Source organism: Drosophila innubila, assembly GCF_004354385.1.
Source record: "Drosophila innubila isolate TH190305 chromosome 3L unlocalized genomic scaffold, UK_Dinn_1.0 0_D_3L, whole genome shotgun sequence".
NCBI classification, from domain to species: Eukaryota; Metazoa; Arthropoda; class Insecta; order Diptera; family Drosophilidae; genus Drosophila; species Drosophila innubila.
The window spans coordinates 11,912,720-12,047,094 of record NW_022995376.1 but is presented as its reverse complement, the minus strand read 5'-3'; the positions used below and the strand labels follow the sequence as shown (position 1 = coordinate 12,047,094).

Sequence of the window (134,375 nt, the reverse complement as noted above, 5' to 3'; positions counted from 1 at the left end):
GATCAATTAAAGGTTAAGCGAGATCTTTCGATTGACAAGTCGAGGACTTACCTGATGGGTCAAATATATGGTCAACTGCATGCCTACATTCCGAGCATTGGCACGGCCGCCAATTTGGTTACCACATTCAACTTTAACAGCGCCTAGCGGATAATTGGGCGCCAACGTAATGACGAGCTCCATGCGTGCCTCATCTAGTGCATAGACAGCCAGAACTTCTCGTGTTGATGTGTGCACTGTCACCTGAAGACAGAGAGCAAATAAATTAAGAATTAATTTATATATATATTTATTTATATATTATTTATATTATATTTAATTCAACTCTCTTTAAAAGCATAATATGCTTAAATATTTTTTAAATTAGCTCAAAAAGTATATCAAAACATATGCATAAATATACAGATGAACTATCTACTGATTTTATAGAATTCAAATAATTTAACTAATAATCAATCTACTTTCTAAAACTAAGTAGACATTGCTGCTTTGTGCCTTAAGCCGGAGAATAAGACAAGTTATGCTTAACGTGAATCTGTATGTGTGTAACGTAACCGAAAATTCACGGAGCTGACCACTGCGAAATGGTACCACTGGAGATATTTCGAGCCATTGTCATTTTAGTGCTATTGGTCAGTATCGCTGTGGTCTTTATGATGCGCATGTACATCGAGGAGTCGGCATAAACAAGTACAAGGACCAAGAGACACGAAGAGAAATAAATTAGAGTAATCTCACCTGCATATTCTCGTGCTTCTCCTTGCGATTGGCGATTGCCTTAAGCTCCTCGGTACAGATCAGTGCACTCACATAATTCGTGGTAAGATTGTCAACAAAGTTCTTCTGCCTCGATTGGCAAGTATTCCACCATTTACGCACCACGGCGGGCAATTTTCGCAACACCTCTGTATACAGATGACAGGCATAGCGTTCCACTGACAGTTGGGGATCTGTTTGAGAAAGAACAAACATAAGCAAGTCAAGAATTTATATTTAATTTTAGGAGGCCAGAAGAAGCAAAGTTAGAAAAACATTACATTACACAACCACTCGTAGATACAGTCGAAAGTAGTTTATTCATTTCGTTTCTGATATTTTTGTTGTGTTGTTCGTTTCGTTAAACATTTTTCTATATTCATACAATCATGGAAAAAAAGCCCTTGAACTTTTATGAAATGGCCAGCGATGTGCCCATTCGCGACGTGAAGCTGGAAAGTGAAAAGTCGAAAGTTGGCGAGCCGGTCAACCTTGCACAAGCTCCAAGCGATAAGCCACCACCTCAGCGTGCAGTCGATACGAATGCGACGGTGGCGGATGAACTCAATGCACGTCTGGCCATGGTCCAACTACGACCTGATCGGGCCAAACGCATCAAGCGCCTTGTCAAGTCACAAATACCGGAGCCACAGCACATGTACAAATACTTTTGCATCTGTCCGCGCTATCATCCGTGCTATGTGCCCTGCCAGCACACCGGACAGATTATAATCGATCGTGATATGCTCAAAAGAGAGGAGCACATTTGTTACCTGGCCACACCCAAAAAAAATTTTCTTTCGCCACAACGACTTAGGCAGCCGCGATACATAACAAAGAAGATCTATGTGCCCATCTGCACGGCACGCATGGAGCGTCTGGCCAACCCACATCCTATGCGTGTCAAGGACACATTCAAGCACTTCAAGCACATCCTTCCGCCGCGCCTTATATCGTCGCTGCAGCAGCAAATGAAACCCAAACCTCCCGTTGAAGCGATGTCCATGGAGAAGGCAATGGAATATATGGAGGAAGAAATGCGACAACGTCGTGCCCAAAGGCAACAGCACAGAAAACGCTGCAATGGACTCAAGAAAATGATTTTGGAGCGACAACGTAAGCAAATGATGAAGATAGTATGTGTACTCTTTGAGGAGATGAAAGATTTTCTACTCAACGATCAATTCATCATTGACGAACAATCTCCCCTTTGTGCTGTGATCTTAGAGCGCATTAAGGAATTTACCGGTAAGTTCTAACAACCAATTCAGATTAGAAATAATTGATAGACAAAAAAAGAGAATCAACATTAAATGTTTACTCTATTACTAAATTTGCCTTATCTTTTAAATTCACAGAACAAGAGTTCTATACAACGAGCAACTTGCGGGATTATCAACGCATTTTGGCCAACAATCTGACAGTTTGGATAAACAAGTTCATATCGAACTTGAACATTTACTTGGCACCTCAACAGTTACCTGTGTCACGTACAATGCATGCGGACAGAGGCGAACAATTTGTGCCCATGTCTGATTACATTTCCATGTCTGAAGAAATGGCAGAGGAAATGCAATATGATTACGACTTTGATATGACCGATTATGAGGATTACGGTGAGGATGTCTTCCTGCCTGAGAATCTGCCCTCCGAGGAGACGTTGATAAATTAACTCACCCTTCAATTGAGGCCAACTTAGCTCCTTATAGACGTCGTTACTGTGCCATTTAGCGCTGTGATTCTTCAATATGTCCACCGGCATGGCCCGAAAGAGAAAATGTAGAAAATTCTGTAAATGTATATGAAATTTTAAGTGTGTTTAGACCCAAATCATCAGTAAACTAATGTCAGACAAGTTGTCACCTCTTCATAGCGATTCTCATTCAGCCAACTCGTGTAGACCGATCGCAGTGCAACTGGCGACTTGGCGCAAGCATATATAATGCAGTCCCATATTAGCAAATAGCTAAAAGCATCGTGTTTGTCAATAGGTTCCAGATCTTCCAGTTCGGTGAGCTTAAAACTAAACTCATCCAAATATTTACGCATAAGAGCATCATATCGCGTTAGATAATCCTCAAAGCGATTGAGGAAGTGCCACTTGGAGATCGTCGAACATGCTGCATCCAAATTATCATTTTGTTTATCATTCACCATTATGTCATCGGCCACAAAGTGTGGAGTCAACTGACGCAGCGCCTGCACCGCATTCATTCGCACGCTGTGCTGTGAACAGTGCAGCTGCTTGAGTAGCAAATTACATAGATGATCCAGGGAAATCTTTGAATTAGACGCTTTGCAGAACTAAACGAAAGATATCCAATTTAAATTAATAATTCGAGGCATATATTTTGCTTAATTACCCCGTAAACAAAGCTGTAGTCCAGCAGCTCCATTGTAGGCATTAGACGTTCCAATAAAGCCTCGTAGCATACAAGAGATTCTGGTTGCACAGTTGTGTCATGAGTCAGCTGATAATATGATTTAAATAGTACCACATTGACCTCCCTGGCAAAAAGACTCTCCCACTCGTCCACCACATTCTTCAGCATCTCCGTTGAGCTCTTTTGCTTCTCCGAGCGTATAAAGGTAATAAGCGTAGCAAACAGTTGGAATACAGCCACAATAAAAAAGGATGTCTAAAAATATATATAGAAACGTTTTATTTATGAATGGCTTATCCTGGAAAAGAATATATATCGAATTTCAATATAATATTATATCTTATTTGCGACCTTGGATGTCATTCATCGATTACTATGTGGGTAACCTTAACTTAATTCAATTATTCATTCGAATAATTTAAATTAACTTATTTGGCATTCAATCGTTTGAACTTGTACATTTGCTTACCTTTGGATCGCTGTAATGTGTTATAGATTTAGAAACAGTAAGAACCCAGGAGCTGAGTCCAATCCGTATGGCATCCCAGTTTTTAATGCTCAGCTCATAGGGGAAACGTTGCAAAATTTCATTGAGCAGATGAATAATTTCCACAGTATTCAGCACAGACTCGTAAGGCTGTCTCAGAAGCTCACTGCAAGATATTTATTACTAACAACTGAATAATACTAATTAATCATAAGATGAACTTACACATTATAATGGAGCAACTCTTTTTGGGCATTTTGCTGTTCGCCTACGCGGGTCAAGAACTGCAACGCAGAGGCAATAATATTGCGATCTGTTTGCTCATTGAGATCCGATTGGAAGTTGTTGAGTAGCAGACACCGGAAGACGGCTGCCTTGACCCACATATCTGGTGGCTCCGTTCGCATGATGGCGCTATTCAAATTAAGAGCCTTTTGCGAAAGTTTTGGCAAAAGATGCTAAAAGAAAAGTGTTTTAGTAATTAATGAAAAAGGATATATTCTTGTAATGCTTACCTGCAGCGTCATAACGTAAGCTTTGGGTTTGCCTTGGGATACAAACAACTCGGCCAGATCCTCATGCAGTAAAATCGTCGCACTTTCCTCAAAAGCCGCATATTGGGAGTAATAAATTAGATAACCCAATTGACGGCAGCTAATGACACTGTCCTGTTGAATGGCGGCCTGTTTCATGCGCTCCTTGATTATGTCCACCAATTCGCTGCTGTTGCCCATAAAACTGTGAATCTGTTCGGACAGGCAAAGTACCAGTTCTTCACTAGCGGCATTTAAATGGGAGTTGACTTCCATCCAGGTCTCTGAAGTGCTAGCGACTTTTATGCACTGGAGTATCTCTAAAATTAACGATTCACTCCATTGCTTGAGCAGATTGGCATTGGGATCACAATAGTCCTCCGTGAGCTCATCTTCGCCGTCATTTGTTTGGTGTGCCAATTGCGGATTTTCCACACGGCAAACAAGTTTGCAGATTGTGGTAAAGTTCAAAGCCGCGCGTCGCAGTACAGGTAAAATCTTGTGCTCATCCATACCAGCATTGTCGAAGGCGACGCCAGCGCTTATCGATTCCTGCAGCGACTCTAAGTACACACAATGATGTTCAAATTGGAGAACACTTTCATTGGTCTTCAGTTTGGAGCTTAGCAGCGCCACAATGCTCTCGTCTATGCGAGCCAAACGCTTTGGCTCATCCTCAATATTCTCTGTGGAACATATAACAAATTTGGCCATAGCCTCTGCCATGTTGTCCAAACTACCAGCATTCAGCTCGGCCGTGTTTGCCAATTCCTCAACAATTCTAGCACAGCTTTGCAGCAGCACATCGTCAATTTCAATGTCCTTGCTAGAGAGCGCATCCTGCCAACAAGTGGTTATTTCCCAAAGGGTATCCTCTGATAGATAGTCGCCCACTCGCTGCTCCAGGCTAAACTTGTACAACCGTAGAAAGACTTGCTGTCGCACAGCCAGCGAGGAGTTGTCCTGACTGCATATGACGGGCATTATCTGAGCTATAAAACTGCCACACACCTCAACCATGTCATTCGATGGCGGTTGCTCCAGCGGTGCAGACATGACCAGTACAATTTTGTCTACCGTAGCAGCATTTATAAGAATATCGCCCGTATCCGTTTGAAAGAAGCACTTGTGCAACAGGTTGAGTTTATCCCGGTTGTTGTCCACGACAACCTCCTCGGCAATGCGTGTGATAATTGAACAGGTCTCTGGGCTGGCGAGCATTTGGCGCACGGCAGGCTCAGTGCAAAGTGGATAGGAGAGCAGCCGATGCAGCAGCAGGTTCTGCACGCGATGTTGTTCCAGCTATAAATAATTAATATTTATTTAATTTAATAATTTACACAAGTATATCTGTTTAATATATTTCCACTCACCTTTAAGAGCTTTTGAGCAATATAGTCGAAACGCTGTGCCGGCTCCAGCAACGCCAGAATCTCAAAGAGTATCTCTACCACAGACTCGCAAGCCTCATCGTTCATCTGTCCGAGCAGTGCCACAAACTTATCCAGCGTGGCACTCAGCTCTCCCATCTCTGTTAAACTCTTGTAGAACTCGGCATCTGTGAACATATTGGTCAGCGTGCGCACCTGGGGAATGTAGCGCGCGGAGTTGTTGCTTTTGGTTGCCTTGTCCAGGCAAATTCGCACCAGTTTGACCACCAGCTGCTTGAGCTCCTTTTGAATGAAGGCGGCGTAACCATCGCCTTTTTTTGAGGGCGTTGAGTGCTGGGAAGTTTTCTCTGATATCGCCACTTCTTCGTCTGCTTCCAGAAACTTGACGCACTGTGTTTCCAAACTGGGATTCGCTACATGCAGATCCTGGACCAGCAGCAGAACATGTGACAGCCACTGCTCATTGATGTCCTCAGCTGCGAGATGCTGTGTGACCATCTCAAAGATGCGTGTCCAGAACACATTCAATAATTTGACATACAGGGAGCAGGAGCTTTTATTGCTCTCATTATTGCACTGACGATCCCAGAAAGCAACTAGTGCCGAAGTGTGCTGGAAGAAGTACTTGGCATGTGCATTCTCACTGAGCAGCAACTGTCCAATGGGTTGCAGCAGCTGCTGTTCAAGCAGTCCAAACCCAAACTGCTCCACCGATGCAGTCCGATCCGCATCATTGTTAATCTGCTGGAGTAGAAAGCGCAAACACTCAAAGTACGCACTGTGCATGATCGAAGTGTCGGATTTGGACAGTGGTGGATCATGTGGTCCAACAATTGCAGTTTTCAAATTATCAAAAAAACGCTGATAGAACTCGTAAATGTCTAAGCCCTGCAAGCTATCAGGCGTAATCTTGGACAGAAACGGCAGCAAATTTGGACAAATCGCCTGAGCATTGCGATTAAAGGCGTTGCCTAACATCGTTGAGAGTTTTGGAAGCAGTGCCTTGCGGATATTGAGCGGAGCATACCTGGAAAGACAAAAAAAATTTAGAAATAAAGAATATTTAATATTTAACAGTATCGTCATACCAATCATCGTAGTTGCTTTGCAGGAGCAGCACACAGCCCCAAACGTGAGGAGCGACCAGTGGATCAGCATCGTCAATGAATTGAAAGCTCGTTGTGATAAGTTGCGACTTTTGTGGTGTGATCACTTCCAGCAACTTGGAGCACTGCAGCATGTGATAGACACACTCAAACCAGGCGGCCCTGCAATGTAACAGAATTTTATTAGGCTGTATCGACTCAACTTGTTGTCCTGAAGAAGATTATATACACTTTATAGGGACTGACACATCGCCTTTAAAGCGTCGCAAGAATTAAAAAGTTTTTTGTATTTCTTACTTGATAGCGGGCTGCTTGTGCTTGGCAAAACTCCAGAACTTTTGATGCGTCACTAGAGTTGCTAGACCCTGCTTTAAGTGTTCCAGATCTTCTGCTTGTGCCGTTTGCTCCATAAAGAAGGACAACTCCTTTAAACTGCTGATGACAACGCGCTGATATTTTTGCTCAGACTCCTCAGGTTTCAGGTTTTTACCAATGGAAAGCGTCGCCGGAGTGTGAAACGTTAAATTTCTTGTGGTGTACTCAATGATTTCACTCTGGCAGTGCAAGCACACTTCGGATGTCCGGGCGAAGGTCTCCCGAAACGAATTGCTGGCAATGCTCGCGGCAGGTGCGTAGTTGTCGAAGCGACTGGCGATCCACACTGGAACCAGTTGCTTCAGGTACGGAGCCATAGCACGCTTACATTTGGACATGAGCAACTGCAGCACCAGCTGTGTTTGCTCACGCACTGCGTGCTCAATGTCAGTCGCCAGGTTGTGATAAAATTTAGGCCACAACGGCAAAATGTTTTTTAGTGTGTCCAAGTCCGATTCTGTGATGAGTTCGTGCAGCTCTTGCAGTGCCTTTTTCTTGGTCATGGGATCCTTTTTCGACAGCTTACGTAGTATGATTTGCGTCTGTGGACTAATGTTAACGTCGAATGTTTCTGGCATTTGCTCGGCGCTGGCAAAACCCGGAGCAAAGGGCACCAAGTTGCCATCGGCTTGAGCCGAGAAGCCAACAAACACAGGGGTTGTACTGCCCAGCAGCTCCGCGGAGCGGCTGCTGCTCGATGGCTAATGGGATAGAGATAGAGGGATAGATGAATCAGCGACCAAGTGTTGTTGCATGCGTGTAAATTGCTTACCTTTGCATTGTTTTTAGAGCGAGGCGTTTGTTTAGTTTTTCCACCCATTCTAACACGTTGAAAAGTAAGCTAACAATGTGTACACACTCTCGCACACAATCAGTTATACGACTGAATCAGCTGCTTAGTATTTTAGAATCGCAGCAATTCTTGTGATTTCACAAGGTATCGAAATTCGATACTACCAGCTGATTAATTTATTTTAAGAAACTCCTACTGTTAATATACATTTTAATAAGGATATCTAGCGTGCTAGTTACCCATATTTTCACTTAATTTTTTTTTAATCAAAAAATGTTCTTTCACTCACGAGCTATCGATAGTGCCGTGAAAGTATCAATAATCGATAGTTGCCCACCAATAGTTGATCGCACGTGTTGCTATTGTTTTGATTCGGCTTCACTTAATAAAACTCTTTAAATTGCATTAAAATGTCTAAATTCCTATCATATTACAATCTGTTTCCCATACCGGATCCCAAGGAGTTTCTGGGAATGGCGGCGGACAAGGAAACAGGCAATGTAATCACCACATTGGCACGTAATGTTGTTGTGATTTTGAATGTAAGTTGTAGGCCCTTTAACAAATTCAATTCTAGTTATTAATCAAAACTGATTTGTAGATAAGCACGCATAAGCAGCTTCACAGCTGGTCAATGCCAGAGAAACTGTCCGCCAAGGTAATATACGATCCAAACAGTCAGAAGTACGTTGGTGTTTTCGGCAACCACGCTCTGCGAACTTGGGATGTTACTACGGCGGATGTGTCCAAGTGCAAAAAGCTAAAGTTCCAAAAGAGTATTGCTCATGTGGTGTACACCGATCAAGAGGCTGTCGTGTTGTACAGTGATGGTTCGTGCCAACCGCTATCAAAAGCATTGGAATCACGAAAGGATCAAAAGGAGGATACAGCTGAGCAATTGGCGCTTGCAGCCAACAACACGCTGAGTAAGCCAACAGTGCACACGCTGAGCAACGGCCAACAGATGCTCACATACTTTGTGGAGAAGACCGCAACTGGTGAATTCATCCTCGTACGACGCTCATTGTCCAATAATAGTAAGCGAACCTATGTAATAAAGAGGGAAGCCGTTCGATTGACCGGTCATGCGGTCATCGAAGGTGATGCAGGTCCCCAACTGATGACCATTTGTAAGTAACGTAACGACTGTCTGTGATGGAGTTAATTTGATTTAAAAACTTATTTGTTGCAGGGTCCGACAAGCGAATTTTCATGTTAAGCCTTGCTGAACGCTCTCACGAAAGTGCTCCTGGACAATTTGTGTCCATGCTCGCAGAGCTCAACGTGGAGAGCAAGTTGTCGTTGCAAGGATTGTCGCGCAACTTTGCGGCTATCTACGGCGCCAATTATGGCCAGGAAGGTGCCTCGCTGCTTGTGTACAACACACAGTTTAAGGTGGTCAATGCCAAGCAATACTTTAAAGTATACTTGGACTTTTCACGCTTGTGGGCGCGTGATGAGCACATTCTTTTGGCCATGGGTCAGCATATTGCCGCCGTGCGCTATCGCATGAATGATGAATTGCTGGTGGATATGCTAGGCTCACAGCTGAACGAAGCGCATTTGACGCCCATTGAGTTGGATCACATCAACGAGGAGGAATCACTGGAGGCAGCTATCAAGTTTGGGGGCAACAGTCGTGCCCACAACTCCTTTAAACTGGGCAAGCCTATAAAGCATCCACGGCCTGACTTGCCAAAAGCGAATGGAACTAGTGTTGCCTTTGAATCGCCTGAAATATCGCAGCAGCAGCTCAACGATCTCATCAAGCAGCATGTGGATGGTGAAATGGTACAAGTTGACAACGGATTTGAGGACGTTAATGTTACCCTCATGCGTAACTATTATGATATGGGACCACAGAATCTGGCGGTGCAGTCAATAGTAAGACAATTGGAACGAAGTGGTGCTGGCGAGCAGGAGATTACCGAGAAGCTATTAACGCTGTTCATTAAAACTCAAAACTCAGATCATGTTCTTATGTGTGTCCGTCGTTACACCAACATCTCTGAGCACATGTTGGCCTGGTGCCTACGATATGCCCTGGACAACACACCACCTGCGCTTACCAATGGCAATGCCATGGAAACGGATGATAATAATGCCCCAGCAGCGCCAGCCAACGATGAGCTACTTAATGCAGTGCTCGCCTGCAGCTTTAATTCGGTTGCCATTGAGAAGCATCTGAAGCAGCGCCTTGAACTGTCCCATGTCCAGCGACTGCTGCAACATTTGTATGTACTGGCCAGTGACGCTGATGCACTGCTCGAGGAACGTCCCAACCAGGATACCGCCTCACTGGGCAATATGTGCACCGAGCTTCAAGCTTTTCAATGGCTGAGCGCCATTATAACTTCACACATTACGCTGTTGACCATCTCCAAAGATGAAGAGCTGCTGGCCTTGCTAACAAAGTGGTCAGAACTCTTCGAAATGTATTCCAACATTTTGGATCCCTTGGCCACTGTGATGCCAGCACTGCGCAACATTATAGCCCGTCGCAAGCGGAAAAACCCGTACCCCACCCATTGGTATGGCATTGAGACAGTAAAGCTGTACTAACGATAAGTTCTAAAAGCTTGTTCCCCAATGAAAATGTTGTTAATTGTAAGCTAAATAAATGTAGAATTAACCAAATTTCCAAATGTGTATTATGATATGGACAAGGCATTCTCTTTTTGCACAAATCTCAAAATCTCTGATCTACTTCTTAGCTTTATGCACTTCTTGATCTTAAAAATTATATTGAATGCTCTGGAACTATATATAGAGTCGAGAATATATAAGACAGACGCACATCGAAGATGAAATTAACTATTGTATTCTAAAAATAAATACTTAATCAAGCTACTGAGCGAAAAATATATACCGTACGAAAAGAATATTTTTAACTTGCAAAAGTGCATACCAAGGCTTTGGTATTTAATCTGGCTCATGCGATATTTAAATGTTTGCAGCGGAATTGACATTAGACCCATAGTTTTTGGAAAAAAAGCTTTGAACTTTTCGTAGATTACGATTTTTTTTTTAGAAAATTTTTGAGAAATAGAATTGAGCAAAAACCAAAAATAACTTATTTTCGGATTAATGCAGTAAAAATAATAGTTATCCATGAATTTTTTTGAGAAATCTAATAAAATGATTTTTGAATAAAATAAACATTTTTAACTGCTACTGTCTTTGGTTAAGATGTTTAAAAACCAAAGACACAATCTATGCCCAACTATCCGACAAGGAAGTTAACAAATATTTAAATGATTTCGAACCAGTTTTTGACGCATATTTATTCAAATCTCGTGCGCTTTTTTATGCAACATAATCCACAGACAATTATCCACATCATCAATAAATGTGGCTTTTTATTGCGGCTGTTACATGTAAAATGCGTTAAGACAAATGCCTCTAACCACAAGAGACACAGTCATCCGTGCTGACCATTTAAACTACAGCCAGCTGCCGTCTGACTAATAACCAAAGTTTTCCATCAAATTTACCACATGCAACACATGGGTGCTGACCAAGTCCGAGCTAGAGCTGAAGCTCCTGATTGTCATTTGACATGTTTTCATCACGACAATGACAAACCACTTTGTCAATTTTAGCTTGAGGTTCAGCACTATCTTTAGCTCTGACTTTAACTTTAACTTTTATTCCAGCTTCAGCATTTCTTGTGGCCTGCCTCTTTGGCACTTTCTCTGCGCCTTTCTAAGATTCGAATCCAATTCAAGATGTTGACCACTTGAGAGCGATGACCAGCCAAAAAAATCGTATTTATATGTAGAGGGGATTGTGTTTAAAAATAGCTCTCTGTTTGATTCATTTCGTGTTGATTAGACGTGGGTCGATAGCTCAGCTTACGATGTCTGTCTCAGTCTCAGTCTCAGTCTCAGTCTAGGGGCGACTAAGACATTTGCTTATATGGCATTAGAGAGAGTTAAGTATTTAAATTACAAGAGTTTGACCAGCAAGTTAAAAGCCTCTTCTTTTATTTTATTTTTTTTTATTTGGTTTGATTGTAAGCTGAAGATTTATCGCGTGCTTGGGCTCGGTGGAGGGAAAACCTGCTTGTAACGTCATAAAATCGAGATAAATTATTTAATTTTCGATTTCCTAAAACCATTAAGCAAAGGCAGACGCCTAGCTACCCCAAGATGCCAAGTCATACCATACCCAACATTTAAACAAAGAGAGACAGAGAGAAGTAGACAGAATCTGTGGCCCTTATGTATAGCCAGTTGGGTTCTTTATGTATCAGATACATGGCCATAATGAAGGTTTGTGGCTGATGCTGCGCTGCGTTGTTGCTGCTGCTGCTGTTGACCGTTGGTTGCCTCTTTTGCTGCAATGCTAAGGATAAAGATACATGTAGATACAGATACATGCATACGCCTACCTGTGCGCAGGTAGCACAGGGCAGGTAACTCTTTGCCCAAGCAAACAGACAAACATCCATTTGCACACACACACACACACAAGTGCAGATGCAGATGCGCGTTACTTGTTACAAACAAACGTTAAGAGATGACGACGACGACGACGATGAGGGAAACAACGACAGCGACAACGACACGCTACCCCCAACAACAGCAACAACGACAACAACAACAACAACGTTTAAGCAGCGTCATGATCATCAGGTTCGGGCCTGGACGAAGGCAAAGACAGCAGCCAACAGCATCAGTTAACCAGGGATGGACAATATGCCTTAAACTCAAAGTAAGCAAACTATCCTCTTATTACAGCTTTCCATTTTAGTTTTAAATGTATTAAGATAAAATAGCAAGTAATATAGGAACTTATTTATTTGGAATCAAATGAAAACTTGGTGGTTTTACTTTGGTTTTAACTATTATCAACCACATTTAGGACTTTTTTTAATGTCTCCAAGCGCTTCGTCAGCTCCTGAACTCTAAGTTTATGTTTATTTAATCTTATAAATAAAACTGGACTCCACTAGAAAAGATGTTATGTCTACGAGCTGTAGTTTTCAATATATTTTATTAATGACCTTTATTTTAATAGAGCCTACACATAAAACAAAATCAATTGTTATGTTTCAATAAACCAACCGCTTGATTTTTAATTAAAAAAAATATCTTCTATCGCAAATTATTCCCATTTAATATATTATATTAAAAAAAAACCCAAAACAAAATAATTTTTTGAGCTCTTTCTGCAATATTCACTTGTAAACGAATTTAACTTTTTGTCTTAAAGGAAGGTCTAATATTGCCCAATTTATACCAAAAGCAGAATAATTAAAATTTAGTTGAGATATTTAGTGTATCCCTGGCAAAAACCTGACCGATTGCAGCTGCCGTTGCCGGCTCCGTGGGCCTCTGTGTAAGCTGAAGCGAGTGACTTGGGCACCACTTGGCTTTGACTCCGACCTATAGCTGAGCCGGTGCCTGTTGCTTGGTGCCTGTTGCCTGTTGCCGGTCGCCTGTACAAGGCATCTCTGCTTTGTCCGTTCCTTTTGAAATGTTTCTCATTTTGGTTATTTTTGTTGCCACACACACACACACACATGCGAGTGCATATAGATAGTTGTGCATGTGAGCCCACTCTTTCATTTTTTTTTTATTTTAACGACAAACCGGCCGGCATTATTTTTAGAATTTTTCAGTTAAACTTGTTACCATGCTGGGTAAAACTTGCTTCGAGGCTGTCAGAGAAGCAGTCGGAGCTACAGCAACAGCATCAGAATCAGCTAAAAATGCAAGGAAAATGAAGCTGCAGCTCTGATTCTGATTTTGACTCCGACTCCGACTCTGACTCTGGCTTTGATGCTGACTTTGACTCGACGCTGACTCTGGTCTCCAATCTCCGGTCTTTTGTCTCCCTGCTACAACCAAAGGTAACATGGCTCATCTGTCTGTCTGTCTGTCGTATGCGTGTATGTGTGTGTATGTGTGAGTGACTTGGCATTGTTACTGTTCTCTGACTTTTTAATGCCGATGCCCAAAACTCGCCGACCAACAAAAAATAAAAAATTGTATCGATCGCTGCCGTTGCCGTTGCCTTAGCCGGGTTTCGGTCTTTTCTTTTTTTTGCCTTTTGTGTTCTTTTTTTTGGCCCATACGCTTTGCTCAAGCGTTCTACGCAGCAACATCATCATCATCATCAGCAGCAGCATCGGCATCTCAACCAGCGCCAAGGGGGTACAGTTTCGCTTCGAACTGAAAAGTTATAATTTTTTTTGTTCTTTTTGTTTTCATTTTGGCCGCTTTCTTTTGAGCTCGAGTTCGCTGGGGCGGCTGGACCGTCTTAACAACATTTACTTAATTTATTTTTATTTTTATTTCATTAATTTGACTTTTTTAATTGAACGTCGTCGTTGTCGTTGTTCTTTTGCTGTTTGTTTCACAATCAGATTATTGACTTTTCGGGTTTTTTTTCGTGTCGTATTCGTTCTTTGTGCACATTATTCAAATGTATGTGGTAAGCCTTTGTTTAGGCCAAAACAAGTTTGGTTTAATGACTTTTTATTAGTTCTGGCCCTGGCTTTAGAAGTCCCCAAATACCGAATGCGGAATAGCGTAGCTGTATCCCAAAGCTCTATGAGCTCTAAGACTCTGAGACAGACTTTAAGATGTGGTTAAGTAAATATGATTCAAGCTGTGCCAACCAACAACTTTTCTATGCATATTCGCCAGAGCATTAGTCCCCTAGGGGCTTGGCTGGTTAGCTAACTGGTTCGCATTATTTGATATGCTTATTCTTATTAACTGGTCCAATAGACTTGCCTGCTGGACATATACTAAGCTACAAATAAAGTCCAAGCTAAGCTATTGAAATGATCTCTCAACTGATAAATACCAAGTGAATGTAGCGTTCAGCAAACAACAAATACAGTTAACAACTACAACAGTTGACTAACTATAAACTCACATATATGCGCCCTGAATATAATAAACTTAAAGCTTCTTTTTCATATGCAAAGGTGTATATTTTAATGTTATTATCAGATATTTATAGTTGATGGATCTGCTTAGATATTCACAAATCTCCATTAGCACATTTAAATAAATATGTAATTACTATTGCTTTTAACTGTTTTCTGCATAAGCTAACTGTAATTTTAAATAGATCATCAAATCGGTATTCTAAAATTTCCTGCTAAATTTATATATTTTAATAAGAATATTTTTATAACAATTCCCAACTTTAACCAAGCAGACCGGCATGTTTATATCGGTTGACATTGACTATCTGATCCTGAGGCAAGTTTTAATGATGTGAAAGCTAAAATTAGCAATGCTTCCGCATTTAATTGATTGAAAAATAATGAGAATAAACTCGAATCGTTAAAGTTTTAGTGAAAAAATAAAAAAGATGCAGGTTGGACAGAGCCTTTAATGAAACGAACGAAACTTCGCTTAATAAGTGCTTTGCTAATAATATTTGGAAACAATTAAAATGTAATAGAAATCCTAAACTTATTTGTTAACTTCTTTATTATCCATTCTTCAATAAGTAATACTAAACAGGAGAATACGGAATGGCTTTAAAGAAGATTTTATAATCCTTAACATTCAATAAGATAAAACAACTGGCAACCTTCCGCAGTGTCAGTAAGTTCAGATCCAGTCAAGCACTAAATCAATTCCCACTCAAGCTCAAAGTAAAGCTTGGCAAAAGTCTTGCAAAACTCACACGGCCCACAGTTCATAGTTGTTCCCAAGTAACGAAAACCCACAAAAGACAAACACATTGACATATTTATATATCCATATATACACACATTAAAGTCAAATATTTTCTCTGCAACGTTCCCAGAGGTGCAGAAAAATGAAAAAAAAAACGAAAAAAATAAAAACAAACTAAAACTCACGCTTGCTTGCCAGACAAATCGGGAGGTCGCAACGTTGGAACCTTTCTGTTTCTGTTTTTCTTTCTTTTTTTCGACTACGCAAACAATGCAAATTTTAGCCGATAGTCTTAGACGTTAATTGAGTGAGTGGGTGCTAGAGAATGAAAGCCGAAATAGTTACCAAAAGGGAGACAGAAGGGGTTAAAGTATGCCGGTTTCTATTCGAATGTCAATAGGTTAAACACAAGTTCGTTGGTTAAGTCTAAAAACAAAAGACTTAGGCAACAAACTTTTATATTTTTTTGGTTGCCGGCGAAGAAAAGGGAAACGCTCTAACGTTAGTGTATGTTTGTGTGTATGTGTCTGTGCTTTAGACAGTGTCTACTAAGCGCTTAATAATTTTCAAACGAATTGGCAAAAAAAAAAATAGTCAGCAACGGAATGTTGTATGCATAAATGTGTCAGTCGACTGAGGTGCTTCAAGAGGAGGCTGTTCCAGCTAAACTAAAACTGAACTCATCTATTGCCGTTTGCTCAGCAACAGCATCTACAAATTGCTAACCATATCCGCTAACAAATGACATTCATAGTGACTCACGAGCTTTAGTTTATTTATTATTTTGATGTTGTTGTTAAACTTTCTGTGATTTTTGGTGCATTGCGGTTTTTTTAATGTATTTTATCATCGTTCATCGTTATTTTATTTATTTTTTATTTTGGGTTACAATTTAAAATTCCTGTGCCGCATTTGCGCGCAAAAAAAGCCCAAAAGCAATTTGATCTTTAAATTTAAGCACGTTTAAATCAAAAGAGCTCACAAATACCATCCAGCCAGGCGATCATGTGTATAAGTATTGCGTGCCGTCTGTATATAAGTCATGTATATACCTGACTCAGTACATACACACTCAAGCATACACATAAAGCCCACACAGACAACATTGAGGCAGCGACGCCAGCAGATGACTTTGTGAAATTCGAAAGGCGGCAGCGTCGTCGTACCCAGTACAGAGGCTTCCCCTTCTTTGTCCCCCTTTACTGCCATGTTTTTTCATCGTACGTAGTGCTGGCCATTATGTACTTTAAATTTAAATTCAATTGACTTCTTTTATGATGCCAACGGGCGGCGGCCACGCCAAAACGTGCCGAGAGCTTCGCTCACGTAGCCGGGCCGTTGTCGTCGTCTCGATCTTCGGGTCTGATCGTCGTCTTCGTCTTGGTCTTGGCTATGCGGTAGCCTCTGTGCTCTGTTCATTGGCTACGCCTCTGCCTTTTGCCATTTGCCTGGCAACTTTAACGGCCATTTCTTTGCGTGGTTGTTGTTGTTGTTGCTGCTGCTGTCGTTGTCGATGTCGATGTCGCTGTTGCCACGCATGCGCAGCGCTGTTTGCGTCTCTGCCGTCGACTGTCTACCTTGGTAACGTATTTTTCGTTATTGTTGTTGTCGTTGTTTTTCTGCCAGTTTGATCTTTGCCATAAAAGTGATTTTTTTCCCCCTGCGGACTGTTGCGTGGCCAGTGCGCTACAGCAAATTGTGTGCTGTACTTTTGTGCCAAGGAAGCTGCAAGATTTATAGATTGAAGTTGCCAGTTGAAAGTTCAGCAAAGGTTACCATAACAATTGAGACACTGATTTAAGCTCTGATTGAGAAATAGTTCCACAAACTTGCTTAGAAGCATACTATAGTGTTGGGGTTAATGAATCCCGACCGAAAAGTGAGAAATTTACGCTCTGCGGGAGATGAAGATTCAGATACTATTTCGATTATTGATGGTTATTTGCTAGTTATGGTCTAAAGGGGCAAAGATCTCTGCTAAAATTGGTTACGAGTATCATAAATTTATAAAATCCACTGCAATTCACCTAAAGAATGTTCTCAATGGACCCATATTTTTAGGTATAGCGAAGATGTCAATTAAAAAAAAATTCAATTTCAAATTCAAAAATATAACTAGGTTTATATTGAACTGGATTAGAATTTTTGCAGATTAATATATAATATAATAAAAGAAAATTTATATAGAAATTAATTTTAAATTCGTAAAAGATCTCAGTTTATATTAAAATGAGTTTGTACTTATTTTTCTGATTATTTCTTACTTTAAATATTTTGAAATATTTTTGATAAAATAAGTTGTTTTTTTTATCATTTGAACAGTTAATCATTTTCATTGCTTTCAAGAAGTATTCCCCACAATTCAAGAATAATATCAATATTCTTAGTACATTGTTTACTGAAATAAATCTATTAGCCAACATTGGCTGTCAATATTCACGCCCAGTATAGCGCACTTTCAGACCCGCCTAAGTCTTACACCCGGCTTCAATACAGCTCTTAACTCTTGATCAAGTTTCTGTAGGTTTTTTGCGTTGACTGTTTCTTGTTTCTTTTATCAGTTTTTTTTTTCTTTTCGTTGATATTTTTTTTTTTTGTTATTTTGGCAAAAGTCAACTGTGCGCCATTGCCTACCAGGCAGGCAGGCAACAATTTGCTGCAGACAAACAAAAAACCGTCCACGTTTGTGTGTTTAACTGGTTTTTAGCTTGGATTATTTTCACTGGCTGGGCTATGGCAGCCACATACAGGGTGTCATAATTGAAACTGCAAAGTTTTCATTTAATTTGTTATTAAAAGTATCGCATAAGTTATTAAAACAATGCAGTTGTATTAGAATTCATCAAGTTTAAAATCATTTAATTGTGAGTCACCCTGTATGTCCACCATATTGTGAAGTTTTGTTAATTTTAGACTGCGTACAATATAATTTCAAACATTTTTCACCCGCATTGTTGAAATTCAAAATCAATAGCAATAGAGTCTACTCGCTATAACAAATACACTCATACTTATACACACACACACACACACACACACACACACACACACACACACGGCCTTAAGTAGAGACACCGTCATTAGGCAGCGTCTTTGTGCCAAGTTGCCAGGTTATGCCGATTCTATATGTACACCTTGCCTCACACACACACACACACACTCTTGTACGATATACAATTGTACTTGTCTTACCTGTGCCTCTCATTTGGCGGGAAATCATAGCCTCTGAGCGCTCTCAAAAGCAAAAACAAAAACCCGAAAATCAGGTAACCAACTCAGTCCAGCGCTGCAGCGACGGCGACGGCGACGTCGACGCTTGGAGAGCAGAGCACAGGTAAGCGATCGGATCATCGTCGTTGTCGTCGTCGTCATCGTCGTTGCCGTCGTCGTGGGCTACACCAACGCAAAGCGAATCAGATACAGATACAGATACATACTCACACCTTTACAGAGGTAAATCTTTATATACAACGTGAGACGTTGACGTTGACGTCGCTGCCGCTGCCTCAGCCTCTGCCGCTTGTGCTACGCGTCTCAAGAAGCTGATCTGGAGCCCGTTTGTCGCATTTTTACCAAAACTGAATTTAGTTTAGAAGCGTTTGGCGGCGTTGAAGGTGTGTGCAAAAGCGCAATCCGGTGTCTGAGCTCTGCTAGCCACCATATAGCATACCACAGAGAGCGCTACTAGATACTATATGGAAGCAGAATCAGAACCATTTAACATTTAACATTTACACACTCACTTAGGGTCTGTTGTCTGTGTCAACAACAATATTTTCAACAAAAATAAAAGAAGACGACAAAATCAAATAATGTTCGAGAGTTGAGAAGATTTCGCAAGTGTTTCGCAGTTTAAGTGCAGTTACCAAAACGTGTGTTAACACTCTTCATTCATCATCTATATATGTATATATCGGAACCAGATGTACACATATATCTATGATTATAAAAGATCGAGCAACTCTACAATGAATAACTTCCAGAGCAACAGATAACATAAATAACTGGCGCCAAGGGTTTCTGCAGGTATGTTACAAAAGATGACAGTCTAAATTCCTCTATACTACGAGTACATCCGGCTACGAGGCGATATATATCCTTATATATAAACGAATATATTTATATGTGCACACGCTTCCAGAATTTTCAAATCTCTCGTAGCCGTCGTCGTCATCGACCTCATCGCTTATTCATAGGCAATTTTTCAGTTCGTGTCGTCGTTATAAACGTGTTTTGGGGCAATCGGCATCGGCATCGACTTCGACAGAGATCGACATCGAGATCGGCGAAACGGCAATCGGGAGAATTGAGAATCGTCGCGTTGTTTCTATGTAGGCCTCAATTCCATACTCCATTCGGTCTAATCAGTTGCGGCATCTCGTGTCCGCGTATTTGCATATGTATGTAAGCTATATCGTAACATCTTGATGAATGATTTATTCTTGGAACTATCACATACATTATTTTCTTGAGGTCAGAACAATAACATCGTGTTTGGAGTTCACGGGTATTTCTTTTTTTGGTAGAAAGACTGATTTGTCTACAGATCCTATGTCGTCATCTGGCGGCTCATTATACACAATGTCTTGGACAGAGACCAGACTAGGCGCGGCTTGTTTGTCTATCCACAATGTGTTGAATGTTAAGTATACTCAAGGTAGAATATTTATCATAGCTCCGACCACACGCGGACTAAAAGAAAACGTGCTTATAGCAAAAGTATCGACAATTATCATCTAAAGTCAAATTAACTATGTTTTTAGATGATAAATTTATTAGTTAGTCAGACTAAGAGAAGTTTTAAAAAAATATTTCCAAACTCAATATAAAATATCATTCAACTGGTATTTCAAAGAATCTCTGGACAGAATATAGTTGATTAAAGAATTGTGAAAACCATCATTTGAAAATATAGAACCTTTTAAGTATGTTGACAGTTTAACAATAGTTAAATTTCGCGCTTAAAAGAAACATGTTAAATTTACAGATATTTATTGATGTGAATGGGGAAAGGAAATATAGCCATGGCTTATTATAAGCCTGTTTTCATTGAGATTAAGTCAAGTAAAGCTGGTTTAACAGGGACTCGAGATATTTGAAGGTTAGTGGAAGGTCTTTCAGCTGAACGCAAATGAATGTTTTCGAACTGAGGGATAGCTTAAGATCAGAGAGGATTTGCTTAAGTAATCCGCAAGTGACATGTTTTCCGACAGTTCCATTTAAGTCTGAAGTTGTAAGTGATTGCTGCTAGTTACCTTATGCCGACTGTCGTCATATCCATTGCACAATTCGACCAAAGTGGTAAAGTGGTGGAAGAAAAATAAAAGAAGTGAAGTAAGACATTTCAGGCCGTTTCGTACGTTTTGCAGGCTTTTTAACATTTTCCGCCGCTTTATGTTTCAACGATTATTACAATGACTGTCGAGTGTAGAGTAGAGGGGACTGAAGTGAAGTGAAGTGGATTTTAGTCGAGTTGAGTTGAGTTGAATCGAGTCGAGCGAGGCGCATAATTGTGGGAACCTACGGTTACGGAACGTTCGTCTAGGCAGACAGTAGACATACTCGTACATAGGTAAGGCCAGTCAGCCAAGCTACTCAGCCAGTCAGCCAGTCAGCCAGTCAGCCAGTGAGCCATTCACTTGGCTTACTCACATTTTGCCGGCGCTATAATGCCAATGCAGCCAAGCAGTCCACGCAGCCCAAGCAACCCAAGCAACCACCCAACCCAACCAAGCTGAGCTCAGTCCACTCTGTCGTCGCGTCGTCTTGGTTGTCGTTCCAGTTACAGTCACTTGACCAACCGAAACAATAAGAATAAGAAGACGAAAAATGCTACAAACGCTTCTGCTGAGACGTTCGGTTTTTGGTCGCGGGCATAATTGTTGATCGCCGTAGCGTGCATATTTATGGGAATATTTTGTTCGTAGTATAAGAAAAAAAAATCATTGCAGGCCTCCCTTTCATTCGCACACACACGTGAACAGAGTTCTGGACGAACGCGCGCGCGACCAACTTTGACCTTTTTATGTAATTTTTTTTTTTTAACTTATACATTTCTCCCCTGCTCAGTGTTTTAGGTAGAGTTAGCCTATGCAAAATGCATAAAAATTCCACGTAGCATTTCCCAATGCAATGCCAGTCGACGGCGACGCCTGCGCAAAAAAACAAACGGCCGCCGACGATGACGACAGACCGTCGCGACGGTCGGCAGTCTCCAACATTTGCTACAGTCGTGTGGGCGCAACCAACTCGACAAGTTGTAGAGTCGAGAAATCCAAGAAACGAAATAACCATAAAACCAGAAATCCAGCAATCGAGTGAATGTTTTCATATCTAAAACTGGCGCGCGAAATCGGAAGGCAAAAATAAAATACAAAATACAAAACATAAATCGGCTGCAATTGCAGAGCTGAAGGATTGCGCAAGAGCTGAATAAATACAGGGTGCTATGTTGTCTTTGGTTATCTAGCTGTATGAGTGATAAATAACGTCATAAAGCTAGCTTACCGAAGTTAATATTAGTGTCTGTTCAACGTACCTCAGCGCGTATACTTAATAAGTCTATCAACATCGAGTGTATGGAGTATTATTTTTATGGCCAACAACATATCATACAAGTGCCTTGATTTATTTCAGGTGACGTCCACAAAATGTGCATTTAATGGCAATAGAAATATATTTAACCTAATTGTTCAAACACAAAAAAAAAAAAAATGGTCAAAAGAAATAAGTCAGTGCATATTCGAAATAAGTATATGTTTATATCTGATGTGTGAATGTACAAATGTATGGGTATACTTACTATAGCAACGACCTTTACTTATGACTTGGCTTTAAGTACTAATATTATTTATTGTTGTTGTTTCTATTTCTGTCTTTCATATAAGTATGTGTTTGTATTTGATTTTTTTTTTGCCGACCGCTTTCAATGACGTTGCTAATGAGCAGCTGATTTGTTGAAATCGATATGGTACAAACATATTTATATAATCTACTAGCTGCTAATTGTGAATGGCTGCAGCAATGGCTAAAAGACTCTCTGGTTTAATGGTATGAAGATGCGATGACCATGAAAGACTGCGAAAGAGAAAACCGCGAATTACTTTAAGCTTAAGGCGTGAAATGACTCAAGGTCTGTCTGCTTGTAAACTTGAATTTATTACTAACATACCACAATTAAGATAAACTAATTGTTGTTAAATGAATTAAAACTAACATATGTATTTATCTTAAGTAAAAATTTATAAGAATCAAATCGAAGTTTTTAAAATTCGGTTCTGAGTGTAAGTAAAAAATTATATATTAACTCTTTTTCTTAAAATTGGTAAAATAAAAACGAAATTCATTAAAAATATTCCTAAACTAAATTTTAAAAGTCTGATTTAAAGTTTAAATAGTTTGTTGAAGATAAGTTTATGAAAATGGGTAAACAAAATGGTGAATAGTTCGCACTGATACATTAAGCTTGCACTTAAATCTTTCAGAAATATAGTCTAACTGTTCATTCAATTTTATTCATGTTTGTCAAGCTATCAACTTAAATTTGAGCTCAGCAGCTGCTGATTAGAGATACAAATATTTGAATGTTTGCTTATGAGAGAATTATATAATCGCATTAATCACACACAGATGTGAATTTTTATTATTCAGTATTTTTTATTCGTGGATATTCAATAGCTTTTATATTGAATAATTCTGAATAAGTTAGACCTCTTGTGTATATTTCATTGAACTTAGCAGATAATACAATTGCCGACCCATATCGTATACTTATTATTGTGTACTACAGAGAATATCCACTGTCTCCTTCACAGCTGACTGGAGTTGAGGTCTGCTCAGAGAGTGAGTACTAAATTATGAGCATATCTGGCTAAATATATGACTAAGTCTGAGCTATGCAAATGAATCTTGCCATATTTGTATGTAAACCTGGCAATCAAGCACAACATCTGTGCAGTATGGCTAAAACAAATTACAGCTGCTGATATTCAATAATATTCAAGTAAGTATATATACCTATAAGTAACCGAACGATCTGACTATATCACACACACCAAGGTACACTCACAGCCGAGCCGAGTTTCTCTCTACAAACAGCATTCAGTTAGTGTACATATTTACCAACATATATATTATCTATTACACAGTATAGATCTCTAGCTAGTTTTATATAGCCGATGATGTATGGTGGGAATTTCCGTTACTTTGAGCTCTCAACTTTTCTGTTTCATCGGTCTGTCTCTAGGTAAGATAGACAGAAAAGAGAATCCCTCATATGAAGTCGCGCATTGTTGTTTTTGTGGAAGTAAACAGATTTCTTTATTTATTTTATTATTAATTTTTTATAGTTTTCCTTTTTTGTTTTGCTGTTCTGTTTAGACACAGACCCATGGCAGAGTTTATAGGTGTCAATTCGAATTACATATCACTAAAAATCAAAACAGAATTTTTTTAGATTTTAAATTTACTTATTAGCTTTTAGTTTATAGTTCATTTTTTTGTTTTGTTGTTCTTTTAGAATATCGCTACAGGAGTTGACTCTAGTGGCCAAAACTTGTTGTATTGTTAACCAAATTCATCATATTTTTTTTTATTATTTGCATTGGAATCATTTAAAGTAGTTTTTAGTTTAGTTACTTTTTTCGTTTTCGTTTTGTTTGCATTTTGACATTTTTCAACAATATTTTGTTGCAAAAATTGTTGTTAAAATAATTTAGAACTTAAAGTATTAAAAACAAATGTTAAAAATACAATTTAAATAGTCAACACCATAATAATAATACATAATAATAATAGTAAATTTATTATACATACATACAAGCTCAATTTAGTTATTTAATTATTTTATGTATTGAACTAATTTTAAATGTTTGATTTGGTTTAATTTATAATTAATTAATTTACTTTGAGTTTGTTAGAATTTGCTAAGAGTTTTTTATTTTGTTTTAATGCTTTAATTTAAATTTAAAGCCTCACCTACACACGCACATACATATACAGTTAAATAGATTTTAACTTAGTTCTTGGAAGAAAGTTTTGCTTAGACGCTTTTTGAAATATTTTGATTTGTTCATTGGAGTACGAGTATTTTAAGAGAAAGATGACAACTGAAACCTTTGGACTATATCAAAAATATACAATATACGAAAATTTCAATGGACTGTGAAAATCATAAAAGTTCATAGTGGTAATACGTAAGTAAGAGGCACCAGGAAAAGGGCCTGGAAAGGAATACCTCTTGGAAGAAATAAAAGAAAATAGTTGAACTTCATTATACACACTAATCTACGGACCATTTAAAAAATACGTAAAATTTATTTGTAATATTTATATTACTTTTTTTTGTAATAATAATTAAATTTTTCCTTTGTTTTTGCTACTACACAAATCGTTTGCTCACGATGTTTGCTGTGTATTTCTTTAAGTTCCATCGATTTTTCTTTCGTTTACGTTTACTTTATGTTTTTGTTTTTGTGTTTGCTTTTGGACCCAATGCAACTTGCTTGAGTGAGTACATTACGTTCGATAATTTACGTTCTTCAATCTATTTTCAATTCTATTATGTTATGTTATTTTATTTTTTATTTTTTTGCTCATGCCCTCTTAAAAACATACACAGTAAATTCCTCTAAAATGCTTCTGTTTCTTGTGTTCTTGTTGTTGTCTTGTCACCTATATAAAGTAAATAGTGTTGCGTATTATTAATATTTATTTATTTTATATGTTTATTAACGTGGCCTCGCTAATCAAATCCGACTTTGCCGTTTGGTAATTAAGTTTTGGGTGTTTCTATTCTTCATCTTTTCTCATACTTTCTATGATTACCCTCTTTCATGAGTGGCTTATGTATTGTTCTTCGTGTTTATTGTATTTTAATTACATTTTACACATTCAGATGTTTGCTTTTTGTTGTTTTTGCAAATAATTTAATTAAATATCGTACTTTGCATTAACTCGAAAATCAGATTTTAGAGATTTTTAGATTACACATTGTTTGTTTTGTTTTTTTTTTTTTTTGTGTGTCTACAACAAATTCAATTTAGTTTAAAAAACTTTTCAAGTTAGACTAAATGTAAACGTAAATCAGCATCATCATCAGCTTCGTCTTCATCTTCATGTTCAGCTTCAGCTTCGCCCTCATCCACTGCTGGCTCAGAACGAGGCTTCCACCAGGTAGGTGCCATCCATTGGCTGATTGTTTTGGCTATTTTGAGCATTGCTGGCAGCTGGCATATACTTGCCACATGCCTGTGGAGCAGAACAAAAGAACAGACGAAGTACGCAAATTGCATTAGGTCAAGGGTCAAAAAGATAATAAATGGAGTATTTAAAGAAATTGTAAATACATAAATAAATGCCAGCAAAGTCTAATTTTTTGCCGTAAATTACTATAGCTTCATTGTACTAAAATCTGTCTTGGTTTCTCATTTATTCATGTTCATGAAATTGCAGTCATATTTCATGAAACTCTAATAAGGTTGTAAAAAGCAAATAATAATGTACCTCAACACTTTTAAGAGGAAAAAAGTATTACATGCAAAGCCTTAGACAGATTGATCCTGCAGTTGTGTTAATTTACAAATATAAATATATAATAAAGTGAGTTAAATATAATGAAACAGACACACGGACACAAATCGTTAGAGATTTTCATGAAAACAACCAAACAAATTTCCGGTGCTTCTGAATTTTTAAAGATATATTAATATTTGATGTTTTTTTAATAAATTCAGAAGGACATTTTATTAATTTAATTTAAATTAACATATAACTTTATATTTGAAGCATTGGTTGTTTAGTTTTACGTTCAGCGAAAGTTATTATTGCGCTGCTTTTGGATATTTTGAGATTTTTTATAACATGGGTGATGAGTAAATGAATACATCTATTTTACTTAAATGTTGTTTTTGCATGCACTCATAACAGATGCTACAATTTATAACTAGATTTGCCACAAATTCGCACAAACATTCTTTGCCTGAAGAAGCGCGTATGCACAAGGTCGCTCGACCCCATTTTAGGGGCGTCTGAAACAAAAATTTCAATTTCAGCAAAATAAACTGGCAGCCTGAAAGCATGCAACATTTTTGCACAAAGGCCATTTGTTGTTGCCGTGGGTTAAGTGCTGCATACTTTCAGGCTGTAATGCTACTGCAGAAAGTGTTTGACGTGGTTGTTGTTGGTTAAAAAATGTAGATGATGAACACAGAAACAAGAGTAACATATAGCTAAGTACTTTATACTTAAGTATAAGAAAAGTAGTTTAACACCCACCTGCACTTGAAACACATACACACACACTTACAAGCGCACTTACACACGCACACTCACACACACACACACACGACACCAAAGTAGACAAAGGATATTACGTAAGTAGTATTTACAGTTTGTATCTTACCTGATAACGCTGGGAACAGCAGCGTCCGCAGCAAGATTGCAACAGACCCGCAGCGCTGTTCGTCGAGTGGGCGGGACTGGCCATCGGCGAGGGCGAGCCCGGTCGCTTTGGCTGGCCATTAAATGGTATTTCTAACTCGACAAATTCACGATCCTTTAGATTTGAGCATTTGAGTGTGTGTACCAGAAGAATTTTACAAAAAGAAACGTAGAATACATAGAGTACAATGATTGGTTTTACTTTTTTTTTTCTGTTTTGGTTTTAAAACAATTCGACATAAATATACAGAAAGAAACATACTTAGGAGTTGCGATATTAAGCCGGGTATCACACACACACACACACACTCACACACACAAAATACAAAAAACAGGTTTAAATATTACATATATATATATTAATAAATAAGTACTTATAGAGGTTTAGTCAAAACAACAATCAGAACAGTAAAGCAGGGGGAAATATTGTCAAACATTAGAACGCTTAAAGTACAGTTAAGGTAAATGGTCGGTAAAAGGTGAAGGGAGTTAGTTTCGGCTCCTAAGCAATGACAATATTACAAAAACACAATAAGAACAGTTTTTTGTTAGTCACCCAGTAAATGGGCGGGGGAGGGAGTAGGGGCGTGGCGCGGCGAGCGGGCTGGCAGCAACGAGCGTCAGGCAGCAAAAGGAAGTGTTGGAATTCAAAGCAAGCGCGAGCGGGCGACTTTTTAGCGGCTAAAAACGCGCACACGATTTACCGATTAACCGATTCGTTTAATAATTTTAATAGAATTGAATTTAAATGCTTATCAAATGGATTATTTTAAATTCATTGTGTTGATTCTGTAAGAGTTTATGGAATTAACGGAATCATTTGAAATGATCAAAAATATATAAATAAATATAAATATATAAATAAAATATATAAATATAATAGATTAGCGAATCTCTAATCGTATACAACTTTTTTTGGGTATCAATTTTTACTCTAATCGTATAATAGCTCAGTTGAAACGTGCTCAAACCGGATATTAACCAATTGCTTTATTTCAGCAATCATCATAAAATCTAAAAATTTCAATTGATTTTAAAAGTGATCCTCATATAAATTCCATAATATCATTTTACAGATTCAACAAACAAATCTCTGATAAATTACCCCATTTGATGGGCGCTCTTTTGGCTACAAATTGTTTAATTTTCAATATTTTTTTATGCTCTTGCTTTTATTTAGTTTTAGTTTGATTTTAGTCTAGGGTGTTGACAGCCATCGATTGCATGTGTTGCGTTGTTTCAGATCTTTTTTTATAGCATTCGATGGGGGCGTCTTCAAGCATTATTTTTTGTGTTCGATATTCTTCCATAATTGCCAATTAAAAGAACTTAAAAAATCTTAAGTTTAAATAGAACAGAACGCATAGCTTTCAACACAAATTGTTTGTTGCTTTAAAAACGAACAATAAAATCATAAAACTTAATTGGAACGAGTAAATGAGAGAAAGAGAAAGAGGGAGATGGTAATAGAGATAGAGATAGAGATAGAGGGAAGGAGAGATAGAGAGAGCGAAAAGAACGGAATTTAAGTACTAACCGAAGCACTTACTTTGTTTAAGAATTTACGTATCGTTCTTTGATATTTATAGAAAGGAGTCATATATATATATAGTTCATATATTTGCTTGATTTATAATCGTATATTGATCTGAACATTGGAATTTTAGTCATATCCCAATGGAAAATGTAAAGAACATGACGCGAATGGAAAACTTTGGAACATAAACTGAGATATAACAAAGAAACACAAATATCACATATATATAATTCATTGATTTATATTGAATTCAAATGTGAAATGTACAAAATAATAATAAGAATTTTGAATACAATTTTCTATGTTTTAAAGTAATTCAAATGCTGAAGGTTTTTTTTATCATATTAAGTATTTATGCGTGTTTAGGATGTGTATGTATCTATGTACTATATTTAAATTTATTTTATTCAAGGGGCACGCACAGGATCCGTTACAGTTACAATAAGTATTATTGTTGTTATTGATGTTCTCTGTGCCAAGTGTGCCCATAATTATTGTTGATATTATTATTGTTTAATTGTTATAATTAAAATTATTTTTATATTTATAGTTGTAGTTGTTCTAGTTGCTGTGTGGCTTGTCATTGCTTGCCTAACGAGCTCGAGGCAAAGGTGAGAATTGTATTCTACTAGAAAGATGTTCAAATGTTGCTACATCTGTCGAAAAGAGAACACACAGGAAATAAAACAGAGATGTCTGATAAATCAACATGTAAATGAAAACTGAACATAGAAAACAAATGTCGATATAAAAAAAGCCCGCACATTTGAGTATTGTGTATTATTGCCTGTGAATAGAGTGCTAAAAAATAATACACATCGATTGTTATGCATACGCACCGTTGTCTTTTCGAGACACCGCAACAAATGATGATGCTGCAGCTCAAAGATGTCCTCATCCCTATAATTGTCATCCAGCTCAATGCCCGACTCCTGTGCTGCCCAGCGTGCCTCCGCCGCCTTCTTCTTGTTAACGAAAGCAGCTCCCGAAGATGCCTTGGCAATCCGTATGCGCGCCAGTCGAGCTTTCTATTCTCACACAAATATAAGTTAGTTAGAGATGGAGACTTTTATGATAATTGTAATTTACATACCCTCTGCGCTTTACGCTTATCCGCACGCTGGTTCTGATGATAAATTCTACTGAAGTTCGATACAATTACAGGTACAGGTAAGGCGATGACCAGCACTCCGCTCAGCGAACAAACACCGCCAACTATTTTGCCAGCTATTGTCTCCGGCACCATGTCACCGTAGCTGAAATTTAATAAGATTAGAGAGATTCATATTACTTAGAGTGAGATGTTAAAGGTACTTGAAATGTTGCAGATCTTTTCTAGTATAACAAATAATATATAAATCTAATCCGAGATTTACTTTGATTTTATTTTTAGCATACCACAAAAATTCTAGCATACTTTTTGGCGTCGGTCAGAGCTGGTGCTATTTGCTATTATTTTTACCTTTTAAATGTTATCTCTGATGAGAATTATAATTCTGAAATCTTCTGAAGTGAAAATACCTCAAGTATTGGACTGAAATTTAAGTTTCAATGAAATTTTCCTTTAATTAATTTAAAAAAATTTAAACTCAACTCTGTACAATTCGCAATTAACGCTTGCAATATTTTTGTGGTTAGACCTTAATATAAGACTTTTGTTTTAATTTGGTTGTAATCGACTTACCCCAACGTCGTCATGGTGACAATGGTGTACCAGAAGGCCGCCGGTATGGATGTGAAATTGGTGCCATTTACATTCTTCTCAGCATAGAACATAACCGTGGCGAATATAATGATGGCCATGGCCAGTGAGAAGACCAGAAAGCCCAGTTCACTGGCGCATGACTTGAGCGTATAGCCGAGGATGCGAAGACCCTGCGAGTGGCGGGAGAATTTGAAAATGCGAAAAACGCGGAACACACGCAACGTGACAAAGGCGCCGCTGACATCATCGTTGTCCGTGATGCCCAGACCAATGTAGTAGGGCATGATGGCCACCACATCGATGATACTCATGACGCTGCGGACAAACTTGCAGCGATCCGGCGCGGCAAAGAGACGCAGCAGATATTCGGCGGTGAAGATCATCACACAGGCGGTGTCCAGGCAGAAGAAGACGATCTTGTAGCGTTCGCCACAGGGCAGAGTTCCGGCACGTCCGGGTCGATGGCCACAGGGGACCGTCTCCACCACGTTGGCCATGACGGAGACGGCTATGAAGAAGCCGGTGACATAGTAAAAGACCAGCGCACTGGTTGACGTATGTGGATTCTCAAAGGCACGCCACATCTTCTGGCGTATGTTGGTTAACTGCTGCAGATTCTGATCTCCATTCTCTGATAGCTTGTCATCCATGAGGCGTTCGGCGTTTTCGCGCTTCCGATCGCGATAATCCTCATAGCAGCAGTCACCGATGACATCCGGCAGGATGCCAAAGAAGGCCAGCTCCTCGTCGTAGCTGGTGAGGCATTCGTGTTTCGGATAATGCAATTTACCGGTGCGATAATAGTTGAGTATGTGTCGAAATATGTCCGGATCCCGATCAAAGAAATACTCTTTGCAATCCTCATCATAGAAGAACTCACGCTCATTTGAACCCAACAGCGTGTCCGGATATTTTTCCAGTGTGTTGCGCCAGGTCTCAAAACGTCGGCCGGATACATTTATAAGCAGCTTCTCATCGTCCGTTTTGCGACGATCCTTGGGCATCGGAGGCGGTGGCAATGGATGCGTAGCTATCGGCACCCAACCGATGGCCGCCGCCCGTGCAAAGGGCAGCCAAGCGGCGACCGAGGCCATACTGTGTGGTGGAATGTTTCAGTGTCCCAAGACGATTACGAGGGGGTGGGGGTGGGACGGGGCGATTTCGAGGTATTCCGCGGTCAATGGAGGCTGATCTGTGATCTGTATTCTATGGATTTTCTGTGGTGGAGCGTCACCTGTCAAATTCCTTATCTCCTCTTTTAATTTTTGGCTCACTTGGACTTAGTTCTAGTTAAAGCTTTCACACTTGAACGGCAGCTTTTTTTTTGTTTTATTTCAATATCTTATATTATATTATCTTCTTTGATTGAGTACGGGTTTCTTTCTTTTCTCCGTTTGGATGCAAGTAGAGTTTTCTGAATTCCTTAGCACTCTCTCTCGCTCTCACTCACTCGCTATCTTTTCTTTGCTTTACATCTTGCTTTATTGGTGTTGTTGTCTTGTTGTCATTTGGCGCTGCTTGCCAAGCATTTTCTTATTGCTTAAATGTATTGCTGTCATTTTCGCTTTATTGTTGTTCTCGCCGGGGAAATGGGAAATTTTTATGCTTCTCTGCGCTGCAGCACTGCAATTGGCCAGAAAAACAACAGCACAAAACATGAGAATAAATGAAAAGTTTGGCAAAAAGTTTAGCAATATTTCAAGTCAGAGCACACACACAAAAGTTTCGCACAACCCACACACACACACAGAGTAAAGTTTGAAATACCCACAAGAGTCACCCACGCACTGTGTGGCAGAATCGGAATGCGACATTATATAAGCAAAGTGCAGTTTTTGGATTCTTGGTGTCCAAAACATTCATAAACAATGTAATTATAGAAATGCCACCACACAACATTCCAAAAGAACAGAAAAAAAGTTACGAAATGGTGAATTGAATTTTACAATTTTGATGCAGAAAATCATTACAGGTCAACTTATAATAAAATTTACATTCCTTCATGAAATCGGTTAAGATTTGACAAAGCAAAGTTTTGAAGTTCTTGACAACGTATCAAGGGAAAATTGGACAGTATTCGAAAAAAATTTAGTTTTCTAATTTTAATGCAGATTCAAAATAGAGGCCAAGTAATGATCAAATTGACATTCCGGAGCAGATTTGGCAAAGTTACAAGAATTTAAAGCTTTTGGAACATATCAAGGGAAAACGTTCGTAAAAAATGGACAGTGATCGAAAAAAATGGAGTTTTCTAATTTTGATGCAGATTCAGAATAGAGGCCAAGTAATGATCAAATTGGCATTCCGCAAGGAAATCGGAGCAGATTTGGCAAAGTTACAAGTATTTAAAGTTTTTGAAAACATATCAAGGGAAAACGTGGACAGTGATCGAAAAAAAGCTGAGTTTTATAATTTTGATGCAGACTCAAAATAGGGGGCAAATAATGATAAAGTTTAAAGTTTCAAATAAATTGCACTGATAAAATAAATAATAAGTTTGTTCTCGCATAGTTTTGCAATTCAAAATTCTCTATGAGCTAAAGATTTTATCTCACAAAATTTCAACTATAACGACTTTGAAACAAATTAATTGAGATTTTGGATAGGCATTTAACACGTGTCGAACAGTAAATGGCGCCTTTTGCATATGATTGTAATGAAATTTAATGAAATGCCGCAAACACAATTTTTATGATTTTGGTCTGAATCTGTGGAATTTCCGGTTTCAAAATATTTATTAAATCGTATCATAAAACTCGAAAAACATTCGAAGAGCATTTCGTATTGAACGCTTTGGTTTGTTTACATTATTAATTTCCAACAGAAGCAGAGTTTTCAAATCACCCTAATAATTATTCCACAGCCCAAATGCAGAATTCGACAGACAACGCCATGCAATATGAACTTACGGCCAAAGTTTTGTCTAAATATTTAAACGAACCACATTGGAGAATGCCTTCAGCTGCCCCGGCATCGATACAGATACCGATACAAAATCGAGTACTCGCGCAATGTTTTACTGAGTCTGCTGTACTTTCCCCAAAACGATACGTCGACTGATCCACCGACCCACCAACCCACTGACTGACTGACTGACTGACTGACCCACCGACTTAACGACTGACCGAAGAAGCAATCGACCGACTGGCTTCCATCTGTCTGAGAGCGTTGGCGTTGGTGAATGGGTGGCTTATGTGGGTAGTACTTGATGGTTGGGTGGTTGGGTGGTGCTTGCCGAATTTCGTACTTAAATTTATGCGCATTTCTACACAGTAAACACCCCGAAACAGTCCCGAAGACATTTTGCAACTACAATTAAAACGCAAACATTATTTTCCTAGCTACCCCGAGTTTCTTTTTTGTTGGATGCCTTCTCGGCTGTCTCCTCCCACCTCCCACCTCTGTGTCATTTGTCTTGAGTCGTTTCACAAAAAGTCATTTGTTTCCATAAATGTCACATTTCTGGCGTGCTCTTGAAGTCCATGTAATGTGCTTCTCTGATTTATATAATATTTACGATAGTTGTTAGCTTGGATCGATAGACTTGTAGATTGAAATTAACGAATAAAGGGGAAAAGTGTTTGCATATTTATGGCCACTGTCAAATGGATTATAAATATTATTATTAATGCAGATCTAAAATTGGCAGTGGGGAATTAATGTTACTTTTATTACTCAGGTGCGTGGTGCTGCCCGTAAGAAAAGCCATTAGAAGTTATTAGTTATTTGATGGTCGTTTCGCTGCCGTTAATAGGTGATGGCTAAGGTTACGCAAGGTTGACTTGGGTTTGGTGAGTTGTAAAAGTGTATCAATAACATAACAACAAAAAAACAGAAGATGAGATTTAAATTGATATACCTTACAGTATATGTACTCTAGGGCGGATCAATTTGCTCAGGTGAAAAAATAGATGGAAGACGTCTACCCAAATCGATATCAACAATGAATTTTAAGAACATTTTTCAACGAAACTATGGGTCTAAAATCGATTGCTAGCCCCCGCAGAGATATGGTTGAGACTTGTAAAAAAATCATATCTGAATATATCTTGAAAGCAACATTGAAAAAAACAAATGCAAAATTTAAAAACTTTACTTTTAACTGTAATAAGCGTAAATATTTATAAATTTGTTAGAATAAAATATAAAAAAGATAATAAATTAAATAATACTTTATATAATATTAAATTTATAGCCAAAAAAAATTATTTCTTCAAAGTTTATTAACCGATCGTGATGGAAATTTTATAATAAGTATAGCCGGACTAGAATTTATTTAGATCTGATTTTGACTTCCTTTGACTGTGGATAAAATCTAATAAAGTAATTGCATTTTATAGTTTATTTTATGGGATGTCGTCAGCCCAAAGCGTACAATCGCCACCCGCTTATCACTCAAAATCATCGCACATAAATGTACACATCACATTTCGCACACCCCCATACACGCACACATACTTGGACACGCTCTTTAAACAGATTCATCGACTGATAGACTGACAGCTCGGCACACACACACACACACACATACACTCACAGAGACACTTCACCTCAACGCTTCAATCAAACATCCGACCCATCCATTGGGTCGGCTACTGTTCCTGCTTCTACGCTCTCTGTGTCGGACCTTAATGTTTTAATGCCACATTATCCTATCAACAATTTTACTGGCATAGGTCGACCTTGCTTTCGGTTACTGTGCCCAAATGGAAATTAATCAATGCCGTTTGCTTTGCTCTTCCATTGATGTTGACGTCGCCTTTGCTGACGTCGTTGACTTGGCGCCTGACATTAGGCTATACTTATACAATTACAACAACGACAACAACAGGGAGAACAACAAGAATTGACGTGTGCGTGTTGTGAACCATCAAAATAAATTGTCAAACATCAAATGGTTGAAAAGCAAGCCCCAGCAGCCCGAGCACAAAAAACAACACCTAACACACAGGCTAAACAATGGGGTGGGGCTAGGGAATAAATGGATAAGGGGCAACTTCCGTTACCTAAACAAAGGCGCCACATGTCCCTATTTTGCAGGCCTCATTAATTATTTGCGTTGTTTTTTTTTTAGGCGTGCCTAATTATTTGTTTTTATTTCGCATTTCGTCTCAAGGTTATGTTACGAATATGCCTTATCTTTACGCCCAGTGCAGCCAACACCAACAACAGCAACACTGACAACAGCAACAACAGCAGCAACAACCACAATACCCAGCATTTTTATAATGATGCACATCCATCCATTCACACTGCGCTCCCATAAACCAACATTGTATACAATTTGTCTTTCAGTTGTTTTGCCCGTTGCCCTTGCCAATATAAAGACAGAGAGCAGAAATGGTCGGGGTGATTGACTTGTTCTTGAATTTTGCGACGTGCATAGGACATAAACATTTCCATTCAACAAATATGAGTAGAACAACAATAAACAAATCGAGTATCCAATGAATAAGTATTATTGAAGACGGTCAAAAAACATTTTTAATCTTAAATCGTTATTTCGAAATGGATCAGAGGAATTTCAGCATTAAATATGCCCATAAAATTATTGAGAATTACTTTTAATTATGACATTTTTATTATCCATTACAAATTTTACTATAGAACGTTTCGCTCAAGTAGTGTCTCTTTTAAAACTCTTTCAATACAAAAATTCTTTAGACATATCGCATATGAAAATGCTGTAGAATCAGTTGAATCAACTTTTATGTGTCTCTAAATTGCATTACTTGTTCTAATTTCATTTGGGCAAAATTTATATCCGATTAAAAGAAAAACGTTTTGTATAAATGAATGAAAATAAAAATTATTGGTAGGGTATTTACAGTTAGTTATTTTTTCATTTTTAAAGCCATTCTTCATCATTTCTCCCATTTTTTGACTTTACTTTTTTGCTCGCCGTTCTCTTTTCTTTTATTTTTGTTGTAATGTTGTTTATTGTTGAGTGCTGCGCACAGCCCATTAACAATACCATTCCACACCAATTCCCCTCGCTCTCTCCTCCGCTCAGTAGCTGGTTAGGTTCGGCATTAATGTACAAAATACACGTAAAATCTACGGAAATCCTGTGCATTTTTTGCGAGGGTCCCAATTACGAGCCTTATTAACTATGAGTTGACTTTTGCTCCTTAACTAGCGTTTACTCTCCCTCTCATTCTCTCTCTCACACACACACAAACACAGTCACTCTCTCTTTTGCGAATTTCTTTCGCGCACGCACACTCTCTATTTTTGACCGCCGGAACCGCCAAAATCCCTAACCATATTGGAAAAATGGGACACTGCAACGTTAAGACAAAACTAAAAATGATTTCAGAACATAAACGCATTTTTACGAGTATTTCTGTGCATTCAGATTTTGTATTTTTATGGACAATAAGCTAACAATGTTTACATTCTGTTGTGTTGTGTTCTATTTTTAAAACAATAACAAGAAAACCAAAACCCAACCAAAATCCGACCGTTTTGTCTGTCCGTTTTCTTGTTGTTGTTGTTGTTGTTGTTGTTGTTGTTGTTGTTCTTGTTCTTGTTGTTGTTGCTGCTGAAATTGTTTACAAGTAATTTGTGTACGTTTTTATTTGTTGGATTCTGCGTTGGCGGCATTAGAAACCGAAACTATTGAAAATTTCCAAATGCCAAAAGAGACTAAAAAGCTGCTACAATGAGAGGAGAATCGAGTCTGCGCCTGCCCAGAGCCCCCAAGGGGGAGTACTTTTTGATATGGGTTGTTGAATTGGTTTGGGTCGCTAGGCTCTTTTTTATTCTTTTCTTGTTGGTGGGTCGTCGCCTTCAACGTCGTCATCGTCGTCGCCTTCCTCATCGCCATCGCCATCGCCATCGCCATCGTCATCATCGTCGTCGTTGTCGTCGTCATCGTCTTTGGCGTTGGCGTCTTCGTTGTCGGCTCAACATCAAAAACGTTTTGCTGTTTGTCTCAGAGACTTATGAACATTTTATAATTTTGTGTTCGTGTTGCTTAAGTAGCGCTTATGTATCCATTTCTCCAGTGGCCCAACAGCTCAATTGAGGTGAGGTTTTTTCTTTGCTTGGCTGGCTAATGCATGTTGAAAAACCTGCTTATTGCTGATATTTAGAATGTTGATTCATCATTTATAATCTGGTCTAAAAGACATTCCTAAGTAAGGACATGACAATTGATGACCCATGCCTAATAAACAACAATTTAAATACATTGCTTGATAGTATCTTATCCAATATTAAAGCAGACTTCTTATACATTAGCAATATCTCAAAAAGTATTGACAAAAGCAAGATGTAAATGAAAATTCGGAAACTTTATTTCCATTGCCATTTGTTTTCCATTCCTCACATAAAACATAAATAGAAACTATTCCATTAAACAACAAGTTAATTATTTAAAACTAAAGTAGGAGTGGTTTCATTTCAAATAATCAGACATATTTCTTACCATTACTTGTTTGTCACCCTACATTGGTTCAACATTGCGTATGCTTATTATTAATTTAAAGCATTGCGTATACGTCACGTTGTTGCTAAGCAGCAATGGAGCAATATCCCGCATTTGATTACAAGCCAAAAGCTGATGTATTATTTAAATTGCGTGTGTAGTACACCCGACAATCAGATGGAGTCTGATGCTGAGTGGTCCCTGTGGGGCAAGTAGACAGAAGCCAGGACATGTGCAATTTATTGGATTTTACAATAAGCTAAATGCCATTCAAGTTAATTGCGAAACTCATAAAACGTAAAACGACTGTGAGTGTGTATATATATTTTTTCTTATCAGTGGAACGCATCGGCAGCACCAAAAAAAAAAAGTTTACGTTCGCATTTAACGCGCCACTGAGAACTGAGAAGACGCCCGAGCAGGGACAAACAAAACGAAAACGAAAGCAAAAGCGAAACAAAAACGTGCAAGTGACCCAAACTAGGATAATATGCAGGATGTGTATTTGTGGACTCCCAAAGCAATGGCGTAATTTATGTAGGCTCGCTAATCCTTTCATGCGTGAAATGTGATTATATCTACGTATAAGCCCGCACATGTGTATGACAGAATTGTGTGCAGGAGATACATTTCAGGGTTGTCAAGTATTAAATCAAACCAGCTCCAATTATGATAAAAACATTTTATACATTTTATAAAACAATATAAATCTCTCCTTCTGCTATCTTCACATACATATTTCTGATCTTAACCTTAAAAAACCTAAACAAAATTTTCGCTTCCCCAGAATTGTTTACATTTATTGCGTTGAAATTTTAATGTAATATTGTTGATTAAGTAGCTTACCAGACATTGAAAATGCGTTTTCTAAAATATATAAAGCCTAAAATAATTATTTATGTATAATATTTCTGCGTAAACTTTCAAGGTTGTAGTGGAATATTGAACCACAATTATTTGTAAACAACATATGAACAGAATTTATGATTTATTTATGATATAGAAATGGTCTATTTATTTTCGTCGTACTGAAAAACATTAGTTGCACGATTATTTTGAAACGAAATCTTAAAATATGAACAAATGATAATAAAAAAATTTTAGTAACCTTATTCAGATGATTAAAAGATTTGTCAACTTGATGGATGACTTAAATACAGATTTGTGGTCTTATGAAAATTAAATTCAAATTTAAGAGAGTGAAATACTTTGTCTTAAAACAAAGTTTATAAGCAGTTATTAAACACTCAAGCACAGACTTTGGCAAATCCTTGATAACTGGCGCGAAACCACTAAGCCTAACTACAGTTTAAAGCTCTCAAGGGATTTTCTTGTGTGCTGATAATACGAGTACTCGAAACTACAACAACAGCAATAAGTGAAAGCCAAATGCAGGATGGCTCGCAGTAGCAGCTGCTGTGCATCAAGCGCGTCATCAACACTCACACACACACACATACACAAACACTGGGGCACGTGCACATAAACCATTATGCCAAGCTATGTATTTTTGCAAGTGTACATATATGTACATTAGGGCGTTCCTTTGCTAGATGGATAATAATTTAGGTATTTCTTTTTATTTCTTAGGTCACACAAACCAAAAAAATTATATTAGATATAAGAAAAATTAAAAAAAAAGTTCTCAGTCTCCTCTAAGTCCTTCACGTACCGACCAGGTCCTGAAAATTTCAATAAAGGAACTTATACCATTTCAAGTTCTGACTGATCATTGTATGATCAAATTGTATGATCTAAGAGGCTGAAATTTTTCCACAACGTAGCTGAGACAATTTAGTTGTACAATAAAATGACTTTTTTAAAAATTCGACATTTAAGTCATATTTGGTGGCAAAGTTCACACTTTGAGTATTTTTAACCTTATATTAAATTCTGATCGAATTTGACCCAAATCGAGTTTCTATATTATAAAGCTTAGGAACAGTCAGATTACTATCTTATAAGATCAATCGATTTAAATTTTCAGCTCCTTTTCGGCACGTAAAGGACTTAACTCAGCGTTTTTTAATATTTTGCAGATTATTCTACTATGAAATGTAAACTTTATAAGAAGGTGTGACATTAGACATTTTTTAAATTGAAATACAAGAAACACCCTAATGTACATACACGTATGTACTACGTATGTTTTGGTGTTTGTGCATGTATGGGTATTAATGTGGCTTTGTTGTTGCGCCAAAAACCAAGCCAAGGATTTCTCGCACATTTGCGCCATCAAATGGACTGTTTGGACTTAGCTGCTGCTGCTTCTGCTGCTGCCTCTGCCGCTGCTTCTGCTGCTGATACGAGTACTGTTCGCTCTTTCTCTCCTACAGACGACCTTCACTTTCACACATAGAGAGCACACAACGACCGCCGTGGCCGTCACCGTTATTTTTTGTTGAATGACTTTTTGTTGCTGCTGGTGTTTGTTGCACATTCAAATGAAAAGCGGCTGCACAATAATTAGGCCAGCAACTTGTTGTTGTTGTTGTTGTTATCTCGCACGCAACGGAGCGTAATTAAAATTAAAAAAATAATGTACATTTGTTATGAACATGACTCTTCACAAGGACAATTTTTTATTCCTTTTTTTGTTTTTTAGGTGTCCCTATACGAGACGACCAACACTGTCGTCCAACCACAACAACAAGAACCACATTCGTGCGGATACACACATTTTCACAAATCAAAAAAAGCAAACGAATCTTGCCACACACACACACTCATATATACACTCTAACCCACCCACCCACACACATACACATAGTGAGTAGCGTATAGGAGAAAATCGTTCACACATACACTCATACAGATAGAGCGTTTCATTTTCATTGTTATGGATTTTCCGCCTCAATCTATTTTATTAAACAATTATATTATTAATATTTCATTAAGATTTTTTGTTATTGTTGCTGTTGCCTGTTGTAGTGTCTGTGGTCATTGTGATGCCCCACACACACATACATTTACAGCCAGGCACTTACACTTACATTCATGTATGCGATGTGCGGATGTGTGTGTGTGTGCGTGCTGTAGTTTACATTTTTACACTTGTTCTCGTTTTAGCTTTTTTCACGCTGCCCGCACATTTTTGCCTGACGCTTGTGGCTTTTATTTCTGCACTATTTTTTGCATATTTCTTCCTCAATGCTTGCTTGCAATTTGTTATTTTTTTTTTTTGCTTTTGCTTTTGCTTTTGCTCAGCTTGCACGCACGATTTCCAAGTCCCGTTGCGTTCAAACGTTCTCGACAAACTGAAAGAACGGAAAGTGAAAAGCGCGCAGCAGCAGCAGCAGAAGAGCGGCAGGGTTGCTGCTGCACCCAACTATGCCTCCTTCATAGCCGCCTACTAACCATTACACTCTCTCTATGTAGCTCTCTCCAAAGTGAATTTACTAATAAGATGACGAGTTCCCCATAGCTTTGCTCCTTACGGGCTCCATCTGTTGTCAGTATAAAAGTAGTTGTTGTTGCTGCGCACGAATGGTGAACTTATTTAAGCGACTTCACCGCATCGGAACAAGATAGATATCACCTTGTAGTAATTCCTCCATGGCGCTCTTCACAGCTGGTAATCCGGGACGCGAGTTCTCTCTCACCGCGCCGACGCACTTTCTTTTGGCGCAAGTGGTGGTCACTGTTGATGATATTTCTGCTGATTTATAGTGCCTCATAGATCAAATGAACCATCAATTTCATTTAATAAAGCGAATGAAATAGGTAGTTTGTATATTAATTCAAAAGAATAGTTCGTTGTTGGCCACTTAATAATTGTTTCCGTTATCAAATCTCATTTTTTGACACTTGATAAAAATCCACTTAAAACATTTTTAGTGAGTTTTTTTATGTAATTTTTGATAATATAATAATTTGAGAAAATTAAAATGAAAAAATATAAATTAATTAATTATGTATTGTTTTCAGTATTAACATAATTTTAAAAATCAGTCGTCGATTTAGATATTACTTAATCAAATAATTTAAAATTTGTAGTCTCACAATTTATTATTTTTGAAGTGTTACTTTCTTATCTGGCCTAAAATATGTATCTGTATAAGTTTGGTAACAGATACGAAAAATAATTGAGTTTTGGTACCTAGTGTAAATACATGATAGATGATGACGGTAATTAAAGTGGATTATTATTCGTAGTAAAGATTGTTATTTAAATTAAACCTATAAAAGAAGAAGAGTTGTAACATAAATTGTCTTAGTCACCAGAAATACATTTCTTGTTTTGGCTAAATAAATGTTTAAGCTTGACAAATAAATTTTTGTAATATAATTTCACTAAATATTTATTTCAGTAGAGTGTGTGCTACAATAACAGCTTGCATTTTGATTCTAAGCACTAAAAGTTGCAAATATCACTAATCACATACGGAACTCGATTGGAATTCAACATAAAAATTTAATACACATTTCAAAAAAATTAGCAATTGTTTTGGATTTACATTCGCTACTTTAGTGCTTTGCACTGATGATGTTCCGTGTATTTATTTATTTACCACCCGCTGCTTCGGCTTCTTTGGCATTTGCCTGATTGAACTGATTATGCCATTCCAGATTCTGCTTGGTCACCGATTCACCTCGCTTGGCCGCCTGCTTACCACTATAAATCATAATACCACATCCGATCACAGTTAGTCCAATCATGATATTGGCAAGCATTATGCGCATTTTATTGCGAGAGCGCTCCATTTCCTCTTGGCTGTAAATTATATCAGGATTAGAATAAAATCAAAGTAACATTTCTAATATATTCACCACCTACCTTACAAAGCTTGGCACTTCAGATGTTGACTTGTATTTGCCACTCCAAACCAAAAAGCGCTTCTCCAAATCATTTGGCTGATGATTTTTAATGCTTTGTTTAAGGACTTTCGTATTGCTCAATGTACGTTGCGTCAGCAAATTGCAGGCGCGCTTTCCCCAGGCGGCAATTAGTACGGGCTTAGTTAGCATGTTGTTTGTCCAATTTAACTGAGTTGTTCTAAATAAAACCGGCTTTTATTTGTTTTTAATTCGAAGTGATATCGCACCAGTTGAATTTATGCAATGGTCGTGATGGGCACTGTTGTCAACTTAGCTATTTTATAGCTAGTTTTAGCTATTTTCAAAATTCGTGATGAACAGAGTTATCGTACCTCTTTCAAAAAAGGCACTTGTTGAACGTTCACATTGCGTCACAGAGTATTGTAAATGTCTGCCAAATGTAGAAATAAGTACTTTTCAAAGTGCTCCTAAATTTAAAAAAAAATGTTTAACGCACCCATTAATGGGCTTTTAGTGCTTTTTGGGCTTTTTTCAGAATACCTTATTTCGAAAATGAACTTTTTTTAAGTTAAAAAAAATCAAACCAGATCGGCAAATTTAACAGGGTGGCAGCCCTTCGGCACAGTGGCAATATTTGTGGGTTTTGAGAAGAAATATTTTCGCTTTTTGTAAAGTAAAAATGTTTTATAATATCATACGACGGTCTGTGCAGACAAGTATTAAAAATGTCAACAATTACAACCTGTTGCGCTTCAGCAGCTCTTTTGGCCCAAAAGACGATATCAAGGATGCACTGGACATTGAAGCCAACTTATTTGAAAACTCCTTGCTGCAACATCAGCCGGTGAACACGCGGGAAGCTTTACGCAAGCACAAATCAACAGCACACAGTAGTAAACAAAATAAACAGCCACTAAGACATGCGGTAAACAACACAGTTAAGAATACAGTGCCTAAAATTGTTGCACCGCCAGTTAAGCGCGACTCAGCGCGGCTTATTAAAGATAGTGAATTAAATTTGGAGTTTACACGTCTCACTCTGCAGGTAGAGTTCGCATTCGATAGCATTGCTTGTATTTTACTTTATTAACGTTGCAGGACCCATTGATGACCACTTTACTAACCGAAGTTCGTTCACGCAAGCGTCGTGATAAGAACAAGCTGATTATCATCGAGGGCCGACGTCTTATAGAGGAAGCCTTGCAATGCGGTCTGCGAATGAAATCGCTGTTCTTCAGTCAAAAGGATCGATTGGCGTTGCTTCGCGAGCCAGTTGCCCAGGCTCAACATGACCATAACACAAAGATCTATAAAGTACCGCAACATGATCTTAAAACTTGGTCCTCGTTGGTAACGCCTCCCGGACTCATGGCACTGTTCGAACGCCCCTCGCCGAAGGGTGTAGAACAGCAGCAACTGAACACTGATCCCCTGCCCGTTACAGTTGTCTGCGACAACATACGAGAGCCCAACAACCTGGGCAGCATTATACGTACCTGTGCCGCCTTGCCCTGCTCCCAGGTGGTGGTAACACACGGCTGCTGTGATCCTTGGGAGTCCAAGGCGTTGCGCGGCGGTTGCGGTGGACAATTCCGGTTGCCCATTCACGATGATGTCAAATGGGAGCAGCTGGCTCTACATATTCCGCCTGAAACTGCCAACGATTGTCATGTATTTATTGCCGAAAACAATCTGGAGAAACTGGAAAATCTAAATGGCATTGCTATAGATTATGCAGATCTGGAAAAGACCGGAGCCCATAACATTCTCATCATTGGGGGAGAGAGTCATGGTGTCAGCGATGATGCTTACAAGTAAGATTGTGTTTGAATATGATTTATAGCTAATATAAAACTATCAATCTCATGTAGATTCATGGAACTGGTGGGCAGCAGAGGCAAGTGCGTCTATATACCCTTGGCATCGGGCATTGACAGTCTAAATGTAGCATCTGCACTTACATTGCTACTATTTGAGCTGCGCAGAAAGTTAATAAATCAATCTAAGTTAAGCATGTAATTGTTAAATGTTTATGTTAAAACAAATTAAAATACGTTGTTTTCAAAAGGTCAAATGGTTTTTAACTGTGGACCAGAGCTGAAATAGTGATTAAAATATGTACTTGAATTATACTACATACTTGAATTTGTAAATAAAAAGATTTTTGAAGTTAAGAGGTGATGATTTAATAATTTAATCACTATGTCCAGCTCTGCTTAGGACAAAACAATAGTGTATACTATTTTATGTATGATGGACATACTACAAATTTATTGCTAAATTTATTCACTTATTGATGTTTTTAAATTAAATAAAATTCAACTATTAGCTTCGATTTCCTTGTACACCTCCTTTTTATATTCATCCAAGCCACCTTCAATAGCGCGAACTGTGCGATTGCCACAAACCCACAGCTCCTTACATACGACTTTAATTAATCGCTCGTCGTGAGAGACTAAAATGACGCCGCCCTAAAAATTAAATGATTATTGGCAAGTCCAAATTTTAGAAATATTCCGGACTTACCTTAAAGGCATTTATAGCTCTGCCCAGGGCATCGATTGTTTCAATATCCAAATGATTTGTCGGTTCATCAAGCACCAGAAAATTTGGTTCCGCTATAAAATAAACAATTGACCAATAAAATTATAATGATTTAATAGTATTAGTATTAATTACATACCCATGCACATTTTTGCTAAGGCCACACGTGATTTCTGACCACCAGACAAGCTGGCAATGCTTTGCAGAGCCAAAGGTCCCGAAAGACCAAAGCTACCCAATTGGCGTCGATACTCCTCGTCCGGTCGGCCGGGGAACAGTTCAGCCAGTACGCCAACGCAGGTGACATTCATATTCAAGTGATCGACGTGATGTTGAGCAAAATAACCAATACGCAGGCCGCGATGAAGCACAATATTGCCATAAATGGTGCTTAGCTGGCCCACAATGATCTTCAGCAGTGTCGATTTACCCGCTCCGTTCTCGCCCACAATACAAATGCGTGAATCTGAGGTGGCCGACAGATTGACACCCTTGAAAATCGGCAACGGATCCGTGGGATTGTAACGGAAGGAGACCTCTGAGATAGCTAGCACGGGTGGATTGAGTGGCTCCACGTCAGGGAACTTGAGCGTTACAATCGTTTCCTTCTCCACAGGTTTGAGTTCGGGTCTGGAAGGGAAAATAATGATTTTGAATAAAGAGCTTAAGGTAAATGCTCGACTTTCACCTACAGCTTCTCCAGCATTTTGATTTTAGACTGCACAGATGACGCACGATTGGCATTATATCGGAAACGATCAATAAATTCCTGAACATGCGACCTATGTGCCAATTGTGCCTCGTATTCCCTTCGCTGCGACTTTAGCTTCTCCGTCTTGGTCTTCTCAAACTGCTCGTAATTTCCCCTAAAAACAATTAATTAGAAATCAGTAAGTAATATGATACCGAATCAACTTACTTGTAAGCCTCAAGTTCCTGGGAATGTAGATGAAGTATATCCGTGGGAACGGTATCCAAGAAATTGCGATCGTGAGACACTACCAAAATGGTTGTGGGCCACGTTTGCAAGTAAGTTTCCAGCCAAATGATGGCCTTAATATCCAACATGTTCGTCGGCTCATCGAGCAACAGCAGATCCGGCTTGGAGAACAGTGCTCTGGCCAAAGCCAAACGCATACGCCAGCCACCGGAGAATGATTTAGTTGGCCGCAGCTGCATGTCCGCATCGAAGCCAAGACCCTTAAGTATCACAGACGCACGTGCCACAGCCTTGTCCGCCTCAATGTTCTGAAGTGCGGCATAGGTTTCGCTCAGCTCATTGGAAAGCGCTGCATCCTGTACACCACTGTTCAAGGCAGCTAGAATCTCCTTCTCCCTTGTCATTAAGCGAGTACGCTCCGTATCACACTCAAGCACACTTTCCACAGCGGAGGTATCATCTCCCACCACCTCCTGTTCCACATGCAGCACGGAGATGTGCGACGGGATTTGCAGCTGACGCTCGGCAATCATACGCAACAGCGTCGTCTTGCCAAGTCCGTTGCGGCCAACCAGTCCATAACGGCGTCCAAACGATAACAGCAAATTCGCATTTTGCAGCAGAACTCTGTAATAGGAGATCAAATTAGCATTTGTTGTTTATGATTGACTGAGACACTCTCTGAAATAGTGCAACCAATAATGTTTATGAAAATAAATATGGAAACACTTGTCTTCACAGCTGTTATTAATTATGTTGGCACAACTGCATTCTATCGATAACACTATGTTAACTAAACAGGAGTACCCATTCTATTTTGCATTTACTTACTTTTCACCAAACGCCAAATCAAAGTTTTCGATTTTGATGTCCATGGAGCGGTTTAAGCCCTTCTGATCCAATTTGGTATTCTTTTTGTTGGTCACCTGGGAGGCTGTGGCCGTTTGCAGCTTGACAGCGACAGGCACAACACCTAGTTTGGTCACCTCCTGGCGCTTCTCTTGTTTTTGCATCAATTTGGCCTCTGCTTTTTCCAGTTTTTTTGAGTCCACTTTCTATAAATTAAAATGTAAATAAATTTATATATACACATTTATAAGTTGTTAATTACGTTTGCGCCATCCTTGTTGACCACCCAAATGCTTTGCATATCCTTGTCCATGCGCTCCATATTCCTGGCCATTTCTTCGATATTCACTGGAGCATTAAGCACCTTGCGTTCGACATTCTTCGAATTGTTTTTCATAATATTGAGAAATTCATCACACAGCCCTCGTATGCTCTCCTCAGACCTCTCACCATCGATACCTTGCAGAATGTCACCGACAGCTTCAAAAATGTCATCGCACGTGTCAAAGTCTTCGACGCTGCCCGTTAGGACGCCCTCCACATAATCCTTCAGCTCATTGTCTATAGCCGGAAACTCACGTTGCAAAATGTTTGCGTATTGACTCATCCTGGCGTATGTTATCGTTGACGTTGTCGTAGTTCGTACAATTGACCTTGATCAAGCAATCCAACTCTGGTTGCTGCACAATGGGACGCTCTGGCACTGGCCTAATTTTAATTGATTTATTATTATTTTTGATTAAGTGCTGCCCCAATGCTTTCGTTGGTCGCTCGTCAACGTGCCAACAAAAAAGAAACCCCAAGGCAGGGTTGCTCCAGCGAATTCGATGCATCGATATCAAGCTTCTTCAAAGCTTTTTCTATCGAAATGTTTCCTATCGATATCATAAAAAAACCACTAACGACATTTGAATTTGCTTGTTAATGAAAAAATATATTTTAATTTCAAATATGTGTTAAAAGTTGATAACAATTTTCAAAATATACGTAATTTAAAACTAATCGCGCATTGAGTGTTCTACTTGTTAGCCAAGTAGTTTGAAAAGCAGCCATAACATAATACGTAATAAATTAAAATAACAATGCTAAACGCAATTAATAATAAAAATAGAGTGGGGACTTGGTTTTTGTAAAACATAATAATAAATGGAAATGCATATGTGAAACCATTTCAAAAAGCATAAGTAATTCGTCTATAAAGATTAGGCATACATGAATTTATATAAATATAATTGCAATAAATACAATAATCATTCATTAATATGTAAAAATAATTGCAATAATCATATAGTTAATTGTGGTATTTATAAATAATCGTACATAATGTTAAGTTGCTCAAGAAGTTGTTCATAACAATTTACAAACTAGAATTACTACTATCACCATTTTCTGCGCTTTACAACTTAATAGCTATCACTAAACATATAGTTTTAATAATTATGTATAAATAGTACGCAATGCCTCTAAAGTCGATATTTTATATACATGGCCAAACATTTAAGCATCCACTAGGCGCAAGGCGTTGCCAAGTTATTGTTATTGCTGCTACTGCTGTTGCTGTTGTTGGTATTACCACTGCCGTTGGTGCAGTTGGTTTTCCGTTGACGGGCGCCGCGTCCGCTCAGCAAATAGGACAAATCGATGGGCTGCTCCTGTGCCGTCTGTGCATCCAGACATTTGAGCTTCATGGTGTTGAGAACGTTCTCCAAGCGTGAGCGTTTCTTTTTTATCACCTGATCAAATAAAATTATTAAGTTATAAGGACTTTGAACTAATATTAGGCTATTCACCTGTCCATTCGGCGCCACTGGCGTCAACACTTGAACAGCTGTTTCAGGTGCTGCTCCTGTTGCCGCAGGCACAGCCCCAGTTTGAACATTGCGATGCTTTCTGCTTCCCGATGCTTGGCCCGTTCTCTGCTCCTGCCTGCCCACTTTTAAGGGCGTTGTAGCTACTTCTATATCAGTCTTTTGCTTCCTCGTTTTCAACAACGATGGATCCACATCGTGTGGCTGTCAAGTGCATTATGTTTTCAATATTTTGTATTCTTTTTCTTTGTATAATATAACACTTACCGCATAGCTCTTTGAGATCTTCAGTTTTTCCGGAAACTTTCTAAACGCATAGCTTTTCGTGCACGCCGGATGATTGGCCTTGGCCTTGGAGAAGAAACGAGCCGTTTTGTCCACGCGCAGTTCACATATGAAACAATGATCCTCATCGTTGCACTCCATGGGCCGCCCCTTACAGAATGTAGTACGATCCAGCACCCAGCAGCGTCCAATCACCAGCTCAATAGGCACCACCTCGTACAGTGAGACGCGCACCACTTCATTGGGATAGAAGCGTCGCGATGGCTCATGGAAAGTCTCGTGCGGTCGCAAAAAGTGATGGCCAAAGATGAAACGTTTTCCCTCCTCGTTTTTCCACAGATGCTCAACGCGAAAGATGTCGCACTCTTGATAGTCAATCGCTCCAATTGTCTCGTATGTATGCTTCTGGCTGGGCAACACCTTTCCCGTCTCATCCTTGATGGGTATGTCGCGCAGCACATAAACCGCATCGCCCTGGCGCACCTGCAGCTCCCCGCGCATTAGCGAGAGATAGTATCGATGACCCTCCTCCGTGTAGTCATCCAAGGGTATCTCGCGATCCACTTGACGTGGCTCACATCTTTCACATTGATAGTTATCCGCATCGATGTCCGCCTTTGTGCACTCTGTGTGCTGCCAGACCATGCACTTGGCGCACTGAATCATCAATCCCTCGTCCTTGTACAGGCCACATATGCAGCGTATGACATCCTCTTCATCTCCGGGTGGCAATTGTGCAGCATCGGAATTCGTTTTCTCTGCTGGAGCAACTGCAGTTTCCGCTCCCTGTGACTGCTTTGTTTGCTGCTCCTGCTGGGGCTTGAAGTTAAGCAATACTTCCGGCTTTCCAAGGATCTCAAGTAGCTGGGCGTAGCTACTCACCTTCTGCTGTTCGTAGCTTGCCATCAGCGTTTCCAGAGCCTTGGACTTGGTGTCATCATCGCCATGCAGTTGACGGACTTCTGCAAAGAGCTGCTGCATTTGCTCATCGTATTCCTGTGGGGTTTTATAATGTCCTTGCTCCACTTGCGCTTGTATTGCCTTGAAATCGAGACGTGCCGCCTTCAACTGTTTCTTCTTCTTATTGCTGGACACAGTTGCAAGCAGCTCGAACATTTTGACCGACTCCAGGGCAGTGCATATGTCACGCAACACCACCGCCATTTTGGCCATCTTCTCCAGCTCCGGATCCTGTACGGCTTGCGTTAATCCACGTGTCTTCATGTTGCGCGGCGTGCACAGCGCTGAGATCTGAGCGGCTAACAGTGAAGTTGATGAAGGCGTCGACGGTCGACGTCCCGGTAATTCAGCATCTCCAGCAGCCGTAGGACTTACTCTAGCCGTCTGCGCTTTTGCCGCTGCTCGTTTTGCTTTACAGCGACGAATCTGTGGGAAAGGAATGAAAACAGAGTTACAGTATTGAGTCTTAATATCCGTTAATTGTTGTTGAATTACCTTCTCAAAGTTGCGCACCAGAAAGATGTTGCACTGCTTGACGAGTTTCTTTTCCTTCTCGGAAAGTTGCTGCACCCGTGCAACGACCTCCGCCTCCTTGGCCGCCTGCTGTTGGCGTTGTGCATGTTTCTTGGCCTTGTGCTTGCGTTGTCTTCCATTCTGAGTGCCACTGGCATCCTTGACTCCAGTGGTGGCACCCTCTGCACCCGTAGTCGCCTTCGATTCCACCGGAAGTGGTTTAACACGTTGAGACTTGCCACCAATGACGCCTCGACATTGGGGCATATTGCAACGACAGGGCTGGCCCTCGGAGGGATTGAACAGTGAGAAATTGTAATCATAGGTGAGTTCCTCGCCCTGCTCAATGGCACGTTTGGCAAAGAGAACCATGCGCGACAAACCATTGACACTCCACTTTTGCATCTCGCAATTGGGCTCACAAGAATGATTAACAAAGCGACAATCGCTGCCCATGCGCTGGCCATCAATGACCAATCCACCGTCCAGGTGCAGGCAATAATGATGCGTATCATTTAGATAAATGCTGGCCATGCGCTGCTTAAACTCACGCTCCGTAACCACCTCGCCCACATACTCCAGGATGTAGGTGCCTTTGGCAATGGGCAGCTTTGTCCGCACACCCCATCCCTTGTCGGTGGTCATGAAACGCTCCACACCAGGCGCCACTTCATGACGTTGTATCTTCTGATTGCGACACTTGTCGCCAGCGGGACAATTGCTGGGAGCGCATTCCGTGTAGACCATGCGATTGAGACAATTGTCGAGACAGGCGCCATTTGATTGAGGCTTGCAGTTGCAATTGGGATGATCAAATCCAGCGAGATTGGGACGCACTGACTCCGCATAAACATTGGTGCGGATTTTGCGATAGTTCCAAGATGGCACCACATGTCGAGTGGGCAACTTATCATGGCTATAGGCCCACCAGATATCATAGGGTAGCTCAAAGTCATTGAGGGTGCGTCGGAAATACTTCTCGCAATAGCTTGGAGCAGGCAACAAAGAGCTGCCCTTCAGCTGGAGCTCCCCAGAAGATGCATCTCCAGGTAGCTTCCTGCTTGGTTGTTTGACTGCAATAGCCGCTGCGGAGGATTGCTTGTAGTGGTTGGAGAAGAGACCTGCCACCAGAAAGTTCTTCTTCAGCTTGGAACGCTTGCGCTGTGACGCTGTGCTGCATTTATCCTCGCTGGTGTCACTGCAACTGGCGTAATCCAGCGCCTGATTAGCTGTCGACTCCTGTGCAGGCAGAGGATCATGCTCAATGGCCGGCACGGGTTGCTGGCTCCGTTTGGCTGCTGCTTCCGCATCGATTTGGATCTGCTCATCATTCGATTGTGGCGTTGGTTCTTCAGGTGGAGGCGTCTGCGTCTGCTTGGCCGAATTCTCCTCGTGCTGCATATTTTTGCGACGTTTAAGGCGTATTTTACAACTAAAGTTTGTATTGGGATCAATGCCAGCAGGCAATTTAATGCTAGACTCCAATCTCCGTTCCACCTTGGGCAACTCCATCTCCGCCTGCTTGGCAGCTCGCCCACGCTTCTTGACTGGCTGCACCTCCTCCGCTGGCTGCTGCTCCAGCTTCTTGGGCCGACCTCTGCCACGGGGCCTGCCTCGGCCATTCCCTGTAATGTTGGCAGGTGTTTGTGGTCTCTGCAATCGCTCCAACGCCACGACAGACAGGCGTGGAGTGCGCTGATTGCTGCTGCGTGCCACAAATGTTTCTCTGGCTTCACCCGCCTGGGGAACACGTTCGCAGTCCATGGCCACAGCGGGTGTCAAGGAGCTGCTACTGCGAGTTTCCCTCGCGGGCAACTGTTGCTGCTGCTCCGATTGCTGATGCTGTGGCTGTTGTTGCGGCTGAGCGGTTGCCTGCTCCACGCTGACTTTGCGCTTCTTGCGACGCACAGTGGGAAATCCGGTTCGATTGATCTTCTTGCGCTTGCGCTTAAGCAACAAATTGCCACCAGTTTTGTGGAGCAACGTTTCCAGCACACGCTGGCATTGTTCCTTTTTGTTGGCATCCTCTTTGATGTCCAGGGCGGACAGCAAAGGCGATTCCACCTCCGATTTGGTAATGACTGATTCATTGAGCTTGGCAATGGGTATCTGGATTTCCAGCTCCACGGAGGGCTCAAAGATGCCCGGCGGCGGACAACTGCTGCTCCCGGCCGGTGACTGCAGCTGCTGGGGCAGCTCACGTGTCGCAACTCCAGCTGCGGATGCAATTGTTGATCCCTTTGACTTGCTACTTTGACGACGCTGCTGCTTGAGGGAGCAAAGGGAGCTGGGACTTATGTCCAGCAGTTTGCCACCGCTAATGGAATTGTTGTCCACGACAATGCGTAGTGGAGAGGCGCTTCCAGTTGACGCAGCTGTTCCTCCAGCAGCAGCCTCTTGACTGACCAGCAAATGACGCTTCTTGGGAGTTAGCTTCTTGGCATTAAACTGCGCCTGGGCTTTGGTATTGGCGCTACTCTTTGCAGCCGCCGCTGCGGCTGCCCAAGCTTCAGCATTCAGTTTACCATTGCTGGCAAAAGCTGTTGCCACATCCGCTCCAGTTGTGACCAGATAATGACGCTTCTTTAGCGGCAATTTGTGATCATCGGGACTGGAACTATTACTTCCCCCGCTGTTGCTGCTCGACTTCTTATGGCGTCTCTTGGCTCCGTTGCTGCTGCTGCTATTGTTGCTCATGCTATTCCCATTGCCAGCGCTCGCCGACAGCATGGCAAAGTCTATCAAAGGCTCATTGAGTTTACGCTTCTTCAGCGCCCGCTTCACAGGCTTCGTTGCAACTGCTGCATTTGCTGTGCTGCTGCTCCCATTGAGCAACGGTAACGTGGCTGGAATGGGCGCTGTCAATGTGGCCTGCAACTTGTTGGCATCGGCGAGCAGCTTCTCCTTTCCACTGCTGGCTGTCAGGCGATCGTCCTGGATGCGACAGCGTGCGTGAAAGGTGCTCGCTATTATGTCAATCTCGGTGAGAAGCTTCGAGTCAATATTCAATGATTTGGCATGACTGAAACTCTTGCGCCGGTGACGACGACGCATCCTGGACGCACTGGACACATAACTGCTGCACATGCTGGCCGCTGATGATCGTCGGCTCTTGATTTTGCAGGCGCTTCTACTTGGCACAATTGTGTCTTGGCTGATGGAATGCTTCCTCTGTAGCATCATTTTACCTAGAAAATAAAATGCATTATAATTAGTGAACAGGAAAGAGAGGTGCCAAAGATTCTATACCCTTGAAGAGTTTTGTATTTAATTTCGGACTTTTAGTTTTCGTGATAGTATATAATATATTAAAGAATATAAAGTAATTTCTTCAAGGGTATAAAAATTGTCAATGGTTTTCTAATTAAACTTAAGCGACAATTCTAAGGGACTACGCACCCTGTATAAAACTGTCTGCTGCTGCTGTTGTTGTGGATGCACCTCCTCCAGTTACTCCTGCAGTTGCTGTTTTGGTTGCTCCACTAAAATATTGACCAGTAGTTACAAAACGATTGATTTCTCCGTATTTCTTGCTGGCACTTGTGCTCGGCAAACACTTGAGACTGGGCTTGCTAATGTACTCATTGCTCTCCTCGCTACTCTGACCGAGCGAGAGTCCAGCCAGCTGCAATATATCCTGATCGTGGTCATCGTTCAACGCATTCGAGGCCTGTTCATGGCTGCTCTTTAGCATGGAGGCGCGTCTACGTCGACGCAGTGATTTGCTGGATTTACCCGATGATTCCTTGCAGTCGCTGCGATAGCCACAACTCTTGGCGCGACTCATGCGGCGACTGGCGCAACTCCGGCTGCTGTAGCGACTCTTGCAGCTGGCATCGGACTTGTATCCAGAGTTGTGATTGTGACGCTGATGCCGCACACTGCCATAATCCGAGACATAACCACTTTTAGCTGCCAGAATTTTGCTGCAAATAGTGTTGGAGGTGCCACCGCCTCCGACACCGCCGCCTCCGTCGCTTTTATAGCCGCTAACGGTGCGCAAACGAAACTTCTTATTCACATCGATCTTGCGCCAGAGAGGATCGAGCTGCAACTCTTCCTTGTTGGCCTTCTTGTTGCTCTGGCGTCGCTTGCTGCGCGGTGGTGGATACAACACACGCTCTGTGGCATACATGCGCTTATCCAAATAGGCCATATCAATCTTGGGCTTGGCATTATCATTTAACACCGCCTGCTGCATTTTGGGCGATGGCGTTGTGCTAATGACACCCGAATCGGCTGATTCATTGATTGTGGGCACTGCAACCACCACTGGAGCAACTGCAGCAGGCGCAGGTGCAGCGGGAACAGTTGGCTGCAGCTTTTTGGGGCGACCTCGTCGCTTGCGTTGTGGCTGCTGTTGTTGTTGCTGGACGCAGTTGCTCTCTGTGGTTGTAGTTTGCGGTATAGGGACATTTGTCAAGTTTGTGGCATTGCCTGTGTGATTCAACATTTGAGTTTTCTCCATAAAGTCCTGCAGAAGCGTGGATTGATATTGCGGCAATTGTTGCTTGGGTTTTGCAGTTGCTGCAGCCACGCTAATGTTGTCCTCGGTATCACTTTCAACACGTTTGATGGCTGCTTTCACCAAATCCGGCAAATCCTCATTGTCGCTGCTGGAAATGCCCATATTGTCGGCATGTCCTTGTCCCTGTCCTGCTCCTCCTACTATGGCTGTGAGCAGCAAACGCGGTGCACGTTGCAAGTGCACCTTTAGTGGCAAATCATCCTCAGAGTCGGAGCTAAAAGCTGCTGTCGAAGGTCGCTTCGATTTGCTATTATTATTGTTGTTATTATTATTATTATTATTATTATTAATGCTGCCACAGCTCTTCTGTGCAATTTTCCTTCGTTTGACTTTGATCTTTTTGGTTGTGTTTGCAGTGGACAAGACAATTTCCTTCTCTTTATTCCTGTCCTTGGCCTCTGTCGAGCAACCGCTCGATTCCTTTACTTCACTCATTTTACGCACTTTTGTCAGCTTTTTACGTGTATTCTCAGTTGCAGTTGCTTCTCTTGTATTCAGCTTCTTGACCGTTGAATTTGCAAAACTTGTTGCTGTCGTTGTCGTTGCTGTTGTTGTTGTGGGCGGGTTTCTTATAGCTGATATTCTCATTCGCAGTCCATCAGTATCCGAACGTTGCACGCTAAATTGTGTTGCTGATTTCGTAGACTTCGATTGACTCGATTGATCCGTAATGGAGTCAGTTTCCTGCAACAATAATTTCGTATTAAATTCATATTCTTTCGCAAAATTAAATTCTTTTAAAATGCATACGTTTATACGAGAAAACATTATATTATATTTTATACATGAAACATCCAGTATATTAAAACTCTTATCAATATATGTATTAAACTCTTTGTCCTGACTGACTCACTGATCATTATTCTATAAAGTTCCATGAAGTACTTGAATGTCTGCCGTATAAACATATGCATTTTTGTCAGCGATTTTGTTGCAATATAAAAACATTTCTGTGGCAACGCTGTTAATTGGTAATTAATATTTTTGACAAACTTGCCTCATTTTCACTGCCGGATTCTTGTGTACGTTGCTGCGTTTCGAAAACCTTTTCCTTTTTTGCTGCTGCTGCTGCCTCATTTTGGCCACTGTTCATATTTCAACTCAAGGGCGGCGCTGCAAATCAAAATAACATAGATATCAACGGATTCACATTAATTACAGCACGTTTAGAATTTTTGACAATCAAACTAGGTCAAACCACACACACAAAATGCGACAGACAGACAAACACACACTCAGCCGAAAGAGTGCAGCAATGATTGTTGGGGGAATGAGAGATGGAGCAACACTCACACACTTACACACACACATACACACTTACGTTTTGTATTTTCGTTTTAGCGTTTTAATTGATTATGCACAACGATAAAGAAATTGTTTTTTGGGCATATGCAAATGCTTTTTCCGCCTTTAATTGCATTGCATTCAAGTTTTAGTTTCTGCTTTTGCTTGTGGCTTTGTTTTGTTTCTTAAAATGGCGCCGTTTTCACTCTGCAGTCTCGCGTTGAATTTTCACTGCTGCTGCTGCTTTGTTCGAAAGGCGCGACGCGACATGCTTCAATGCACTTGCATTTAATTGCTTTTCATATTATGCACTTGTATTAGCTTTAAATTGTTTACGACATAACGTTGGCTATAATTTTCAAGATATATTCTATAATTTCAATAATAAAACAAAAAAGCCACAAGGTACGAACATAAATAAAGAAAAGAAACTACGAATTAGGGATGATACGACTAATCGATGTATCGAGCTGAACATATTTAGTTATTCGATTGCATTTTGATAGGCATTTACCAGCACTGTACGCAAAATAGAGTTGATGACTATCGGTACTACAAGATATCGATTAAATGTGATTCGTATCGTATTATCGCACTTATCCCACCACTACCCGCAGCAAGAAGAAGACGTTTTGCATTTTGGGTGAAAAAATCTTTGTTTATTTCCTAAAATGAGTAATAAATCGTCAAAAAATAGCAGCGCTGCTAGCAGCATGCTATACGGCTCTAGCATATCAGCCGAATCGATGAAAGTGATAGCCGAAAGCATTGGTGTGGGCTCCCTATCAGATGATGCCGCCAAGGAGCTCGCCGAAGATGTGTCCATCAAACTAAAGCGAATTGTACAGGATGCCGCCAAGTTCATGCACCACGCCAAGCGACAGAAGCTGTCGGTTAAGGATATCGACATGTCGCTCAAAGTGCGCAACATAGAGCCACAATATGGGTTTGTGGCCAAGGATTTTATACCATTTCGCTTTGCGTCTGGAGGCGGGCGAGAATTGCACTTTACTGAGGACAAAGAGATTGACTTAAGTGAAATAGCCGGCAATAGTTCGGTAAAGATACCTCTGGATTTGACGCTACGCTCCCATTGGTTTGTCGTGGAGGGTATACAGCCCACAGTACCGGAGAATCCGCCGCCCCTCTCCAAGGATTCACAATTCCTGGACTCTGTTAATCCTGTTATCAAGCTGGATCAAGGACTTAACAAAGATGCTGCCGGCAAGCCCACCACCGGTAAAATTCACAAACTCAAGAACGTGGAGACGATACACGTCAAGCAACTGGCAACGCACGAATTGTCCGTGGAACAGCAGCTATACTACAAAGAGATCACAGAGGCGTGTGTCGGCTCGGATGAGCCGCGTCGTGCCGAAGCGTTGCAATCGCTCGGCTCTGATCCTGGCCTGCATGAAATGCTTCCCCGCATGTGTACCTTCATTGCCGAAGGCGTTAAAGTTAATGTCGTTCAAAATAATCTAGCGCTCTTGATCTATTTAATGCGCATGGTGCGCGCCCTGCTTGACAATCCATCGCTCTTCCTAGAAAAATACGTGAGTAACATCTGCAATTTGTTTCTGTATGTCCAGACTACAATTTCTCTCACGTTATAGCTGCATGAACTGATACCTTCCGTGATGACATGCATTGTATCCAAACAGCTCTGCATGCGTCCAGAACTGGACAATCATTGGGCATTGCGGGATTTCGCCTCTCGGCTCATGGCTCAAATTTGCAAAACATTCAATACACTCACAAATAATTTGCAAACTCGTGTAACGCGGTAAGAAACGTTAAAAAAACATATCAGTTCTTTTATTTAAAGTCTTGAATCCTTGGAAATCATTACAGCATCTTCAGCAAGGCTCTGCAAAACGACAAGACACATTTATCATCTTTGTATGGATCCATTGCGGGCTTAGCGGAGCTGGGCGGTGAAGTGATCAAAGTATTTATCATACCACGTCTTAAATTCATCTCTGAACGCATTGAGCCACATCTGCTGGGCACATCGATGAGCAACACAGATAAAACCGCTGCTGGTCACATACGCGCCATGCTCCAGAAATGCTGCCCGCCAATCCTCAAACAAATGCGAAGTGCCCCGGACATTGGCGAGGAGTACAAGATAGATTTTGGTTTTCTGGGTCCGTCGCTCTGCCAAGCTGTGGTCAAGGTGCGTAATGCACCCGCCAATAGCACTGTCACCCTTGCCTCCAGTAGCATCAGCACGGCGCCCATAACAAGCGCCGCTCAAACGGCCACGACAATCGGACGTGTTTCCATGCCCAACTCACAAAGGCAAAGGTGAGTCTATTCTATATTTATCTGGGATTTTTATCATAAGGAAAGGCAGTGTTGAAAATTTATTATCCAGAAACCTGATAAAATGTAAAGGAATTTTAGAGACATAAAATAATAATAATTTTAATACTTCTTTATATTTTACTATCTATAAATGAGATTAAACTTAACGATAAAATGTAAAGGAATTTTAGAGATATTTGTTGAATGAAAAATTAGATGAGCAATGTCAGAAATGTCAGAACATGAGAGGGTTGCAACTAGTGGTTAAGAGTGTCGCTCTCTGATATTATGATGATTATTAATGTGCCTTATTTTGATTTATTTATTTCAGTAGCCCTGTGGTTGCCGCGCTGCCGCAAATACGCGCCATTCAAGCGAATCAACCACCGCAAAAGTTTGTGATTGTCACACAGAACTCACCACAGCAACAGTCGCAGGCCAAGGTGGTGCGCCGTGGCAGCTCACCGCACAGTGTGGTCCTGTCATCGTCGTCGGCGAATGGCGCCAATGCATCCAATTCAAACTCATCCTCGACCGGGAGCGTTGGTGGCGGTGCAAATAGTTTGTTAACGGCTCGCAGCAATGATAATGTGTGTAGCAGTCCTGGGTACCTGCCAACTCCCTAAATCCACCACTCTAATATGCTGTTTATACGCATTTCAGAGCATTGTGGATGACAATTCGTTGATCATTGAAACGGAAATAGTGCGTGCACCGCCCGAGCTGGATGACTTATCACATCTGGAGTAGCCTTATCAATCCAACACAACACCTACAATCCCATCCCCCAACCACCAACCGCCTGTTAGTTATTTAAGAGACAAATTAAGTGTATATCACATGCAATAAACGGCAAACAATTGAACAAGCTACCCCAAACTACTTGAAAGTAACCCCCATCCTATCGATAGCTCCAGAGGCATGCAACACGCAATACGCATGTGCGGGGTCTGTGTAGTGGCATCTATTGATTTTTAACAAAAAACTGCATAGCTACACAACACAAAGCAAACCTCTTGTACATACCCAAATCAGTGTGTTAGACAAAGGCAGCATTGAACAGTTTGGGGAAAACAGACGAAAAATTTCAAAGAATTATTCATAGCAATAGCGATAAATCAAATAAATTATAAAATGCACGCAAGATTTGCGGATCCGGAGCCCGCCTCACCGGACAGTGTGGACAAAATAGAAACGGAAACTTTGGAGTCTCGCATCGAGCACTTCAAACAGAATCCCAACCACATGACCGTCCTGCACGAGTTCATCGATGAGGTAGTCCAACATGCCGAAGCGGAGGCCAATAAACGTGCGCTCGATGCACAAAAATCGCAACAGGTTGGCTAATCATTTATTATCCGTTAAATCAGAACTTATCGTACAATTCAAATCATTTAACAAATTTTAAACACACACGTTTCTACTCTATTCACAGGGCAAGGAGAAGCGACAGAGTAAGTAAAATCCAAGTAGCCAACGACTGTACTCCTTTTCTTTATTACGCTTTTGTTGCTATGGAAATTTAAAGTGTGCACGATCAAAGTCCGCTATACATTTGCTTATATAGTAGACCTTCTCGCATGTGTCCTTGTACGCTTTCTCTGTGGCAAAGAAAACATTTCTTATAAACATGGGGGATCTTAAAATGTGACTCACTGGATGGCAACAGTTTGAAGGTTTTTTTTGTGTCAGCATTTTAAACGACATTTAGTTTGGTTTTTATAGGTAAATATTTAAAACGACTCTAAGGCCTTAAACTAAAAAACCTTGATAATAAGTTTGTATTATTTTATTAGTCAAATGGTAACAAATATTAAAATTTAGCGCTTAATAGCATAAATTATTTGTAAGAATGATTCATATTTATTTGTAGAATTTTTCAATTTTGTTTTTTGCAAAAAACAATTTAGTTTTTCTAAATACTGGCTTATTAAATTGGTTTGAGTTTTTTAATTGAAGATACCAGGCTTACAATAAAAAAAAAATTTTTTTTTGATTTAGAATTGATTTTTTTTTAAGCTTTTTTTATATTTTCGAAAATCAAAGAGAATAATTTATTTAAAAGGAAATAGGAGTGAATAAAGTAAATAACTGGTTAAAATTGAGAGACCCGAAGAACTATGTTGTACAATGCCTTAAGCTGATGACATCCACAGTAAGATAGTAGTAATTTTTTTTTTAAGGAACAAGGATCTCAGTACTTACGTGCATCCTTGCAATGATTTAGCGCTGCTTTAGCGGGTTCCACCAGCTCTGGTGGCAATATGATGGGCATCTGGGCAATGGCCTTTGGCACACTGAACTCACCCTTCTTGGTCAGTGTGCCAGCCAGCTGAGCCACGCATTTCGTATAGCACTGGGGGTCAAGGGACTTAAAGAAGTAGCTGTGAATGCGGATAACTCCATAGCTTACCAGCATGTCTGGAGTGGGATCCGCGGGGAAATCGCCGTCACGTACGCCATCCAATATATCAATGGGCACCTTATGCTTTTGCAAGCAACCATTGCGCATCATGTCCAGCGATTGGAGAAACTGTTGCATATTGACGGCATCGCAGAGACGCGGCAGCAGCAGGAGCAGGCCGAGTAGCAGCTGATAGGATCTGCACCTGGAGCACCTGGAGTGTCGAATGGCGATCATCTGGACAGGCACTGGAGAGGATTGGTTGAGTCTCATGATGACACGCAAATGCGTTGAAAAATCGCCGCTTGGTTCGATTTATAATCTCGTCTGGGGGCGTGGCAAGGCAGCTAGCAATTAAAAGTGACATTAATTAAATATAATACTCACTCTGAGATATGTTTAAGTTTTTTGTTTTTTTGCTTTTGCTCGATTGCATGCGAATCTTTTTCGTGGCACTTTTCTCGTAAGCCTCTCACCGAACCTTTTTTTATTTTCAACTGTCTGCCCTGCCTTGGCACTAATCTCTTTAGGTTTCGCCATACCAGATTTTAAGAACGGTAAGGTTGTCAATCGCGCCCGTGGCTTTGTGGTCCGCATCTTTGACGCCATCTGCAACTGTGCCAACAACAATGCGGCTGCAGCCACGACGCGTTTCAAGCTGCGCAGCAATGGAACCGGCGGAGCAGGAGGAAAACGTCAACAATCCCAGGATGAGCCCGAAACGTTGGCGCTCAGCAAGAAGAAGCCATCAGCGGAGGGCAAGAAGAAAGGCAAAGCTGTCAGCATGGCTGATAACGTCGAGGCGGGAGTGCGACTGATGGATTAAAGGATCAAGATCAAACCCAACTTGAAAGCCCAATAATATAAGCTCAGCAAAGATGGAATTAAAATATATCTTAAATAAGTTCCACGCATTCTCTTAGCAATAGGTAATCAAGAAAATTATATATTTGGTTAAAAGGTTTTTATGCTGCCAACTTCAAATACGAATACTTTTTGAAGTTACATACATAATCTCAAAAACAAATTAAAATTTCTATAGAACTGAGCTTTCCCAATGTTCTTCTTTAAAATCTATTCTCTAGCAATATGAACTACGCTTAAGACTAGATCTTAAAAAGAAAAAAAATCACTTGAGTTTTCAACTTTGCTCAAAAATCAAACAAAGCACAAAAAATTAGGTCTTCCCTTGGATTATAAAGTTTCACATGTGAGCATTAACGGCACCAGAACTGTCCCAAATTTCATATTTAAGAGTACATGCATGTCTAAATTTATATATCGGATTTACTTTATGATTTTGTAAACCTAATTGTGATCCCAAAGTATAAAAATGAAAAGAATGTGGATGATTCAAAGAGCAGTCTCAAAAAGCAGAAATATATCTTTTAGGATGGAAAGAGAAACAACAAAATTATCCAGTATAATTAAAGATAAAAAGAAAACGCAGATCTCATTTCACATACTATCAAAACTTCATGCACAACACAATCAAATGAAAAATGAAACTGAACAGAGCCGTAACATCCATTAAAGAGCCTGTCAAATTCCACCTATTTATAATTGTACGATCAAAAAAATACAACTTATATTATAATCCCAATATGTGTGAACCTATTTAGCTGAGTGTCTAGTAGTAAATGTTTTCAAAAACCAAAGGTTCATTGTATACACACAATATACATATTATATATACAAGCATATAAATGTGTACTGATTTTATATATATACATACTTATATAATTAGATATATTTAGTTATTTACACCGCGAATAAATAACGTACAACTTTCGATGCCGCATAGGTTTCCACACGACACGCTCTATTTATATTTTTGTGAGACCCTTTTTGGAAACTACTTGTAGATCTACTACTTGCTTATCTAAACCAAAACGAAAAACCAAACAAAAAATAGCTAACAATCTTTGTAAACATATTTGCAAATAGATTTTTATAAGATCTCTTTGACTAAAGTTTGTAGAAATCCAAAAAAAAAAAAAGGAAAACAAATCAAATTAAATCAAAAAATTTAAGTTTAAGTTTTTATATTGGTTTTTTTTTTTTGTTTTGTGTGTTGCTTGACGATATGTGTATAATAATATTGTGCATAATGCAGAAAATAATGTTGTATTCAGTTAACAAATATCAGCAATAAAGTGTAATAATGTTTCAAAGCTGTTTCTTATGAATTATTTAAACAAAATTTCAGCAAATAATTGTTAAATGTACCAAAAACAATATATATCTCCGAAAATAACAAGTCTTATTCAAAATTAAATAATAAGCTTTCAAAAAGTATAAAAATTCTTAAGCTCGGATATAATATTCTCGATTATAGTAAATATTAAACAATGCAATTCCCTGCTAAATTTTATTGCATTAAATATTGTCGAGAACTTAAAATTTGTTGTTGTTTGTGAGTTTCGCAGCGCTGCAGTTGTAAACTTGCTTCAATTACATGTACAGATAGAAATTCTGAGCTTCTTCTTCACGTTATTTTTATCCCATTCCGGTTAGATAGATTTATCTATTGTATTGATGTGAAACTGACATTGTGTCTTGATATAAGGCAATTAGATTTTGCCATCTATTTGCGAGTACGAGTATTTGGTAATAGTTGCAATGACTTCTATAGAATTAAAACCCGCCGAACGGCATCATTAACAATGCACGACACGTTCAGCGACTTTATGGGCAACATTGCTGAGCAACATTTGCTATATGGAAGCTTATGTATCATCACATAATATGGTTAAGTTGGAAAAATTTAAATCGAAACTGGGTCTAACTCTAAACTCATCAGCATAAGCATAAGAGGGACCGGCATGTGAGAGTTCCATAACTGCTGATAACTGTCTTAGAGCAGAAAAATATTAACATAAAACAAGTACGGCAACTTGAATATATTTATAGTAGATAGCACTCAGTACTTTTGATGCATAAAGAGGCAGCCACAGTCCGAAACTCGCTTAAATGCTCTCGAGAGCTTGAGCATTCAATATCAATATGTTGCGTCGGGTTCGCATCGGAGAATTTTAAAGACAACTACTTGGAATCTTCATACATTCACGAGTGTCCGATTATAACATGTCCATATCAATTGCAAAGGAAAAACCAAAAGTGTCAACGTCTTAAAACAAGTTCAGATGCAAGGTGAACTATAGTATTATAAGCCAAGCTTCAAGAGAGAAAAAGACAGTGAGAGAGAGACAGAACGTCAGTTCAGCCTACAAAAATTTAAAAAAAAAAGCCATAACTGATTGCTCTCAACGGAAGCGGCACGCGATAAAAATTTTAAATACATTTGCAAAAGTTTCGCTAAAATCTGTTATAACCTTTTATTCTGCTGGGCAATGATGAAGTGCTTTCAACTAATATTTGTGATTATACTCAGCTTCTGCTGGGATTTGGCTATATCCAAAAGCTACTCCACTGAATATATTGGTAGGTATACAAATAGTTCTCAACAAAATAAATTTTTTAATTTTTTTTTGATTTTGTGCCTCAGATCTGCTTGACTTAAGCGACAATGATGAGTTCCAGTGGGGTGCCGATGAGAACAAGTTATATAGCCAAGCTAATGGCAATAATGACAGTGAGATATACGGTATATCCAATTTTCTATCACGCCATCGTCTAAACAAGCGACAGGCACCGGCTGAAACCCCCTTGCTGGTGAGTACTAAAGTCATAAGCTATATGTATTTAGTATAAATTTGTACCAGGGAATTAATTAACTTCGTAAAATAAAATTTTCCCTCTAGATCTGGGCTTCGATTTTAATACCCCCCTTTGAAATTTTAAAGTGAACAAAAATTTTGACTTGAGAATTTTTTATCTTTACAACGTAAACATAATTCTTTTCGACCATCTCCCATTTACCATCCCAATCTCCTTACCAACCAACCCCTTGACATTATTTCAAAAACTTTGACCTCTCATAACTTCGTGAAAACTCAACCGATTTTAGAGTGGAATGCCATTTTGATCAAGATTTGGACTCATAATTTATTCTGCGTTTAAATTTTTATCATCTAGAAAATTTGATATTTTTTCGACTCTAAGCCATCTATCATCCAATTTTCCATACCTACCCCTTGACTTTTTTCAAAAACTTTGACCTCTCATAACTTCGTGAAAACTCAACCGATTTTGAAGCGGAATGCCATTTTGGTCATTATTTGGCCTTAAAATTGATTCTGCGTTTAAATTTTTATCATCTAAAAAATTCGATATTTTTCGACCACCAAGCCATCTATCATCAAATTTTCCATACCCCTTGACATTATTTCAAAAACTTTGACCTCTCATAACTTTGTCAAAATTCAACCGATTTTCAAGCGGAATACCATTTTGGTCATGATTTGGCCTCTTAATTTATTCTGCATTTAAATTTTTATCATCTAGAAAATTTGGTATTTTTTCAACTCTAAGCCATCTATCATCCAATTTTCCATACCTACCCCTTGACATTTTTTCAAAAACTTTGAGCTCTCATAACTTCGTCAAAATTCAACCGATTTTCAAGCGGAATACCATTTTGGTCATGATTTGGCCTCTTAATTTATTCTGCATTTAAATTTTTATCATCTAGAAAATTTGGTATTTTTTCGACTCTAAGCCATCTATCATCCAATTTTCCATACCTACCCCTTGACATTTTTTCAAAAACTTTGAGCTCTCATAACTTCGTGAAAACTCAACCGATTTTAGAGTGGAATACCATTTTGGTCATGATTTGGCCTCTAAAATGATTATGCATTTAAATTTTATCATCTAGAAAATTTGATATTTTTTCGACTCTATGCTATCTATCATCCAATTTTCCATACCTACCCCTTGACATTTTATCAAAAACTTTGAGCTCTCATAACTTCGTCAAAATTCAACCGATTTTCAAGCAGAATGCCATTTTGGTCATGATTTGGCCTCTAAAATGATTCTTCATGTAAATTTTATCATCTAGAAAATTTAATATTTTTTCGACTCTAAGCCATTTATCATCCAATTTCCCATACCTACCCCTTGACATTTTTTCAAAAACTTTGACCTCTCCTTATGCATAACCCCCTTTGAAATTTTAAAGTGAACAAAAATTTTGACTTGTAAAGTGGCTAGGTCAAGGGTGTGACCAACTTCAAACTTTCATAACTTTCTCAAAACTGGACCGATTTTCAAGCGGAATGTCATTTTCATTTTGGTTTGGCCACTAAATTCATTCTGCATTCAAATTTAATTCATTTTGTCAAAAAAAATATTTTCCTTAAAATCATGGGTTTGATGCTAAGGGTCCCCCCTTTGATATTTGGAAAATTCAAAATTTTAAATCTCAAGTTTGCACTTTTAATCAACTCTTTATATCATAATTAGTATTAAATAACACTTTAAACTTGATTCTGAGACGTTTCATTTTTCTGTAAAAAATCATGGGAAAATGAACAAAAATTTTGACTTGTAAAGTGGCTAGGTCAAGGGTGTGACCAACTTCAAACTTTCATAACTTTGTCAAAACTGGACCGATTTTCAAGCGGAATGACGTTTTGACTAAGGTTTGGCCTCTGAATTCAAACTGCATTCAATTTTAATTAATTTCGTTTACAAAAAATTTTTCCATATTCACTTATAACATTTACGGTCCCTGCTTTCTAGGAAAACAAGGACTACGGTGCGTGTCGTACACCGCTTGGAGATGCCGGAAGATGCCGTCACATTATTTACTGTCGTATGCCGGAGTTGAAAAATGATGTTTGGCGTTTGGTCTCCCAGTTGTGCATTATTGAGAAAAGGTGAGATTCAATGAATAGCATTATATAGCTTATTTACCAACAGATCTGCTTTTATAGTTCCATTGGGATTTGCTGCACGGAACAGTCAAGTAGCTCACGCTTCAGTCCCCAGGTAATTAGCAGCTCCGATGCGGAGACACCGCGTATTGTAAATCGGCCGGAGCAACGGGGTTGTGGAATTACAACCCGACAATTCCCTAGGATAACTGGCGGTCGTCCAGCGGAGCCCGACGAATGGCCCTGGATGGCGGCATTGCTGCGGGAGGGTCACTCCTATGTCTGGTGCGGTGGTGTGCTCATTACAGACCGCCATGTGCTAACGGCGGCTCATTGCCTGGAGAAGGTCAAAAAGCATGAGATATTTGTGCGCCTTGGAGAGTACAATACCCATGTAAGAATATTTTATATATATGTAACTTTGACAGTCATGAAATTGCTCCTAATCCCCCAAAGCAATTAAATGAGACGCGAGCTCGTGACTTCCGCATTGGTAGCATGGTTCTCCATGTGGACTATGATTCAAGCACCTATGAGAATGATATAGCACTCATACGCATCGAGAGGCCGACGTTGTTCAACAGCTACATATGGCCGGTTTGCATGCCGCCGGTGAATGAGGACTGGACGGGACGCAGTGCCATTGTTATGGGTTGGGGCACCCAAACATTCAATGGACCACATTCTAAGATTCTAATGGAGGTAACTGACAACTGTCACAATAGGTCGAAACTGTTGATTGTCATTTGCACTTTGCAGGCCAATTTGCCCATATGGAAGCAATCCGATTGCGAGGCTTCCATGGTGGAGCGCATACCGAACACGGCCATATGTGCTGGATTGCCAGAGGGTGGCCAGGACAGTTGCCAGGGCGACAGCGGTGGGCCGCTGCTGGTGCAGTTGCCCAATCAGCGTTGGGTCACGATTGGCATCGTTTCCTGGGGCATTCGTTGCGGTGAACAGGGTCGACCAGGCATCTACACACGCGTCGATCGCTATCTGGACTGGATTTTAAGTAATGCAGACATATAAAATGCACAAATATCGACATTCAATTTACTTTGCATTAACTCAACAAATGCTTTGATCTAAATACATATACCTAACATATATATATATACTTAAAAACTTGGTAACAGTATCCATTTCTAAAACAGTATGTAAGAACTCGGTCTGTGTCCCCAAGGCCCAACCCAATGCTTAGCTTAAACTTAGTGGCCATAACTATGAGGTGGCTGTGGCAGCGCTGGGAATCTTTTCGCGCTGACCCACAGATGTGAATTTGGTCTCTGCAGTTGTAAACTCTGTGTCGGCAAAGGCAATCTTGTAGACATCGTCATAGTCACTGGCGAAGTGAACTTCTAAGCCATCGGTAATGAAGCTGGGCAGCTCCTCAAAGTCCTTCTTATTGTCAGCGGGTAAAATAAGGCAGGTGACACCGCTGCGACGAGCCTGCAAAATAAGTTGATTAGCTGAATGTTGACAAAGATATCTGGATTTGGCTTACCGCAATGGCTTTCTCCTTGATGCCTCCCACAGTCAAAACCTTTCCCTTAAGGGAGACCTCACCCGTCATGGCCACATCTGGACGCACTGGCTTTCCTGTTGCCAGTGAAATCAAGGCTGTAATTATGGTTACACCGGCACTAGGTCCATCCTTTGGTGTTGCACCTTCAGGCACGTGCAGGTGAATGTGTCTGTCCAAATAAAGAGAAATTATCATCAATAATTCATTATATTGTAAATAGAGTCGACTCACTCTTGCTCTAGGAACTTATTGTTAGGAGCATGAGTGTACAAAAAGTTGCGCGCCACGGTGAGAGCAATTTGTGCGGATTCCTTCATCACATCGCCCAGATTGCCAGTCAAGTGTAATGTGCCTGTGTTCGTTTCGGGCTTTTCGGCGCGTATGTGACGCCTGGAGGTTTCAATGTACAAAGATGAGCCACCCATGGCCGTCCAGGCCAATCCCATGACCACGCCAGGTGGCGTTGTGTTATACATGCGATCGGAACTGAACACTTGTTTGCCCAGGAACGTTGTTAAATTGTCGGCATTCACAGGGAATTCCTCGCCCTCCTTCTTGACCAAGCGGTAGGCCACCTTGCGTATGACTTTCTCGATCTGTTTCTGAAGATTACGCACGCCAGACTCACGACAGTAGCTTCGTATGAGCATATTCAGTGCATCTTCAGTTATGTTAATGTGCTTTTCGGTTAGGCCGCAATCCTTCATGGCCTGTGGTATCAGGTATTGTCGGGCAATGGCCACCTTCTCCTCGGCCACATAACCGGACATTTCGATGAGTTCCATGCGATCGCGCAGAGGTTCGGGTATGGTGTCGATCACATTCGCTGTGCAAATGAATAGTACACGGGACAAATCCACAGGCACATCCAAATAATGGTCAAGGAAGTTGGCATTTTGCTCTGGATCTAACAATTCCAACAGCGCGGAGCTGGGATCACCCTGATAGCCTCTATTGTAGCATGAAAAGCGAAAGTCGGTTATTAGAATTATTGTCCTCAAAACTTGGTAACCCATGGATTACTCACTTGCCGATCTTGTCCACCTCATCAATGAGCACAAGTGGATTCTCAGTTTTCGTTTTCTTCAGACACTGTATGAGTTTTCCTGGCATCGCGCCTACATAGGTTCGTCGATGGCCCTTAATCTCGGCCACATCCGTCATGCCACCGACACTGAATCGGAAATATTCACGATTTAATGCTCGTGCTATGGACTTAGCAATGCTCGTCTTTCCCACTCCGGGCGGACCATGGAAGCACAAGATTTTTCCCTGCGTTGTGCCCTTCAGCGAACTAACGGCAATAAACTCCAGGATGCGCTTCTTGATGTCTTCCATGCCATAATGATCGTTATTAAGGATTTCGGTTGCCTTGTCCAGGCACAGGTTTTCGGGGCTAATGACGCCCCAAGGCAGTGAGGTGAGCCAATCCAAATAGTTGCGTGTAACGCTACAAAATAAATGTAATGATTAATAATAAAGTATGAATATTTTCAGACAGTAGCAACTCACTTAAATTCAGAGCTGTGACTCTCCAAGAAGTTCAGCTTGGTCAGCTCCTCGTCAATAACTGTCTTGATGCTCTCCGGCACCGTTTTGTCCTTGAGTTTCTCGCGATATTTCTCTCCAATGGCATCCTTGTCGTCCTTTTCAATGCCTAGCTCCTTTTTGATGACCTTCAGCTGTTCTTGGAGTATATATTTGCGATGTTGCTGCTTGACCTTCTCCTCCACTTCGCGTCCAATCTTTTGCTGCAATCGCGACAACTCTAATTCCTTCTTGAGCAATGCTAATGCGAGCAACAGTCTTTGGGGTATCTATAGGATGCAAATTGGTAAATTATTGCCGGATATTTAAATTGATATTGATGTCTTACATCTGTTTCCTCTAGAATCTTTTGCAGCTCGCCTGGTTCACCAGCTGAAAGTGAGGCGCCCAGATCACACAAATAGATGGGATTGTCAACCACTCTCTGATTCTGATGCAGCATCTGCTGTAAGCTTTCCCTGCAATAAGATAAAACTCATTTATACAAGAAACGAGAAATTACACAAGGTTTACTTACCTGTACAGTGGATTCATGGTGATAATATCGCGCAAGGTCTTGATAATCTCCTGCGTTAGGGCCTTGACCTCTTCAGTTTGCTTATACGCCGGTTGCTTGACGTTCTCCACCTCTACAATCAGTACAGGCGGAGAAGTTGAACCACTGGATGTTTCCTTGTCCTTTTTGACAGTTTCTGCCGCTTCTTCATCGGCTGTCGCAGTCTCGCCTGCTGTCGCTGTGGGCGACTTGGGCGTTGCAGTTGGCGTCACACGACCGCTAGGCAGTGGCGACTCCAGCGTCTGGCGCTGCACAATCTCTTCAGCAGCTGCCGCATCGCGCAGCTTGTGGGTTTGTCGACGGGGAGCGCGTCCACGAGTTTTTCGAGCGTTGCGACTGCCCGTTTTCGATGCTGCATCTGCATCCGCATCCGCAGTCGTCTGATCTTCGGCTGGGATGCGTAATTTTATATTAAATATTGGATAATGCAAAGTTGTCATTTTCACTGGGAGTTAAGAGACAACGCAATTGTCACAATATTTGGTCAGTGTTAAAGTGTGGCATTTACCTGGCTTGGAAGGCGGCTGAACATCCTCCACCACTTGCCCAGTGATTTTGATGCGTCTATGGGCAACAACAACCATACGCAGCTTGTCGCCCAAATCCTGCAGTTCCTGGATTTGTGCAAAGGTGCCGACAGCATAAACATCATCCAGATTATGTATAATTTCCTCTTCGCCGTCGGATTTCTTCAGAAAGACGCCAACATACGGCTGATTCAACTTCACTTTGCGACGCAGCAAATCCATGATTATCGGATTCGAGACCTACGTAAATAAAAAGAGTTTTAAATAAAAAAAACAATAATAAAGTTGTAGTTAAACAGTTAACCTCAACGATCTTCATGAATCGCGGAAACAGAGGATTCCGGCGCATTGCCAGCATAGGCACATGAGGCCAAACATCTGGGACGGCAACTGTTGCCGGCAGCTGTTGCGAATCGCGATGATCCGCCAATAGTTCGGGCTCTGCCTCCGCCATCATATCATCTTCGGGATCGCCACGCTTGCGGCTAAAGAATCGCTGTGTCTGGGCCACAGACGCAGCCCCCTTGAATCGCAGCAGCCGCACCTCGTTGAAATACTCAAGCATGGAATTCTGTGCATGACGATTGCGGGTGCACGCAGCCATTGTGGACAGGCCGCGCAGCATGGAGCGCATACGGATTGCACGTGCTAACATTTCGACAGTAATTTATGCACGCCAACGACTTTTAATTAACTCAGAAACAAGCGTCACAGCAAAGATTTAAAAATGTAAGTGTAAAATGATTATGTGATAGCGCTGATGAAATGACAGTCTCGATGATAAAATAATTGCATATCGATATACATAGTATCGATATATAAATATCGATGCTCAAAATATTTTGTCAATACTGTCGCCCATCACTGATAAAAATTTTAAATTTTAAAAATAAAAAAACACATTAAAAAATTAATAGATATGATGAAAATTTAAAATTTGAAACTAGACAAAACGAAGGTAAACATTTTATTGAAGATTAGCACTTTGGCAAACCTCGGAAAAAGAAGTTAGAAAATTTAATTCTAAAAAGTATATATATAAAAAAAAACGAGAAAACTCTTACAAAAACTCTGCAAAATTTTAAAAAATTGTAAATAAAAAAATTATTTGAACAAAGATACAAATATTCAGAATACCTTTTTCAAAAATCAAACCAGATCGGTGAATTTAACAGGGTGGCAGCCTTTTGGTCGGGTGGCAACATTTGGGCTAGGTGGCGACGTTGTGTGTAGAAAAACGTCACAACCAGAACCGAATCGAGAGTAAATAGATAAATAAAATTAAAGTTCGTACGCGTTTTTGTTGGCAATATGGTTTCGCGTTTCGATCAACAAAAGACCAAGCATCAGCTCTTCCACGTGTCCATCAGTCTGGCCACTATACTGATATGCATGACCTACATGCAGTATCGCCGAAATTGGGCTCATCTCGGCAGCTTCTGGGATTCACTAATCGTTCCCATAGTTTTTATTGGCGAGCTACTTAAAGTAATACTGGCCCGATTCTTCGGACGCATTGAGGACGGCGTTTTAACAGTCAAGCAGCGTCAGAAAAAGGCTGCATATTTTACGCCACGCGAATTGTTTGGTGGCCTCACATTGCAATTTCTGTGTACGCTGCTCTACGCTTTTATCTGCATCATTCTGGGTGCACCAGTGTTGGCAAACTACGAGCAGACATTTGTGTTATCACTGCTGATGACGCTGCTGACAGTTTCGCCCACAGTTTTCCTACTGGGTGGCGGAGGAGCTCTGCAGGTGTGTTTCTGTGAGAAGCCCGATTTTATAACCAAGTGCGAGGATACGGCTCTACATCTGTTCAAGTACAACGCTCTGGGCGGCATTCTGGGCGCTTGGGCTGGCAGTGTGGTGGCCCCTTTGGACTGGGGGCGTGATTGGCAAGTCTATCCCATACCAAATGTAATTGGAGCACTGCTCGGCAGCGCTATGGGAAACATTTATGCCTGCACGCATGTTTTGTATATGTGCGGACGAGTTTACATGAGCAAGAAACGTTCTTAAAGATAATAATGTATTCAATGTATCCTGCCACCAAGATAATTACGTTGCGCTGCCAACACATCCACATTCAAAGAAGAAATCCGCATCGTCGTCGTCTTTGTCGTCGCCGTCGTCTAGTCAACAGCTTAAGATATAAATACATAAATATATACCAAAAAGCAATTAACAGTACTTTAATGTTACCAGTTTAAGCAATTTATTAGCATGTACAATTAATTCATTTCTAAATCGATCAACTAATAAACTAACAATTAACACAGATCTACAGGCTCTTTATATAGAAACACGGATCGTAAGGACCAAATTTTCTAAATTATAAATAAAGTTCTTAATTTTTATTAAAAAATCATAGAAACATTTATATTAGTAGAATTTTAATATAAATATTAAAAAAAATAGCTTCCTATGATTTTTAAATAAAAATTATAATTTAATTATTTAACAAATTTATTAATTTAGATAAAAATAGAAGTTAAGTTTATTTTGATGATAAAAATTTAAAATAGAAATTTATCCTGGTTCAAGAAGTAACACATCTAAAAATAGTACTTCTAGGAATATCGCAACCCATTCCTCTAAATTTTACTTAAAAAATTTTATATAAATCAATTAAGCATTTCATTGTTATTTTTGTTATTAATTCATAGATTAACAATCAATTTATTAGCTTATGTAGATCTGTTTAATCACATGCAAAAGACACTATTTTTGTTGGAACGCCCAGAAGTTAACAATTAAATAATAATACACAAACAGATACAAGTTCAATAAAAATATAATTACAAGTCTAGGCTCTGGTTGATAGGACAAAACTCTCATCTTCCAGAATACAGCGTTGGGACACATAGTGCTCATTCGGTTCCCAGAAGTCGGCCACATCATCCTCGGCCAGTGGCTCACTAGCAGCTTCGTTTCCTGCATCTTCAGGCAGCTGAAACTCGCGCTTGTTGTGTGTCTCATCTGCAGACGGTCGTCGACGGAGTAAAGCATCACCAACGGCCGGACAGCTGCCTGTCTCGTAGAGATTGTAGAGCTTTATAAAGTGCAAGCCGCTTGCCACACGTTGCACATCATCCTTTCTCACTAGAGCACTCCAGCTGAGCGCAGCGGTGGCATGTGGCACATAGCTGGCAATGCTGGCATTGAATTCTTCTGTGCTTATGTTTGTATTGAAGAAAACGGTTTCCTCGTTGGCCAGAAAGCTGTGCGGTTCCTGCAGATGCAGAGCAGCGTGTTGCTCAAGCTGCTGTGCTGACATAATTTCCAAGCGTGAGAGACGCATTTGCAGCAGAGATTTAAGTGTGGGCTTATCCTGAACATGCTCATCATTCTTTTCCTGCATGCGACACTGAAAGCTGCAGCATTTGGTCGACTTGAGGCAATGATTACCAGCTTGACCGTGACATAATTCCATTTTGTTCATGACTAGAGAAAAGAAAAATCTATGTAAAATATTGTCGTTATAAGTTCTCTAGGATAACTTACTGAACAAATTGTTTGGTTTCAACGAATACTCCTTGGAGTATAGAGACAATGCATTGATGTACACTTCAGTTGTTTGTGCAGCATGCACATTTCGTAGGCTAACATCGAGGCCTAGTTCACGGCTCACCGCATTGCTGACCACACAGGTGGCATTAGTTTGAAGACAGCTTTGAACCTGCACTTGCCAAATGTGTCGCACCAGACGGTACTTAATGTGGGCATTAACCGTCGTCGGCAACGCATAATAAAAGAGCAGACGCAAGGTAAACGTTCCAGCGACATGTGGTGCCTGCAGCCACATAGATATTGTGTGTCCCTGTTGGGCATCCAGGGCAGCCTGTCCAGGACGCTGTAGCAGGCGAAAAACGCGTTGACGCCGTATTTCCTTATCCTTTACCAGCTTATCATTTGACAGATCGCGAAGAGCTAAAAAAAAAAAAATGGAATTAGGATGAATTTTTAACAAGATCAATGTCAATTACATACAACTCAGTATGGTAAGCGGCATTTCAGTCTGGTGCTGATCGAGTAGCGTCAGACAACGTGGATTATCGCAGCCAAGGTAGATCTCTTCAATGGGCGCAATGCCTAAATTGCGCAGTGTAATCGAAACGGGCAGAATTTCACCAGCAAGTAATTCAGTGGGCACAGGACTGAAGCTGACGCACAGGGAAGGAACCTGTGGCACCAGCTTTATGCTAAGTCTGCTATCTAGCAACGTCTGTGAAGATTGTTTCGCCGTGCTGGGCTTAATGCGTTGCGTCTCAAACTGCAAAAGACCCAGTAAATTGGCTGTTGGCTCCGCCTTGGCTGCCACGCGACAGACAACACCCAAAATTGATAAGCGGCCTGTAAGCTTGGGTGTTAGCTTGAAGTGTAACATTTGCTCAGCTTGTTCCGCCAGGTCCAATGTTGCCAGGCAGCTGGTCTTAATGGCAGCACTAACAGCCGCTTTGCTGGCACTGTCCGCTGATTGTTCGTATACACAAAGATTTGAGAGCACCTCCTCATTGTCCAGAGTAAGCCGCCAGAGCAAATCAATGTCCGACAAGGCAATGGCACAGCGGACACTGTTTGATAGTGTCACTGCCAGCTCGATGGGCTCTCCCTGTACGGCTAGAGGACACTCTGTGGCCGGCTGTTGCTTGGTGTATAAATAACGCGAAGGCTTAAACACAAAAGGCTTATTGGAGGCGGCTGTAATGACCAGCATTTCCTCCATTTTGTGCCAAATCGTTTCATCCGCCGTCAAGTTGGAGTTAATATCTATGTTGCTGGCTGGCACTTGCGGTGGCTGTGAACTTGGCGGTTGCACAAGCGTCAGCACACGCACCGAGGACTGCACCACTTGGGGCAAGGCGTGTGGCAACAGACCCAGCTCTGGACTCCGTTTGAGTAGCTCCTTGGAAGGCATACATATTAGATATAAATTTAAGTAATATAGTAATGCAACGAGCTTACATTCTGCGTTAATATATATTCCTTGAGGAAGCTGCTCTGTTGCTGGGCGCTCTGCAAGCTGCCAGGACGCAGTAAATGGGCAAAAGAGCGACTCGCCTCCTCCAGCTGTTTTAGCATATACGCTTGCTTAGCGACAGTGTACTGAATATGATCCTCGGCAAGGCTCCACTGACGCTGCTGGAACACCTGGTAAGCCTGGCGATAGCAGCGATAGGCATGCTTGCGTTGTCCTGCCCTCGAATATCGATTCCCGGCGAGCACAATATGAAATGCATACTTGCGATGCATGGGCGGATTTGTGACCAGAAAACAGTATGCTGCCTGCTCGAGCAGCAATGCCGAACGCAGATCCGATTCCTCACTTGTCATGCGTATCAGCTGTTTGGCCACCTCGCTGTACAGACGTGCCGTCTTGAGACACTCCATGCTCAGGAGAGTCGCTCGAGTGGCAAATTGCTGCAGTCTAGCAGAAACAGAATTTAAAATGATATTAATACATGAATAGAGTTGAAGGATCAGTTTTACTCACTTGCAGACTGTAAGATAACACATAATAGCATCCTCCATGTAATCGTAGGTTTTGCGATGCGCTGTACCCAGCATAAAGGCTGATAGGGCGGCCATTTCCAAGGCTCCTGCATAGTACTGCCAAGCAGAATCTGCATTAAAGTCTCGCTTCGCTTGGTGATACGACTGAAAAGCCAAATTGTAGTGTCCAAACATAAAGTAAAGGTCTCCCAGTTTGCGTGTTTGAAGCTCGGCAGATTCATTTGTATAGCTGTGTTAAAATTATGTAAATTAATATTTATCTTTATATTAAAAGTGTATAGATAATATAAAATTTAAAAGCCTTTATAGAGAAATGCAACAGCTGTTGGCACTTACATGACCGCGTTTTGATTGTTGGTACCAGCGCCTGGTTTGCTGGTGACGAACCAACGTTTTGTGGCACTCAACAGCGACTTGCTGACGCCCTTTTTGTTGGTTACACCTTCTGCGAGTATTGCCACTAGATGTTCTACGTAGGGTATTAAAGCACGGACGGCGTAGTCCTGCACAAAGTGACGTAAGTTGTCGACATCGCGAGACGCTAGACAGCCTCCATGGGGAGCATCTGCATCCCGTTCACTAGCCCAGACATTTGGATTGATATTCTGTGAAGCAATGCTTTCGGTGCTGATGCTGAACTTGGAATTAATGGCCTCCGTGGCGCTCTCTTGCATGGGACTGAGTGGATGCAACATAGTGATATCGTTTTCCTGAGCAGCTGCACCCTCCAGTAGCTGTGACATTTGCATGGCTGGCATGCTGATCACCGAGACGGCTTCTTGAGGTGTTTTGGGTGCACTCAGTTCACTGGATGTCATTGGATCAGCTTTCGGCTGACGCTTAATGTAGGTAGTCCAATAGTCCTGAATGTCGCTGGTGGTATTTGGCTCTAGAGAATTGATCGATACCAGAAAACATTTATTGTCACCAAAGGTAGACTTGAGCAGCTCGAATCCCTGCTGCGCCTTGGACAGATCACCCTGACTGGCTTCGTGCAGCACCACATAGCTGTTTAGCACATCTGTTGGCTGAAACCATTTGGGCAGCTTTTGCGGCGTTATGCTTTGCATCTGTTGCACACGTTGCGTCAGCTTCTGAGCTGTTTCCACAATCTGCGGATCGGCGCTGGACAGCACAAGCAGGCAGCTTAATAAGTGTCGGGTAAACTCATGTTCCGCTGGAAACTGAACAGTCAGAAAGGTTTCACGCCATTGCTCAAACCATGGCTCCGATGTGGGCAGCTCCAGATCAATGTTGGCTATAAAAGATGTAGTAAGTGCTTAATTAAAACCCACTTGCCACTTGCCTGGCTTATAGATACACTTACCAATAGTAGCCACCTTAGTTTTGTCATTTTGTGCATTAATTACCGATTCGTTGAGCATTTTCCGTGCCAGCACAGTTTGAGGCGGACGCCAGTCCACGTCGCAGAAACTTAGACGCAATCCGCGCACTGAGACACTGGTTCCAGACACATCTCGAAAGTGTGCTGTTGGGTACGGAAAAAATAAAATCTTTAAAAAACTCTGAATAACAATAGTTTACGCACATCACGTCTTTTTTAAGAAATTATAAGTAGCTAGTACGTTAAATTTAAATTTACTGCTTTACAAGTTGATATCAGACAAAGGTAAACAGTGGCGATATGCCAATACTTATGCGATTTACTGTATATATACAAAACAATTGTGCGACGTTGTCGGCCTCGAAGTAGCACGGCTAAACTGTTTAATTATGGAGCCACCAAGTAAGTTGCTTGGCTTCAACTAAAAAATTGGCAATGTCCTTCGACTCGCTCCTTTCGCTTGAAATTGTGAAAAGTGAAGTAATTTTGTTCACTCACCGTCATTGGGCAGTTTCGCAAACGGTTGCAGCAGCTCCACGAAGGACAAATTGTTTCGGTGACATATCTCATCGGCCAGGCTGCTGCTCAGCACGCCAATTAGTGGTGAAAATATGTTTTTAATAATATCACGAGCATTATAATTTTGACCCGTTAGATGTATCATATTTTCTTTTTAAGTTTATATTTTTACAAAACACCTCCCCAAATCGGCTCGCAGTCAACCCACAACGTTGCCACCTGACCCAAAAGCTGCCACCCGACCGACAGGTCGGTGTTAAATTCATAGAAAAAATACGTACATTTCCGAAAAATGGTATTTTGAAACTTTTTACCTTTTGTCAAATTTTTTAATTTTTTGCAGAATTTTTGAATATACATATATTTATTTTTTTTAGAATTAAATTTTCTAACTTTTTCCCGAGGTCTGCCGAACTTCAAGTCTTCATTAATATGTTTTTATCAAATTTATTAATTTTTTTTTGAGTTTAAGGCGTTTTTAAATTGGCAAATTTTTATCAGAGATGGCAACTTTTGGAGCAGAAATTTTACGGCACAGATGAGCTGTTGGTATTTTTAGTGCTGCCAGACTTGGGCAGCGTTCTATCATGCAGACTGAACGTGCAGTGACAGCTGGAATTGGCGGGAAAGCCTCCAACAGCTGCTGTCATTCGCTATTCACGGAATTCATTTGCTGCAAAATAAATTGTTTAACAAAAGAAAAAGTTAAAGTTAATTAATTAAGAAGCACGTCGATAATTTGATTTAAATATTGTTTGAGTTGAATATTGTTTGTAGAATTTGTGTTGACTGTTTGTGCAATTTCAACACTGCACGCAAAGAAAAGTGCAGAAAAAAAAGCGCGCCGCTCAGCGTCATCTTTGTCCATAGAAGTCTCAAGTTCCTGCGCGTACAGTCAGCATGGCTAAGGTGCATATTACCAATGTTGTGGTGCTGGACAATCCAAGCAGTTTCTTCAATCCATTTCAATTCGAGTTGACATTCGAGTGCATTGAGGAACTGAAGGAAGATCTCGAGTGGAAAATGATCTATGTTGGCTCCGCTGAGTCCGAGGACTATGATCAAGTGCTGGACACTATATACGTTGGCCCAGTGCCCGAGGGTCGTCACATATTCGTCTTTCAGGCCGATCCGCCAGATGTTAGCAAAATTCCCGAACCGGATGCAGTCGGTGTAACTATAGTACTCCTCACCTGCTCGTATCGCGGCCAGGAATTCGTGCGTGTTGGCTACTATGTAAACAATGACTATGCTGACCAGGAGATGCGTGAAAATCCGCCACCCAAGCCGCTTTTTGACAAATTGACGCGCAATATTTTGGCCAGCAAGCCGCGTGTCACACGCTTCAAAATCAACTGGGATGACGGACACAGCAATGGCAGCGCTTCCAATGGACACGAGAATGGACACGATATGCAGATGATGCACGACGATGGACCCTCAACATCGTTGGCTTCGGCGTCGACTTCAGTTCAGCATGAAGCGGCTATGGATGACAACAGTCTGGCAATGCCGATGGAGAATGGAGTCAAGGCGCTCAATGAAAACTCAAATTCACTTGCCATGGAATGTTGAAACGCGTCCACTGCAGTTTAACTGTAAAAGCCACACACTCACACACAGAGCTCCTGGCCCCATTAATTAAGTACTTGTAATTTAAATATTTAAATAATAAATTAAATATATACCTAATTTGCATACTTGCAATTGTTTTGTGGTTTTCTCCTGGTCACATTTGCCGGTGTTTCGATTAAATTTACAATCTAATCGATAACAGCTATCGATCGATTCACATAAGCGCGCATTTGTTCTCAACTTTAAAATAATGGTCTTCGACTTATACTAAGCTTCTATATATATTAAATATAAACAATCAAAGCCTACATACATTTAGTCCAGTAAGTGTTTTGACTAATTAAAAAATTCACATATAATTTTGAAAAAAAAAAAATTATTTTTGGTCTATTATTTGGCAAAAGGTTCTTACAAAATGTTTAATTTGGGTTCATTGTAAGTTATTATAAATATATTTTACAATACAAAAAATATGTGAATTATTTTGCTTGCTTAAAAATTAAATTTCTTGCAATTCTGTTAATTTTAGAATGTCTCGTAAGAATCGAAAAAAAATTTTTACAATTTGTATAGTGCCTTGCGTTTCAGTTCAAAATCTTAGCAGATAAAATTATAAAAATTTTAAAATCAGCGGCCTCCAATTCGAAGAACCGATCTTTCGATTTCCACGGCATCAAAAGAACAAATAAATTACTGGTTGATTTTTAAGTTTTGCTAAAATGGCAAATTATAGGAAGGATCAAAACCGTTTCAGCTGTCCGGACAGCCAAACATGCAGTCGAAAACGTTCAATCTACAGCAATAACAAAATCGGAGCGAACTACAGGTGTATATTTTAAAAGTACAGTTTGGCATAATTATCTAACCCAATCCTTTACCCAGTAATTATATGGAACATGATAATTGCGAGAACTATTCAAATTTGCTAGAGTCAAAGAATTGTGGTGTTCCCAAAAGTCAAGTGAACCGATCCAATGTGGTATGTAATGGGAATAAAATTCAGAACCGTACCAAAATTGAAGTGGATTCGATTGGTTCTGCCGTGGGCCTAACCTGTTCCACAACACCAACTGTAAGACGCTGCAAATGCCCCGGAAAGGAGTCACATGATCGAACATTCGCCCAGGATTTTGCCACATATCTTAAGGCCTTTGCTCTGATCTATGTGCTGCCCGAGGAGGAATGGACGACCGAGAATATTGACAAGTTGCTGCTAGAGGGCGAGCAGTTATTTCAAATCTGTTCCGAGGATGATCATGCCGATGGACCGCTGTATCAGAGCAACATTTATACCAACATTGAGGAGCGCGTCAAGCGCAAATTTAAACTGGAAGGACACAGCTTCACAGTGGAGCTGAAGCCGCCATACTTGGGTGAAGAGAAGATACCAATGGAACAACGTCCGCCACACATTATTAGGAATCTCAAGACCATTCTCCAAGCATTTTTCCTTACTGCTCATTACTGTCTGCTGCTCTATAAGGCGGGTTATCTTCTGATCTGGCGACGACGCAAGGTTTTCTTTGTAATGGATGTCAAGGGTCGTCGTCCCGAAGATTTCGTTAGCACCAAGAATGGAGTTGCCATGTTGATTTGTCTCCAAAATATAAACAATGTTGTCCATCTGATCAGCAATCTGAGTGGTGTCACTCCAAACGATAAGTTCTCTGTACGAGAACTAGCTGTCGTCCGTTTGGTTACTCCCGATGGACGCGTATTTCTGCGGGAATCCAGTTCACCGTCCGTCGAATACAAGGTCATCAATCAGAACTATGCCTACCTCACCAGCCATTTACATCTTTCCCTTAATCCTGGCGCAAACCTGCGTAATCGTAGCAGTTTAGCTGTGGGCGTGGCTGCCATATTGGCCTCCAAGATTGATCATCCAGCCTCATGGACAACATGCATGTTTGATCGTCTCATCTGCTATGGTGTTGAGTTTTGTCGTAGTTGCTGGTCTGAAAATATGAAGGACCGCTTGTCCCAGGATCTAAGCAACTTTCCCACTCAGCTGCGTTTGGGACAGTTTGCCGTGGAGATGAAACTAATCCCAAAAGTGTGCACTGGACAATGGCAATCTTCTGGAATATGTTCCAAGGTGGGAATTGAATTAATCATTCTTATTTTTACTTCAATCTTTAAACCTTTTATAGCTGTATAGAGGGTTTTATAATTTTGACATAATAAGTTCAAATTTTATACTCTTTTTTCATGCAGAATAACAAATTACAAAATGAGTTACGCCAGACCCTGGAGTCCTACGGAAATGCATTAATTCAGATTAACAGTCAGGTATATGCAATATGGGTTAAGGATAACTTTTACTATTTGCTCGATCCGTATCGACACACGGTGGCGACTCCTCAGAAGAGGGAGAATGGGACTCTGAGCTCCAAATGGGCTACGGTGCGCATGTTTCGAGACATTCTTACCATGCTCAACGTGTTTCATCAGCTGCTCAAGGAGTCCAATCGTCAGTCCACCTTCACACTTCATGTCGTGCACATCAAGAATATAGTCGAGTGTCCTCAGGGATATTCCCTAAAGCCATTGCCAGAAGATGCGATTTACGATGTAATTTCTCTCAACCAATCAATTGAGTTTCCCGAACAACTTAGCAGCTGTAAAAAGCTCCTGTACGACATCAGTGACTATGAACCGGATGTGCCCACTGAGACGGAGGAAGAATTGTTAATTGCCAACAAATTTAAACTGGTTAGCGATGGTGATAAGGATGAAAAGAATACTGAAGAAGTTGATCTTTTGGAAACTGCAAATAAATCAGCCAATATTCTAAAGAATTTAAGTCGGTCTACCTCTCCAAGGGGCAAGCAATTAGGTCAAATTATGAAACCAGTTGCTGGGCATCCTCAAGAACCCAAGAATCAAACAATCTCCATGTCAACTCGGAAAAAGGGCGTGTGGCCCGCAAAGGCAACTGGCAATCTGAGTGCTCTCCGAATGGCTACTAGTGGGACAAGCGATGTGGATCAGATGGAGATCAGAGATAGAATTGATGCTTCAAAGGAGCCCAAAAGTAATTCAATTCTACTTTTAACTTGTTGTGACAAGGATCATAAGAACCAAATCAAGCCCAAATCAGTTAAAAAGAAATGTAAAACCAACGAATCCCAGACGAGTTTTGAATCCGCTAGACTACCGTCCGATATGAATAGCATTAACTATCCCATATATTCCAAGTGTCCACACATTTTGGCCATCGCTGGCTCCGAGAGCGGCACCATTGAGAGCTTGAAACGTTTGTTGGATTACGCATTCAAAGTCAGCAATCGTGTGCTCACCATGACGCCTTGGGGCAACTATGTGGTCTTTAAGCATGCCACTCTATGTGGCGATTCCTATTTGTTTTATTTGTTCGACGGTTGCACTTGTGACATTGATCGCTTCCGGCATTTGGATCTTAACTTTGGTACCGCCGGACTCTTACCCTTCAAGACAAAGAGTCAAGTGATCTGTTATATGATCGATTCTCGGGAGACGCGAGCCTCTAAGCTCTTAAACACAAATCTTGACGATTCCCGTCGCCTATTCGAGGAATTTATGGGACGTGGAGCATAAGATTAGGAATTTTGCGAATTTTTCTTTGTATTATTTGTAGTCCAAATTTTCTGTAGGTCAAGGATTCCTAGTAAACTCGTTTCCTCTAAAAGATTGATCCTACTTTATCTTTTCTTTCTTGATACTTCAAGATTGCAAACGGAGCTTAAAAAGGACCCATTACAAATGAAATTTATTCAAAAATTGGAAACCATTAAAGAAATTCTATATGTAAGATATTACTTTATGTAGATTGCACAAAAAAATTGGGGAATGTGATTTTTAAGATGATTTTCGATATTTTAAGAAATCTCTGAAACAATAAATATGTATAAGTGGTTGAAATTTGTTTTGTTTTCCAATATATTTCAAAATGAAACCCAGTTTGATTAACCCAAGCCAATGAATTGATGTGTGTATTATTACTTTTTTGGTTTTTGTTTTTATTAATATTACTGCTAATTCGTATGAGTCGTTAAATTTAAACTTAATATGGAGTACATTTACATAATGTAGAGAAATTTTTGCATGCGACGCATCTTACGATAGCTAAACATCCAACTAGTGTGTAAATATATAATGTATATATATTATTGAGTGTATATAGAAATATGTATTTTAAATTTGTAATTTCTTTTAATTTAACTTTTTTTTTGTAGCGTGATGTGCGCTTTCGAGAAGGATGATTTTAGAGCGGACAAACAATTGGTGGCATCGATACCGTGTGTTCTATAGTCTTAAAAGGAGTAAAAGCGCACATTTCCACGTCATAGCCGTGGTCGATTTTTTTCAGATTTTCCATTTTTAGTTTTGTTTTAGTTTTTTTTTTTTTTGTTTATATATTATTTTGTCGATTCTCAAATACTTGCTTTAAGGCACTGAAGCTTTGAATTTTGTGCATATTGAAAAAGTAAGTACGATTACCAGAATGAGACTACTCCAAAATGATTTGGAGGTATCCCAATGCGGACTACAAAATTAAAAAATCTAATGCGCTTCTTCAAAAATCATTCTCTTTGATTTCTTAGCAAATTTCTTTATATAAAAAATATCCCTGACTATTTTGCGTTACACATACAATAAGTATTTATTTCATTCTTTTCCTATTTATTGCCTGAGGCCAATTCTATTCACTTTTTTTTGTATTTTTTTGTTTTGTATTTGTTGGGAGCGTGTTGCGATTAAGCTCTTAAGATTGAAAACTACTTAATAACTAAATTAAATGTACAATTACGGCATTTTTTAAATATATTACAAAGGCAGCTTATAGAGTTAAACAAAATCTTAAACATAAATTTTTTGCAAATTAGGAAATGCATGAAAACATACGATAGTTAGAGTGAAAAGATTGCCCCTAACGCATGGAGGTTGAGTTTTGGGGTTGAGGTTGCGTTTGCGGCTATGGTTTAATGGTAACTGAAACGCTCAACGCTTCAAATCGTTGCCCATCATCATATCATACAGATACATAACATACAACTAAAGGGACGATCGGACATGGACATACATAGTATATGACATACGACGACACAGATAATACCATACAGTTTTGGGTTTTTGTTTTTCTTGTTTTTGTTTTTGAGTATATAGAGATAGTTGTTTTCGATTAATTGTTTTAGGAGTTTTTGTTTGTCACTTAGGCTATGCGTAACTAGGTTAAACCATATTAACGGCGCCATCAGCCTCATAGGTCGGTATGGATATAATATCGCTACTGCGTATTGCGCCCATGGGTAACGTGGAATTTGCTGTAGCTGCCACAACAGATGCTGTTGCTTTGGGCTTCTGTTCCTGTTCCTGCTCCTCCTCGCTGGAGTCACTTGAATCCGCCTCGCTGGAACTGTTGTTTGTGTTTTTCTGTTTTTGTTGATGTTGTGTCTGCTTCAGAGCCTCAGGCACATCCGTATTGCTTTCAAGCGTCGAGTGTTGACTCGAGGGCGAGTGACTGTACTCGGAGGTGTTCTCCTCATCGGATACGATGACCACATTTCGTTTGTGTATGGCAATCTTTTGAGACAGTGGCGCCTTGTAGCTGCGTCTCGGCCGCATTCCACGTCCGATGGGCAGACGACCAATGCTGCAATAATATAGAGACAGTTAATAAAATACACTTTCATTTGGAATTTCTCCACACTCACCTTCTTCGGCGTAGCGCATAATTGTAGTCTGTATCCTCGCCCTCCTCATCTGACCAGCTATCCTCACCCAAATGCTCCTGGGAAGATTCTCCATTCGCATTGCTAGCGATCACAATTGTTGGATTCTTTTGCCTTCTGCTCTGAGTGCTGCTGCATCGACTCAGACACGGACTGCTGTTCACACCCACATCACGCAGCTCAGGAGCTACTGTGTTGTGAGTACTTCCTCCACTTCCGCCGTTGCCATTCTCAGTGGAATTCGATTGTATGGACAGACGATTCTCGTTAATAAACTCGATGACTTTGCGACCCAAACGCTCAAGATTCTCATTGTCGCTGCAACAGTCGGCGATGTCCAAGCGTTCATTGCTGTTCATCACATCATCAATGAGCTGATCCGGACTGGAGCAGGCATCCTGATAGGTCAATTCGCTATTGCTAAGAGAATTTCCATTCGATGGACTAGCGGCATTGGCTGGGGAATTGTTGCTGACTGGTGTGCTGGCCTGAACCTTGGCCTGGGCCATCACGGCGGCCAATTGTTGCACACGTTGCAGCTGCAGTGGCAGCTGTCGATGATTGGGAGGCGGCACATCAATCGGATGCTCGGCGCTGGGACTAATATCCGTCTCGCTGACATCCATGGCATCCGTTTGAGTTTGCCGCTCCACCAGTTGCACCTTACGATTCTCCGGCTCGCTCTGATAGCGACGATCACGGGTCGGACTGTATTTGGGTGGCGCGGCAAAGGATCCCGAGCCATTGCGTCGATGACGCCAAGTCTTTTTATTCTTGCTGGACATGCTACCGCCAATGATGAGGCCGTTGCCCACAGCACAGTAGGATTTGGGCTGGCAGTTGCCGTCCAGCTGCGCATACAGCACGCATTTCACGGGACTCTGAAAGCCATAATGGTTGTAGATTATTTTCTCGTTATCTGAATATTTTTGAAAAAAAAAAAAAACAAGTGGGAGCATTATAGTCGAGTCCCCGACTATGAGAAACCCGTTACACACATAAGATATAAATTCAAAAATGTTCTCCAAATGTAAAATTTAATCTCTGACATTTAAAAAAAAAACAGCATTTTGAACGGATATTTTTGAAATAAATTCTTTTCCAATTCTCTAGAGCATAAAAACCTCTGCATACTTTTAGGCAAAAATTAGCCATAAATACTATTGTATCAAATCGATCTTTATCTGAGAGAGCTAGATTTCTGTTTACCTCTGGCGTGGTCTCTGGATCTGGTGTTGAGGATTGCTGTTGAATTTGTTGTGCTGGCGGCGCATTCAGTCGACGTCGATAATGTTGCATTTTCCTGAGAGTGTTGCCCAATCTTCTGGTGGGCTTATAGCCGGATCCAGGTAATTTTCTTTCCCGTCTGCCGCAAAAGAAAGTAAATAATTAACTAAATAAATTTGCAATTGGCCAATTTGTGCTTACTCAGCAATTTCCTTTTCCTTCTCCTGCAGCTGCGTCATGCATTCGCTGAGCTCGAAGAACAATTGATTCGTCTTCTGCAGTTTATCCTCGTAGACCATGCGAATGTCCTGGGCATGTCGCCACTCGGCGGTGCGTCTTTTTATTAAATCCTGCTCGTATTTGTGTATGCTGGTTCCATTCTGAGTGATCTCCTTCAGATGGCAACGCACCTCTTCCTTCCATGACTTTTGAGTCTCAAAATATTGCTTTTCAGTTTTACGCAACAGCTCCGGCCCGGCAATGTCCAGATGACTGAGTATTTGCCGGAACGACGGACGATTGCGTGGCTTGCTCTTCCAACAGAGCTTCACGAGGAGCTTGAAGCCTTCGGGGCAGGTGCTGGGCACGAGCAGCTTGAGCGAGTTATTGCCCACACCCCAAATGATGGCCGATGAGTCGACATCCTTGTAGGGTATCTCACAGGTGAGCATTTCCCAGAGTACCACACCGTACGACCAAATGTCCACCTTCTCCGAGCATGGCTCATTCCGAATGACCTCTGGTGCCATCCAGGCCACTGTGCCCGCAAAGCTCATCTTAGTGCTAATCTCATTCCACTCGCGACTCGTGCCAAAGTCGCTAATCTTCACCACTTCGTTTGTACTAATCAGTATGCTAATGGATTGAAAAGAAATAATTAAGTTTCGAAGTTTCTTTTGGGTTTCACATTAACTTTTACTCACTTGGGACTCTTAAGATCTCTGTGAATGATCTTGTGGGAGTGCAAATATTGCATGCCCAGCGCAATTTGTTTGGACCAAGAGACCAAACGGGACGGCAACATGACCTGCTCCTCCTTCAAAATGTTCTGCAACGGGCCATACGGACAGAACTCCATGATGATGCAAAATACGGGCGATTGTGTGCAAACGCCTCTGTGAAAATAAATCTTAAGTTAATCAGTTGCCAAGCAGTTGATTTAATTTCGGTACTCACTTAAATTTGATAATGTTCTCATGATCTAGTTTTCGCAAATGCTTGATGTCCGTTTCCTTTAGTTCCTTTACTTTCTTTACGGCCACAATTTCATTCTTTAGCTTTCCACTGAAGACGGCACCTTGGGCACCACTGCCCAACCACTCCAGATCCGTAATAGACTCGAACGGTATTTCCCAGTCTTCGGTGCGCTGACTCTTCACTTCGATCACACCCGCTTTGCCAATGAAGGACAACACGGGCTTCATGCAACCCAATAGCCCATACATCCAGCCAATCGGTTTGTCCGGATGCCCAAATGCACTGGCCAATCCCCCGCCTCCTGCATGTGGTGGCCAGCGCTGTTGGCACGTATTTTCTGCGCTGCTGTCTGTGATCTCCGCATAGTTGTTGTGGTGCTGTGGAGCAGATGAATCGAGGTCAGCCGATTTGAATGGCAGATCTGTTGTGGCAAGTCCTAGGTGTCCAAATTCATCCTGCAGACAGGCCATACTGCAAATTCCAAACAAAAAAAAGATTTAGATAAATAACATGATTAATTAACTGATTAAAGATTTTTTGCCCGCTTGATCAAGGTTCATTCATTTAATATTTTGTCTATTATGCCTTTTCAAAATCTTACCTATATATACATGAGCTCTTTGTCCTGACTGTCTCACTGACTGAATGATTGATCATTGTGGAGCCAATTGGTAAGAACTAGGAGGCTGTACTTTTTACCCAACATAGATGAGATTTAATAAAAAAGTCATTGGACTTTTTTACAATTAAATATTTAGCCTATCACATACACTATAGAATAAAACCAGATGTATTAAACTTATAAACTCAGAAGCAGAAAAGCTATAAAATGAAATATATGTTTAAAGAGAAAGATTGACAAAGTTTTTGATCAATAACATCCGACAACTTCAAAATGGAATTTTTTTTAAATATGTGTATCTTGATGTAGATATCACCATTGTTATCTGTAAGTGTTAAAACATACATAAGACGTCACATTGGTTCTATTGTCCATTTCTTGACTAAACTATTAAACTTTATTTTCTATATTTTTAGTTCTTCAAGTCCACTGGATAATAATTTAAGAAAACCGGTTTATATTCATGTTGATTATCATATAAATAACAATGTCAGTTTATATGCGCATCTCAAGTCACAATAAGCAGATATGCTTAACGGTTTATTAATATAAATCAATTCCGTACAATAATCTATGATTCGGGGGATTTTTTTTAATATTATCACTAATAGATAGGTTTGAGTAAAACAAATATTTATACACAAACAAGCTAATAATAACATAAAAAAAAAAAAAGCTCTGCAAATAAATAAATATTAAAAAAGCCCAAAAGTGATCACGAAATTCACAATCATAATACGAGAAACATGCACGCCTACATGTACTCTATGTGCGTGTAATTGTATGTACAAGTGTATGTGTTTACTCACACCACAAAGGCTGCTCTCCTGGTGTTTTAGAGCTTGTGCTTGGAATTTGTATTTGTTGTTTTTCCTACTGTGTTTTTTTTTTGCACACGATAAGATAAACACCATTCACAAAGAGAGAGGGAGAGAGAGAGAGAGAGTGAGGGAAAGAGAGAAAAAGAATCGCATGGGCATGAATAGAGAGCCAAACAACCGCTGTCGCAGATATTTAGTTTCAGGTGAAAAACATTTATCACAACAATAACAACAGCAAGGCGTAGAAAGTCTGGCGGCCTGACAAGTGAAGTCTATGTGCGCGAACAGGCAAAATCACCTGTTGCCGCCGATAAGCACACACACACACACAAAGATTGGGCACCTACACATTGACAGTGCACTGTGCAGATTTTTGTTTCCCAGCACATGTTTGTATAGACATCCCGCTCGCACTTCTTACGCTTGTTGGGGGTGCTGTATTCTTTCCGAACGCCAACGTCGACGTCGCTGTCGATGTTGCCGCAGCCACCGCACAACTAATGTCAAAAACCTTTAAATTATGAAATTTAAACGCATTAATTAATTGCTACAGCAGCACGTTTTGACCTTTGTTGTTGCTGTGAGCTGCTGACGTGCTGTGGTTCATAGAACGCGGAAATTTGGTTAGTTTGGTTTGGTTTTTTGCAGAGCTCAGCAAGTGCAACACACCAATAACGGTATTTTCTGGAGTGAGTCAGTGTTAAGTTTCCCCAAATGTGTGTGTTGCAGTGTTGGCAAAAGCGATCAGTATAAACAAAGAATATCTGGTCACACTATTAAACGATATCCCTTTTGAACCACCCTGTGTTGTGTTAATTTACCTCTTTTCCTTTGTTATTATTTTGTCCGGCGGATCGGTACGTCCAAACATTGGTATATAATAAACCATTATGATGTTATTTCGCTTCTTTCGCGCTAATTTTCACGGTTAATTGTGTTTGTTTTTGCAATTAGTTTTGTCGTTCTTTGCGCACTTTTGCTTTTTGTTGTTTACAAACTCATTCATTAAAACGACGACGACAACGCTTTGCTGCATTAATGCAAATTTCCACACTCGCCGCCAGACGTTTTTTACGCACTGTATAAATACAACGACAATAACAAAAACAACAACAACAAGGTTTGATTAAATTCGTTCATTCGCTTCGTGCCAAGCACTGACAGCCACCGAACCAACCAACCAACAACAAGAACAACAATACGTTTTTGGCATCAGAAAAAAATGACGTCAAGGTAAGTGTTGGTAAAGTGTTGTTGTTGTTGCTACTGCTGCTGCTGCGTTAATTACACGACCAAGAAGCGTCTGCGTAACACTTTCGTTTTGTGTGTTGGTGGTGTGCAAAGTATGTAATAATTTCATGAATTTTTTGCACAAAATGTATTAAAACTGCGCCATCGCGTACACGTACACAAACACACACAATGGCACAAGTTAGCAACTGATTTGACGATAAGCAGTGTTATTTTTATTTTTGTCTGCACATACACACAACACACAGAGACACATTAAGGCAGGCTCACAATTTGATAGACACGCTCTCTCGCGGTCACAACCAGCTGAAACGATTGATTTTCGCAGACTAAAATGCGAGCATAGCTCCCAAAACGACAAGCGCTCGTTTCGCATTATCAGCACAGCTTTGCGCTCTCCCTCTCTCTCTCGCTCGCTTCCTCTCTCTATTTCACGTTCATTGTTATCAAGTTTTGTTGTTAGAGTGACCAACTTTGGGAAGTGCTTGCATTGAGCATTGAAAACTGGGCAGCATGCGGCTGGTCCGCCTTAGCTTTGAAACCAGTTTGCGACACTGGCAGGTGTGCCTGAGTATTGTATTGTAAGACAGTGCAAATATGTACGTATGTATGTATCTATGTTTATATGTATGTACATCTACTTTCAAAGGGGCCTCACAAGGAAATTTTAAAGTTCCCGATTCTGTTTATCATTTCACCACAAGTCGCATTTTGCACGTGTTCAATATTTATTGTTAATCGAATTTTTGTACAAAATTTACTATAAATGGTAATATATTTTTTTAGAGTGAGTTTTCTTTTTCAGTGCTGAAAAATTTTTGGCAAATAAAAAATATACCTATACTTTTTTCTTATCTATTTATCCTATTTTCCTATTATGGTTATTTTAAAACAAATTAAAAGCAAATAGACAAGTGATAAACCCCCCTTTGCTTCTAAACGAACTTGACCTTGGGCAATAACGATTGATGACATTTTCTAAAGCATGATCGATAACTTACCTTCGCCGCAAATTATCGGTCTGGTCCAGCGATAGATTTGGACTGCTGCCATGGTGTCTGCGCCTGCTGTAGTGCAATTGTTGTTGCTGGTGTCTGGAGGCGACGACATTGACCAAATCATCGCGACTTTTGCTCAGACTGTCGCTAAATGGTTGCATTGTCCGTTTCTTTTGTTTTGGATTCGAGTTGCGGACGCCCTACGACATGCTGGGCGTAACGGAATTAGTTTTACGGTCAGGCTGTGAAGGAGTACGCGAATTAAAAATTGAATCTTCACAAAATATTAACACACGCGCATTATGGAATACAAATGAATGAATGCCTTTGTGTTTAAGCTTTTTATCAATGAAAAACGTAAAATCAAAAATCAATAAGCAGCCGAACGTCGTCAAACGCGAGCGCGCAGGATGCGCATAAGTATGTGTGTGTGTATATGTGTAAGTACTAGCATTGGGGGATGCAGGCACGTTCAGTCGCTTTGGCGTCAGCTCCTTCCTCTCGTTACGCTTGAGAGTCAACTCAAAAAGCGAAAAGCAAAAAGCGCCAACGGCAAAAATTACAACAGTTGATGGTAAGGACGCACAGTGGGCTCATTTCGCCGGGTCACGTGGCAAACTAACTAGGAAGACAAAGGACTTCAGCCTTAATTTTAATGCAAATATTTGGCGATTTCGAAGCAAGTGATGGAATACATATTTTTAAAATTGTAGAGTATTTGAAAATTGCTAACGTTATTTAAAACTTTTTATAGATTCTAAAATGGAAAATGGTTAAAGCTTCATCACTGTCTTAAAGAAAAATATTATTAATTTTGCGATGAAATTGTACCCAAACTTGTTACTCGATTTTTACTTTTTTTTATTAAAGATATAAATTCAAATTCGACATGTAAAAATCTAATTTTAATAAATATTGTGGCGAGTGATGCAAAAATCTGGTAGTTTTTTAATTCTATAATATTTTAACCAATATCTTTCAATACCACTCTTGCATAGTTTTTAAACTTTATTTGGATTTGTAGACACTATGCAGTTATCATCATAAGTTCAATTTTTGCAAACTAATTTGACAAAACGATCCACTGTGTGACGTCGACAAGCGCGACCCACGCAAAGCGTTAACGCATGCAATGAGAGAAGGGAGTAAAGCTTTAAGCCATCGCGGAAGCGCGTGATAAAACACAAGAAGAAGAAGAAGAAATGGCGACAGTCTATCAAACGAATTTCAAGAGCACCACGCATATATATGCACATATGTACATATCGACATATCCGTTTATCAATTACCGCACATTTCACTTTCAAATGCATCGGTGTTGTTATTTTATATGCCTTAAAATGGCAAATTGCACAAAAGAACAAACACACACCAGCACAAATGTATTTACTTATACATACATATAAGCTGCCAAGTATTTTTGTATTTCACTTCTTTTGCTTCGCCTTTGGGTTTTTTCTTGTTTTTTTTGGTGCTGTGCTTTTAACTTGGCTAAAGCTAGAACATAACAACAACAAGCAACTACAATGAAATTTTGCCACACACACGAACACAATGTGCACACATACTCGTACACATAGACTCACACACACACCCGCACACACACTTGTACACTCGGACGGTCTCTCACACTCAGTTGGAAACCTTACAGCGCAGCTTATACTTTTGTGCTGTTGCTGCTGCTTCTTCTACTTCGTTTGCTTCGGTTGAAGAAAATCAATAAATTTTTATTTGCACTTTCCACTGCAGTTTTGCACATTTTTTATTGAGTTTTGCATAATGGTTTCAATTGTTTAGCATTCACTTACATTTATTGTGTATTTTGCGACAATTTTAAATGAAATTAAACAAAAATTTAACAAATACAAAGACTGGTTTGCCTTTTGTAGCGCTTTAGATAACGTTCCGACCGACCAACCGTCCGCACCAAAGGTAGATACAAATCAACTAACAAAAAAAAAAAAAACTGGCGCACGCTCAGCCCGACTGGCCGAGAGCATCAGCAATTGGTATGTACCAACAACAGCCACAGCGCTCAAGCGGGCCAATTCCTCCCTCAAAACCAGTTTGGAGCGCAGGTTGAACTGCGCATGTGCCTGTCCAAGTGTGTGTGTGTGAGAGAGAACGGCACGGAGAGTGAGAGAGAGCTGGCAACGGAGAGCCATCCCATGGCCAGTGAGCGACAACGACAGCCACCGACACCGCCACCACCACCAACACGAACACCAACACCGACACATGCAAGCCGTTGTTGCTGCTTTATTTTCAAGTTGTTGGCTGAAGTTGCACGATCACGAGCCACTGTAAAAGCTCTTGACTGTTAGAAAAGCTTAAAAGCTTGCTACACACTAGAGATACAGCAAGCTTAATGGTTCCTCTTATAAATGAAGGATTACTACACTGGTCGAAACGATCGCTTGTTTCCTTATTCATCAAAATTATTTTAAGCTGCAAATCTTTGGTCTTACAAATTTAAAACCAAAACAAAAAAATGTCAACTCAAGGGTGAAAATAAGTTAATAGACAAAATATTTACTTGGATTAGATTTACTTAACATTTTAAGCAGTAATAAACAATAAATATAGATATTCCTATTGCTCATCTAGATATTGAGTCAAGGCTTTGTAGATGCACTGCTAGTTAAGTCTTAAGCTATCAGGTGCTTTTTTATAAGTGTACTTTCTTATTAGCAGATTTTAGTTTATTCCTAAAATATATTTTATCAGAAAGTTAAGATTTATACAAGTAACAGCTTTATTATTTTGTTTATTTTACATATATTAATACAACTCTATATAATTGATCCTAATGCTTACCTGACTTTTATGACGGAAATGGTGATATTTAAAATAGTTTAAATATATCTTTAGTATTAACCTTTGGGACAAATGCGATTATAGACTCTTAATAATTATTATATAAAATGAATAACATATGATCAATGAATGTAGACTCAGGTAAAGTTTAACTTACTTGAACTGACAGACAGTTATATTAGTACCATTCAAAAGATTAACGAATTGTTCAGATAATAGTACTTAGTATAATACACACTTAAGGTCATAAGTGAAAAAATATATATTAATTTGATAGCACCCACATATAAACGAAAGTTTCCCATCCACTCGTACTGGAAAGATTATAATCAGTAGCGTTGATTTCTGTGTGAAGCGTGCAAACGGTGCAACTTGTGACTTGGCTGATAAGAGACGGCAGCAAGGTGTTATACAAGTTCTGTTGACGTTTGCCTATTTAACAATATTTCATGAACAGGTAGAAAAACGGCGAGCAGCAAAAATGCAGCAGGTAGCATAATTTCTATGTAAACAACGATGACTCATCCGGGGACGGACACCCAGAGAACACTCTCCAAAACCCGAATGCGAACACATATTTATGTGACAGCTACGATCGTGTTCCATCTCTTTCGCACAGCGCCACTGTTTCCTCTTTCGCTCTTGCACTGCTTTAAGCCTGTTGCTGTCCGTTTTCTTGTTTGTTCACTAACAACAACAACAAGAAGAAGAGGCCCAGTAAATTAATATGCTGCATACGTGCGTTTTCTTTTGGTCCATTGCGCATGACTCAATAGTCAAGCATTTGTAGACGGACAGGGTCCGATGGCGATGTTGATCCCCCTCTCAAACCATTGCCGTTTAGCAAACAAAGAAAAAGGTAAAGAAAAGGATTTCAATTGAACCCGAGAGCAGGTAATAATGTTGAACTGAGTTGAAGGGAGAGCAAGTGGTTCTTCAAAGAGGGTCGGAATCTCTGTTACCGATACCAATTATCAGATTCGTTAATGTACATGATTTTTATCTCGATATCTGAGATATTTTCACTAGAATTTAGGTGGTGTCGACTTCGGATTTGTAACATGTACTATTCTAAATTACAATTTGGTATGATATTATCATAAACAGGAAAACGATTAAAGTTAGGCTGATCAAATTACGCTTACACTTTGTAATTACTGCTTTTTATATCTTTTTATCTGTGTAATTATAATGAAATTTTAATTTTCTGTAATTAAAGGCTTTTAAAATCAAAGAAGTCGTGTCAGGTTTTTGTTGAATGTGAATATTTATTGCCAACTTAAATACATTTAATAGTTAAGAATCTTAAGTATAATAAATCAATGTAATCAGAACATTACTGTTCCTCTAAGTAAATCTTAAAAAAATATGCCCCATGATGGAGCATTGATGAATTTGTTCTGAGTTGTTTTTGTAAATACCAAGTATTTTAATAATGATTAATAAAATGTATGTATGAATTGCTGGAACAAACGAGACATGCTGTTAATGTAAAGTTAACAGTACTTATAAAGCAAAGGCTTAAATTCACTGTTAACGGAAAGCAGAGATGTTTACGATTTGCGCTTGGCACAGATTGGATTTGTTTTCCCATTGCAATATGAAAGATAGAATAAGTGAAATAATTTAAATAATGTAATGTAATGAATTAAGTCTTCAGTGCATTAATGCTTAAATTAATCAGATCAAAGGGAATTTGAGAGCTATAGAAAATAGAACTATGCGAGGCAGTCGAATATAAAGAAGAAAAGAGAAGAGAAAGATAGAAACTTCCACTGGCTAAAATGGGCAAAAGAGATGAACTTAGGCTAATTCTATGTCTTTCTTCGAACTTGGATTAAGACAATGATCAATATGACAAATATGATATGATAAGTATTATAATTTTGTGTTTGTTTTTTTTGGCTGCTGCTTTTTTATATTACCGGGGGGAGGAGGAGGAGAGCTCTCGCGGTTGAAGTCAGTAGAGCTTTAGGAATATCGTTGATACAAGGATAGCTAGGATTAGGCATTTCACAGTTAGAAGTAATGGCGGGGTACAAATCGAATCTATAAAACAGTAGTCACAAAATATACATACATATATTAATAAAGGCAATTGCAAATGCATTCTGGTTAGACACAATTGACAGTCATGAATAATATATAAAAAAAGAATAAATTAAAAACAAGAAGAACTCAGACTCAATTGTGACTAACCGAAATGTTAATAATAACTTATATATTAAATTTTCACAGAAATGTTTTATTTTAACGCACTTAACGGCGACTTATAATAAAATACAGGAAGCTTCATCGACAACTTTATCAAGTCAAGAACAAAGTTTTGAAGCTATCCAAATAATATATAAATATATATATAAACCGAATTGCACTTCATTAAAATGGTAGTACATCAAGTTTATCCATCGATTTCTGTCCTGACATCACCCAATCGAATATACATATATGTATTGTCCTTCTCACACTACGCTTTCTTGGTGGATTCTTAATTGGCTCGGTTGCGGGGATTTATAGAATATACAAATACACATATACGTAGGGTATATTGTTTGTAAGGATAAGTACATCTTATGTTAAACACAGGGGATAACTGAATATTCATATAAGAGATTCTGAAGCGATTTCATCGAACCCAATAGATTATGTTCATGTTGTCAAATTTGAATATATTATTGGTATTTGGTAATCTGGGAATTTAATGTTTCTGTTGTCTGTCTGACTACAGTAATATATTAAACATCTCTTTCTATTTAATTTAAGTAGCTCACGAACTTCATAGTATTTTCAAACAAGTTGACATTACAATTTCCTAATCACATCTTTCCTAACAATGGTTCAATTTATACTTATGTATGGTATGTAAAGTTTACAGTTGTTCAGGTTCAGATTGATAAGGAACTAGTATACATATATATTTGTATGTGTGTATGTGTTACCCTGTAGGCTTCTGTCTTGCACTCTTGCTCACGCATAGAGCCCTATATAGTGCTTTATATAGATATTCTCAGGTACGCGCGGCATTTCTCTAGTTAACATTCCGAAATGATGACATTTCTAAAAGGAACTTCGATCGCGTTTCGAGCTTTAAGTTTTTAGCTTTTTGTTGTCTAAGCTAACGGTACATTTAATGTATGCATATTGTTAATGAAATGATTGGATAATTAAAAACTCAATGGGCCATTGTGTCCATCGTGTGGTTCGCTCGCCTCCAGTTGCTCGACCACAACGCCATTATTAACATTATCATTACCATTATCATCATCGTCATCCTCATCACTGGAGTCGGCAAAGTTTCGCATGGTGAGTGCCTGAAAATCGTTCAAGGCCTGCTCGAAGAGATCTATGGTATGTTGATTGGTCTCAATAACCTGTTGTGTGGTGTCCAACAAATCCTCAGTGGCGCTGAGCATGAGATCCTGTATGGAGTTCGAGTGCGAGGAGGCAAGCGAACGCGAGGCGGCAATACCCATAATACCCGTCTGTTCCCGTTCCCGTTGCTCTGCACCTGCTGTGTTGGATTGCTGTGTAGGATTGGAGTAGGCTTGCTCACCGCTTAGATCGTTGGCGCTATCGCTGATGTTGCTGGCGGCCAGACCGCGTGTCAACTCATCCGCATGCGCCAGCGTCGAGCCAATTATATCACTGGCAATCCTAATGGCCGCATCCCGGGCAGCAATGGTCGATATAAAGCTGGAAGCGCCACCCGCAGCGGCAGCAGTCGGTGTTGGGTTGCTGGGTCGACTGAACACCGTGTCACTGGTCACCTGGTTGCCCTCGATGCGTAGTCCAGCCACGCCCTTCTTCGGTATGGTGGCCAGGTCACGTTTGACACGACGACAGCGGGTGGGTTCATTTTGACGCTGCTGCACAAGCTGCTCCAGATCCACAATGTATACATAGCCGGCAACGAGTATGGAGCAGGATTTGTCGCCCTTTTTGAAGGCCTCCTCAATGTCCTGGCTGGTGCGATCGTCATATTGCCACCAACCTGTACAGTAAGTAGTTAAAAGGGGTTTTCTTTTTGGCTTCGTTTGGTTATCACATTTGTTGCTTGTTTGGAATAATTTTCAAGGATTATGATAGGAGGATAGGGAATAGTGAATGTTATGGGAAGATTGTTGTTGAATGTTTTGTGGTTAGTGGTGTTTGAGTCCTGCAACGCCCTTGACGTCCGGAGTCGGCTCTGATGACTTGCGTCGTATTATATTGCGCTTTTTTGTGGGCTGTGACAATAATGTTTGCGTCATATTAACCAAATCGATGATGTACATCTGGCCACAGATGAGCTGATGTAATTTACTGGGATGCTCTTTATTGACTCCAAACCGATATTCATAGTCGGAGCTACTATCACTGGACCAAGCCTCGTAGTCCTCGTCCTCTGTAAACCCAGCAAAGGCATAATCGTAATAATCTTCCTCTAGATACTGACTCCAGTCCACAGGCTCTCGCGACTCCCTACGTTCCCTCTGACCTACGGTCACGTCTGGAGTCATTGCATCCGCAGACATCCGCAGAGGAGCTTCTACAGGTAAGACCTTTTCTGGATGTATGCTTATGTATTCCTCATAGGCCTTAAAAGCCGTCTCGATGTCTTCGTTCGTGCGCACATCGTAGGCCCACCAGCCGCCTACGATTTGTGTGTGTTTGTGATTTGGGTTATGGACCACGGACATGGATTCTATGGGGGCTAAAGGCACCACCACCGAAAAAAGCATACACTCACCATTGCGACCCTCATAATACCATTGATAACCATCTTCCGTTGCGCGTGTGGCACAAATGTCATCAATGCCATTCACCAGCTGTGGATGATCCAGAAATTCAGCAGGAATCTCCCGACGGCACATGGCACAGCGACGATTCTTGTAGGCGACTCCCTGTAATACCAAAGAATTGTCAAATGTGTGGAGGCATGGCAGGATCAGGATGATAAACTGAGTCTGTTTCTATGATAACTAGTTTCTTTGTTTTAAAGCTATCTTGATGAAACTAATCTTTAGCAATCTTACATAATGTGTATTTGATATTATCTTATGCACCATGAACAAATTTGGTCTTAATCGGACTACAATATCATAAAGCTGTCATATAAGCAATCAGTCGAAAGTAAAAAGCAGAACAGAATTAAAAAAAGGATATTTATGACACCCTGAACATATTTTCCTTTTGACCTTATATTTTCATTTCAGTCAGTGAACAATTTTTAAGGTAGACTATAAGGTTCAATACTAAATGTGGTAAAAAGTGGTTTCTTAAAAACTTCAAACTTGTTAAACATTACAAGGAAATGTTAACAGGCATAACAGAATGTTATTAACAGTGCCACACTTAAATAGAACAAATTTGTCATTGAAAGTATTTTTAAAAATGGCTGTGATTTATGTTAACTAAAATTACATTTCATTCTCGTTTAACTAAGTTTAAGTTAAATTAAATATGTTTAGTTGAAAGTTAACTGATAAACTAGTTACAACTGAACGTTCAATAACAACTGGATACACCAAACGAAACACACACTTAAGGCCGACGACTTCAATTGATCGAGCAATTTTATATCGCTATGCGGAAGTATTTAAAATTATTCAAGCAGTAGCACGTCCAGTGGGATTTGGGCACCCACAAGGGTTAACAGAAGGCAGCCTTGAACTTGTTGCCGTTCGTGCGTTGGGCGCACGCGTTTCAGGCGTTTTGCCCAAATATAAAATAAGCAACAAAAATTGAGACGACGACGCGACTTGCATACGCAAATAGATTGCAAATGCTTCCGGCTTGAAAGGTGCTGGGTCTGGATTTGAGGCTGAGACTCTGAGACTCGACTCATACGCACCTTAACACACAAAAAGCAGAAGATGTGACCGCAGGGAAGACGGGCGGGATGTATACAGGTTTGCAAGCAAATGGGACACTCCAGGGCGGCGGTGGGTGTGGATGTGTGTGTGGGTGTGTCCGTGTCCGCGACGACAGCAGTGACATCAGATGCAGCCGAGGCGGCAGCTATAAACAAAGATTTCATTACAAGATTTAATTCATATTTCTATTGCATTGGTTTTATGTTACCTGTTTCTATATTGGTGGTTTTAAGTGAATCACCTGAACCAACGTTGGCAACTGTCGCTGACGCAGCAGCTGCGGCGGCCGCAGCAGCTGAGGTGGATGGTGAAACGCAGAGATCGATCATTGGTATTGCAGGACGCGAAATAGTTGTACCCACAAATTGTATATCATCGTCCTCGTTGTCACTGTCGTCCAAAACAACAATCGCATTGTTTGTGTTGCTAGTGCTTTGTTCAGCGTTGTTGGTGGCTCCGTCGTTGCTGCTTGTTGCACGCTGTTGCGACATGATTTTAGTTTTGATTTGCACACACACCTCGAGTGGCGTTTGCACAACGCGTCAAAAAACAATGTTTTTCTCTTTTTGCAACTGCGTTTAGGTATGTTGATATCGAAGTTGCATTTATCGATATACCGATATATTTTATGCCATGTTGACACTAGCGTAGTGTTGGCAGACAATTTAAAATATTTTAATATCTTAATACAGCTATTTAAAATCTTGAATTTCTTAATATATCCATTTTAATTAAATTTTTGAATAAATGCAATTTGTTTTTAGGTTCACAGTCTGCCTGTTGTTGTTTATGTTGCCCAAAACTCGTAGAGAAACCATGTTACGAATTCGAGCCTATTGGCAACACTGTCACTGTGCTTATGTTATCGCTGCGCAGAATCGATCAACTTTTTAAAGTGCTGTATAATACAATAAAATACGTTAGTGCTGTTCAACGCGCGCAATTTGAACTAGAATTCAAAATTCGAATACGATAATCGGTATAATAATTGTTTTGATTTATTAACAGCTAGTAGCAAATTTTTGTTATAATTTTAATGACCATTTTACAGTAGAATTGTAGCACATTAAATTCAAGCATAAAGCCAATTAAAATTATGCGCTTCATTACATGCAACACCTTTTTGCACACAATGCGCAGCCCAACAATCTGCTGCCCCCCGCGTACCAGGTAATTTAACTTCATAAAAATTGACAGCCCTTATAGTCGGCAATAATAACAATAAAAAAAGTAACTTCAGCGTTCGTCACATGGCATCACGCACATTTTAATATGCAGTCTGCATGTTGCAAGAAAAAAGTACAAAAAAGGACACAGAAAGAACGAGGCGACAGTCATATGCAGCCCTTTTGAACTCATTACATGAAAATCAATTTTTGGTTTATTTTTGCTGCATGGACGACTGTCCTCCACAATAGCATGTCATTTTTTGTCAATTACACACACACATACACACAGACACAGAAGCAAGTTGCATGGTCAATTGCCTAATTGCGCGGACCCCGGGCAGACAAACGCGTTGAAGTCAACTGCCGACTGTCGACAGTCGAGAGTCGACGAGTTTTGTAAATTACTCCACATATGTACGTATATGTATGTATGCATGTTGTTGTTGTTATTGTTTGAGCCTTTGGGCTGTTTAATGCACGTGCCTCACTCGCTTTTGCCATTTAAAAATGTGTTGCAAAAAGAGAAGTTAACCGCTACGTGCTCAGAACTGTCTCTGATTTTCAAAAACTGTTTAATATGCGCCACAAGTTTTCCAACTCAAACGCCATTCCACTCACCTTGTGCCATTTTTAATTGTTCTACCAATCCTGGCAATTGAATTTTCATGCGCCAAACAAGCAACAAGAAAATATGTTTGTAATCCTACATTCAGTTTCCAGTGTATTGTGGTCAGCCACAAAGAAAAGCCATGAAAAGCACTGCAAATATCTAATGCTCAATCTCTATGTAATTATCACAAAAAACGTTTATTACCGCAGTTGCCTCTAGATTATTAACACAAAGTACGCCATCAAGTCATAAGCATAAAAATATTACAACTCACACTACGTTTTAGTCCGAATATCCTGCGCACTTCTTTTTTTACCCTAAAAAAATGCGTTGTCCTTGCGGCAGACCTTGGGTTTGGGTTAGTCTTGGTCTTTGTCTATTTTGCACCCTCTTTCGCGGCAGCTTGTAATAAGCTACTTTTGCATTGCTCTTTATTTTATCATTTGACTTTCCTCCATCACAGCCATCCACATTTTATTATCTTTTTTTGGTTTTCTTTGCTTTTTCCTTGTACAAATCCCTTTAATCAACGAAAATTGGCTGTTTACACATGTGAGCCTTGGGCTTATTATGGAACATTTTTGTAACGCTAAGCTCTAATAAATTTACGAGCATTTAGGCAAAACACACCAAAATTTGCACATTTTCCTATTAAAATGTTGATTTTTATATCTTGACAATATCATTTTTTTTATCTACAAGTCTTAAATAAGTGTTTGGTTATAATGATGTACAATATAAAATATTATATAAATACTTTATCGATGTCGTTAATTTGGGAAAGGAATCGTTTTTAAATTTCTATTTAGTTTTGAAAATATTAAGATTTGATAATAAATTTCAAAAGAAATGGTTAAAAATCATTAAGAATATAGAATTTTTCAGAAATTATGTCCATACGGCTTTAAATTTCTTAATTCAACTGCTTGTAGAGCCGAGAAATCATATGCTGCTTATAAAAAAATCTTTGCGACAATTTCAATGTAATCTAAACCATTTCAATTTGCCAAACTGTCTGTTGCCCCAAGCCAAAATCTCGCTGACAAACCATCCAAGTCAACTTTTTCCATTCCCAATTCAATTCTTTCTGTCATCACACAGTTCGCAGTTCACCTCACCCCAAGTTTTCCCTGCCAGCTCTCAAGCTGTATTTTTGGAGGGGTTGGGGCTGTTGTTTATCCTCAAGCCTCAGCTGCTTGTCACTTGCATATTGATTTTAAAGATTTACGTGGGGCGAACATAAAGCTAGAGCAAGCCAGGTAGTCAGAAAGTCAGCCAGGCACAACAGGTGACAAGAAGCGCAACGCCCATAAGTAGGCTATGGTTTTAATACCCTGTAATAAACAGTTAAAAAGGTAGGGCTTTTGTATTATATATAGTTTATCTTTTTTTTTCTCTTTGCTAATATAAATTTTAATTTAGAGATAGTTTTGGTTGTTGGAACTGACAACAGTACCAGTGAAAGAAATTTATAGATATGCTCAACTAACTTTATCAAATAATTATTATTTGCTGGAAAAAATTTAATTTATTTATTAGTTAAAAGGTGCTGATTAAAGATTTAATTAAAAGTTCAAAGCCCTTACTTAGTTGTTGTTTGTGTTTGTAGTGATATATAAGCGCATGGTTTTTTCAGAAAGTCCATCAGTAGTTAAACATGTGGAGTCCAATACTGATTGCCCTATTATTCTTGGCAAGTGGCTGCTCGGCTCGTCTGCTTCCCAGCCAAAATGAGTCACTGTGGTCAGCGGATATGGAGTCCAGAGCTGGTAAGTTCCTTGAAACTTTAGCCAGCATTGAATACTTATTTGGCTGGAATTGATTGCTTTTCTAGCACTCTGCTCCATTCGGATTAGAAGCACGGAGTTGAAGGATCCTCAGCCACTGTTGATCAGGCCAGGCACCTCTGAGATTTATCCCTACACGGCCTACGGCTACGTACAGGTTGCCTCCGGCGAGCCCATTGAGTTTTTCTGCAGTAAGTCCCTGGACTGGCCCTTTTCGGGTAAAAAAAGCGTGACTGCTTTTTGTATGGAAGGCTCGTGGTATAAAATTGGCGATAACGAGTACCACATCTCGGAGTTTAGATGCTTATCTTGGCCGGATTTCATTGGCAAGAGTACCGGTTCCAGATGCAGTAGTGGCAACCTGATCGACGTGGGCTTCGAACTCAACGGAAAACGGTTTATCAAAGAGTACGAGGTGTGCTTCGATGAGAATGAGGAAGTCACACGTTATGTCTATCACACTTTGGATCGAGCCAGCAATTATTATGCCACGGGTGTGGATCAAATAAAATTTGCTCACGGCGGATTCTTCGCTAGCAAAAAGGTGGACAAACTCTACACGCCGGAGGTGCAGAAGGAGACCATCAATAAGGCCTTGGGCATGGACGCGTCCCGATATATTAACTCAGATGCGAACAGGTTCTTGACCCGAGGCCTTTTGGCTGCCGAGACCGACTTTGCCTATACTCCGGAGCAGCGTTCCGCCTTCATGTTCATCAATGCGGCGCCTCAATGGCAGTCCTTCAATGTTGGCAACTGGGCCCGAGTCGTGGAAGGAGTGAAGGAATGGGCAACCAAGACTGGCAAAAAATTGGATTGCTGGACTGGCGTCTGGGGTGTCACCACTTTGCCCAATAAGGTAGCCAAGCAGACTCCCTTGTACTTGTCCTATGATGAGCAAGGCAATGGCCTGATCCCAGTTCCCAAGATCTTTTTCCGTGTGATCATCGAGCCTGCCACCCAAAAGGGCATTGTCTTAGTCGGTGTCAATAATCCCTATCTCAGTACCGGTGAGATCGAAAATGGCTATATTCTGTGTAAGGATGTCAGCGATAGGATCAACTGGATCAACTGGAAGCGAAATATCATTTCTGCCGGTTACTCCTATGCTTGTGAGGTGATGGAGTTCCGCAGAAAGGTAATAAACTTGCCACAGTTCAAGGTTAGCGGATTATTGGTCTAAGTCTAAGAGTTATCAAAAGAATTTTACAAAAGTTATAAATGGTTTAAAAATAATGTAAATAAAGTCATATATAAAATGATTCCTTGGAATTAAATCCAAAAGTTTCACATCATAAAAAAAATATAAAAAAGTAATAATAAAACATTACGAATATTAAAAAGAATTACATATTTGTATTAATTAAAATCAAGACAGTTATTCAAACAGTAAGAAATTATGGTATTTCGAAATTATTTATCTTATCACTATAAAATACCTGAGTATTTTATATGATTGTCTAAGATATCTGAATCGAAGGGTGTTCTCATGCTATACAGGGTATTTTCTAATACATCAGCTTGCATACTACGATTACTTACACTCAAGTCGCCCCAAATTGTTTGGGATGTCAACAAGGTGCAAAATGTTGCCCGGAGGAAAACGTTTCGATTTGTGATTTTATCGCGTTGTATTTGATTTTTATTGTTGTTGCAAATTGCTGGCAGCAATTGGAAAGCAATTGTAAGCGATATGCCAAATAACTGTTAACAGTGAACAGTTGAAAAAAGCAGTAAAAAATTAAAGGGAAAGGGAGTTCTTTTTTCCCAGCCCTGCTAATTAAAAGTTTGAACATTAAAAAGCAGTTGACAGAGAAGTGCGAATGTTAAAATCTTATCTTTAAGGTCATAAAACGTTGGGTCAGATCTCCACAAGGGGGACAATGAAAGGAAGGGGGTAGTACTCGAAAGTTGACCTGCCCAGTTCAAGTGTTGGCTTTATACAACGTCTTATGAGCTACTTTGAATGTGAATGCCAAGTTGCGGACCGAAGCTTATCGGGTCAGAAATAGAGCGGAAAAAGGACTCGGTTCCTTTTGTTGGGGGGTGTCAAAAACCACACGCCGCTTGGCCGCCTTTTGTCCGATGCGCTTCTCTGGCTTTTGTCCATAATCTTGGGCATTTTATCGTCGCCCATCTGTTGATGTCTTTATTAAAAAAAGCAAGGAACCAAAAAAAAATTTATATATATACTTATAAAGAACAAGAAATGCAATTTTTAGCCCATTTTTTGTGGGTTTTATTGGCAGACAGGACACTCCTTAAGCATTTTATTAGCAGCAAACTTTTGAACTTGAAGTTGAAGTTGTCTAGTTGCCTTGTTGCTTGTTGTTGTCTCCTCTATCTTGTCTGTTGTTGTCCTCGGCAAGCGCTTCACATAATTAAATAAAGCGTTAAAATTAAAAATAAAGATTTTCCACAACGATTTGGCGCAAGGTCTTTGACGATGGGAAACATCCTTTGGACCAAGTGGTAGTCGCCCCCTCACCCTTCACCTCTCACCCCCGCATCCGTCACCCGTGCGATAAGCGTAACAATGCGGCAACATTTTTCCAGTCTTCCGTAGCATCCCCTCAGCATTTCCCATTCCAGTGTTAATTCGTTTTTTATGCCCTTGCGTCTTATTCTTTTAAAGCACCAAAGTCGCAAGATAAGGCGAAAATGTTGCGACATTTTCCGCCTTGTAATTGTCCTGCAGGATGCGCGGTGTCCAAGTTTATTGCCTAACGACCGCGGCACGTTCCCAACCAGTGTGGTCTCCTTTTTATATTTTAATTAAAAAATAAGGAATGCAAACGATTCTGTTGACACAGTCAGTCATGGCATGAAAGAGTGAACTAAGAAAGAGAAAGAGTAGGTAAAAAGGTCGAAAAATGGATATTCAGTTCAGTTATTAGCCTTATGAAATCTGCAAGTTTGTTTATTGACACATTTTATAAAGGTTTTTAAAAATAATATTAAATGGATTGTAAGAGCTATGTTTAATAATCGTATAATGAAACAAATAGCGCAAATAAATAGAATATTTGCTTTAAAAATTTTTTGTGATTCAATAACTAACTGATTGACAGATTTTAACTGATTAATTGTACGACTGATTGACTAATTGATAAATTGAATGACTGATAATTAACTTATAAATTGAAATCACTTTTGCATGATTAAGTTTAAGTTTTTCTCTCGATTAAACTAATTTTTATTTTTCAAAAGAAATTACCAACATAACTGATAATATAAAAAAAAAAAACTCCGAGACGAAAATGACACGGACGACTGCAGATATTATAATATATTTATTTAACACATTTTCTCAAATAATTATAACTATTTTGTATATGAACATAATATGTATTTTATAAGCAGGTTCCTGAACTTTTAGTTGTATTAAAGTTATTTTATTTTCAGACTTTTGCGAAATGTTAACAGACTAATTAAATGCTATTCGATTGGAAACATTTGTAATATACATTTTACATAGACAAAATTGTCTTCTTAATGATGTCAATGCTCTCCATCATTTGCGCCTCATTGATGACCAGGGGTGGGGCAAAGCGAATGATGTCACCATGTGTGGGCTTGGCCAGCAATCCGTTATCCTTGAGCTTCATGCAAACATCCCAAGCATCATATTCTGTCAGGGATTAAAGAGAACAAGTGAGTTGGGAAAAAGCCAGGAAAGTGGGAAGTAACTTACTGGAATTGATTACAATGGCATTGAGAAGTCCTTTACCCCTGACCACGGACACAATGTCCTTGGGCAGTTTGGACAGCTCACTGCGCAGCAGTTGACCCATTTTAAAAGCATTCTCCGCCAACCTTTCCTCCTGAAGTACCTCCAGAGCAGCAATAGCCACACGGCAGCCCAGTGGGTTTCCACCGTAGGTGGAACCGTGCTCTCCGGGCTTGATGCACAGCATCACGTCGTCATTGCAGAGCACAGCTGAGACGGGATAAACACCGCCGGAGAGTGCCTTGCCCAGAATGAGTATATCGGGCTGCACTTCCTCGTAGTCCACGGCCAGCATGCGTCCAGTGCGTGCCAGACCCGTCTGCACCTCATCCGCAATCCAGAGCACATTGTTCTTTGTGCACAATTCGCGCACCTTGCGCAGGTAACCTTCATCGGGCACCACAACACCTGCCTCGCCTTGGATGGGCTCCACCATGAAGGCACACACTGTGGGATCCTGCAGAGCCTGCGCCAGTGCAGCCACATTATTATAATCAATCAGCTCAAAGCCAGGCATAAATGGTCCAAAGCCCTCATAGCTGCTGGGATCATTCGAGGCGGACACCGCGGACAGGGTGCGACCCCAGAAATTGTTGCGTGCAAAGATGATCTTGGCCTGATCCTTGGGTATCTGCTTCTTAAGGTATCCCCACTTGCGGGCCAGCTTGCAAGCAGTCTCCCCGCCTTCCACGCCCGTGTTCATGGGCAGCACTTTGTCATAGCCAAAGAACTTGGTAACAAATTCCTCGTATTCGCCGAGTACGTCATTGTAGAAGGCGCTAAAATAGAGTAAAATGAGGCAATAAATAATATGTAGTTAAACTATGTGATATATAAGATAATGTTCAAGGGAACTAATTTAAATATATGCTAATCTACAATTAGAAATCACATGACTGCTTATAACTAGTAGCCAAATAAATATACATGAGAGGATTGCAAGTAATTAATCTCCGTACTGATAACCTTTTAATACTCATATATTTTTGAATCTCTTCATTTCACCAGACATTAATTCACACTATGAATGCGTTCTAAAGATCATATTTCAAATCATTGGATTTTATGAGTGCTTTAAAGTTTTGTGTCTGGTTTTAATTGGTTTTCTTTGTGTTCAGGTTGGGTGTCAACTTTGATTGTTAGGTTCAATGGTTGTTTATAAGGTTCAAAATGATATGAATTTGATTAATCACTTGCTTTTTTTTTGCGTTTGAAGTGTTTTATTTGCTAATTTTAGCAAGTGGCACACATTTTGAACTGATAAAAAACATATTTTTAATTTCAATTGATAATAAGTCTAGATTAATGTCATTACACTCAACACATAAATTGTCGATAATCTTGCCCTTAACAACTTAGTAACAACTGTAATTTTTCTTAAGGGGCCTATAATCCTTAACTACTTTATTCCGGGATAGATAAGAAAATTAACTAAAACTGATAACTATATAAAAAACTAAGTACTTGTAAACATAAAATTATCATTTAATCTATACTGATTTTATTTGTCACTAAAATATATTTTCGCTTGACTTTACGACTTATGTTTGAGTCTATTGAAATTGGAATGCTGCTTTCGTCACTAACGCGAACTGCCGTCCGCAGTGATTAGTATACAGACATTGCATTTAATAAAAGCTTTAATTAGAATTCATTTAATCTTGCAGATATACATGACAACGCCTAAAAGCTTATCGTCTATAAAAAAATTTAAAAAAAATATGAATATTAATATTAAATCGGAGTAAATTTCTGTAAATATAATATTAATTTAAGTGTTGCAACAATGAGATAGCACCAAAAATTTTCCATCAACCGTTTTTTTTTTCAGTTGACAACAGCGATTATTGATAACGGAACTTATTGACACTGATAGCAAAAACAACAAACATTTAAGATTGTTTACGGCTGTGTTATAAACCTTAAACTGGCCCAGCAACAATAATAAGAACAACCGCATTGCGAATCCCATCTTAAGTGTGGCGATACTTAAATACGAGTACCCGATTATTTCTATAGCAACTAATAATGTATTTTTTTTCTATCTGTCTTGCCTTGCCTGGAACTTAATTTTCAAGATATCAACAGATTTAAAAAACACATAATTTTTCGAACTATTCCATTAGGTACTATATGACAACAAATACTATGCCATCTATAACTATTGGTTTAGTTTTCTACAAGAAATTTAAAGCTGTGCAATATTTAAATATTGCTATATAAGGTATAAAATGTCATAATTAACTTTGTGACAAAGTTATTATACCCTCTGCTATGGAAAAAAGACTAGGTCATTGAGAAAAATAAATAAATAAAGCTCTCAAAGCTCCACCCGATAAGCTTTAAAGGGGGGCACGTCTGATGAAAATGATTTTTGAGTGCTCCAACTTACCGTGACGTCAGCGCCAGTTTCTGTGACTGTTCCGTCAGCGCCTTGATAATCTTGGGATGACAGTGACCCTGATTGACCGCCGAATAGGCGCTGAGATAGTCGAAGTAGCGTTTACCCTCCACATCCCACACGTGAACACCTTCACCCCGGCTAAGCGCCACCGGCAACGGATGATAGTTGTGTGCGCCGTATTTTTGCTCACGTGCAAAAACCGCTTCGGAGCGGCTGCTCTCCGTGGAGGCGGCGGAGGCGGCAGCGGCCTCTTTGTGTTGCGTTCTCTTGATGATGCCACCAAGGCGGCTGGCAACTCCGCGTGTGCTCAGTTTGGAAAACATATTCTCAATAAAAATAAATATAAATTGATGTATTAACAAACACTTTTACTCTTGATCGCTGTTCGTAGTTAACTGAAAGTTCGCTAGCGTCGGCAGCTTGCTATTTATACTCTTCTGCCAAGTCAGACGATAATTGATAAGCTTTCTGAGTGTCGCCCCCTGCGTAGATTTTATTGATGAAGAGAGAGATGAAGAGAGCGTGTGCTTGCTTGTGCTAAACTTTCTCAGTTTGTTTTTGCTTTACATTCACAGCTTAGCTGGATTACTTACTTATATGTCTTATCTGCGTAGCTTTCGGCGTAATAAGTGCTTTAAGAAAATATCTACATTCTCACATACTTACGTCTGTTTATAAATAGATTACTTGTTGTTGTTATTCAATTTCTTTCACAGTAATCAGCAGAAATTTTTCCATTGCTCAATTTGTCTGGAGCTTTTTATCTCTTTCTGTTCTCTGTTTCTCTTTGACATGAATTAATTTTGATAGCATGTAGGTGAATGTACAAACCGGGAGTCATGGTAATTGTTGCTGCTTTTAAACAAATCTTAAGGCGGCGCTATAGTATTCAGAATAGCTTTCATTGTCAACAGCTGTTTATATTATAATTGGCAAGAGCTTTTTGTTTGATCATACTACAACCATAACAGTAAATACCCTACTTATTTATTTTAATAGATTAAAAAGATTGCATAAATTCTTTGTTAGTATTTTATGTATTTATTTGATTTTTCATAAATATTTTACGCTTAAAATGTACAACTAATTGGCTTAGTTATGATAACTAATTTCATTTGTATTTAACAATTATAGCACATTCAAGAATTTTGCATACTAAAAACGGAAAAAATATAATAATAATAATAGAGCTGCTTCCGAAACAGCTAAAAGGCAACACAAAATTGCACTAAACATTGATGCGAGGAAATTAATTTGTTAATTTCGAAAACGAAAACAATTGACACACGCAAATTTACAGAGCGAAAATCAAAACGAGAAAATAAAAAAAAGTGTTGCTCGCTATTTGGCGACGCGTAAAACCAATGAAAAAAAGTGTTGCCCACCTTTGGGCGACCGCTTGACGTGCTCAATTAAACATGATATTTGTTTAACTCGTTTCATTAGCTACCACAATATTTGAATTAATTAACTGTAATAAATTCACGCTTTGATTGCTCATTTCGCCATCCATCTACTCCATGGCCTGGGTGGCAACGCTCTGTTGCGGCGACTGGGCGGGCGACGGCGACAGGCTGCGCGGCGTTGCCGTATTTGCGGCAGCCTCTCTCTGAGCTTGGGCCTGACTGAGCAGCTCCTTGTTGAGCCGATAGCTACTCATCACATTGGCGCAGCTCTGGTGAAAATAGAAATTGCGACCGCGCAGAAACGCATCCGTGTTGAGATCCTTTATGCCTGTCTTGAGAGAGTAGATACACAAAAGAGAGCATAGCTTAGAGCGGTATTAAAACAATGGAAGAGCGAGTGTGCAACAACAACATGCAAATTAGCAAAATAGTGACAGAGCGTGAGGATAATGAGAATAGAGAGTGAGAGTGATAGAGCGACCGGAGCGTAAAGGCAAAATAGAACTGAAGCAAACTGAGAAATTACCTTACAAATGAAACATTTGTTTTCATCGTCCGGTTTTAAATCCGAACTAATTCCCACCTTTGTGTCCAATTGTGTTAATCCCGGCACGCCCATAGACGATAACTGCGACAGGCTGTTCTCCATGGGCTCGACATATTTGGTTGCTGTTGTTGTGTTGTTATTGTTGTTGTTGTTGTTGTTATTATTGTTATTGTTGTTGCTGCTGCTGTGGGAGATGTCCATGGGGCCAGGCTCAGTGCTGCTGACCTGCGGCTCCGAGCGTGGACGCTCCTCATTGGGTGAGATATTCTCCAGGCTTCTGTAAAGTGAATTAAACCTGTTTGTAATTAAACTGTCAAGTTCCACATTGAAAAAAAAGTTATTTCTTCTCGAGGAAATTTTAGAAAAATATTAGATGTAAGACCGTTTATCTAAATAATAAAACCAAGATTTTTAAGCTAAGAGAAAACATCCTGTTGTTGTTTTTAATTATTTTTTTTGCATTTCATTAAAATAAAAAAACATTTTTAAACCAATACTCTTGATTTTCAGCTTATGCTAATTTTCTTTAATTGAAAAAGCAATTTATGAGAGTGAAAACTATTTTGATAATTTTAAAACAACGGCAAAATTATTGCAAAATTTTTTTTGTAGTGTAGTGTTCATACCTGCTGCTGCCCACGTTCTCCTCCTGTCGCCGTTTGTAACTGTGCGACTTGCTCGTCATTTTCACTGTCTCATCGTCATCCACAATGACATCCTCGTCGCTGTCGTTCTGACACGATGCCGTGTCCATCATTAGCTCCTTGCTGCCATTGTTGTTATTATTGTTGCTGTGCTCGTTTCCGCCCACTCCGCAGGAGTCCGCGTTGTAGTAGTGATGTGTGGTAGATGACAGCTCGCTGACGTTTTTCACTGTAAACAGGACAGGAGTGGGGAATTGGGAGAAAAGTGGGCTTAGTTCAATGTAAATTGGCCCCAGGGAAATTCGTTAAACTCACCGCTGATATGTGCCTGTGTATGTGAACTGGGCGTTGTCTCTCCAGACCAGCTGACGCTGCTGCTGCTCGCAGTTGTCACATTGGTGCTCACATCCTGATCATCTGCATGGACATCCTTCTGATTAATAACGCATGCCGTGCGATAGAGTATGCCATCCAATTTACCCGGCTGTGCATTGGTATTGTGCATGCTGGAGGGTGGCAGATTGCTATTCATTCCACCCACAGCTCCTCCTGGTGCTTCCGAGCCAGAGTCGGGCACATCATCATTGCAGCTTTCCACGTCCACCGTTTCGATCTCATCCTGCATTTTGGCATCGTCCTGCAAGTGAGAAGGAGCTAAGTTAAAGTAGGTCGAGGTATTTGTAAGGGATTAGCGAACCTCTGGAGGAAGCTTTCCTGTCTCCAGCGCATACTTGCGCTTGCATATGGGACAGCTGCTACAGTAGAGACTCTCCATCATGTACATCTCGCCGTATTTACGCTTGCGCACCTTCAGCCTCAGACGGTTTTGGCGATTATTTCTAATGCGTTGAAATGTCTGAAAATTGAAAATAACTTAGTATCTACAATCTTACAATTGGCACACTTGAAATGTTCATATAAAAGATTTTGGACTTGTAAAGTTGCGTAGTTCATTGTTTGACCAACTTCAGACATTCATAACATTGTCAAAACTTTACCGATTTTTAAACGGAATGTCATTTTAATCATGATTTGGACTCTAAATTCATTTTGCATTCAAATTTCGTTCATTTAGAAAAATTAATTATTTTCGAAAAAAACTCGATTTCCATGCTAAGGGTCCCCCCTTTGATTTTTTGAAAATTCAAAATTTTAAATCTCAAGTTTTCACTTTTAATCAACTCCTTATATCATAATTAGTTTAAAACAACACTTTAAAATTGATTCTGAGACGTTTCATTTTTCTGTAAAAAATCATTGCAAATTGAACAAATATTTGGACTTGTAACGTTGCTAAGTCCAAAGTTTGACCAACTTCAGACATTCATAACATTGTCAAAACTGAACCGATTTTCAAGCGGAATGTCATTTTGATCCTGGTTTGGCCTCTTAAGTCATTCTGCATTAGAATTTTATTATTTTCATTAAAAAAACTTTTTTCCTCTAGATCTTGGATTTGCTTTTGTTTCCAAAGGGTTATTGTGTACTTTAACCATCATATAAAAAAATTGTTTCTTAGTTGTTTCCTGCATTATTTAAATTTTATTATAGTTGCTTACCTCCCAGCGATTGTGGCTGGTGCGAATGGCATTCTCCTGAGCCGGACAGGGTGGGGCAAACATGTAGGTCGCCTGCAGATTGGAGCGTTCGAATCCGGCGCTCAGCTTGTACAGGCGATCCAGTTCGGTGAGGAAGTGTGTGTGCCACTCCTCGGGGCTGAGCTTCAATCCGCAGACGGGACACAGATCGGGAATGGCACCGCCAGCAGCAGCGGCTTGCAAACCGCTGACCAGGCTTAAACCACCCGGAACCGCACGCAGTCCGGCCATGCTGAGACTGGCCAGAGCCGCATGATGTGCCGCATGGTGGGAAAGCGGATGGGGATGAGCATGCGACATATGATGATGCGTAGGCGGCGGAGGCCCCGTCCCGCCACCCACATGATGGCCATGATGATGCGGATGATGGTGTGCCGGCGATGACTGATGCGCCGCCAGATGGTTGGCCATGGAGACGACTGCGCTGCTGGTCGCCGCTGCGACGGCCGCCGAGCTAATGGCCGCCACAGCGGAGCTGGTCGAGCAGGAGGATGAGGAGCTGCTGGATGCCGTCGAGGATGAGGCCACCGTATGCGCCTTGCTAACGTTATGCAGATCTGGAATTAGCCATGCCGCATTCATCAATCAAAGCGCCGCAATATCAGGCAATAAAAATTGAAATTCCACTAACTCCCCCCCCTGCATTCAATGCATTGATTTCAATTTTGGAATTCCACACAATCACCCACCCTCATCACCCATCTCCCCAACTTCTGATTCCGCCATTCCGCCCATCGAAACTGGGTTGGTCCATAAATTTTCTGGCCAATCTCTAATTGCATGCTACACATTTTTAACACGTACTTAGCCCAAATTAATTGGCGCTCGTTATTTTCGGGAGCTAAAACCGTTTGCCGCATGTCCTTCATATCCTTCTGAGCTGCTCAGCTGTCAGACGCACGTACACCGAGAAAAAATGTGTACAACAAACCACAATACTCCGTCCTCGTCCTCGTCCTCGTAAATACAAACTGTTTGCCAGTCAAAAGTTCTGCACGTGACTGCGGCGGCAATTAAAATATTATTACAATAAATACGACTAAAAATATAATGTTGCTGTTGTTGTTGTTGCTGTCGTTGCAAGTGTTTTTTGTTTTTGTCTAAAATATCAGCGTGTAGTTCGTACATGTGGCAACATAATATGTTGAATGTGACGGTTAACCGCGTATAACAACAACAGAAACAGTCCGAAACGAACATGTTGACAAAATGGTTCAAGTGGTGCGAGAAAGTTTGTCATGCAACTGTGCGAAACATTCGCATAAATTAAAATTATATATTTTAAATTGGTTCTATACTCGTATTGAAACAAATTTAAGAACTTTGCTTTAAGTAATTTAATAGCACAAAATATATTTTCAATGTACTTCGCATTAAGTAAAATCGCACAGCATATTTATAGAACAGCGAATTATTACGATTATATTTACTTCCTTTTTCCCATCGAAATTATGACAGGTTCCAGAAGTCCAAGAGGTATTAAAAAAAATAAAATTATATGTTTTCTGTGTGAGTTTTTACTGAATTCGTGTAGAAACATAAGAATAAGTAAAAATAACAACTAAAAGCACTACAAATTAAAGGAACTGTATTTTTAACGCAGTTTTTAGCCTAAACAATTTGGCAAAAATATCTGCTATATTAATCTTAACAAATCAGAAATCCTACTATCAATTTTTAAATATATCTTCAAAATGCCTCCCAGTCACGTGTCCATAGCTAGTTTACTTTATGTTCTCAAGATTTCATTGCATTCATCCCTTCGCAAGAACAATAAAAAGGGGGAACTCCATATATCACACATAGCATGAAATATGACTTTTATTCGAGTGCCATTAATATTACAGAAATTAATATGAAAATTCCAAGTGTGCATCGAATATAATACATCATCGGAACAATAATAATAAGTAATAAGTAATGCTCATAATAACAATACCAACAATGCAATCAAAGCGATTTGCAACACTTGCGCATCCTTTGAAGGAACCAACAAAAAAAAACCTTATAAATGCAAAAAAAAACATGAACAATAAATGAGCAAACATTATGAATTTTACTTGTCGGTTGTAAGGGTAGTTTGGGGGTAGCTTTAGCTTTGCCTTATAATTGGCTCAAGTGGCACACGAAGAAGAAGAAGAAGCAAAAGAGTTGCAACAATGTCGCAGGCTGAGTAATTAGCCGCCTCGTGCCACAAAAAGGATGCGTCCTGCCTGCGGTTTGACTTTGTAGTGAAGTGCCACACGTACATTGTGGCACGAACATCCTCAATGGGGAAGGGGATGGAGTTGGAGAGAAGACTTGATACATTTCAATAAGCCAGTGCGCCATTTAAAACACTTAATGCGCACCCTTGTTAACCCTTCTATGCCAGAATACTTATGCCAAGTGCCTTTTCGACTTTTATCTCAGGGAAGAAGTAGCTAAAAGACAAGGGATACTTGTATTTATCTATAGTTAGCATTGGATTATCGATGGCTGCTGTGCTATGATTCGCTGTAAACGCAGCTAATTAAAAGTGTATTATTTATTAAAATTAATTTATGGCCTTGTGTAAGTCTAGCCACTGACATAAGCCAAAAGTTAAACACACAAAATAACACGAGGGGAGTGCGTGTGTGTGTGTGTGTGTGCGGAAAACTGGTTTTCCGGCTTAAATAGGTATGTAAATATGAAAGTTAAACAAAGAAGTTGTCATTGTTAGAGAGACATGGGCGTAGAGACAGGAAGATACACATTGTACAAATACCATTCATTGAATTGAATTGAATTGAATTGAAATTTAAATATGAGTACTGAGATATCAGAGAAATTAACTACAAGTTGAAAACTATAAATATATAACTCTTTTATGTATAATACCCTTTTAAAAATTCTAAATATTGTATAAAAAATTTACAAAAAATTCATAAAGTTCATTTCTTCAATTCAATTATTTAAAAGAGACTCTAATGTTTTTTAAATACCTTTCTTTCTTAATATTTTAAGCATAAGAAAAGAAAGTATTATAATATTATTTATAATTTCTTTTACTAGTTGACCAACTAAGATATTGTACACACATTGGTCATAAGCACCCCTTTCAGCATCTGCGCCCCTGCTTCAAAAAGTTCTACCCTTAGCCTCCCTCCCCCTGAGTTAGCTGTTTTGCATTCATATTTATCATGTTCATATGCTGCTGACTTTTGGGCATAAGGCGCTTAACGACAACAGCTCTTGCTCTTACCAATTAGCAACGCATTTGTAGGCAATTTGTTTAGCCTACTTTTAGCCAAATGGGAGCAGCTTTAAAGCAAATAGAAGAAAATGCAACCCTCAGGTAAATATTTGCTGGAAATTGATTTAAATGTCTTTTAGAGGAAAAACTAATAAAAATTGCTGAAGTGCGGCCCTGTCGCTTGTCTGTCCATCTGTCCGTCCATCCGTCTGTCCGTTCGTCTCATCTGCCCCGGCCTTATGCCTGCCAGTCAAAGTTAACCCACTGAAGCGTTAAAATTGCACAGAAAAAGTAAAATTGAAACAAATACGGCAAAAGATTTTGATCAAAAAGAGGCAAACGTAAAGGCAAAACGTGGCCTGAAAAGCCGCCCACTTTTTGCTTTATCGCCAAACATTTTGGCAACATGCAAATTTGTTAAATAAATACAGGAGTAAACATAGCCAGGGGCAGCCGAACTTACGTCTCAAATCCCTGGGATCCTGAGAGTTATTGCTGCGCGGGCTTTCACCCTTTTCAACGGCATCGTAATCCTGTGATCCCTCCATGGATTCGTGTGATGTGCACGTGGGACTGGCCGAATCCGTGCGAAATGATTCGCTGCCATTGAAAAGATTCTGAAAAATTCAATTCCAATTATGACAACTGCCAATCCACACACGATTATCAACGCCTCTAAAGCCTCTTCTCTGTCAATTCCCCTCGTCTTCCCCCCTGTCTCTGCATCACTCACCTGGTCCAGAGATATGCCTATGTATTTGGGAGGGGAAAATGCCGACGGCAGTGAGAAGTTCGACAGCACCGACGGCTTCCCCAGCGCCGACCGCTCGCTGGCAAAATAACTGCCCGGAGCTCCAGCGGCTGCAGCAGCGGCAGCTGCTCCATTTGCCGCCAGCATTCCATGGTTGAGGGTCTGCAGCAGATGCGGATGGAAGTTGTGCAGGAATTGGGTGCTGTAGTTGCCGACTAGTGACATGTTGTGTAGATCTTTGGCGTCAGGTAACTGAAAATAAAAGTCACCATAAATTCAAAAAAGCCATAGTACGATCTTTAAAATTATATATATTTAAATTATTATTAAATTGCTACTTTATATGGAATTTTTATAGACAATAAATTTAATTTTAAATCACATTTCCAACATTGGTTATTTATTAAATAACTATAATTGAAGCATTTAGTCTCAATATGAATAGAATCAACTAGAATAATTACTTTGCTTTAAATCTACTTAGCTAATTAATTCTAATCATAAATTATGTTGTCAGTTGATTAATTTTACCAAAGTTTTTATGTTAAAGTAAATAGATTTTTAAACTTAAAGTAACAAATCAAAGATGCTTCGTCCGAAGCTTTGAAACCAAAAAAAATAGCTAGTTTTATTTTGAAATTAATTTTAAAAACACCACTTTAAGATAAAATACAAAACCACCCACTTACAATCAACTTATTTCTGTCTACGCGTATTATAAGAATGCATTTTTTTTTGACAATTTGCGTTAAAACTAAGGAATTATTTTTATTATTTTTTTTATTTTTTTTTGCAAAATTTGAATATACTTGTTAACAAACAATTTCATATATCTCACTAATTTTACGAGTATGGTTTCAAATATCGTTTGCAAGCAAAGTTTACTTCAGCTTAACATATCAGTGATTTTCTCACACTTTTCCGTATACTTTTCCGGCGCACTGCAGACAAATTTGTATGTAAATTCATTTTTAGTGTGGGTGAATTTGGATACTTGTCACACATGTCGTCGCTTACAAGTGAGTGTGTTACTGTCTAGTTGGGTGTAAGTGTGTGTCCCAGACGCTTAACACTCATCAGGCTCAATTTGTTATAAACGGTTTGTCAGTTTATCCCTTGCCGTTTTTATCATCAGTCCCCGACCCTTGAAGTTCGCGACAACCCACCCTCACCCTCACCCTCAACCTCTTGGGGGTGCCCATATCATATGCAAAGTCTTTGAATGTTGGTAAATTTTCGCTCGTTATTTTACACCCCATTGGTAGCACATATTTCTCCTTCCCCCTTTCCCTTCCTTTATTTGCCTCTCCTCACACACACTTTATTCCTTCATGTGACACAGTTTATGTGTGGCGATATCGTAACTCTAAAATCTCTCAATTTTGTGCCGTTTAACATTTATTTGCCGTAAATTAAACATTTTGCTGCATATTTTAAGGCGGCTTAGCTATTGATCTGTACGTATTGAGAATGCTTTCCTCTTATTTGTAATATCAGCTGGTATTTTGATTTTGGATTTTAAGGCATGCATTTTATCAGATTTCTCAGTACCCTTAGAATAACAGTTCCCTTATCTTCCTGCTCAGTTTTCTTTAACATATGTTGCCCTGATTCAAAGCCACATAATTCCTAATTTCCGCTTACCTTAATTCGCCCATTTTTGTGCCAAGTCATGTAGCTGGCATAATATTGAACTGTTCCGAATATTGCCCACTTTAATGCTTATATTTAACGCTCACTTGGCTTCTCGTAGCTTACGCAAAGTAATTAGAGATTAGGGAATTGAGATTGGAAACTGCAGTTACAATATTGAAGGTGTCACTGATGAAAATATGAAAAAATTTAAAGGATTTCTACTCAGTTGCAAAGTACTTACGTCTAACAATCATCTTAATCAAGTTAAAATTAAACTGTCTTCAAAAGATTATATCGAGGATTATATCGGTTCCAATTTGTTTTTCGAAATTTCCTGATATTTGCTAGTTCTAAAAAAGGATTTGACCAATTATGCATACATGCAACTGAAAAAGTTGATTATTTATAATGTTTATTAAAAAGAAATATAAAAATTCACAAAACAACACTTATTTTCTGATTTTACAATAAAAGTTTAAAAATAAGAGCAATTTTTGAGTTCTGTGGGATTAGACTCTGTCCGGCAGTCATGGTTTAAATTCTTCTCTTAATTAGACGACAATAAAAGCAATTAATTATAGCTTATCAAAACGTTGACACAACAAAATTGGCATGGTAACAGATCTACAAATGAAGGTGTTGGCATATTAGCTGCCTGCCCCATCACTATTACCATCATCGTCTTTATCATCATCATCATCATCGTGTGGAACATTGCAAATGAATCGAGGACTCGTTTCAAAGCTGTTGCCAGGCAGAAACAAATGCAAGTCAGAGTCCGAAAAGCCATTAGACAAATATACAGGCATAAATTGCAGTGCTAAATAAGCTAGGTGTTGGAATTGGGGAGGTCGGTGGGAATGGTGGTAGTGGATGTGGATGAGGTGTATTGCCAACCGCATGAGTTGCATTTTGGCTAAATCAGTTGAAAGCAGCCCCCCTAATGAGTGGCACTGATTAAATGCCACGTGCACAGATGGCACACATCAAGGGGGCAATGGGGCGAGCGGGTGGAGTAGAAGGGGACTCGCTGAGGTGGACCTGAAAGTGGTCAACCACTGGCGACTCTTGATGCGCTGCTCGTTGTCGACTTGGCAAATTTGTCAGCATTGCCGAATGAGTTTTTAATGCGATATGTAAACTTGCTTATAGAAATTTCCATTGATTTATGTGCAGCAGGTGGCACTTGCCACCCCGATAATTCTATCATTCTATGCCACATTTACAATCTCTGTTTGCATTTCTATTAGAGGCATTCAAATGCTTTGGTCGTGTGATTTGTTGCCCTTTCCGAGGGTTGTAGATTTGCATAATTCGCTTGTTCTTGTTGTTTGTTTTTTGTTTTTAACACTTGAATTATTGGCATTTATCACTTGTAGTCGTTTGTCGAGTCGGTAAGAAATTGTTCTAATGCTCTAACCAGCAGCTGCTTGCAACAACAATAACAGCTTAATTACAACAACACGTAAACGACTGGCATGAGCCAATTGTCCACATACGATTGCCAATTTCGCTTAACTTGGCCATAAAATACGACACAGACAACCAACAAACAACAAACAAACAAACACACAACTGACTTCTCAGGCTCCTCTACAAATAAATCTCAATTTGTGGCAGTAACACAAAAAAAAAAGAAAACGAAACCAGAAAACGTTTAGCAATTGGCAATTTTCTCGAACTGAATGTTTATGGCTTCAACCTGCAGCTATCAAGTTCAGATAGACGAGACTTTTCTGTGCGAGTCTTTTACTAATAAAATATGTAGCATAAGTTAAGGCGTGTTTAATTTTTAACAGGGTGAAAGTTTAGTTTATAATTCTCTATGAAATTGCGGTGTTTTTTGAATATGTTAAAAGTATTAATTTACTCATTTTTAAAGAGTACGAAAGAGACATTACCCTAACTTAAATTACAATAATAGTATAGTATAACAGTATAGTTAAAAAATGTAAACAAAAAACTTCTAATTGATAACTCTTTGCAGTCATATACATTTCTATTTCGCAGCAAAGTTCTAACTGGTCTAACTAATTCCATTTACGAGTATTCCCCTCCCGTTACTCCCTACATCAGTGGCATTCTTAAACTAGTTCTCCCTATATGATTACTTCTTGTTATACGCCTCGTTGGCTGTGCATTTCAGGCTCTGCCTCTTGATAAATTGCTATAAATTAAATTAAGCGCCCTCAACACACCACACAGCACACACTACACCACTAGCACCATACACACACACACACACACACACACACACACATACACACAGTGTAATAAGTGCAAAAAAGAAAATAAAGAATTACATTTCATATGTTGTTCCAGGTTTGGGTCATAATTTTCCACACTCGCCCAGAGGCCAGGGTTGCTGTCTGGATCGGACTCTGGTTGTGGCCTAGGGTCTGCCATCTTTTTTTTTTTGCAGTCAGGGGTCAGTCTGTTTACCTTTGTTGTTGTGGCTACAAAATTATTATGGTGAGCACTTTTTGTTTAGGTGGTTAAACGGTGCACCAGAAGAAGGAGAACCAGAACCAGATCCACATTAAACCATTTGACATGGCATTTAATATGCTCGCTTGGTTTGTTTTTATTAATTTTTATTGTTGGGCTATAAATAATGCACATATCACAGAGCTTGCACAGTAGCCTTGATTCATGCATATATGTACATATAATTGTTAAGATAATTTTCATTAAAGTCTTGTTTAGTAAGTTATAGATTAAATCTATAATCAAATTGTAAGTAGTTAATACTGCGCAATAAATTTATAAGAAAACTATAATTGCTGTTTGAATAGAAAATTCATAAACCAAATTTATGCTTTGCGAATATATTTAATATTTACAAAAGTAAAATCCGAATAATTGAATAATTTACAATTGACTTTAAAAATTTCTTATTTCACTTGAAGCTGTGACTAAATTTTAAGTTTGATTATAGTTTTTTTTTTAAGACAACGATCATTGCTGTTTTAATATAAAACTGTTTATCCTAATTATGCTTTGAGAATATCTTTAATAATTAAACCTATTTTCTTTACTTTCGCATTATCTTTTGACTTTTATTTTTAAAAATTTTTTGATTCACCTGAAACTGTCACAGTTTCCCCAATCGAGACTCATTCTCCTGTTTTACTTGGTTCCATCATATCACCCAACTCGCATCTACAAGTCGGGGACATATTGTTGTCATGTTTAACATATCTTAACGCTACTCAATGCTATGCACAAGTTCGATACCAATACCATTTCCAATGCCAGAGAGATCGGTAACCAGTTGAGTTAGTTTTACAGGCAAGTTATTCCAATTCTTGCAAGACGTCTCTGCTCATCATCAGTTCGAGTTCTTCATCATTTGTAGCATCAGCGTCAAGATCATTGCTCATGTTTACAATGATGACAGGCAGCGGGGGCAATTGAACGTGAACCGATCTGAGCCGCCAAGCCATCATCCCAGATCCACTATTGCTTCAGAGCTCAACCTGGTAGCTATCATAAATCTGTTCGTCGCAAAAATCTACACACAATGGGGCGTTTGCAAACGCATTCGTCGATCGAGGAATGTGACTCTGAAAACTACAACTGAAAACTGAATCTGAATCTGAATCTGACTGACTGTCGACTTTCGATTGTCTTTCAACTGCGACTCTCGTAGTCATTTACACTGAGAGAAACCTATCAGCGCTTTGCTGCAAGAATTGGATTATGTTAAAGATCAGTATTATAACTATGATTTATTTCTTTAAATTTTAACTAAATACTATATATTTCCTCAGCTTCCTTCCTTCCTCCTGTCAATAACTATACGCATGCAATTCCGGCGATTGCAATAATTTCTGATTTTACATAGCGATGTAATGTCAAAATTAAAAAATTCTAGTTTTAAAATATACAATAAATAAATATTTACTATATATGTTTAAAAATCAGATGTCTATAGATTACAGATTATAGCGTAAAGAATAAGAGATGATAAATTTTAATTTAATGAAATTCTTGTGTGCCTCAAATTGTTAAATTATATAAGATTATAATAAACGGATTCAATCAAATATTTAATTGTTTTTGGGACTGCCGAATTTTTTAATTATATGAAAATTTGTCTAAGCGTTAAAAAGATCTCTGAATTGATTTAGCTTTAACTATACAAATTAACTTGTGATGATCAAACAATATTTGAATCAAATTATGCATTCATATTTTCTTGCAGTGTTCGTTTGTGATCGGTTTGGTTTGTTGTTTTACAATGCGCATTGTTTTGTGTGCTGTTCTCGATGCTCGGTGTTCGGTGTTCGGTGTGCTGCTGATTTATAGCATCGGTGAGTCTGAGCTTTGGCTACTCGAACTAACTGAATCGCCGAATCGTCGAAGCCGCCGTTGAGTTTATGATTTGTCATAAATATGTCGCGGTGGCTAAAACGCCGTAAGACGCGTCGTACGTGGGCGCTTGGCCAGATGATCTTTAAGCCGGACTGATTGGCAATAGCCGTAGACTGATTGGCACATTTGTACTTACTCTCGCTGGAAACGGGCGTTGTCCACGCAGTGCCTCATGCAAACCGGAAGCGGCCTCCGATAGTACAACAAGCGCTTGTGATGGCAAATGGCTGCTAACAAATGCGTTGCTTTCCATCTGCAACTTGTGGTTCACTGTTGTTGTTGTTGTTATTATTAATTTGTCGAGTATTTGTCACTGAACAGCATAACGCGTGCACTTTCACTTGAACTAACAATTGTAATTGTAATTATAATGGTAATTGTAATTACACATTAATTGGCAACAAGTTAATTAATTTATGCATAGTATATACATATGTATGTATTCATCTGTATGTATATCAAGTATTTATGTATTTGTATTTATTTGACACGCGCGCGTCGGCAATAAACGGTTAAACGCACGCTCTCAGCTCAGTTTAGCTCAGCTCTCTTTTTTTGTGGCACCCGCACGTACGCGCTGCAAAAGTCCAACTGGACCAACTGTTTTCGCTGCCAGTTGAAGTCTGCGTTCTGTCTGTGTGCGCTGCTGCTGCTGCTGCTTCTGTTTGCTGCTGCTGCGCAGTCGCCCGCTCAGTCAACGCCTCTGCTTGGGCTGCAATCTGATTGGCCACTGCGTCGAACCGGTTTTTATCGCTGTGTGCTCTGTAGTGCCAGCTCGCTCTCTCGCTCTCGCGCTCTCGCCCTCTCACTACAGCCCCCACCCACCCGCTTGCTGGCATTTACATTATGTTTACCTCTTTAGAGAGTTTGTTTTTGTGTATTATTATTCCAAAATGGTTGCATATCTCTTTGTTGTTGCTGCTGCTTTTGCTGCTGCCTGTTTGTCTGTTTATCTGCTGGTTATTGTACGCCTGTTTGTCTGCCAGCACCTGGGACTCTCTTCTCCCACTTCGTATCCTTCTCCATCGCTCCCTCTCTCTCTCTCTCTCCCTCTCACTCTTGGCATTTGGTGTAAATAAACCGTATAAGAAGCATTTTAACTTTGGATTGCCTGCTGTTGGTTCTTGTATTTCTTATTGTTGTTATTATTGTTGTTGTCAGCCCGGGCAGTGGCTACAAGTATCTTGAAGTCACTTTTTTTTTTGCTGGTTGTTGGCTTTTGTATACTGGACACTTAATATACCACATTACTGTGGTATTTATTGGCCAAGAAGATGGCGAAAATTCTTTTACAGCCACGAAAAAAGCAAGTAATCCATAAAAATCCTTGTCTGTGGGAATTTGATGGTATAGTTTTGAGAAAAACTGGAGTATTATTATTATTTTGTAAATATATGAGACGGCTAGAATATATGAACAATAAAAAATGAAAGAGTATTTTTTTAAGAGGGATATTTTAAAAACAATGCAGAAAAAGGCAAGAGGAAGAGATAAAAAAAGGAATTTTAATTGATATACTATGATACTATGTCTATAGAAAGCTTCAAGTTTTAAGTTTTAGCGACAAAACATTTAAGTAAGAGTTTGAAATTTTGGATAAAGTGTCAAGGGGTAGGTATGGAAAAATATGACAGTGATGACCAAAATATCGAATTTTCTAAGTAATTAAGATTTTGATGCAGAATCAAAATAGAGGCCAAATAATGATCAAAATGATATTCCGCATGAAAATCGGTTAAGTTTTGGCAAAGTTATGAGAGCTTGAAGTTTTGGATAAAGTGTTAAGGGGTTGGTATGGAAAAATATGACAGTGATGACCAAAATATTGAATTTTCTAAGTAATTAAGATTTTGATGCAGAATCAAAATAGAGGCCAAATAATGATCAAAATGATATTCCGCATAAAAATCGGTTAAGTTTTGGCAAAGTTATGAGAGCTTGAAGTTTTGGATAAAGTGTCAAGGGGTAGGCATGGAAAAATATGACAGTGATGACCAAAATATCGAATTTTCTAAGTAATTAAGATTTTGATGCAGAATCAAAATAGAGGCCAAATAATGATCAAAATGATATTCCGCATGAAAATCGGTTAAGTTTTGGCAAAGTTATGAGAGCTTGAAGTTTTGGATATAGTGTCAAGGGGTAGGCATGGAAAAATATGACAGTGATGACCAAAATATCGAATTTTCTAAGTAATTAAGATTTTGATGCAGAATCAAAATAGAGGCCAATTAATGACCAAAATGCTATTCCACATGAAAATCGGTTAAGTTTTGGCAAAGTTATGAGATTTCAAAGTTATTGATAAAGTGTTAACGGGTTGGTATGGAAAAATATGACAGTGATGACCAAAATATTGAATTTTCTAAGTAATTAAGATTTTGATGCAGAATCAATAAAGAGGCCAAATAAAGATCAACATAATATTCCGCATGAAAATCGGTTAAGTTTTGGCAAAGTTATGAGAGCCTGATACTTTGTGTAGTAAAATATATATGAATTTCTACAAAATAGAATAATATAGTAGTTTAAATGACACTAATTGTAGCGCTACATTTCTTATTAATTTGCTGACTTTTTTAGGATCTGTACCTAAAATTTAAGTACTATTTAACTTAAACGGAATTTAAAACAATTTGTTAAATGAAAGGACATTAGATACTTACATAATTAAAGTATATTTTTCAGAGTAAATCCTCTAATAGTTGTTTAATTCACAACTTAAAATGTAAATAAATTCGTAATTTGAAAATTTAATATTGTTATTTGTAATTAAAACGAAATTTAATAACAATTTATTTATGCAATTGCACCCACTGTCAACTGCCGACAGTCAACCGAAATAGTTGTGGGACAGCATATTATTATGAAACCAACAACTACAATTACACAATTACAACATATGTATGTGAGTACAATGTACATTGTAAATATGAACCTGACAACAAACAGTAACTGAAAAAAAACACTTGCAACTACAACAAGAACAACTACCGAAGAGAAAGAAGTGCAACAAAAACAAGCGCGAAATGAAACGAAATGAGACAAAAAATGTTGGTTGTGATTTTGAGCCGTTGTGATTTTTTACTAACTAAATAAAATATTTGCCTGCAATTTAGTTGCTGAGAGAGAGAGAAAAACTGAGTGAAAAAAGTCAACGCCTTAGAATATGGTGAGGGAAAAAAGTGGTTAAAAAAAGTCTTTTGACATGTTTTATGGGTGCACAAGTGGCTGTCAAGCAGTTCCCCCAGTTCCCGCTCTTGGCCACGTCAGTACGTTAGCTTTGGCCATGTCTTTAATTGGTGCCTAGTAAATTTAGCTTTGACCATGTTTGGATGTTGGGCCAACTTGGACTGCGACTGCGACTGCGAGAGATGTGCCGCGTAGTCTTGGCTAATTTTTTGCTCATTATATTTACATTTCAAGAATTCCTGCACAGAGTTGCACTTTATAATTTGCAGGCATCGCCTGGTTTATTACACAGGCCGAGCTAGAGACAGAGACAGAGACACAGCGAGACTAGACGAGACGAGAAGATGATGAGAAGAAGTGCCAGAGTGGGACAGACAGTTAGGGAGCTGCTACTTGGCGCATGCGCCATTCCGCCGGACTCTGCTGTCCGTGGTAGCCTACATTATGTGCCTAATACTCGTGCTCGTACTATATGAGATAGTACATAGGGGAGGACTCCACTAGGCGAACTAGATGGCAACCAAGTCCCCAAGACTACTGCCCATGTACAGCTGCCTGCTTTTTGGACTCAACTGCATTTGGCTGGCAGTAGATTTTTCATTTTATTTATATGCTGCTCGCTGTCGTCTCCTCTTCTTCTTCTGCCCCCACTCCTCTGCTCCTCTGATTGCTCAGCGTTGCTTTTTTCTTGTATTCCTCAGTTTGTCAGCTTCTCGCTACAAAATTAAATACTTGTCTTTGTTTTTTATGGCCAGCACTTGGCAGTATGGCCAAGAGGAAGGTAGGGGGCGTGGGATGTGGGCGTGTGCTCACGTATATCTGTATGTACAACTTGGCCATAAACCGAGTGCCATTTTGGCCTGACAGCTAATTTATGTAGTGGCCAAGAAAGCAGCTGCTGCGTTCTACGTTTCTCCACTCTCCTCTCTCCACTCTTCACTCTCCACACACTTCTTTCATATTTTTGGCAAACAATTTTCTATAATTTAGTTGAGTTTTGCCATCGCTTTGGTCACTCACATAAATAAGCATTTAAATTTTTGGCAATGAGTTGACAAGAATTAGTAATTAATTATTTAAATTCCTTTGATTATTTTTGGTTTGTAGTCTAATATTATGTGTGCATATTTTAACTACATTTTTTTTGGTTCAGCAAAGTTTCGGAAAATTAATGAACACACAATCTCATGGTGCATAAATAAAACTACTTGGAAATTTAAAACAGGATTCATATTTTATTTAATATATAACAACAATCTTTTAAAGAAATTTTATCAAAAAGATTTGAAAAGTTATAAAGAAAAAAAGTTAAGGCTATATAGATAATGTATACTTAAAAATCGGTTAAGTTTTGGCAAAGTTATGAGAGCTTGAAGTTTTGGATAAAGTGTCAAGGGGTAGGCATGGAAAAATATGACAGTGATGACCAAAATATCGAATTTTCTAAGTAATTAAGATTTTGATGCAGAATCAAAATAGAGGCCAAATAATGATCAAAATGATATTCCGCATGAAAATCGGTTAAGTTTTGGCAAAGTTATGAGAGCTTGAAGTTTTGGATAAAGTGTCAAGGGGTAGGCATGGAAAAATATGACAGTGATGACCAAAATATCGAATTTTCTAAGTAATTAAGATTTTGATGCAGAATCAAAATAGAGGCCAATTAATGACCAAAATGCTATTCCACATGAAAATCGGTTAAGTTTTGGCAAAGTTATGAGATTTCAAAGTTATTGATAAAGTGTTAACGGGTTGGTATGGAAAAATATGACAGTGATGACCAAAATATTGAATTTTCTAAGTAATTAAGATTTTGATGCAGAATCAATAAAGAGGCCAAATAAAGATCAACATAATATTCCGCATGAAAATCGGTTAAGTTTTGGCAAAGTTATGAGAGCCTGATACTTTGTGTAGTAAAATATATATGAATTTCTACAAAATAGAATAATATAGTAGTTTAAATGACACTAATTGTAGCGCTACATTTCTTATTAATTTGCTGACTTTTTTAGGATCTGTACCTAAAATTTAAGTACTATTTAACTTAAACGGGAATTTAAAACAATTTGTTAAATGAAAGGACATTAGATACTTACATAATTAAAGTATATTTTTCAGAGTAAATCCTCTAATAGTTGTTTAATTCACAACTTAAAATGTAAATAAATTCGTAAATTTGAAAATTTAATATTGTTATTTGTAATTAAAACGAAATTTAATAACAATTTATTTATGCAATTGCACCCACTGTCAACTGCCGACAGTCAACCGAAATAGTTGTGGGACAGCATATTATTATGAAACCAACAACTACAATTACACAATTACAACATATGTATGTGAGTACAATGTACATTGTAAATATGAACCTGACAACAAACAGTAACTGAAAAAAACACAACTACAACAAGAACAACTACCGAAGAGAAAGAAGTGCAACAAAACAAGCGCGAAATGAAACGAAATGAGACAAAAATGTTGGTTGTGATTTTGAGCCGTTGTGATTTTTACTAACTAAATAAAATATTTGCCTGCAATTTAGTTGCTGAGAGAGAGAAAAACTGAGTGAAAAAAAGTCAACCTTAGAATATGGTGAGGGAAAAAGTGGTTAAAAAAAAGTCTTTGACATGTTTTATGGGTGCACAAGTGGCTGTCAAGCAGTTCCCCAGTTCCGCTCTTGGCCACGTCAGTACGTTAGCTTTGGCCATGTCTTTAATGGTGCCTAGTAAATTTAGCTTTGACCATGTTTGGGTTGGGCCAACTGGACTGCGACTGCGACTGCGAGATGTGCCGCGTAGTCTTGGCTAATTTTTGCTCATTATATTTACATTTCAAGAATTCCTGCACAGAGTTGCACTTTATAATTTGCAGGCATCGCCTGGTTTATTACACAGGCCGAGCTAGAGACAGAGACAGAGACACAGCGAGACTAGACGAGACGAGAAGATGATGAGAAGAAGTGCCAGAGTGGGACAGACAGTTAGGGAGCTGCTACTTGGCGCATGCGCCATTCCGCCGGACTCTGCTGTCCGTGGTAGCCTACATTATGTGCCTAATACTCGTGCTCGTACTATATGAGATAGTACATAGGGGAGGACTCCACTAGGCGAACTAGATGGCAACCAAGTCCCCAAGACTACTGCCCATGTACAGCTGCCTGCTTTTTGGACTCAACTGCATTTGGCTGGCAGTAGATTTTTCATTTTATTTATATGCTGCTCGCTGTCGTCTCCTCTTCTTCTTCTGCCCCCACTCCTCTGCTCCTCTGATTGCTCAGCGTTGCTTTTTTCTTGTATTCCTCAGTTTGTCAGCTTCTCGCTACAAAATTAAATACTTGTCTTTGTTTTTTATGGCCAGCACTTGGCAGTATGGCCAAGAGGAAGGTAGGGGGCGTGGGATGTGGGCGTGTGCTCACGTATATCTGTATGTACAACTTGGCCATAAACCGAGTGCCATTTTGGCCTGACAGCTAATTTATGTAGTGGCCAAGAAAGCAGCTGCTGCGTTCTACGTTTCTCCACTCTCCTCTCTCCACTCTTCACTCTCCACACACTTCTTTCATATTTTTGGCAAACAATTTTCTATAATTTAGTTGAGTTTTGCCATCGCTTTGGTCACTCACATAAATAAGCATTTAAATTTTTGGCAATGAGTTGACAAGAATTAGTAATTAATTATTTAAATTCCTTTGATTATTTTTGGTTTGTAGTCTAATATTATGTGTGCATATTTTAACTACATTTTTTTTGGTTCAGCAAAGTTTCGGAAAATTAATGAACACACAATCTCATGGTGCATAAATAAAACTACTTGGAAATTTAAAACAGGATTCATATTTTATTTAATATATAACAACAATCTTTTAAAGAAATTTTATCAAAAAGATTTGAAAAGTTATAAAGAAAAAAAGTTAAGGCTATATAGATAATGTATACTTAAAAATATCAATACCGTTAATCTATAATGAAATAGAATGTTTAGAAGCTGTAACGTGATTTCTGATAATTTAATATCTAAAGTATTAAAACCTAGTCTACAACCCACCAGGTTCGGTTTGACAACCTGTTTATATACACCCTGAACTCAAGGTTTTGGTTTAAACCTTAAAATAAACAAAAACAATTTTTTTTATTTTTTTTTAAAAGTATTTTATTTGATATAAGTATTTTTTTCGAACCTATCCTATAAATACAAAATATGAATAACTGTAGAAGTACGGTCAACTTTAAACCGGGTATTATTTAAACATTTAAAGATTCTCAATAACAAATCTCTTTTCCATGTTTAATAGACATTTTTCAACTTAACGATAGCTAAATACTTTTTCCGCTTAACAAGTGTCACTCGCATAGTTTATATCTCCGTCTTCCCAGTCCACTATCTACACCTGCTAACAGGATCTGTGCCTTGCCCTTCATCCCGTTAAATCCCAGTCTGCCCCGCCCTCGAATTAATTGAAACCGCATTACCAGTGCAAAGCGTTGACTGTCAAAGCCAATTCCGACCAGAAACTCAAACTCAAACATCTGTGACTCTCATAAAAAAAGTGAGCAGAGTCTCCCCCACAAAAAAAAATAAAAGAAGATAAAACCCAAAAAAAAAATGTGAATCCCACACAAATCCCAGACAAATGTGCAGTACCGAAAATCAACGAAAAGAGCGATGAATTCATGTAAATATGAATGGAAATGAATTACAAGCGAAATAAATGTACGAAAAATGCATGTAACAAAGCAAAATCGTATCATAAAAATTGTAGTAAAAAGTGGAAAAAAGGCAAGCGCTAACATGTTGACGATGACGGGTGTGAAAATCGGGGGAGTTGAGGGGGGGTATTGTGGTTTTTTCGGTTGCCAGCGCAATGTTGACATGTTCCAAATGCAATTTTAACAGGATTTGCAAGGACACATTTGCACAAAGTGACAGAAAAACGCAGGCAACAACAACAGCAGCAACAAGAACAACAAAAACATCAGTAACAACATCAGCAACAAAAAGTCAACCCCCATACTGGGTTACCCCCCTTGTCAACGTTGTTGTGTGCGTGGCTGGCATAACTTGCGGCTTAAAGGGATCAACTTGTCATGTTGCCCACCGCCGATGTCGGCATTGATTTCCCACTTACTCGTACATACGTTGACTTTCTGCTGGCTCTAACGCTCTGACCCGACCCAATCTCAGTCCCAATTTCAGACCCAAACGTTTGGGTCAGCTGCGGTCTTAACGCTTCATCAATATGCTTCTGCTTTTGCTTTTGCTAGCTGTCGCTAATTTTTCGCTTTAGTCAACCTCACACATCGCACATCGGTCCAAGTGCTACGTGCAGATTTATGTGTCATCCCGGACCGACAAAGCAAGTGTCCAACCCAAGCCTTATAGATATACTCATGCTGCCCGCCCTCTTGCTACTTGTATGTGTGTGTGTTTAGTGTTAATCCGTCAATGATAAGCTCAATTTGTTGTGGTCACTCAGCGACAATGACCGTTAGAGCCCTGGCGACTTATTGTGTTGCATACTTTTCCGGAGCACTGTCAACGGTAACTTCAGCAAAGCCCATTAAAGTAATATTAGCCAACATCGGGTTGTTGTTGTCTTAGAGATGATAGCGTGACTGGCGAATGTCAAAGATAAAATATAGAATTGGAATTGTATTACAGTGCAGATTTAAGATAAAAATAAGTGTATCAGCTATACATATTTAACAGGTTTAACCCCTACGTTCAAGCCAAAACATAGTGAAAACTCAATGAAAATAGTTAAATATATTGTACGACTTCACTCTGCACTCAAAAAAAATAATAAACCTGTAAGACAATTTTTCCTTCATCAGAAATTAGAAAGTTATTATTAGAAAAAAATTATTTAATTATTAAAAGGTTCCTCCATAGATAACATTTGTTTTGCTATAAGAAAAATAATAATATAGTCAAAGCATTTATGCAAAAATCTACAGATTTTGAGATAATATGGTATGATGAGATATGATCCGTAATTCCTAATAAGATCAAAATTTTTATAAGAATGATTTATGCTAACATCGAGATTGGAAGTCCGAGACATAGCTGTATGAACATATTTTTAATCAGCATTAGGAATAGAGTAAATATAATAATATAGTTCAAATTTTTTTATTTCCTAAAAAAAATCTTTGTTTATTAAATTAATTAATTATAAACATGTTTTCTGCTATCTATTGACAGCTTTACAAGCTATACAAGTTATATAAAAAAAACTTTTTAATTTTAACCATTCTCCAAAAGGGTCTTCCAAAAGTTTTAGAACAAAATTTACTGCAGATCATTAGCTAAATGAAACCATATCTAAACTCATGTGGCCATCTCTAACTGCTCTCATGTATCATCATAAGTAATTCCGCCTGCGTGGCTCCAACTCTCGTCTCTCGCCTCGTCAGGAAGAAGATTCATCACACATGTTCCCTTTTTGGTGGGTTGTTGTCACAGCCTGTTCAGTAATTTAAACTTTGGCTACGACAGAGCCCTTTTGTTGCCGTCTTTTGGCCAACTTGGCTGCGATTTATGTGGACGCGTTCGGCAGATATATGAGCGACTATATTATAAAAGTTTTGACACGTTTAGTGCTAGTGGGCCATGATGAACTTTTTTTTATTCTTCTTCAGATTTTTCTCAAAGTTGTTGTCACTTTAGGCGCACGTGTAGCTGATGACATCGGCGGTGAAATCTGTTTTCTTGTTGTAAGTCGAGGAAGACCACAAATGAACCAGGCGGGCAACCCACTAATTGGCTTAGTGCATTAAAATAACTTGCCAATAGTTGTGGCCAGACTGTGACCTCCAGGCACAAACAATGCGACGTTGTCATTGCCAAATTTATGAGCCTCCGTGGCTAATTTAGCAGATAGTTAAGAGCCTTTTGTTCGCCCACAGGACCTGGCTCAAAGTTAAGCCCAGCAGAAAGGATTTTCTACGCAAGTCAACAAGATAAGCGACTTCACTTTCCCCCAGACATGGAAAGCATTTCTCCCTGATGCGGGCTGCATCTGAACTAGGAACAAACAACATGAGGAGGAGGAGCAGGTGGAGCAGGAGGAGCAGAAACAGCTCGTATGTCAAACTGTGACTGGACAGCAACTGTC

At 39.6% G+C, this 134,375-nt stretch overlaps 22 protein-coding genes across 32 annotated transcripts in view; 10 read left to right on the top strand and 12 right to left on the bottom strand.

The window, feature by feature from the left end:
- The window catches only part of LOC117786641 (E3 ubiquitin-protein ligase listerin), an 8,375-nt gene extending 450 nt beyond the window's left edge, over positions 1-7,925 (bottom strand). Inside the window, exons 1-12 of the mRNA XM_034624979.1 lie at positions 7,805-7,925; positions 6,955-7,733; positions 6,640-6,819; positions 5,534-6,578; positions 4,143-5,462; positions 3,853-4,085; positions 3,610-3,793; positions 3,120-3,395; positions 2,620-3,060; positions 2,434-2,545; positions 739-950; positions 52-243 (exon numbers count right to left, since the gene is read on the bottom strand). Of these exons, the coding sequence (XP_034480870.1) occupies positions 52-243; positions 739-950; positions 2,434-2,545; positions 2,620-3,060; positions 3,120-3,395; positions 3,610-3,793; positions 3,853-4,085; positions 4,143-5,462; positions 5,534-6,578; positions 6,640-6,819; positions 6,955-7,733; positions 7,805-7,852 (5,022 nt within the window). The 5' untranslated portion in view covers positions 7,853-7,925. The remainder of the gene's footprint in view (positions 1-51; positions 244-738; positions 951-2,433; positions 2,546-2,619; positions 3,061-3,119; positions 3,396-3,609; positions 3,794-3,852; positions 4,086-4,142; positions 5,463-5,533; positions 6,579-6,639; positions 6,820-6,954; positions 7,734-7,804) is intronic.
- Positions 923-2,611, top strand: LOC117786661. Its single transcript, XM_034625008.1, has 2 exons — positions 923-2,004; positions 2,115-2,611. The coding sequence occupies exons 1-2, from the start codon at positions 1,146-1,148 to the stop codon at positions 2,426-2,428; spliced, it is 1,173 nt and encodes a 390-aa protein (XP_034480899.1). The 5' UTR covers positions 923-1,145; the 3' UTR covers positions 2,429-2,611.
- A 227-nt stretch (positions 7,926-8,152) lies between the features above and the next one.
- Positions 8,153-10,462, top strand: LOC117786649. Its single transcript, XM_034624992.1, has 3 exons — positions 8,153-8,367; positions 8,427-8,955; positions 9,018-10,462. The coding sequence occupies exons 1-3, from the start codon at positions 8,236-8,238 to the stop codon at positions 10,385-10,387; spliced, it is 2,031 nt and encodes a 676-aa protein (XP_034480883.1). The 5' UTR covers positions 8,153-8,235; the 3' UTR covers positions 10,388-10,462.
- A 14,378-nt stretch (positions 10,463-24,840) lies between these two features.
- LOC117786651 (potassium voltage-gated channel protein Shal) lies at positions 24,841-40,927 on the bottom strand. 3 transcript variants are annotated; one of them, XM_034624996.1, is made up of 6 exons: positions 40,575-40,927; positions 30,135-31,778; positions 29,544-29,706; positions 29,290-29,478; positions 26,876-27,028; positions 24,841-25,722 (listed from the first exon to the last, which is right to left on the bottom strand). In XM_034624996.1, exons 2-6 carry the CDS (start codon positions 31,247-31,249, stop codon positions 25,627-25,629), a joined length of 1,716 nt encoding a protein of 571 aa, XP_034480887.1. In that variant the 5' UTR covers positions 31,250-31,778; positions 40,575-40,927; the 3' UTR covers positions 24,841-25,626. The 3 variants fall into 3 exon arrangements, with proteins under 3 accessions (XP_034480887.1, XP_034480888.1, XP_034480889.1); XM_034624997.1 differs by lacking the exon at positions 26,876-27,028 and having other exon boundaries at positions 40,581-40,925; XM_034624998.1 differs by lacking the exons at positions 24,841-25,722; positions 26,876-27,028 and adding an exon at positions 28,796-29,106 and having other exon boundaries at positions 40,581-40,925.
- Positions 40,928-41,859: 932 nt separating this feature from the next.
- Positions 41,860-42,680, bottom strand: LOC117786673 (UPF0389 protein GA21628). The gene is made up of 2 exons (XM_034625021.1): positions 42,365-42,680; positions 41,860-42,301 (listed from the first exon to the last, which is right to left on the bottom strand). Exons 1-2 carry the CDS (start codon positions 42,553-42,555, stop codon positions 42,091-42,093), a joined length of 402 nt encoding a protein of 133 aa, XP_034480912.1. The 5' UTR covers positions 42,556-42,680; the 3' UTR covers positions 41,860-42,090.
- Positions 42,681-42,973: 293 nt separating this feature from the next.
- Positions 42,974-44,433, top strand: LOC117786658 (rRNA methyltransferase 3, mitochondrial). Its single transcript, XM_034625004.1, has 3 exons — positions 42,974-43,411; positions 43,465-44,180; positions 44,238-44,433. Exons 1-3 carry the CDS (start codon positions 43,046-43,048, stop codon positions 44,383-44,385), a joined length of 1,230 nt encoding a protein of 409 aa, XP_034480895.1. The 5' UTR covers positions 42,974-43,045; the 3' UTR covers positions 44,386-44,433.
- Positions 44,434-44,603: 170 nt separating this feature from the next.
- On the bottom strand, positions 44,604-47,506 carry LOC117786647 (ATP-binding cassette sub-family F member 3). Its single transcript, XM_034624991.1, has 7 exons — positions 46,962-47,506; positions 46,682-46,905; positions 45,830-46,477; positions 45,603-45,776; positions 45,050-45,540; positions 44,893-44,984; positions 44,604-44,837 (listed from the first exon to the last, which is right to left on the bottom strand). Exons 1-7 carry the CDS (start codon positions 47,304-47,306, stop codon positions 44,685-44,687), a joined length of 2,127 nt encoding a protein of 708 aa, XP_034480882.1. The 5' UTR covers positions 47,307-47,506; the 3' UTR covers positions 44,604-44,684.
- A 313-nt stretch (positions 47,507-47,819) lies between these two features.
- On the bottom strand, positions 47,820-56,474 carry LOC117786639 (histone-lysine N-methyltransferase ash1). Of its 2 annotated transcripts, XM_034624977.1 has the most exons (7): positions 56,115-56,474; positions 55,791-55,906; positions 53,665-55,477; positions 50,248-53,453; positions 48,775-50,178; positions 48,490-48,711; positions 47,820-48,432 (listed from the first exon to the last, which is right to left on the bottom strand). In XM_034624977.1, exons 2-7 carry the CDS (start codon positions 55,884-55,886, stop codon positions 48,208-48,210), a joined length of 6,966 nt encoding a protein of 2,321 aa, XP_034480868.1. In that variant the 5' UTR covers positions 55,887-55,906; positions 56,115-56,474; the 3' UTR covers positions 47,820-48,207. The 2 variants fall into 2 exon arrangements, with proteins under 2 accessions (XP_034480868.1, XP_034480869.1); XM_034624978.1 differs by lacking the exon at positions 56,115-56,474 and having other exon boundaries at positions 55,791-56,048.
- A 216-nt stretch (positions 56,475-56,690) lies between these two features.
- LOC117786650 (transcription initiation factor TFIID subunit 6) lies at positions 56,691-59,257 on the top strand. Of its 2 annotated transcripts, none has more exons than XM_034624993.1 (5): positions 56,691-57,633; positions 57,694-57,863; positions 57,932-58,387; positions 58,719-58,977; positions 59,051-59,257. In XM_034624993.1, the coding sequence occupies exons 1-5, from the start codon at positions 56,749-56,751 to the stop codon at positions 59,135-59,137; spliced, it is 1,857 nt and encodes a 618-aa protein (XP_034480884.1). In that variant the 5' UTR covers positions 56,691-56,748; the 3' UTR covers positions 59,138-59,257. The 2 variants fall into 2 exon arrangements, with proteins under 2 accessions (XP_034480884.1, XP_034480885.1); XM_034624994.1 differs by having other exon boundaries at positions 56,749-57,633; positions 58,722-58,977.
- A 130-nt stretch (positions 59,258-59,387) lies between these two features.
- LOC117786669 lies at positions 59,388-62,679 on the top strand. Of its 2 annotated transcripts, none has more exons than XM_034625016.1 (3): positions 59,388-59,725; positions 59,823-59,841; positions 61,337-62,679. In XM_034625016.1, exons 1-3 carry the CDS (start codon positions 59,522-59,524, stop codon positions 61,615-61,617), a joined length of 504 nt encoding a protein of 167 aa, XP_034480907.1. In that variant the 5' UTR covers positions 59,388-59,521; the 3' UTR covers positions 61,618-62,679. The 2 variants fall into 2 exon arrangements, with proteins under 2 accessions (XP_034480907.1, XP_034480906.1); XM_034625015.1 differs by having other exon boundaries at positions 61,322-62,679.
- Positions 59,725-61,030, bottom strand: LOC117786681 (general odorant-binding protein lush). Its single transcript, XM_034625028.1, has 3 exons — positions 60,801-61,030; positions 60,593-60,743; positions 59,725-59,988 (listed from the first exon to the last, which is right to left on the bottom strand). The coding sequence occupies exons 1-3, from the start codon at positions 61,026-61,028 to the stop codon at positions 59,900-59,902; spliced, it is 468 nt and encodes a 155-aa protein (XP_034480919.1). The 5' UTR covers positions 61,029-61,030; the 3' UTR covers positions 59,725-59,899.
- Positions 62,680-63,768: 1,089 nt separating the features above from the next.
- LOC117786656 (venom protease) lies at positions 63,769-67,696 on the top strand. Its single transcript, XM_034625003.1, has 6 exons — positions 63,769-64,235; positions 64,300-64,466; positions 66,441-66,577; positions 66,635-66,968; positions 67,031-67,276; positions 67,334-67,696. The coding sequence occupies exons 1-6, from the start codon at positions 64,145-64,147 to the stop codon at positions 67,604-67,606; spliced, it is 1,248 nt and encodes a 415-aa protein (XP_034480894.1). The 5' UTR covers positions 63,769-64,144; the 3' UTR covers positions 67,607-67,696.
- LOC117786644 (lon protease homolog, mitochondrial) lies at positions 67,616-71,495 on the bottom strand. Of its 2 annotated transcripts, none has more exons than XM_034624984.1 (9): positions 71,038-71,495; positions 70,715-70,973; positions 70,168-70,651; positions 69,979-70,108; positions 69,615-69,919; positions 69,130-69,552; positions 68,334-69,053; positions 68,082-68,271; positions 67,616-68,026 (listed from the first exon to the last, which is right to left on the bottom strand). In XM_034624984.1, the coding sequence occupies exons 1-9, from the start codon at positions 71,386-71,388 to the stop codon at positions 67,799-67,801; spliced, it is 3,090 nt and encodes a 1,029-aa protein (XP_034480875.1). In that variant the 5' UTR covers positions 71,389-71,495; the 3' UTR covers positions 67,616-67,798. The 2 variants fall into 2 exon arrangements, with proteins under 2 accessions (XP_034480875.1, XP_034480876.1); XM_034624985.1 differs by having other exon boundaries at positions 70,168-70,597.
- A 459-nt stretch (positions 71,496-71,954) lies between these two features.
- On the top strand, positions 71,955-73,016 carry LOC117786663 (uncharacterized protein C1450.15). The gene has a single exon (XM_034625010.1). It carries the CDS (start codon positions 72,045-72,047, stop codon positions 72,753-72,755), a length of 711 nt encoding a protein of 236 aa, XP_034480901.1. The 5' UTR covers positions 71,955-72,044; the 3' UTR covers positions 72,756-73,016.
- Positions 73,017-73,380: 364 nt separating this feature from the next.
- Positions 73,381-78,337, bottom strand: LOC117786643 (trafficking protein particle complex subunit 8). The gene is made up of 8 exons (XM_034624983.1): positions 78,094-78,337; positions 77,578-77,739; positions 76,587-77,508; positions 76,231-76,479; positions 75,702-76,164; positions 74,727-75,642; positions 74,241-74,666; positions 73,381-74,180 (listed from the first exon to the last, which is right to left on the bottom strand). Exons 1-8 carry the CDS (start codon positions 78,257-78,259, stop codon positions 73,543-73,545), a joined length of 3,942 nt encoding a protein of 1,313 aa, XP_034480874.1. The 5' UTR covers positions 78,260-78,337; the 3' UTR covers positions 73,381-73,542.
- A 364-nt stretch (positions 78,338-78,701) lies between these two features.
- LOC117786664 (histone chaperone asf1) lies at positions 78,702-80,058 on the top strand. Its single transcript, XM_034625011.1, has one exon. It carries the CDS (start codon positions 79,015-79,017, stop codon positions 79,687-79,689), a length of 675 nt encoding a protein of 224 aa, XP_034480902.1. The 5' UTR covers positions 78,702-79,014; the 3' UTR covers positions 79,690-80,058.
- A 184-nt stretch (positions 80,059-80,242) lies between these two features.
- Positions 80,243-83,592, top strand: LOC117786646. Its single transcript, XM_034624990.1, has 3 exons — positions 80,243-80,515; positions 80,572-81,787; positions 81,907-83,592. The coding sequence occupies exons 1-3, from the start codon at positions 80,409-80,411 to the stop codon at positions 83,266-83,268; spliced, it is 2,685 nt and encodes an 894-aa protein (XP_034480881.1). The 5' UTR covers positions 80,243-80,408; the 3' UTR covers positions 83,269-83,592.
- Positions 83,593-83,903: 311 nt separating this feature from the next.
- LOC117786645 (mitogen-activated protein kinase kinase kinase 13-A) lies at positions 83,904-93,462 on the bottom strand. 4 transcript variants are annotated; one of them, XM_034624986.1, is made up of 8 exons: positions 93,328-93,462; positions 91,523-91,761; positions 87,807-88,298; positions 87,554-87,745; positions 86,832-87,485; positions 86,613-86,769; positions 85,386-86,284; positions 83,904-85,324 (listed from the first exon to the last, which is right to left on the bottom strand). In XM_034624986.1, the coding sequence occupies exons 2-8, from the start codon at positions 91,678-91,680 to the stop codon at positions 84,904-84,906; spliced, it is 2,973 nt and encodes a 990-aa protein (XP_034480877.1). In that variant the 5' UTR covers positions 91,681-91,761; positions 93,328-93,462; the 3' UTR covers positions 83,904-84,903. The 4 variants fall into 4 exon arrangements, with proteins under 4 accessions (XP_034480877.1, XP_034480879.1, XP_034480880.1 ...); XM_034624988.1 differs by lacking the exons at positions 91,523-91,761; positions 93,328-93,462 and adding exons at positions 90,092-90,348; positions 90,559-90,862; XM_034624989.1 differs by lacking the exons at positions 91,523-91,761; positions 93,328-93,462 and adding exons at positions 90,092-90,348; positions 90,792-90,860.
- Positions 93,463-95,584: 2,122 nt separating this feature from the next.
- LOC117786653 (E3 ubiquitin-protein ligase RNF146-A) lies at positions 95,585-100,798 on the bottom strand. Its single transcript, XM_034625000.1, has 4 exons — positions 100,400-100,798; positions 100,170-100,336; positions 99,066-99,219; positions 95,585-98,327 (listed from the first exon to the last, which is right to left on the bottom strand). Exons 1-4 carry the CDS (start codon positions 100,680-100,682, stop codon positions 97,501-97,503), a joined length of 1,431 nt encoding a protein of 476 aa, XP_034480891.1. The 5' UTR covers positions 100,683-100,798; the 3' UTR covers positions 95,585-97,500.
- Positions 100,799-103,635: 2,837 nt separating this feature from the next.
- Positions 103,636-104,968, top strand: LOC117786662. Its single transcript, XM_034625009.1, has 2 exons — positions 103,636-103,739; positions 103,805-104,968. The coding sequence occupies exons 1-2, from the start codon at positions 103,724-103,726 to the stop codon at positions 104,938-104,940; spliced, it is 1,152 nt and encodes a 383-aa protein (XP_034480900.1). The 5' UTR covers positions 103,636-103,723; the 3' UTR covers positions 104,941-104,968.
- Positions 104,969-107,130: 2,162 nt separating this feature from the next.
- LOC117786654 (ornithine aminotransferase, mitochondrial) lies at positions 107,131-110,277 on the bottom strand. The gene is made up of 3 exons (XM_034625001.1): positions 109,880-110,277; positions 107,452-108,266; positions 107,131-107,388 (listed from the first exon to the last, which is right to left on the bottom strand). The coding sequence occupies exons 1-3, from the start codon at positions 110,212-110,214 to the stop codon at positions 107,228-107,230; spliced, it is 1,311 nt and encodes a 436-aa protein (XP_034480892.1). The 5' UTR covers positions 110,215-110,277; the 3' UTR covers positions 107,131-107,227.
- Positions 110,278-110,990: 713 nt separating this feature from the next.
- LOC117787492 (protein Teyrha-meyrha) lies at positions 110,991-124,653 on the bottom strand. 2 transcript variants are annotated; one of them, XM_034626034.1, is made up of 9 exons: positions 124,203-124,653; positions 118,037-118,306; positions 117,767-117,920; positions 114,048-114,643; positions 113,186-113,344; positions 112,804-113,125; positions 112,471-112,717; positions 111,824-112,121; positions 110,991-111,629 (listed from the first exon to the last, which is right to left on the bottom strand). In XM_034626034.1, exons 1-9 carry the CDS (start codon positions 124,317-124,319, stop codon positions 111,405-111,407), a joined length of 2,388 nt encoding a protein of 795 aa, XP_034481925.1. In that variant the 5' UTR covers positions 124,320-124,653; the 3' UTR covers positions 110,991-111,404. The 2 variants fall into 2 exon arrangements, with proteins under 2 accessions (XP_034481925.1, XP_034481927.1); XM_034626036.1 differs by having other exon boundaries at positions 111,405-111,629; positions 111,881-112,121; positions 124,203-124,319.
- Positions 124,654-134,375: the final 9,722 nt, after the last annotated feature.

What these genes read in the sequence shown, in the direction of transcription:
- LOC117786661 (XM_034625008.1), top strand. Translation starts at nt 1,146, where the DNA reads ATGGAAAAAAAGCCCTTGAACTTTTATGAAATGGCCAGCGATGTGCCC. An exon ending in GCGCATTAAGGAATTTACCG is followed by an intron (nt 2,005 to 2,114) that starts GTAAGTTCTAAC and finishes TTAAATTCACAG; the next exon opens with AACAAGAGTTCTATACAACG.
- LOC117786649 (XM_034624992.1), top strand. Translation starts at nt 8,236, where the DNA reads ATGTCTAAATTCCTATCATATTACAATCTGTTTCCCATACCGGATCCC. An exon ending in ATGTTGTTGTGATTTTGAAT is followed by an intron (nt 8,368 to 8,426) that starts GTAAGTTGTAGG and finishes ACTGATTTGTAG; the next exon opens with ATAAGCACGCATAAGCAGCT. An exon ending in TCCCCAACTGATGACCATTT is followed by an intron (nt 8,956 to 9,017) that starts GTAAGTAACGTA and finishes TATTTGTTGCAG; the next exon opens with GGTCCGACAAGCGAATTTTC.
- LOC117786651 (XM_034624996.1), bottom strand. Translation starts at nt 31,249, where the DNA reads ATGGCCTCGGTCGCCGCTTGGCTGCCCTTTGCACGGGCGGCGGCCATC. An exon ending in ATAAGCGTAAAGCGCAGAGG is followed by an intron (nt 29,479 to 29,543) that starts GTATGTAAATTA and finishes GTGTGAGAATAG; the next exon opens with AAAGCTCGACTGGCGCGCAT. An exon ending in GGTGTCTCGAAAAGACAACG is followed by an intron (nt 27,029 to 29,289) that starts GTGCGTATGCAT and finishes TCAAATCTAAAG; the next exon opens with GATCGTGAATTTGTCGAGTT.
- LOC117786673 (XM_034625021.1), bottom strand. Translation starts at nt 42,555, where the DNA reads ATGCTAACTAAGCCCGTACTAATTGCCGCCTGGGGAAAGCGCGCCTGC. An exon ending in GAAGTGCCAAGCTTTGTAAG is followed by an intron (nt 42,302 to 42,364) that starts GTAGGTGGTGAA and finishes TATAATTTACAG; the next exon opens with CCAAGAGGAAATGGAGCGCT.
- LOC117786658 (XM_034625004.1), top strand. Translation starts at nt 43,046, where the DNA reads ATGTTTTATAATATCATACGACGGTCTGTGCAGACAAGTATTAAAAAT. An exon ending in TTACACGTCTCACTCTGCAG is followed by an intron (nt 43,412 to 43,464) that starts GTAGAGTTCGCA and finishes TTAACGTTGCAG; the next exon opens with GACCCATTGATGACCACTTT. An exon ending in GTCAGCGATGATGCTTACAA is followed by an intron (nt 44,181 to 44,237) that starts GTAAGATTGTGT and finishes AATCTCATGTAG; the next exon opens with ATTCATGGAACTGGTGGGCA.
- LOC117786647 (XM_034624991.1), bottom strand. Translation starts at nt 47,306, where the DNA reads ATGAGTCAATACGCAAACATTTTGCAACGTGAGTTTCCGGCTATAGAC. An exon ending in GATTTGGCGTTTGGTGAAAA is followed by an intron (nt 46,478 to 46,681) that starts GTAAGTAAATGC and finishes CTCCTATTACAG; the next exon opens with AGTTCTGCTGCAAAATGCGA. An exon ending in GAGCTATAAATGCCTTTAAG is followed by an intron (nt 44,838 to 44,892) that starts GTAAGTCCGGAA and finishes TTTAATTTTTAG; the next exon opens with GGCGGCGTCATTTTAGTCTC.
- LOC117786639 (XM_034624977.1), bottom strand. Translation starts at nt 55,886, where the DNA reads ATGAACAGTGGCCAAAATGAGGCAGCAGCAGCAGCAAAAAAGGAAAAG. An exon ending in AGCAGACAGTTTTATACAGG is followed by an intron (nt 53,454 to 53,664) that starts GTGCGTAGTCCC and finishes TTTATTTTCTAG; the next exon opens with GTAAAATGATGCTACAGAGG. An exon ending in TGGTGCGCAACTTTGAGAAG is followed by an intron (nt 50,179 to 50,247) that starts GTAATTCAACAA and finishes CCTTTCCCACAG; the next exon opens with ATTCGTCGCTGTAAAGCAAA.
- LOC117786650 (XM_034624993.1), top strand. Translation starts at nt 56,749, where the DNA reads ATGAGTAATAAATCGTCAAAAAATAGCAGCGCTGCTAGCAGCATGCTA. An exon ending in CGCTCTTCCTAGAAAAATAC is followed by an intron (nt 57,634 to 57,693) that starts GTGAGTAACATC and finishes CTCACGTTATAG; the next exon opens with CTGCATGAACTGATACCTTC. An exon ending in CCCAACTCACAAAGGCAAAG is followed by an intron (nt 58,388 to 58,718) that starts GTGAGTCTATTC and finishes TATTTATTTCAG; the next exon opens with TAGCCCTGTGGTTGCCGCGC.
- LOC117786669 (XM_034625015.1), top strand. Translation starts at nt 59,522, where the DNA reads ATGCACGCAAGATTTGCGGATCCGGAGCCCGCCTCACCGGACAGTGTG.
- LOC117786681 (XM_034625028.1), bottom strand. Translation starts at nt 61,028, where the DNA reads ATGATCGCCATTCGACACTCCAGGTGCTCCAGGTGCAGATCCTATCAG. An exon ending in ATCCCACTCCAGACATGCTG is followed by an intron (nt 60,744 to 60,800) that starts GTAAGCTATGGA and finishes CTTGACCCCCAG; the next exon opens with TGCTATACGAAATGCGTGGC. An exon ending in AAATCATTGCAAGGATGCAC is followed by an intron (nt 59,989 to 60,592) that starts GTAAGTACTGAG and finishes TCTTTGCCACAG; the next exon opens with AGAAAGCGTACAAGGACACA.
- LOC117786656 (XM_034625003.1), top strand. Translation starts at nt 64,145, where the DNA reads ATGATGAAGTGCTTTCAACTAATATTTGTGATTATACTCAGCTTCTGC. An exon ending in CGGCTGAAACCCCCTTGCTG is followed by an intron (nt 64,467 to 66,440) that starts GTGAGTACTAAA and finishes CCTGCTTTCTAG; the next exon opens with GAAAACAAGGACTACGGTGC. An exon ending in TTGGAGAGTACAATACCCAT is followed by an intron (nt 66,969 to 67,030) that starts GTAAGAATATTT and finishes AATCCCCCAAAG; the next exon opens with CAATTAAATGAGACGCGAGC.
- LOC117786644 (XM_034624984.1), bottom strand. Translation starts at nt 71,388, where the DNA reads ATGTTAGCACGTGCAATCCGTATGCGCTCCATGCTGCGCGGCCTGTCC. An exon ending in TCAGCCGCCTTCCAAGCCAG is followed by an intron (nt 70,652 to 70,714) that starts GTAAATGCCACA and finishes CTTAACTCCCAG; the next exon opens with TGAAAATGACAACTTTGCAT. An exon ending in AGATTCTAGAGGAAACAGAT is followed by an intron (nt 69,920 to 69,978) that starts GTAAGACATCAA and finishes TGCATCCTATAG; the next exon opens with ATACCCCAAAGACTGTTGCT.
- LOC117786663 (XM_034625010.1), top strand. Translation starts at nt 72,045, where the DNA reads ATGGTTTCGCGTTTCGATCAACAAAAGACCAAGCATCAGCTCTTCCAC.
- LOC117786643 (XM_034624983.1), bottom strand. Translation starts at nt 78,259, where the DNA reads ATGATACATCTAACGGGTCAAAATTATAATGCTCGTGATATTATTAAA. An exon ending in TGTTATCTTACAGTCTGCAA is followed by an intron (nt 76,165 to 76,230) that starts GTGAGTAAAACT and finishes TGTTTCTGCTAG; the next exon opens with ACTGCAGCAATTTGCCACTC. An exon ending in GAAACCAAACAATTTGTTCA is followed by an intron (nt 74,181 to 74,240) that starts GTAAGTTATCCT and finishes TCTTTTCTCTAG; the next exon opens with TCATGAACAAAATGGAATTA.
- LOC117786664 (XM_034625011.1), top strand. Translation starts at nt 79,015, where the DNA reads ATGGCTAAGGTGCATATTACCAATGTTGTGGTGCTGGACAATCCAAGC.
- LOC117786646 (XM_034624990.1), top strand. Translation starts at nt 80,409, where the DNA reads ATGGCAAATTATAGGAAGGATCAAAACCGTTTCAGCTGTCCGGACAGC. An exon ending in AAAATCGGAGCGAACTACAG is followed by an intron (nt 80,516 to 80,571) that starts GTGTATATTTTA and finishes TCCTTTACCCAG; the next exon opens with TAATTATATGGAACATGATA. An exon ending in CTTCTGGAATATGTTCCAAG is followed by an intron (nt 81,788 to 81,906) that starts GTGGGAATTGAA and finishes TTTTTCATGCAG; the next exon opens with AATAACAAATTACAAAATGA.
- LOC117786645 (XM_034624986.1), bottom strand. Translation starts at nt 91,680, where the DNA reads ATGCAACCATTTAGCGACAGTCTGAGCAAAAGTCGCGATGATTTGGTC. An exon ending in ATCCAGAGACCACGCCAGAG is followed by an intron (nt 86,285 to 86,612) that starts GTAAACAGAAAT and finishes TATGGCTTTCAG; the next exon opens with AGTCCCGTGAAATGCGTGCT. An exon ending in TATGCGCTACGCCGAAGAAG is followed by an intron (nt 85,325 to 85,385) that starts GTGAGTGTGGAG and finishes ATATTATTGCAG; the next exon opens with CATTGGTCGTCTGCCCATCG.
- LOC117786653 (XM_034625000.1), bottom strand. Translation starts at nt 100,682, where the DNA reads ATGTCGCAACAGCGTGCAACAAGCAGCAACGACGGAGCCACCAACAAC. An exon ending in TCTGCTTTTTGTGTGTTAAG is followed by an intron (nt 99,220 to 100,169) that starts GTGCGTATGAGT and finishes TTGGTATTACAG; the next exon opens with GGAGTCGCCTACAAGAATCG. An exon ending in GTATTATGAGGGTCGCAATG is followed by an intron (nt 98,328 to 99,065) that starts GTGAGTGTATGC and finishes CTTACTGTACAG; the next exon opens with GTTGGTGGCAATATGACGAT.
- LOC117786654 (XM_034625001.1), bottom strand. Translation starts at nt 110,214, where the DNA reads ATGTTTTCCAAACTGAGCACACGCGGAGTTGCCAGCCGCCTTGGTGGC. An exon ending in AAACTGGCGCTGACGTCACG is followed by an intron (nt 108,267 to 109,879) that starts GTAAGTTGGAGC and finishes ACTCTATTTTAG; the next exon opens with CGCCTTCTACAATGACGTAC. An exon ending in TGCCATTGTAATCAATTCCA is followed by an intron (nt 107,389 to 107,451) that starts GTAAGTTACTTC and finishes AATCCCTGACAG; the next exon opens with AATATGATGCTTGGGATGTT.
- LOC117787492 (XM_034626034.1), bottom strand. Translation starts at nt 124,319, where the DNA reads ATGGAAAGCAACGCATTTGTTAGCAGCCATTTGCCATCACAAGCGCTT. An exon ending in AACGCCCGTTTCCAGCGAGA is followed by an intron (nt 118,307 to 124,202) that starts GTAAGTACAAAT and finishes TTTTATTTTCAG; the next exon opens with TTACCTGACGCCAAAGATCT. An exon ending in CAGGAAAGCTTCCTCCAGAG is followed by an intron (nt 113,126 to 113,185) that starts GTTCGCTAATCC and finishes TCTCACTTGCAG; the next exon opens with GACGATGCCAAAATGCAGGA.